At 50.7% G+C, this 135,733-nt stretch overlaps 12 protein-coding genes across 14 annotated transcripts; 4 read left to right on the top strand and 8 right to left on the bottom strand.

Moving 5' to 3' along the window:
* Positions 1-3,869: 3,869 nt before the first annotated feature.
* FRS3 (fibroblast growth factor receptor substrate 3) lies at positions 3,870-12,979 on the bottom strand. The gene is made up of 7 exons (XM_088534523.1): positions 12,935-12,979; positions 9,648-9,776; positions 9,165-9,253; positions 8,482-8,668; positions 6,235-6,396; positions 5,595-5,752; positions 3,870-4,804 (listed from the first exon to the last, which is right to left on the bottom strand). Exons 3-7 carry the CDS (start codon positions 9,228-9,230, stop codon positions 3,971-3,973), a joined length of 1,407 nt encoding a protein of 468 aa, XP_088390649.1. The 5' UTR covers positions 9,231-9,253; positions 9,648-9,776; positions 12,935-12,979; the 3' UTR covers positions 3,870-3,970.
* Positions 12,980-17,726: 4,747 nt separating this feature from the next.
* Positions 17,727-21,226, top strand: PRICKLE4 (prickle planar cell polarity protein 4). The gene is made up of 7 exons (XM_088534438.1): positions 17,727-17,883; positions 17,989-18,075; positions 18,162-18,299; positions 18,388-18,588; positions 18,705-18,891; positions 18,967-19,227; positions 20,796-21,226. The coding sequence occupies exons 1-7, from the start codon at positions 17,749-17,751 to the stop codon at positions 21,224-21,226; spliced, it is 1,440 nt and encodes a 479-aa protein (XP_088390564.1). The 5' UTR covers positions 17,727-17,748.
* Positions 21,227-26,632: 5,406 nt separating this feature from the next.
* On the top strand, positions 26,633-26,983 carry TOMM6 (translocase of outer mitochondrial membrane 6). The gene is made up of 2 exons (XM_088534490.1): positions 26,633-26,757; positions 26,871-26,983. The coding sequence occupies exons 1-2, from the start codon at positions 26,633-26,635 to the stop codon at positions 26,965-26,967; spliced, it is 222 nt and encodes a 73-aa protein (XP_088390616.1). The 3' UTR covers positions 26,968-26,983.
* A 7,932-nt stretch (positions 26,984-34,915) lies between these two features.
* On the bottom strand, positions 34,916-41,292 carry USP49 (ubiquitin specific peptidase 49). 2 transcript variants are annotated; one of them, XM_088534434.1, is made up of 6 exons: positions 41,029-41,292; positions 38,705-40,115; positions 37,148-37,352; positions 36,413-36,521; positions 35,939-36,144; positions 34,916-35,175 (listed from the first exon to the last, which is right to left on the bottom strand). In XM_088534434.1, exons 2-6 carry the CDS (start codon positions 40,085-40,087, stop codon positions 34,985-34,987), a joined length of 2,094 nt encoding a protein of 697 aa, XP_088390560.1. In that variant the 5' UTR covers positions 40,088-40,115; positions 41,029-41,292; the 3' UTR covers positions 34,916-34,984. The 2 variants fall into 2 exon arrangements, with proteins under 2 accessions (XP_088390560.1, XP_088390561.1); XM_088534435.1 differs by lacking the exon at positions 41,029-41,292 and having other exon boundaries at positions 35,127-35,175; positions 36,090-36,144; positions 38,705-40,235.
* An 18,844-nt stretch (positions 41,293-60,136) lies between these two features.
* On the bottom strand, positions 60,137-63,022 carry MED20 (mediator complex subunit 20). The gene is made up of 4 exons (XM_088534451.1): positions 63,005-63,022; positions 62,475-62,629; positions 61,607-61,860; positions 60,137-60,782 (listed from the first exon to the last, which is right to left on the bottom strand). The coding sequence occupies exons 1-4, from the start codon at positions 63,016-63,018 to the stop codon at positions 60,567-60,569; spliced, it is 639 nt and encodes a 212-aa protein (XP_088390577.1). The 5' UTR covers positions 63,019-63,022; the 3' UTR covers positions 60,137-60,566.
* Positions 63,023-63,101: 79 nt separating this feature from the next.
* BYSL (bystin like) lies at positions 63,102-65,667 on the top strand. Its single transcript, XM_088534452.1, has 7 exons — positions 63,102-63,372; positions 63,450-63,615; positions 63,826-63,964; positions 64,166-64,299; positions 64,540-64,700; positions 64,903-65,005; positions 65,183-65,667. Exons 1-7 carry the CDS (start codon positions 63,102-63,104, stop codon positions 65,529-65,531), a joined length of 1,323 nt encoding a protein of 440 aa, XP_088390578.1. The 3' UTR covers positions 65,532-65,667.
* Positions 65,668-68,451: 2,784 nt separating this feature from the next.
* Positions 68,452-104,463, bottom strand: CCND3 (cyclin D3). 2 transcript variants are annotated; one of them, XM_088534443.1, is made up of 5 exons: positions 104,198-104,463; positions 78,022-78,237; positions 71,742-71,901; positions 71,298-71,440; positions 68,452-69,132 (listed from the first exon to the last, which is right to left on the bottom strand). In XM_088534443.1, the coding sequence occupies exons 2-5, from the start codon at positions 78,190-78,192 to the stop codon at positions 68,971-68,973; spliced, it is 636 nt and encodes a 211-aa protein (XP_088390569.1). In that variant the 5' UTR covers positions 78,193-78,237; positions 104,198-104,463; the 3' UTR covers positions 68,452-68,970. The 2 variants fall into 2 exon arrangements, with proteins under 2 accessions (XP_088390569.1, XP_088390568.1); XM_088534442.1 differs by lacking the exon at positions 104,198-104,463 and adding an exon at positions 80,192-80,389.
* An 843-nt stretch (positions 104,464-105,306) lies between these two features.
* Positions 105,307-109,246, top strand: TAF8 (TATA-box binding protein associated factor 8). The gene is made up of 8 exons (XM_088534447.1): positions 105,307-105,350; positions 105,739-105,895; positions 106,321-106,419; positions 106,686-106,748; positions 107,213-107,337; positions 107,631-107,778; positions 108,095-108,237; positions 108,718-109,246. The coding sequence occupies exons 1-8, from the start codon at positions 105,318-105,320 to the stop codon at positions 108,859-108,861; spliced, it is 912 nt and encodes a 303-aa protein (XP_088390573.1). The 5' UTR covers positions 105,307-105,317; the 3' UTR covers positions 108,862-109,246.
* Positions 109,247-110,618: 1,372 nt separating this feature from the next.
* CIMAP3 (ciliary microtubule associated protein 3) lies at positions 110,619-113,359 on the bottom strand. The gene is made up of 6 exons (XM_088534489.1): positions 113,338-113,359; positions 112,867-113,033; positions 112,460-112,558; positions 111,501-111,634; positions 111,097-111,224; positions 110,619-110,689 (listed from the first exon to the last, which is right to left on the bottom strand). Exons 1-6 carry the CDS (start codon positions 113,357-113,359, stop codon positions 110,619-110,621), a joined length of 621 nt encoding a protein of 206 aa, XP_088390615.1.
* A 724-nt stretch (positions 113,360-114,083) lies between these two features.
* LOC104576051 (chitinase acidic) lies at positions 114,084-118,217 on the bottom strand. The gene is made up of 11 exons (XM_088534429.1): positions 118,132-118,217; positions 117,448-117,477; positions 116,866-117,067; positions 116,548-116,604; positions 116,264-116,429; positions 116,021-116,145; positions 115,417-115,540; positions 115,112-115,297; positions 114,839-114,958; positions 114,598-114,739; positions 114,084-114,343 (listed from the first exon to the last, which is right to left on the bottom strand). The coding sequence occupies exons 1-11, from the start codon at positions 118,214-118,216 to the stop codon at positions 114,084-114,086; spliced, it is 1,497 nt and encodes a 498-aa protein (XP_088390555.1). The 5' UTR covers position 118,217.
* Positions 118,218-121,288: 3,071 nt separating this feature from the next.
* Positions 121,289-124,668, bottom strand: LOC148592544 (acidic mammalian chitinase-like). The gene is made up of 10 exons (XM_088534487.1): positions 124,583-124,668; positions 123,899-123,928; positions 123,317-123,518; positions 122,999-123,055; positions 122,715-122,880; positions 122,472-122,596; positions 122,083-122,206; positions 121,810-121,995; positions 121,538-121,657; positions 121,289-121,438 (listed from the first exon to the last, which is right to left on the bottom strand). The coding sequence occupies exons 1-10, from the start codon at positions 124,665-124,667 to the stop codon at positions 121,289-121,291; spliced, it is 1,245 nt and encodes a 414-aa protein (XP_088390613.1). The 5' UTR covers position 124,668.
* A 2,885-nt stretch (positions 124,669-127,553) lies between these two features.
* Positions 127,554-131,052, bottom strand: LOC104580954 (acidic mammalian chitinase-like). The gene is made up of 11 exons (XM_088534486.1): positions 131,028-131,052; positions 130,350-130,379; positions 129,768-129,969; positions 129,450-129,506; positions 129,166-129,331; positions 128,923-129,047; positions 128,534-128,657; positions 128,261-128,446; positions 127,989-128,108; positions 127,748-127,889; positions 127,554-127,598 (listed from the first exon to the last, which is right to left on the bottom strand). Exons 1-11 carry the CDS (start codon positions 131,050-131,052, stop codon positions 127,585-127,587), a joined length of 1,191 nt encoding a protein of 396 aa, XP_088390612.1. The 3' UTR covers positions 127,554-127,584.
* Between the last annotated feature and the right edge of the window lie 4,681 nt (positions 131,053-135,733).

Here is a 135,733-nt window from a genome sequence, read left to right as displayed (position 1 = left end):
GTTACAGCGCAGCCTGGAACCAAGGAGTACGAGAAGGGCTATGGGATCCCAGCCAGCTCCTTGCAGCTTCCAATTTTGGATAAAAACTAAAACGCATTTTGAATTGTGACAATTTTCGTAACATACAGAAAATACACTGTCAGCAGATGATCATCATATTCCGTTTATTCTGTATACATTCATAGTGCACGTTTATGTAAGACATGAGCACTCCCGGGTAACATAGCTCTGCTACTGCTCTTTGCCTGTAAGGTTACACCCGGATGAAATATAAAGAGGGACTGAATGCGGATCCATAGAAACAACCCAAAGAAGCATTTACACAGCAAGATCAACCTCTACGGCCAGAGCCACCCTGTGTCCCTGGTGCCAGAGCCCTGAGGCACCCTTGTTCTTCTGCCACATCGGAAATGCTCAGGACCAAAGACACCAGGACAAGTTATAAGGAGAATCACACGGGAGGAGAGCTTGAGGTTACACAGATGCGTCTGGGCCTTCCAACCTTAAATCGCCTTCACTTATGAAGGAAAAGCAAATCAGATCCTTTCTGCAGCAGTAGCCTTTTCTACCCCGTGGCCTGTACGCGCCAACCTCAAAGCTTCCAGGGTTTCTCCCAACGTAGTTATTGCTGCTCCAGGAAAGGGCAGTCTAAACTTGCTCTGCTTTCTGCACACAGCATTTCAGGCCAAGCCTGGCTCGGCCACAGAACAAGCCCCTACAGAGCCCAGCTGCACGGCCCCGCAGGAGCTCTTAATTACCAACGCAGTCATTAACAACCCCTCGTTAACGCAGGGAAGACGGAGGGATGCGGCTTGCGGAGCCCGGACACCCCTCGGTCACGAAACCTCCAGCAAGGCCAGCACCGTCCTCCTCATTTTGCCGTGGGGAATTGGGATGGAGCCGGAGCAGGACAAGGGAACACAGGGCAGCTCCCAGCACACAGCGCGGGCGCGCTCAGGACGCCGGTCGGGGCCGTAGAGGTATTTAATTAATCATTTCTCACTGGAAATAGAGAGAGCAATGGCTGGCGCCAGGTTTGTTCTTCCTCCCAGTGAGCAGCATGGCTTATCAGGAAAATAACACTGAGCGCTCCCAGGAATGAGACAGTTTGAATCGAAATGCTTCTCAAGCTGCCACTGATTCCTTCTCACCGCGACCATTTCAGGTCTGGCCACCAGAGGAAGCTGTGGGACCGCAGAGCCCACCCTGGGCTTCCTATCCGGAGAAATCCCGGAACATTCCTGTTCCTGGCACCCCAGCGAATCCCGGACATTCCTGTTCCTGGCACCCCAGCGACTGCAGCCTCGGAGCGCAACCACAGCCCCCGGGAAACGGAGCATTAACTGGTCACTTCATGGGGATCTGGTTCTTCTCAAGTTATCCACAAAAACGGGAAAGGTGGAAAACCGCTGGCATGCGAACACGCTGTCCCCGAAAAGCCATAAGTGAGAAGTGGTTCCCTGCACGAGCTCTCCCATTAATTGGTTTACCATTAATCAAAGCAAACCCGATGCAAAGGGGCAGTTTACATGGACCCGCTCCACGTAAACACGAAGCACTTGATCCTTTTCCTCATTTTTTGGGGAGGAGGGAATTCGTATTTTGCATTTCAGCTCAGGCAGTGACATGGGAAAGGCAGAACATCAGGAGGCTCCCAGAGCACTGGCCCTTGCTGTCATGGCAGGGTCCCAGAGGGTGACACTTAAAGCTTGTAAACTCTTTATTTAACAGCTTCCTTAGAGATAAATACTTCTTTTATTCCCCTCAAATACTTAATTTCTTCTCTTACTTCCCTAAATGAAACCTAGATTTAAGGGGCATTTTTTCCTTTAAATAAAGTTATTTGGCATAAATATAAAAATATATTACTCAGCTTTCCTATCAGTTATAAGACACATAATGGCTAGGGTAGAGAAAAGAACAAAGACAAGCACAGGGCAAACACAAGGAAACGAAAAATCACCAAATTTTAGCACACAAAGGTGCACCTTGGTTTACACTGCATGAACAGCAAGCCAAGAAATGTGTGCTCTGCAGACTCAGGCATGGCATTAGTTACATGTTTTATACTTTTTGAAACTGTACAACACATGTCCTCGCTCCCAGAAAGGTCACATTCCGATATGACACTATAGCACTTAAAATCTGGAAATCAAGGATCTGGACCTCAGAATCAGGTTACAAGGGGAGGATCAGGTACTCTTCCATCCCCAGTGATCCCTGACTCTGTGATCTGTAAAACATTAGGGACAAAGTGGACATGGCAAAGCCTTTGTGCCAGGAGTGGGATGGCTCAGAGCACAGGATCTCTCGGCTCGTATTCCAGGCGGGAAGGTGAAGAGTATGGGCAGCAAAAAGGGGGGACTACAAACCCAGAGCACTTCTAAAAACATCTAATAATGGCAAAGTGTAATCCTGGCAATGGAACATCCTGCAAAGGGAGAGAAGCAGAGACCCTACACAGCAACTCACACGTAGGCCCGACAGCTCAGCTTGTACTCAGCCCTCGTGCAAGGCAGAAACCCACATCAAAGGCCACAGATTCATCCCAGAGCCAATTTAGCCCCTTCCAAGGCTGCAGTTGTAGGAAACGAACTGTGCATTCAGCCAAAACATCCATTTTGTGTGCATTCAGCCAGGCAACAACTTTGATATGGCTCCAAGCTTGGCTGCTTGGCAGCTCCGCTCACGCTTGCACGTCTCTCCGTGTCATTTCCCACCCACCTCGGACAGGGAGCCCCAGGTCACAAATTTGGGATTTGCAGCTGCTCTTTTCCCCCTTTGCAGGACGGCAAAGCCATGGACGCTGTTCCAAAGATCTGCTCCCCAACCAAGGCCGGGAGCCGCTGAGACGACATCTTTCATATTGGCACCAGTTTTTGTAATTATCAACGCGATACAAAAGAGCATTAAATAAATAAATAAATAAAGAGTAAACAAATAAATAAAACAACAAATCAACAACACTTCTGAACAGGCACCAAAAAGAATCTTTGAAAACCAAAACAGGTAACATGGGACTGAAGCTTTCTAAACCAAGCCTCAAATGTCTCAGATATCTGCAGCCTTCCCATCCTCTTTTTAAGCAAGGTGCCCTCAGGAAAGCAGGTTTACGTGATCACAGTGTCTGGGCCCATGTCTCTGTCCTCTCTTAATTTCTGGAGATGCTGAATTCCATCAAATCTGAGAAAAAGGACAGAAGAATCAAAGACTTATATGGGCTTCAGGAAAATGGGCAACAGCAATTTGAGAGGGAGAAAGACTGCACTAGCAGCTCCCATGTCATCAGGGACCAGAGAAACCACAAGAAAAAATAAAAAAACAGACTTTGGAATGACTGCACTGCAGAAACTCTTCCCCTGGAGCTCACCAGGAGTCACAAGGCATGAAATCAGCAAGGAACTGGCTCGATTTGCAGCCAGGCTCCTAAAGCGACCTGCTTTAGGGACACTGTTCTGTCGTGACATTGCCCTGCCCGGGCAGCCAGGCTGTTGGCACCGCTCAAGCTGCCAGGAAGGCAGGAGGGTCATGGAATCACAGAATCATAGAATGCTTAGGGTTGGAAGGGACCTCTAGAGATCATCTAGTCCAACCCCCCTGCACACACAGGGTCACCTAAAGCACGTGGCACAGGCACGTGGGTCAACTCCATCCAAGGCTGTATCCAACCTGTGCCAGCCCTACTGCGAGCACCTTCTGACCCTTCCTCCAGAAGGAAAAATCAACCCTCAAACAGCGTCTTCAAAAACATTCCCGCAAGGCTTTAGAAACAAAGCTACCCGGGAAGAGCGGAGAGGGGAAGACCTGCAAACAGATCAGCCTTCACGTGAGCTACAGGAGCCATCCCATGACGCCAGGTAACGGGGTAAACGGGAAAGCAGAAGGCAATGGCAAATGAAAGTCACGCTGGGCAACACAGTGACGGGCAGACACCGAAGCCACAACACGGTGCTCGCACTCGGCGTTCCCCTTACAGAGGCAGGTCAGTGCTGTTATGTCGAGTTTTCCTCGAAGTCCCATCGTCTCTCGGCAGGGCCCTTTGCAAACTGGACATGGCTGCTGTCTTTTTGAGGTCAATGACCGCATAGGAGTCCGTCCGGTGGGCGGCGGGAGGCGGGAGGCCGGGCCCCGGCGGCTGCTGCCGCCCCGCGTGCGGCTCGGCCTCCAGCTCCACCTGGATGTAGTTGAGCTGCCGCGGCTGCTCCGGGCAGGCCCGGGGGAGCTCGAGGGCGCCGGGCGGGCCGGGGCGCCGCGGCCTGGCCATGAGGGCGGCGGCGCCGCGGCGCGGGCCGCCATGTCGTGTGGCGGTGCTGCCGCCCGCGTCCTCGGCGCCGCGGCGCGCCGGGCGGCTCTCCCACAGCGGCGGCAGCGCCGGCACGTTCTCGTAGTGCAGCAGGGCCGCCCGGCGCTGGGGGCAGCCGGCCGCCGCCGCCGGCTCCTCGCGCGGGAGGTCGGAGCGGCCGCCCGAGGGCAACCAGCCGTTGACGTTCTCGTAGACGCAGCGGGGCGAGGGACACTCGTCCTCCCACTCGTCGTTGTTGTTGTCGGGGGTACAGAAGTGTGTCCTGCACTCCCGCGGGTGCTGGCAGGTGCTGTCTCGCTTCACCACGTGCCTGTAGGCGGACGCGGGGCCTAACACAAACTTAACCTCCCCCGGCTGCAGAAAGACCTGGGGATTGCGGTCTTCCAGGGAGCAGCTGTGGTTCCTATGGGGGAAAGGAGGGTGGACTTCAGGCAAGGAGTGCATACAGTGCCGGCCCCGCAGCTCCTGCTCACCACTGGTTGTGTTCACATAGGTGTGGGACTGCAAGGAGAGAAGCAGAGGGACAGTGACAGGAGAAGAGCCGGGAGCGCAGCAAGTGTCAGCAACTGATCAAACAACAGGGAAGGGACCCAGTTGGGTGCTTGATGGAGGAGGAAGGGAACAAAACACTTGAGAACTTGAGAAGATTTGGGGAAGGGGAAAGTGGCTGGTGGGTTTATGGATTGAAGGAGGGACAAAAGAGAGTCCAACTGCAGAAATTCACATCATCTGTTTTGTGCTAGATACACAGATATGGGACAGAACAAAAAGCAAAGCCACTCGCAAAATATTTTACGAAAGAGTTTTAGTAAAACACTGCAGCTATTGCTGAATTCACACGTATCTAGGTTTTCCTGACAACATCTGGGACAGTAGGATTACGTATGGAAAATCTTAAAATTCTTAAACCAAGAAAATAGATCTGAACATCAAAAATAAAATGCAGAGTCAACTTGGGCATTATTCTGCATATCAATTTAAAAGTTGTAGCAAGTCATACACAGGGCAACATGACTTGGACCTATATAGAAAATTAAGTGCTGCTGTTAAGCAATTGCCAAGGCAATACCAGTAGACTAAGGAAGCCAAGTCAGTCTATCTCAGTAGAGCATTTGTTCCAGTGAAGCATGAGAGAGCAGAAGCCTCTGAGACCAAAATGAAGCAAAAGAAACAACAGATGATGAGGTACAAGGATCCTCGAGCTTTGTTGGAGTAAGAGAAGCCTAGAATTGCACAGCATTGCTTGTTGCTCATTGCTTGCAATAACAGAATTCAGGAGATCCAGGTTTACCTGCTCATCAGGTCCAATGAGGGCATGGGTAGAGTCTTCACCAACAGAAGAATGTCTCAGGCTGCTCACGGAGGGGGGACGAGCTGTGGAGTAAGATAGGGTTTCTCCAGGGAAGCTGTGAAATCCATTGGGAAGCCCTGGGACAGTGTACCCTAAACCTGGGAGAGAAGTGAGGGAGATTAGAGCATTGATCTGAAACAAAACACAGAGCTGGCTGCATTTTCACAATGAGCTAGTCTATTAAATGCACCCTGGAAGGTGGAATCACCTGGGCTGAAGAGGACTTCTACCATGAGGTTCACAGCATACATACAAGGGCTGGACTCCCTTGTTTGATTTTTAGTCTCTCCTAATGAAGGCAGAAATTGAGTAAACCTGAATTCTTCCAGATGCGTTTTCCTTTCCTTTTAGGGCTTTTTTTTTTTCTTTGCCATTTCCTTGGATATCAAGTACAACACTGGGGCCTTAAAATAAACACGCTGCATGGGACAGGCACGGATGCAAAGAGACAGGTCAGCAGCAAGCCAGGACTCAGGAGAACACCCATAGACTGGAAAGTGCAGCTTTCCCACAAGCAGCTATGGACCATGCTCACATCTCTGCATTCCCCTCTCCTTCCCAGATCCCACAGAAGTCTTACTGTTGGATGCCTGGGGAGTCCGAGACAGCTCCCGCTCTGTGGGATGACTGTTCCTGGTGATGACAACAGGTTCTTCCACTACATTGATACTATTACATTGCATCAGGTCCTGGAGCAAATTAAAGATCTCCTCTGCTCTGGAACACTTAAACGCAAAAATTCCTGCACAGTAATGAAGAGGAGGGTCAGAAGAGCAAAAAAGCAAACCTACTTTAACAAGAATATAATTCTGGGCTATAAATAAACAAGCAGGATTGATATTAACATGTCTAACACAATCAACCCCTGCAACTCACAGTTGGCAAGAGAACAGCTAGCAACTCAGTGGATTAATGAAAGATCAGGCATTTCTGTAAGTCATGAAAACGTTTATTCTTTCATTGGGTGGGATAAAAATTTGCTCGGAGGATGTAAATCCTCGTGCTTTAAATCATAAACTGAACAGATATATGAGTAGGAAAAGAGCCTCCCTTTGGTTATGCAGTGACTTGGTAGAAAGTGTCTTCTTTAATCTTTCTTATGGAGATCGACCCTACAAGAGCAGAAGTGCGAAAGGAATAAGCTAACCAGTCTTGTTCCACCTCAAACCTTCTATTTAACTCACTTAGCACCCAGTCCAGTTCCCAGTGACCAACGGGAGCTGAATGGGGCCTTGTGGAGGGATGAGAGCACCACATTTCAAAACAAAATGGATCAGATTTAAGAGTTGCTAGCCAGGCTTGCAGCCCAAAGCAGAGCTGGGGCGTGCAGGGCTGGCCAGTCTCAGGCTGGCACACACACAGCGCACAGGAGCCGTAGCAACAGGCAGAGCATGGCAACAACAGCTCCTACCCCAAGACAAGGGTTTAAAACACTCTGCCCAAAATATAGCTCTGTCTGCCTTATTTAAGACGGGGAGCTGCAGGAAGACAGAATTCTCCAAACAAAATTAACTGAGCAGAAAAGAATTCCTACACCGAAAGGAGGAAACTGATCAGGAATACAGCAGTATCCAACAGATTTTTGTCTGCATTAAGACTGATGAGTTAATATGTGTCTGCTAAAATATTTTCTAATATTTGAAGAGCAAACAGCTCTGCTTTGGCATCGCTATCTGTATCTAAACAAAAGCAACAATAAAAAAGGCAGAATTCTAATTACTAACCTGCAAAGGCAAACCAGACAACCAAAGATAAGCAATTCCCATTGCTGGCAACTGGTAAGCACACAATTCCAGGAGAGGAAAACCCTACTCACATAAATATTAAAAAGGAGCATACGGCATTACAGATTTGCACGGCACTTCACACAGACACTGAACACTCATGTGCTGCCCTGGATGAGGAGGAGTTTACAAACACATTAACAGAATGAAGAACCACAAACTTCCCCCCCACTGGTCCCACATGCCATGTTTTTCTTTTTTCTTTTTTTTCAAGCAAAGGAGACAAGACTGGTAAAGGAACTAACAGGCACCATAGTAAAACTGGAGTCTATTCCCAGCTCTGCTGATGACTTGGCATGTACTCCTGAGTGAGTCACTTCTCTATTCACAGCATCCCTATGCCTAAGATCTGTAAAACATAAAACTCCTTTGCCCTCCATGTTACAAATTGCTGCCAAACAGTAAATACAAAGCATTAAGTAAAACCAATACTAACTAAGGCAGAGATACAGTGAGAAATACTGCTACTGCTGTGTATGTGAAAGCTCAGAAATTAGCAAATCCTAAGAGTGATCATCTAGAAAAGATGCAGATCCTGCCCTTCTGCTTTCTCCCTAGAGATGAAAGATGCTTAATAAAGCTTTAGTCTTGCAAAAGGCACTTTGCAGTTCCTAGGAGAACATCTCTGGCAAAGAGACATCTCTTCCATCACAGATGAACATGGTTAGCTCCAAAGCACAGAGCTGACAGTGAATTAACATCCCATCCAACACTAAATGTGTCCCATCCAGGTAAAACTTTAGCTCATGCCTGTTGTACCAGTTACCTTATGAGAGCTGATACTCTAGAGAAAGGAGACCACTAGACTTAGGCCTAGATCCTGAGCCTCAATATTGCTAGCTTTGGTATTTTAATTGTATTAACACTGTATAGTATTAACCTTATGCATATGCAGATTCCAGTGTTCTGGGGAAAGACAGGCTGCAAGTGAACGTGTTGATTTGTTAGATGCAGGGATCTGGGAAGACATAGGTGCCAACTCACTCAAGCTTCCTGGGAGCAGAAGCTTCCAAGCTCCTTCCTCCAGGAAACACAACACTCACCCTGCCCTGTCTGGCAGCGACGTCCACTCTCAAAGGAGAAGAGGTTGGAATCGTAGCCGTAGCGGCGCAGGCAGAGGTAGGGCCACCTGACAGCATCCCGCTTGTGCGTGTGCAAGGTGAGCTCCGTCTGCGTCAGCTCCATGATCCCAGATCCCAGCTCGTTACCTTCATCGTCCACGTTCGTCACCTGAAGAGACGACAGCGCTCACATCAGGAAAACCCATGCCTTTGTATTCCCAAAAGTGCTGCAGGTTTATGCCCACCCATGGAGATCCTGTAATTCCCACAGACTTCCCCTTCATTCACTAAGATGCATTTTTCCCATCGAGGGCATGAATTCATTGCTGGCAGGAGGCGCCGAGGCGGCAGCCTTGGAGACTGTGTGCTTGGCAGTTCAGCTGATGGCTCTCAACACAGACACTGGAAGACAGCCCTGAGCAATAGGAGATTTCTCTCCAGTTCTCTGTTTCCTTGCTGAGGAACAATCTGAGTGTAGAAGCAATATCTGAGACCTGTTTTTCAAGCAAAGTTTCTTAATTAAAAAAAAAAAAAAAGTAAATCTCATCATGTGAAAGAGCAGAGGTTTTCTCTGCATTCCTGCCTGGCACCCAACCCAGCCTGGACTTTCCTCACAGCTGCTGCTGTTACAGATTCCCCTCTGAGAATTAAAGTCTGACACGTACCTTAAATTTGGTGGGATGGTTGTCTGGGATGCTGTCCCTGCACAGACAACTGCAGCAGCTCCCCATGACGTCGGCGTAAGAGGTAATCCCTGGTAGTGGACACAAAAAAGAGGACAATCATAATTCCAAACTATCTCCTCCATCCCCTCAGAACATAGGGCATTTACACCCTGTATCCCCCTTAATCACCCTGCACACAGCCTAGTGTGTTTGAACCTCAAATTTTCTTTGCTTTGAAAACTCTTCAGTGTGTTACTCAACTAACAGACATCATATAGTATTAAATAAATAATATGAGTAAGAATAACAGCGCTCAAGTGCTATTTTATTCACTCGCTCATTACTTTGCAATACAGTCTAAAATTCTCCATTTCACCCCCTACAAGAGGGCCATACCAGTGAACAGGGATAGCACAAACCTACCCAGAGCCCTCCTTGGGGATTGAATACAGCCTCTAACTCTTAATCTCACTTAGTTCTTACCATTAGGCAACTGTTTGTTCTTTTTGGAGGAGTGGGAGGAAATCCCGCCACTGTCTATATCCCTGGGGAATTCATGGTAACCAGCACTTCAGTCACCTAGAGCACAAGGGCAACTGTCCCATCTTCTACCTGACAAGGAGAATACAATTAAACAGATAACAGAAAAAAAGACAGAGAATAATAATAGGAATTTGGGGCGGGCTGGCACTGAATTTTCCTCAAGTAACACACAGCAGGAAAGCGCACACTTTTTAAAAATTAGCTACCTGTGTTTAAATGAATATAGAAAATTGCTCTGCTGGGATTGCTCCTAAAATGCACAACATCTGACACAGACACCCTGCACGCACACCTGCACTGCTCAAAGTTACCCTTCATTTTCTAGCAAATTGGCATCAAGGGCTCAGCACAGACACTCACAGGGCTTGAAACCATTTGCATCCCAATGGGCAAATTCTAGAGTATGCTCGGAAATATAACTTCTGAAAAACATGCAATCTACAGCTAAACAAAGGAAAAAACGTGAAAAGAAGAGGCATTTTACTTCTTAAAGCACCCTTCTCAACAGGATTGCAAAGTTATCAGAGCTACTGTAATACAAACAAAATACTGAATGCAGATGGCTGTAAGGATGTGAGGAATCACACACATCTGCTGCTTTGGAATGTGAAGAAATCCTCATTAAAGGGAAGGTCCTTAGGGGTCAGAGAGCAAGCGGCCTTAAAAGCAAACGAACACAACAGCTGTTGTGCATTCAGCTATGAAAAGGAACAAGGGCCAGAAACCAAAAAGATGCAAAACCAAAAAGATGCAGCCAGCTCATCTTTTAGAGAGCGCAATCTTTTTAGTGTGTGGAAGTTACAAATACCAGCAGAAAGAAAACCTGGTATCTTTGATGCACTCTTAAACTTTGCAATTCAAAGGGGCTGGGATGAGTGGCAGATAATACAATGGGCAATTTGGCAGGAATAACTAATGATCTCCCCCTGCAAGGCACAAGACAACACAGCCACACGGATCCGGCATCGCAACGGCGAGCGGAACGAGGAGGCTTTGGGAATCCTCGCGCTCCGGCACGCCGCGGGCTGCCTCACCGCACACGGAGCAGGGAATCAGGGAATCAAATGACCTCCCACGGCAACTTCCAAGCGCTGCCTTAGTGCCGACCCTGGAGAATTCCCAACCTCGCCGTAACGCTGCAAAACGCCCCCAAACCTGCAGGTCTGAGGACACTGTCCCAGGCCAGATGCCATGTGCTAGCTGCAGTAAAGTCACACACTCCCTGCTCAACAGGGCATCCTCTCCAAGTTTTCCTATTTGTTTTTCCAGACTCAACAGGGATTTACACACAGCTGACTTCACAGGCTTTGATCAATAATTTAGCAACAGATTCCTCTCTGCTTCATCTAATCCTGTCACCAGGGGCCTTGTTCTCCACAGTTTCTGCCCTCCCCTTCCCACCTTATCAACTCCCTTGGTTAAAAAATACTCTGCACAAAACACGTTACCTTTCCCCCTCTCACTTCATTACTCTGGCGCTTCCTTCGCCGCTCAGCCCTGTGAAGGGTTTAGAAAGAAGCGCCGCAGACTGCCCGGAGTTGTTATTTTGGTCAGAAGTGCACAAATGAAGCCAAAAAGAAAGGATGCTGGGATCCCCGAGGATGCAGGGATCCCCAAGGATGTTGGGATCCCCAAGGACGCTGGGATCCCCGAGGATGTTGGGATCCCCAAGGATGCAGGGATCCCCAAGGACGCTGGGATCCCCGAGGATGTTGGGATCCCCGAGGATGTTGGGATCCCCGAAGATGCAGGGATCCCCGAAGATGCAGGGATCCCCGAGGATGTTGGGATCCCCGAGGACGCTGGGATCCCCAAGGATGCTGGGATCCCCACGGAGCCCCTCGGCACTTCCAGCTGCTCCCCGCTCCTCAATCCCCTTTCCCGGAGCCCTGCCGTGCGCAGGAGCGTCGCGGGGCTCCCCGTGCCGACACCGGCGCTCGCAGCTTCCGAACGTTCCCGTTGGACCAGCCACAGCAGCGGCTCCAGGGGCTGCTCCGGACGCGAGGACGCGTGCCCAAAACCAGCAGCCCCGGCCCCCAAGCTGCCGCGGGCCCAACCTGAACCCTCCTGACGTCCTCGTGCCGCTCCGGAGCGGAGCTCCCTTCTCCCTTCATGGCCAGGACACTTGCTCTCCTTGCAGGAGACCCTGCCGTGCCCCGTGCTCGGGTATCCTGGAACCTAATGATGTAGTCTCCTTGCAGGAGACCCTGCCGTGCCTCTGTGCTCGGGTATCCTGGAACCTAATGATGTAGTCTCCTTGCAGGAGACCCTGCCGTGCCCCTGTGCTCGGGTATCCTGGAACCTAATGATGTAGTCTCCTTGCAGGAGACCCTGCCGTGCCTCTGTGCTCGGGTATCCTGGAACCTAATGATGTAGTCTCCTTGCAGGAGACCCTGCCGTGCTCCTATGCTCGGGTATCCTGGAACCTAATGATGTAGTCTCCTTGCAGGAGACCCTGCCGTGCCCCTATGCTCGGGTATCCTGGAACCTAATGATGTAGTCTCCTTGCAGGAGACCCTGCCATGCCCCTGTGCTCAGGTATCCTGGAACCTAATGATGTAGTCTCCTTGCAGGAGACCCTGCCGTGCTCCTATGCTCGGGTATCCTGGAACCTAATGATGCAGAAAAGCAATGCAAAACACTCCGGGGTCAAAACCACACTGGCAACGTCACATGGAGACACTGGGCCTGCAACCACATCCAGGTCCCCACGAGCGCCCTATGATGCCCAGTGTCACCAGCCCTGCTGCCCCCTCAGTGGCCACCGAGGCGGGGGGAGGAAGGAGGGGGCTGCCCCACAGCAGGGGGGCACCTCTGGGTGCCGTAAAGCAGGAGGGGGAGCAAGCGACAGGCCCCACGGACAGGCAGGGCCAGGGGGGCAGCAGGACAGGGACAGGGGCTGGGGGGAGATGAGGGGCACGGAGCCGTGGGGACAGGGATACCAGGGAGCCATGAGGGAACGGGGGAAGGAACAGGGGCAAATACGGGACTGCAGGGGGGTGACTGGGGGCATGAGGGGGGCGGGAGGTGCTATGGGGCAGGGGGGCTACAGGACAGGGGGTGGCAATGGGGTTGGGGGCTGTGGGGAAGGGGGGCAATAGGGCAGGGGTGCCGGGGCGGAGGGGCTGTGGGGTGGGGGCTGGGGAACTATGGCGTAGCGGGCGGCTATGGGGCAGGGTGCCCGGCGAGGACGTGGCCGGGCCGGGTTCCGAGGCCAGGGTCGGTACCTGAGGCGCTGCCCGGCTCCGCCGTCCGGGAAGCGAGGCCCGGGCCCGGCTCGCTGCGCCGGCCCCCGCCGCCGGCCCCGGCCCGGCCCGGCCCGGCCCGCCGGGACCGGGACCGGGACCGGAACCGGGTGCGGGTCCGTCCCCGCCACCGCCGCGTCCCCCCGGCCCGGGCCGCGGCCCGCCGGGAGCAGCGAGTCCGGCGGCCGCCGCCTAGAGCGTCTCCGCCTCGGAGGACCCGGCGCGGCCGCGGGGGGGCGCGCGAGGCCTGCGGCGCCGCGGAGCCGGGGGCGGGGCCAGGGCGGGCGGGGGCGGGGCTTGGGCGGGCGGGGGCGGGGCCAGTGGAGGTGTGGGAGGGTCAGGAGGGGTTGGGGGCATCAGTGGGTCAGGAGGGGGTGCGGGGGGTGCGTGTCCATGGGGCAGGAGGAGGTGCTGGGGGTGGCTCCATGGGGCAGGAGGAGGTGCGGGGGGTGGGTGTCCATGGGGCAGGAGGAGATGCTGGGGGTGGCTCCATGGGGCAGGAGGAGGTGCGGGGGGTGGGTGTCGGTGGGGCAGGAGGAGATGCTGGGGGTGGGTGTCCATGGGACAGGAGGAGGTGCTGGAGGTGGCTCCATGGGGCAGGAGGAGATGCTGGGGGTGGGTGTCCATGGGGCAGGAGGAGGTGCTGGGGGTGGGTGTCCATGGGGCAGGAGGAGGTGCTGGAGGTGGCTCCATGGGGCAGGAGGAGATGCTGGAGGTGGCTCCATGGGGCAGGAGGAGGTGCTGGGAGGTCTCCGTGGGGCAAGACGGGGCGCTCAGGGTGTCCATGGGGCAGGAGGGAGTGCTGGGAGGATCACTGGGGCAGGAGGAGATGCTGGGGGTGGGTGTCCATGGGGCAAGAGGGGGCACTGAGGGTGTCCATGGGGCAGGAGGGAGTGCTGGGAGGATCACTGGGGCCGGAGGGGGCGCTGGGGGTGACTAATGGGTCAGGAGAGTTGCTGTGGTGTCGGAGGGGACATGGGACAGCAGGGGGTGCAGGAGGGGACAGGGGGCAGGAGAGGACGTGGGACAAGAGGTGCAGAAGCCGGAGGAGGCTGCAGGAACGGGCCCAGCCCCCAGCGCCGTTCGGTGGGAAACAGCAGGAAAAACCTGCCCTTTCGGTAGAGCCAGATCCAGCAGGCACCTGCGGCTGCTGCTCACGGGCTGGGGACTCGTGGTGGCACCGGGATGAGAGGGTCACCACGGTGCAGAGGGACAAAGTCTGACGCTATGAAAGAGCCACCAAGGCCAGTGCAGTTGGGACCGGGTGGGAAGTCCCCTCTGGGGGGCAGCCCCCTTCTCCTTTCTCCTTCCCATCTGGTTTTGTGGATAGGGGAAGATGCAAAGTGTCAAAGAGCAGTCACAATAACCCACGCACAGATTCCAGACTCTACAGCCTTTCCCAGCGGGATTAACATGGGAGCCAGGCCGTATCCTTCAACAGTGAGTGCCCGGGACTGGCATTCCCAGCTGGAACATCCCGCGGCACAGGGAAGTGCGGTTGGAACACCCTGCCCTGAAAGGCAGTTTTGGAAAATCTGATCAGTTCTGCTTTTCCCCCGGCTGGAGCCGCTCTGGGTGGTTTTTGGGATACATGCTGGGAGTTGGGAAAAGTAGGACACCGTGGCTTGCCGCGGGCCAAGTCCTCTCAACTGGGGCGTAATGACACTTCCCCCTCTTTCATGAGGCTCCAGCACTTTCTGATCTCGGGAAGGAAAATAAATCACGGCGCGGCATAAAAGTCATCAAAACGGGGTGAGCCGCGCCGCGGGAAGGGCGCGGACACCCGGAAAATGAGAGGAAAAAACGATGTCACGGAGAGCTCCGTCCCCTGCAGGGTTAACGTCCCCCCCCGCGTCCCCTCCCCGCCCGCTGCCGCTCCTGCCATTGGCTGTCTCGGAGGGTTTAGGCTAAAAAGCCTGTAATTAGGGACACCGGCTGACACAGATCCAGTTTCCTGGGCAGGCAGATTTAAAAAAAAAAAAAAAGGAAAAAAAAAAAAAAAAAAAAGTTTCCCGAGCTGCGCTCGCATGTTTTCCTTTCGCTTTGTAAACGTCCCCCCCGCTCCGCCTCCGCTGCGGAGCCGCCGCTAGGGCGAGCTGGGCCGGGCCGGGCCGGGCGGGCGGAACCGCGGCCGGGAGCGGAGCGGAGCGGAGCGGATCGGGCGGCCGCGGCGGCGCAGGTAGGTGAGCTGGGCTGGAGCCGGAGCGGGAAAGGCGGGGAAGGAGCCGGGAGATCCCATCCTGGGGGGACTGCTGCGAACGAGAAGAGGAAGAGTTGGATTTCGGGAGGGATTTGAAGCAGGTAGCGCCAAAATGAACCCGTGCCAAGTAGCATCGCTGCCGCCGCGGGGTTCGGGGCGGGCGAGCTCTGCGGGGAGCGCAGAGCCAGGGCACGGGCTGGCGCCTCGCGGCCCTGCACGTGCAGGTGGCTGCGGCTCGCTCGGGCGCGCGGGAGCGAAACCCGGCACCTTGGGGGCCTGGTAGGTCCCGCATCCCGGCGCGGAGATACGAGCGAGTGAGCTGCAGCAGGTTAATGGGGGAACGCGCTGGTCAGGAAGGGGAAAAAAGCATCTGGAAAAGCCCCATGCGGTTCCAGTGCATCCCTGCTGCATCGCCCAAGGTCCCGGAGCGCCGAGCAGCCGCTCCAGCTCACGGGAGGGATGAGCCGCTCCGGCTCGGCTCCTCTTACCCCCAGGGAGAGATGCGCCTGGACCGGCTGCATCCTTCTCCCCGAGCCCCTTTGGTGCAGCTGTGTTGACAAGACCTGCAGCGAGAGCGGGTTGCTGTGTGGGTGAGGTGTTGCCTACACAGCTCCGCACCCAAAAGCTGCCAGCGCTTTTGGGGGCTTCCAATGGGATTTGGCCTTGCCGGTGAGCAATTGCATTTCCCTGGCGGCTGCAGAGCTGCGGAGGGTTTGGTGCTGCTGCTGCCAAACATGCCAAAAACTGGGTTTCGTTCAATGGAGGAGCGACTCTGGCAAAGCAGAGGCTGTGGCAGGGACACGGATCAGCTCCAATGCATGTGGGGAGCCAGGCTGGACCTGACTGGGACTGGGAATTGTGGCTGCAGGACAAGGGAATAGTGTGACTGTGCAGGGGAGGAATGGGAGCCGCAGAATGGGAGCCACCGTGACCCACATCCCGGTGAGCTCAGCCTCTCTGACCCTGGCAACCTTTGCAAAGGGCCATAACCACCACGGGAAATGTGCTCCAAGCGGGAAAACAAATCCCCGGGAAGCAAGGCAGCACCAGGAGCAGCCCGTGGGCACCCGCTCGCCCTTCACAGATGCCGCAAGGGTCCGAGCAGGATGGAGGGCGGGAGAGCGCAGCGGGGACGGGGACGGGGAGCGGAGGCGCCCGACCTGTCGGAGCTGCCTGGCTCCTTAGCATGGGAGGCGCTTCCCGCTGTCACCGTCTGCTGCTAATTACAGGGAGCCGCCGCAGCCCAGACGGCTGCTGGCCACCGTAATCGCATCACGCCGAGCCGGGCTGGGCTCTCCCGCGCGACCCTGGCCCGGGCTGCTCTGCTCCCCTCCAAATTGCCCCAGTGGCTCCTCCTGACACCCCCCGGCACCACCGGAGCCCCGCTGGAATCAGGGATGCCCTCTTCTCCAAGCAGGATCCCACTGGGAACCCCCCGGTGCTGAGGGATAAGCCGGCCACGAGTGGCACCATGCAGCATCCCAGGGAGCTAATTAAGAGGGAGCTAGATTAGCCCTGTGTGGCTTAGAGGCTTCACAAACCAAGCCAGGCAGCACCTTCCATCCTAGGGAAGGGCGAAGCTCCGGAGAGGGGCTCGGAAGCGCCGCTTCAACATCCCCAGGGATGTGGCTCCCGCCTGCAGCCTCCAGGTCTTTCACCACATGAGCGAGGTCAGGACCCAATTCGGGCTGTAGATTTTCCACCCATCGAGAAGCAAAACGCGACCGGCCTTGCAGCCGGCAAACACCGGCTCTGCCGTCTGCTCGCAGGACCCCGAACGTGGGGCACGAAGCCCTTTTTGTTTGATCCTGCTGAGTCGCCAATTTGCAGAGTTAATCATTGACGCAGGTGCAGGGGGGAAACCTGAGCTGTCGCTGTTGCCGATCCGGCTGAAAAGGGCCCCAAACGGAGCGTGGGGACACAAGGTCGGGGGACGCGGGGTGGGAAGGGGCAACGGGCTGGAGCAGCGGGATTCCAGGATACCCCACGGGGCCAAGGGCAGCTGGCGCTAGGCTGGCGTCTAGGGCACCCCAGGAGCCGCCGGATCCCATCCCGCCTTTGTTTTGGAAAGCCACGGGAGGAAGGAAGCGAGCGGTGCGAGGGGCGGAGGGAAGGGGACGGTTTGCAGGCAAGGTGGTGGCGCTGGGCAAGCCGGCTGCTGGGCAGGAACAGCCGCTCTGGGCTGAACAATAGCAGCCCTGGGGGAATCCATTATTTTCCACTGGATTGGGCTAGACCTCGATCTCCTCCCACTGCACCGCTTGGAGACAGGCCGCTAAATTAGGGATTAACCGGGACAGGAAAAGGCTGGAGGAAGCCAGGGAAAATCTCCCAGTGTAGCAGAGCAATGGCTAGCAATGCTTCCAAACCGGACCTGCTCCAGCCGGGCATGGGAACGGGGGTTCCCCTTGCCCAGCTTCCCCTGCACTTAGCGAAGGGTTTCAAGGACGGTCCTGGCTGCGCTGATCCCGGGAGCCCCTCCGGGGTGAGGGACGGATGCTGTGGACGGAGCGGGATCTGTGCTGGGATGCCGCATATCCTGGGAACAGATCCCATTCCGGGACGCTCCAAGCCCTGTCACCTCTCTTGGCAGCTCATGTCCCCGCCGAGCCCCGCATGGCCCCAGCGCGACGAGGCGCCCGCGTGCGGCACCGCCACCGGCCTCCCGCCGGCCTCGTCCGACAGCGACTCCGGCTGCGCCCTGGAGGAGTATCCGGAGCCGCCCGCCGAGGTGGGTAGCGCCCCGGCGCTCCGCATCCCGCTGGAGCATCCCGGGATGCAGCTCCCGGCGCCCTGGTGCCCGCAGTTCCATGTCCCGTGTTGCGCTTCTGCCCAGGTGCCCGCGCGCTCGCCGGAGCTCCCCGACTGGAGCCGGCTCCGTGCCAAGGCGCTGCTGCAGCAGCTGCCCCCGCAGGACTGCGATGTAAGAGGCGCCGTTTCGGGCAGCGCGGCCCCTTCCAGGGGCGTTCGGTGGCCTCGTGTCCCCTCACGCTGTCCCCGTCCCCGCAGGAGCGGTACTGCCCCGGCTTGGCGGAGGAGGAGAGGAAGCAGCTCCAGGCGTTCAGCGCGCGGCGGCGGCACGAGGCGCTGGGGCAGGGGCTGGCGTGCCCGGTGCCGGGTCCTTGTCACGGGTGTCCCTGCAGGAAGGTGAGACTCTCCCCATTGCAAACGCTGGCCAGGGGCACGATCCCTCCGTGCAGCCCCATAGCCTCGTCCGTGTCCTTCGGCTTCGCAGTGCGGCCGGCGGCTGAACCAAGGGGACCCGGGCGTTTCAGCGTCCCGCCTGGGCGGCCACCTCTGGCACCCGTCCTGCTTCTGCTGCCACTTCTGCCACCAGCCCCTCGTGGATCTCATCTACTTCCAGCAGGACGGCAGGATCTACTGCGGGCGACACCACGCCGAGCTTTTCCGGCCGCGCTGCGCCTCCTGCGACCAGGTGGGTACCGGAATGTGGTGACAGGAGGCGCAACGTGACACGTGGCGGTGACGGGCACAGCGGGAAGGATGCTCCGTGGCCGCTTGCTTCCCCCGTCCCGGTCCTCCCTGCTGCAGCTCATCTTCCTGGAGGAGTGCATCGAGGCGGAGGGCCGCCGCTGGCACCCCGAGCACTTCTGCTGCCTGGAGTGCGAGGCGCCGCTGCGCGGGCAGCGCTACGTGCTGGCGAGCGGCCGGCCCCACTGCAGCCGCTGCTACGAGAGCCTCTACGCCGAGCCGTGCCAGGCGTGCGGGGAGCCCATCGGTACGTGCCCACGGGGGATAAAATCCGCGGGGACGGGGATGCAGGACGGAGCCCTCACGGGTGCCGGCCCCGCAGGCGCCGACAGCGAGGAAGCCACGCACCAGGGGCTGCGCTGGCACGCGCGGGCCGCCTGCTTCTGCTGCAGCCGCTGCCGCGCGCCGCTGCGCGGGCGCCCGCTCACCGCCCGCCGCGGCCGCATCTTCTGCTCCGACGCCTGCAGCCGCCCGCGCGCGGCCCACGACGCCGTCAACGCCGCCTCCGACTCCTCCGACTCGGCCTTGGCGCCGTCTCCCGACGCGGCGCCCACGGGGTGCAGGCAGCGGAGGCCGGGGGCTGGTATGGATGGAGGGAAGGGTGGAATGAGAGAGGGATGGATGGAGGGGAAGAAGGATGGAGGGCTGGAGAGAGAGATGGAAGGGAGAATGGAGGGAGGAAGGGATGGAGGGGAGGAAGGATGGAGGGCTGGAGAGAGAGAGATGGAAGGGAGAATGGAGGGAGGAAGGGATGGAGGGGAGGAAGGATGGAGGGCTGGAGAGAGAGAGATGGAAGGGAGAATGGAGGGAGGAAGGGATGGAGGGGAGGAAGGATGGAGGGATGGAGAGAGAGACATGGAAGGGAGAATGGAGGGAGGAAGGGATGGAGGGGAGGAAGGATGGAGGGATGGAGAGAGAGATGGAAGGGAGAATGGAGGGAGGAAGGGATGGAGGGGAGGAAGGATGGAGGGATGGAGAGAGATGGAAGGGAGAATGGAGGGAGGAAGGGATGGAGGGGAGGAAGGATGGAGGGATGGAGAGAGAGAGATGGAAGGGAGAATGGAGGGAGGAAGGGATGGAGGGGAGGAAGGATGGAGGGATGGAGAGAGATGGAAGGGAGAATGGAGGGAGGAAGGGATGGAGGGGAGGAAGGATGGAGAGATGGAGAGAGAGAGATGGAAGGGAGAACGGAGGGAGGAAGGGATGGAGGGGAGGAAGGATGGAGGGATGGAGAGAGAGATGGAAGGGAGAATGGAGGGAGGAAGGGATGGAGGGGAGGAAGGATGGAGGGATGGAGAGAGAGAGATGGAAGGGAGAATGGAGGGAGGAAGGGATGGAGGGGAGGAAGGATGGAGGGATGGAGAGAGAGAGAGATGGAAGAGAGAATGGAGGGAGGAAGGGATGGAGGGGAGGAAGGGATGGAGGGGAGGAAGGATGGAGGGATGGAGAGAGAGATGGAAGGGAGAACGGAGGGAGGAAGGGATGGAGGGGAGGAAGGATGGAGGGATGGAGAGAGAGAGAGATGGAAGGGAGAATGGAGGGAGGAAGGGATGGAGGGGAGGAAGGATGGAGGGATGGAGAGAGAGAGAGATGGAAGGGAGAATGGAGGGAGGAAGGGATGGAGGGGAGGAAGGGATGGAGGGGAGGAAGGATGGAGGGATGGAGAGAGAGATGGAAGGGAGAACGGAGGGAGGAAGGGATGGAGGGGAGGAAGGATGGAGGGATGGAGAGAGAGATGGAAGGGAGAATGGAGGGAGGAAGGGATGGAGGGGAGGAAGGATGGAGGGATAGAGAGAGAGATGGAAGGGAGAATGGAGGGAGGAAGGGATGGAGGGGAGGAAGGATGGAGGGCTGCAGAGAGAGATGGAAGGGAGAATGGAGGGAGGGAGGGATGGAGGGGAGGAAGGATGGAGGGCTGCAGAGAGAGAGATGGAAGGGAGAATGGAGGGAGGGAGGGATGGAGGGGAGGAAGGATGGAGGGATGGAGAGAGAGATGGAAGGGAGAACGGAGGGAGGAAGGGATGGAGGGGAGGAAGGATGGAGGGATGGAGAGAGAGAGATGGAAGCAAGAACGGAGGGAGGGAGGGATGAAGGGTGTGGCATGGCCGGGACATCCAGCCCTCCCTAATCCCTTCACTCTCCTTCCTGCAGAGCCAGAGCCGCTGCCGGAGCTGGCCCCGGTGCATCCCGCCTTCCGGGGCACGGACAGCTGGGAGCGGAGCAGGGGTGCCCCGCGCTCCGACCACCCCTTGGCCCCGCAGCCCGGCACGGAGGGGCACCCGGATGCAGGGAGCACCGGCCCGAGGACACCACACGGTGACGGGAACGCGGGGGTCCCATCCCCGTCCCGCTGCAGCCTGAGGCCGGAGGACGCCGAGCTGCGGGACGGCACGGAAGAGGAAGACTCCTGGTGCCCAACCTGCTCTTCCTCCTCAGACTCGGACTCGGAAGAGGAGGGTTTCTTCTTCGGGAAGCCCATCCCCAAGCCTGGCATGAGCTCGCCGGGCACGGAGCGCCTGGAGCGGGCCGGGGGCCGCACGGCGAAGCTGCGGGGCAGCAGCCGGCACTGCAGCGTGTCCTAGCGCGGGGACACCCGGCACCACCGGCCCGGCCCGGCCCGCTCCGGCATCCCGCCCCGGGGTGCCTTGGAATTGGCCCGACGGCAGGAGGGAGAAGCCACCAGGATGCGTTAACCGGCAGCGCGCAGCCGGCAATTCCTGCCGGCCTCTCCTGCAATTAGGAACAGGTAAAGCCAGCTTGGGAGACGGCAGCCGACGGCTGCTCCAGGGCCGGATCCGTCCACCCGCTCCCACCAGCGGGAATCGCTGCTGGAAGAATGCAGCTCCGTGCTGGGTGCCTGGTCCATGGGCACAGGACGGCTCCAAAATAAAGCTCGGCCACCATCCGGCGGCAGGAGGCGAACACCTCCAGCCTGGGGCTGCAGGCAGGGAATCGCTGTGGGATGGGATGGGAGCACCAGCGGAGCAGGGACCATGATGGGGCTGCCCAGGTCACCCCGGGTTTATTTTTATTAAAGACTATCTAATCCCAAATGGAGGTTTGGATGCTCCATCCACGGGAGGACAGGGCAGGTGACGGCTCCGCGTGGCCACTCTCCATCCCATCCCTGCGCTGCCGGATAGCCAGAGGGCTCATTCCGGTGCCTTCGGCCTCGTCCCGCTGCGAACCCCTCCTCACGTGGCGGCGTCGTCGGCGTCGTAGCTCTCGATGAAGCTCTCGAGCTGCCGCAGGTGGTGGCCGCGCGCCTGGCGCAGGGCGGCCCGCAGCGCCAGCGCCAGCGCCGCCTCCATGGAGGGCTGGTGCCGCAGCAGCACCGCGGCCACCACGGCGAAGGCCAGGCTGGAGCGCTGGTAGGACTGCGGGGCGGCAGCGCCCGCTCGCGTTTCCACCCCCGCATCCGCCTCCACGCGGGACCCCCGGCCCCGGGGGCCGCCGGGACTCACCAGCTCCAGCTGCTCCTTCCTGGCCAGCACGGCGGCCGAGCGGCGGGTCTGCCCGGGAAGCACCTGCGGGATGGGGAAGGGCGGGATGCTCGGAAGCGGGGCCACAGGATCGGCCCCCTGCGCCCCGAGCTGAATCCATCCCCCCGACATCATCCCGAGCCCCCGGAAGCTGCTCTCCCCATGAGGGGCTCGTTAAGCCTCGTGCCGCTCGTTAGAGCTGCCGTCCTGGGGGCTTTCACGCTCCAGCACGTCCCCGATCCTTGGCCTTTCTCCAAGGCGCCTCCAAGTTGTTGGCATCTTCCCAAGCAGCCGGTGCCACGGCAGCCATTGGCTCCACATCCAGGCCAATTCCAGACGTGTAATTCCATGAGAGGAAAGGCAGGAAAGAAAAGATGTTCCCGGGCCAGCTGGGATCATGTTTTGCTGGGCCGGGACCTGCGGTGTCTCCTGGGGACACCAGAGCACGTCCAGCAGCAGCAGAGCCCCAGACACAGCCCAGGGCAGCAAAGACATCGGTGGGAAGGATCCTAGTCCCTACCGGCTCCGGCTCCCCGGTGCTCACGGGATGAAGCTGCCTGGTGCCAGGCGAGGATGCTGGCGCAGGACGGACATCAGAGCCACCCTGGCTGGGCACGTCCTGCAGCTCTGCAGCGTCTTCCTGTGGGACCTGCAGGGGTTTGGGCGAGCGGAGGGACCGTGGGCACCAGAGCAGAGCTCTCCTCGCCCGGAGGAGCGTCGGCTCCGACCTGCTCCGGATCCTCCCTGCTGCAAACGCTCTGCGTTGGGGCCGCCTCCATTTCCAAAGCCACGGGGCCCCGGTCACCTGTGGCTCCCGGACACTGTGGGAGGACAGACGGGCTGCTGAAATCCCCGGGAAACCGGGAGCAGCTGGGGAGCGCGAGAGGCAAAACATCCCGGCGGCAGCGGCGTCCTCGTACCGGCTCCGCGCGCTCCTGCTCCGCCGTCTCCGGCACGGCGCGGGCAGCATCACCCGGGCTGCCCTCCCGCACCTCGGGATCCTCCCCACGCGGTGGGTCCTGCGGGAACGGCGCCGTGAGGGGCCCGGCAGCCCCGTGCGCGCGGCCGGGACCCCGAGCTCACCGGCTGCTCCGCTCCCGCGCGCGGGGAGCCCGGCCAGGCCTCGTCTCTGCCCCACGGCACGTGCGGCCCGGAGCCGGGAGCCCAGGCCTTAGACGGCGGCATCTCTGCGGAGCCAGGAGTAGAACGGGAGCGTTAAGGCCGAGCCCGGCGGTGCCGAGCTGCAATGCGCGGGGATCCCGCACCGAAACAGAGCGTCCGGCCTGTGCCAGGGCCTCCCGGAGCCACACGGGGATGGAGGAAGGTACAAAGGGACGAAACTGCTGCCTCAAGGGCTGAGTCCTTCTCCCTCCCCAAAATCCCTCCCAGGGGCCGCTCCTGGGCGCAAGCACCAACCTCTGGGGACGCAGGGACGCGGGGGACGGCAGCAAGGAACAAATTTCTCCTGGGAGCAGCAGCGTGGGAGGCGGTGGCGTGCCCAGCCGGGGCCCTGGTTGTAGCCCCAGCACCAGGGACCAGCCCCGCAGCCTCCCTGATCCCTGTGGGATGGACAGGCAGCCCCGGAGGGAAAGGGAGGCTGGAGGGGGGTCCCTCCGGGAGCAGGAAATGGGGCGGGATTGGCATCCCCACCGCCGCATCCCGCGGCGCTCCGGAGCCGCGAGTGGGATCTGCCCAAGCCGGGGTCTGCGTGTTCCTACCCTGGGGCGGGCAGCCAGGCAGGAGGTGGCTCCTCCATGGGGAAATCGGGCCAGGAGGAGCTGGGACAGCCCATCAGCAGTGGCGGGGCCTGCTGGGAGGCAGCGTGTGAGCGGCGTGGACAGGGAATCGCTCCGGCACATTCCCTCCGCTCCCCCACCCCAGGCTCCGTCCATCCGTGCAGGTGTCCTGCTCCACCACCCCGCTCCTCGCCGCAGAGCCCGGGAGCCACCGGCAGCACCCACCTCCCACCCGGGCCGGGAAAACACTCCGGATCCCACAGAGGGGGCTGCAAGGAAAAGCCATCACCAGGGAGGACAGCGGGGCCCCCGGATGCTGCTCCCATCCCTGCTCCCAGCAAAGCCCCCGGCTCATCCCAACTTACCGGCTGCCAGCCTCTTCCAGCGCTCCGGTGTTCCCAACCCCAGGATGGGGGGCCCTGCATGCGCCAGGGGCCGCGGGGCCGTGGGGGGGACGCCCAGGGCGGCTGGGGCTGCAGAGAGGGGACCAGTGTGGGGTGAACGTGGCCGCAAGGGGCGAACGCGGCCATGGAGGGGCCGGACTCGCAGATACCACCCACCTCTCTGCAGAACGGAGGGGAGCATCTCCAGCTGGCATTCCCAGGAAACATCTCGCTGTCGGGATGCCCCCAGCCAGGAGAAGCCCCTGCGTGCCCTGGGAAGGGAGGACGCACGAGCGAGCTGGCAGCGTGTGGGTGACAGCCGGGGTATCGCCGCCCGCACGGGGACCCACAGTGCTCAGGGCTGCTCCATACGCTGCCTCTCTCCTCTGCGCCCGGCTCGCACATGGACGTCACCCTGTCCCGCTGCGGCCGCTTGTCCTTGTGCACGAGCGAGCACCGCGATAACCAGTCGGCCTCCAAGCGCGCACTTGAGGACCGTGCGGCGACCTTGGAGGGCAGCGCGAGATAAAGAGGCTGCAGCAGCACACGGGAGATACGGGAGGAGCGCGGGGGCTGCAGCAGGGCAGCTGGCACAGGACCCGCTCCAAGCAGACACAACCCGCCACCCCTGTCTGCTCCCTGACCCTGGCACAGCCCTTCCCACTTCCCCATTTGAGCCGCTTTGGCACATGCAATTTCCATCCCCGGCTGCTGTTTTGGGTGCTCAGGATGTTAACTCCTTCCTGGTCCCATGCGCTGCTTGGGGCCGAGCTCGCCGGAGCAGGAGGAGAGCAGAGGGAAGTTCTTAGCGAGGGGGTATCTCATCACAAACGGCACGTGTTGCACAAAAGAACATTTCTTTTGGAACATAGTGACCACGTCCTCACTTGACTAGGGTATAAAACCAACCTGGAGCTTTCCAAGCTGGAGCACAGTTCTCTTGGGAAGCAGTGAAGCCTCCCCTCAAGTTGGGACGGCGCCTGCGGAGACTCCTTGAGGTTGAGGGTCCTCTCATCTTCTCGGGTGGTTACTGTGTATTTGTGCACTAGAGCTGTGTCCTTATCCGCTGTCAGGGGAGGTTTTGATACGATCCCAAGATTAAGACACAAATGGGATCAAAAGCCACACAACCTTGTAAGCTCCATTCTCATAACGAGCAGTAATCACAGAGCCAGAGAGAGGAAGAAGGGAAAAAAAAGCTATGCAAGCAAGCAGGAGAGATGCAACAAGGTTAGTGACCACCACCACCAGTCCAGCTACGATTCCTTGGCTCCCCCTCGGTGCAGGGGATGGGCTCCTGAAGAAGAGTTCAGAAAAAAAAATAAGAAAAAAAAACCTCAAGGGAGGAACAGTCATTTTATTGTCCCCGTTCTCCAAGAGTCCACCTGCTTCCTCGACGTTCTTGGTGTGTTGGTCGTTCCCTGCGCTCTGGTGCTCATGGCAGTTTCCTCTTCACCCGACTCGCGCGGCGTGGTGGGCACTGGTGCTCTTCTCGGGGCAGGATGCTGAGGTCAGGAAGCTGTAACGGTGCGGCAACAACGTCGAGATAAACACAAGCCAAAACCATCTCTTACAGGCTGGCAAAGTATCCCACGGTGGAGGAGAGCAGCTCCTGAGCTGACGCCTGCTCAGCAAACGTTGCATTGGAATAAGTCCCTAGACACAACCTCGACTGACTGTTTCACATGTGGTTGGACCTGTAGCTGACAGACTGTTCTTGAGTCTGATACAGCCAGAGCCTGTAGCCACCACTGTATTTGTATGGTTGTTAAGAGGTGAGTCCAACCGCCCCAGCCCCTCTCACTTCTGGCTGTTGCTGGAGCACAAGGAGATTCATCTCTTACCAAATTTGCCCTCCTCGAAGCACAACATGCACCAGGGTGTTGCATGAGAGCCTTGAACCAGGGTACTGAACCAGGGTGTTGCACGAGGGCCCTGCATGAGGAAGTTACACGAGGGTCTTGCACCAGGGTGCTCTACCAGGGCCCTGCACGAGGGTCTCACCCCAGAGTGTCGCCCCGGGCGTTGCATGAGGGCGTTGCACGAGGGTCTCGCACCAGGACGTTGCACCAGGACCCTGCATAAGGAAGTTACACGAGGGTCTCGCACCAGGGGCTGCACGAGGGTGTCCCCCGGGCTGTCGCCCCGGGGTGTCGCCCGGGGCCGCCCCCGCTCACGCTCCGCCCGCGGCCGGGACACGGGGACGCCGCGCGCAGCCCTGACACGAGGGCCCTGCGCATGCGCCGCGCTGAACGAGGCGACGCGGGGCGAGCGCGCATGTGCGCGGGGAGGGCGCCGGGGCGCGGGAGGGCGCGGGATACCCTTTGCGCACGCGCGCTTCTCCCCCCCCCTCCGCGCGCCGGAAGTGACGTCGCGGAGGAAGGCGCATGGCGGCCGCGGCGGCAACGGCGGCGGCGGCTGCGGGCGGGACGGCGGCGCCGCCGCCGCAGGGGCCACGCGGGTGGCTGCGGAGCGCCCTGCGCTTCGCCACCGACCGCAGCGACTTCCGCAGGTGGGCGGGAGCCGCAGCGGCCCCGGGGCGCGATGGGTGACGGCGCCGGGCGGGACGGGTGACGGTACCGGGGCGCGGTGGGTAACGGCGCCGGGGCGCCGCGTCTCCCGCAGGAACCTGCTCGTCAACCTGGGGCTCTTTGCCGCCGGTGTGTGGGTGGCCCGGAACCTCACGGACATCGACCTGATGGCGCCGCAGCCCAGCACTTAGCGCCCTGGTGAGTCCGGCAGCCGCCACCACTAAAGAGCAAAAGGGCAAAGGGGTAAAACGCTAAATACAGCAGTGCCTGTTTCATTGCAGAGCTCGGAGAGGGTCGCAGCTCGAGGCAGGAGCTGGCACCCTGTCAGCAAGGGCCACGAGCGATGCCCTCGTGGGACAGGGCCTGCTCCCGCTGGCCGTGGAGCAGCTCTTCTCCCTCCAGAGCCCTGATTCCGCAGGGCAGAAAAGCTCTGGAGCACAGCGGGGAGAATCCACGTCCTGTTCATCCCACGAGGTGCCCCGGGAAGAGTTTTCTGACTGTGAGGTCCTCGCGTGCGCGGGATTTGCTGCTGTACTGCCACCTCCCTGTTTAATTAAAGTGTGGGGAATAATGACGTAACTCGGTGGAATGTTGTTTTCGTTTTTTAATAAGAAACTTTAGCTTACAAAAACAAAGTGTAAAAAGAGCAAAGATTTACAAAAAAAATCATAAAAACATGATTTATATTTCACACCTGAAAGAGAAAGGAACAAGTCCAGTCCTGGCGTGTAAGCAGGACACATTGGCTATTTAGTCAAAGGGAAAACAAAACTGCAGAAAGCCCTAGGTAAAACTCTAACCACCAGAAAGGTACACAAATAACGTTTGGACAAGATAAAGCTGGTAACGCTTCCTGTAAAGGAATTACAGCTGGAAGTAGGAAGAAGCCAGTTGGTGTTGCATAGCATTTTAGTGCCTTGGACTGAAATTGCAGTGTGCCAGGATCAATTTATGGTCCAGCTGTTGGTGATGAAGCTGTTCGAGGACCATGAGAGCACCAGGTGAGGCTGACGTGTGATCTGCGGCATGTTCTGCTGTGGCTTTCAGAAAATGCTGTTTCTAGCACAGAATACTTGTAGCACAGACCAACTCCCAGCCCCGAGCGTTTGGGCAGGACTGCAGCATGGCTTCACATTCTTTGGACAGTTATGCACAGCTTTTTAGGATTAAGACATTCTGAAGGAGCACTGCCTCCACTGACCTCAAACTGCCCCCTTGCCTGAGCGAAGGGCGACCTTGCTTCGTTACCACATAGGAAACCCATTTAAAGAATGCCCTTTTCCAAACGGATGCCGTAACAGCCTGTAAAGGAATTAAGTTCTGAAGTATGAACTGTTCAAGTCACGCAGAGACGCTTTCTGCAGGAAGAGGGGATTACATGGAACATTAAGACATTATTATAGTTAATCTTGGTTTTGATTTAGAACACACTAATCTCTCGAGGCCTGGGTTCAGGCAGGGGGCAGTTCATGCAGTTAAGTACATAAGGCTGCCATAGGTGACTTACTGGATGTTGTCTTAACAAACCTTGACTAAATTAAAAGCTGCTGAACCTGCGATTAGGAGCAGCGCTTCAAGTGCGTTTGCGCTGAGCTACGAGACAGCTGGACACATTGCCAGAAACATTCAGTTAATTAATTGGATTCTCTCTCATCACTTGCTGCTGCCTAGGAGTGTCCTTGAGGCAGTCTCGTTTCTGCACACAGCATGGATACATCAGCTTAAGTTGTTAGTGATGCAAGCAGCAGAAACTTGAGACAGAAACTAGAGGCTGTTCAGACTTAAAGCCCCCACAGAAGTCGCTTGAAAAAAAAAGAAAATCAGGAAACCCGGCCTGGCTCCAGCTGGGATGCTTATCCAAAAAGCAGAGCTGTTGCTTTCACAAGGGCTGCAGGGGGTTCCATGCTGCAGGAAAACTGCTTGCGTGCTGCCCAGCTTCTGCTCCCGGCAGCCTTCCAACAGCCTCAACTTAGAGCAGGATTAACTTTTTAAAGTGCTGAAGATTAGCTTTAATTCTGCTCTAACTCGAGTCAACAGGGAAGCTTCCAAGGCATTTACAGGAGCAGCGTTTTCCTCAACAGCAATCGCAGGTCTGTCACATTGCAGGGAAGCTTGTCGAGGCAACACTCCCCTCAGAGAAGCTATTTTAACAATCCTGAGTATTTAAAGTAAGTTTGTTTTATGGAAACAGGAAAGGCAGGCTTTAAAAAAAAAATCCACTTGTTCCTTTCCTATAAACTACTCACTTAGGTAAACACAGAGCAGGCTGTGGCTTAAGGAGTTTGTGACTACTTAGCCAAAGCTCAAGTGGGAGAAAAATGTGTTCTGTTTTCAAAGGGCTCTGCATTGCCAGGGGCAAGCTGCTGTAGTCAGCACATCTGACAATCTGCTGAAAACCTTGTTTCCACGTGGAAACCTGTGCTTCACCTTGCAGCACTAAGCATGGGTGCCTGGAAGGTCAGGCCAAGTAACTTTGCCTAGGAGGGCAAAGACGATGCCTGTTACGAAGTGTGACTCCTGTATCGGAGGCATTGAGTTCTGCAGGGCAAACACTGCAGCAATTGGAGCTGCACGGGTGTTTATCCTAACTTGGTGCACTCTGGAGTGGAATTTGAGGCATTACTCACCTGCATACCTCAAGCTTCCCATACTGTAATACATTCCTAAGCCTTGTCTATCCACAAGTGCTGCATGGGTTTAATTTTACTAACGCAGCTGCAGCTACAAATTATCCCCAAAGTACGGATATGGTTATGTAAAGATATAAGGCCAAGCGGGCACTTAGCTCTGCCCATGCTGAAGGAATGTGCGTGTTCCTCTTGAGCAGGAGCAACATTCAGAAGCTGCACAGTCCCATAAAGAGCAGCTCTTACAGAAAGGGGCTGTAAAGCAGGAACAGAACGAGATAATGTAGTTAACAAATGGAAGCTTTTTCTACCCCAATTTCCACAAAGTTCTAGTTTGACAAGTTCAGGACCCAGCACCCGCTGTTAGTATGGAAAGATCCAATTCCTTCCTGCCACTTCTACTGGAAGTATGTTGTCAAGACTAAATAATACAGATCAAATCTTTGTAAAGTAAACTGTATCTTTCTTACTCCTGTTGTACAAATTATTTACAATGACGTGGTGGGTTTTAAGTAGGTAGCTCCTTTTAAAAACACTTGAGATTTTTGTACACTGTTCCTTAGGAACTGTAATATTTAATGGAAGAGCACCATTCGTTTTGCCAGTATGAAATTACTGATCAGAGAAGTTTTTGCCCCAAACCCCTAGGAACTTGCTGCTAATGAGACTGCATTTGGGTTCTGTGGTGTGTGTCTGCCTGAAAAATACACAATCCATGGAAAACACAAGGTCCCCTCATCAGATGCTTCCTGTGTCCTAAATGCAGGATCCTAATCTTAGATCACAGCTTCTTGCTGTGGTTGCTCGGCTTTGTTTCCTGGGTGTTCCGTCCTTCCCAACCCGTTCCCTATCCCCAGCCTGTACAAAATCAGTAGTATGGTTCAAGAGGAACCCTAAAGGCACAGCAGCCTGTTGGATCTGCAGTGCATTCTGTATCATGCAGAAGCTTCAAAACAATAAATAGTTAACAGTGGTTAAAGTCAGTCTTGGGCCCACTGGGCTTTTTTTTTTCTCCTTATGGAAATGTACATTGCAAGCAACGCATTTTTCAGACTACTTGTTTAGGAACTCTTTTCAAAGTATTCTGACCCACCATATAAATTTATCCTCAAAACAAGCAGAACCCTTACACACACATGTACAAAATAAAATAAGCACAACAGATGGAGTGGCCTAAAGGCTTACCCCTAAAATCAACTAAGACAAATAATCACAAGTTGGTACAGGTAACTAAATATGTCGCTTTTGATCATTTGAACTGTGCTGTCGTTTTACAAATTTCAGAGCTTGCTGGAATGCTTCACATTCCCATTTGCAATAAACAGGTATCAATATTAATGTAATAGACACCAAAAAAACCCCACTTGACTGAGGTTTTATATCCCCACAGGCAATACATTCCCTACCTAGGTCCTTCCTATCCGATCCCAAACCAGTTGGAGGGCTTGGATTGTACACCTCACTCTTGCTTAAGGAGGCCGTCTCTGCTTCAGCTGTACCCGTTTCGTATTAAACGTATCAGGGCATGTTCCTGCTTACACACATGGAAGTATTTACCACACTGCTAGGTGGAAATCTGTGCAAACACTACCATGGTAAAGGGAAGCATGATTTTTACTTCATAAATGAGCAACTATCGTTAGATTTACAGCAGAAGGGCCTTTCCAAAGCTACAGCTACTCTAACAAGCAGCCTGCTGGAGTCTCTCTTGCTTGCTCTGTGCAGGCTCTTCTACACGAGGTACCTGCTTTGACAGATGGCATTTTACTGACCTGACTGGAAGGGGCCTGAGTGGCCTAAGAACACCTAAGAAGCCAAATCCAATCCGCCTTTGAACAAATTGTTAACTGGATTATTAAAAATACAGAGATTTCACACACGTAACACTAAAAAAGTAGTTTCTGAGCTTGCTGGTAAACTTTTCAGTTCACATATAAGTATGAAATGTAAAAACGTCAATGATACTGAGAGCACCTATGAAAACACATAGATCTTTCTGCAGCTTCAGTCACAATGGGAACTAAAAACTTTTTTTCCCTAGACATTTCTGTCCCTTGCAAAGTGTAACTGCATACAAGGCACCAAATACAGGGGACTGTAAAAAATTAGTTTACAAAGCTGTACCAGCAAGGATGCTACAAGAATGGCAACCTCCCCCTCTTCTTCCTTATGTAGTTTTCATTCTGCAAAGCACAGAGTCAACTTCTGCAGCTTATCCCGGGGTAATCTGGTAACCACGACAAGTTTCACTGATCTCTGTCACTGGGATATAATTAAACGTATTCAGGCCTGAGGACTTTACAATCCATAAGAAGGTATCTAAATTACCGCCAAGACAATATTTATGCTAGAAACTTTGCCTTCTAAAAGTAGAAATAACCTCAGACAGCAAGTCCATAGGACACACACAATGCTTTTACTGTTTCCAACTTTGTTATGCACTCAAAAAACGCCTGCAAGTCCTGAAGTCAGAGTGGTTCTGCCACCTGGAAAAGCTGGATGGTTTGGAGTGCTCCATTTACTGACTCACACTGACATCTCCAAGGTTGGAGAACTGCTTTGGTCAGAGCTAGGGACACCACACAGTACCAAAAATCATTTTTTTCCAGTGTTCTACAGACTGTTTTTGCAGTATGCATAGTTTAACTTGGGAATGGAGGCAGCAAAAGGGTGACACAAAGGCAAATCCATGCAACTAACTTGCTAGTGGAGTAAAGTTGGCTACAATATTTACCAGCTACTACAGCAGATGATCATACTGGCCATGAATGTATTCATTAAGATTCTCATCTTAATGAGAGAACCTCATGCTTGCTCTAAGCACTTCCCAAAACAAGTGACTCCTTATTAAAAGAACCCGACTCCCAGCACTGGAGAGAATTAGCAAAGGTGACAATTTGGTGCACTGTTCCCTGGCACTGGATGAGCAGTAGAAGCAGCTCCAGAACCATGCAAGTTTGGTTATGCATGGACATGGCAACATGGACCTTTTGCAAATAGTTTAGTCAAGTCTTGGTACAGAGTAAACTTGTGCAAGTTTGTCTTCTTTTTTTTTTTTTAATGCGCATTTAAGCTGTTTTAATAGTACTTAACTGAGAAATTGCAGCTATACACACAGAAACAAGTTCTGCTCTCAGTTGAGGCAAAATAAGGTTCTCATCATGCAGATACTTTGCTTGCAACTCAAATCCACGCTTACATCTAAATTACACCATGTGCTTATGTGTTTGCAGAAACAGCACCTAAATCTGCAATGATTCTAAAAAATGCATCAGTGTATTAGCAGGATTCGAAGCCATTCTATTAAAGGAGGGACAAAGTTTGCCTTATAGGCTGCCCTTTGTCAGGCGTTCACTTAGGGGGGCTTCATTGTATTTGCAAGTAGTATATTCATCTTATTGACTTGAGGTAAACTTCCAATCAGAATTTCTGGCAAACAGAACACTATAAAACAGTGTCCAGCATGGAGAGAGCATTGGGCTATGCTTATATAAAGAAGCCTGCAGTAGACAAATATAAATCAAACAGCATAAAAAATGCTATACGCTATCGCTTCCAAATAAAAGCTAAATATTACAGAAATCTCACAGTGTTGGAAAAAGCAAGTTTACTTTGAAGTATAATTAATTCCTTCCCTATCAGGGCAATCATTTTTCTGACTGCAGTATCTCCACACCTCAGCACAACTAGGCTAATGGAGAGGCCACTAATGTCAAAAGATGTCACCAGCAAATGCTACAAAATCCGCGTGGAAAATCCGACGCGCCGATGGCTAACGGCGCATTCCCAGCTCTCCGGTCCCCTCCGCAACCTACTCAGTTCAAAGTGACAACTGTATTTCTACCTGAATTCAAATGTTAATGCCAAACACTCAGTCAGAAGATGAGCATTCGTAGCGAGGAGGCTTGGCTCACTGCGGTACCAACTGCTGCTCCTTACGGTTTGCCACAATAAACCACGACCATCATTTAGAAAAACACAATCCTCTTAAAGGTTGGGCAGGCCTGGAAGGACAGATGCATGGGCAAAACACCCATTTTCCCTTCCACCTCGGAGTTAACTAAAAAGGCATAGTTAAACACTGTTTTTCTTTCAAATTTCCTTTTGAGACATGCAAGCTGAACCCCAATCAGCTTCCCCTGCACACCATGGAGTCCTAGTTACTTCTACTGGATTTTCATTGGACCTGTTGCGTTATTAGTTTTATTTTCTGGTTGCACAAAAAATAAAACCACCTAGTAAATACAGAGATATTCTTATGAAATCCTTTCAAACCCTGCTACATGTCAAAAAATAAAACCAAAATTTTCCACCAGTTCCCAAATTCCCAAAGGACCGTTTCGAATGGTCTCTTCTCCAAAAGCAAAGAGTATATGATTTCAAAATTATATTTAATTGCCAAAAAGATTGCCAAAGTTTGTGTAGGCTCAAAGAGAGCGCATTGCTCAAACACACAGGAAATAAGAACCTCTTTTCCCCTGCACAGGGGACACCTGTGTGACACTGTTGGTCACTGGACTCGCTCTGCACGGCTTTTGCGGTGATTAACAGCAGCCAGAGAAGAAAGCCTGATTTGCCCATATGGCAAGAAATTAGAAATTACAGTAGTGGCAGTGGAAAGAGAGGAACTTGGGTAACTTACCTCTTTACCTCTCCACCAATAATACAGGGTTGTCAGTTTATGTCAGAAGGGTAAATGCTGACAAGAATAAAAGGAGAAGAGGGAGAGAAACAATTTCAGAACTTCTCCACCTGAAAAGTGAATCAATTTTTTTTTTTTTTTTTTTTTTTTTTTTTTAAGAACCTCACGCTTTTGGAGGGCTTCACCTTCAACAACTTAAAGAAATCCCATCAGGGTTGGAAGAGGTCATATTTCTTTGCAGACATGTATCTAGTTTTGATTAAAATATGAAATGTGATCAACCAAACTTCAAACTGCAGGCTGAGTGACTATATATGGTCAGCTTAGGACCTATATTTCTCATATGATTCTAAAAATCAAGCTTATTACAAATACAGATTTTTTTGTAGCCTTCCAAATGCAACATGCAACCTACAAATTAGTTGCTTTGTTCCCTCATTAGAAATGAAGACCTCAAAGACCAAAGTCTACTCAGCACATCTGTAAAACATCAAATAAAGACATGGGGAGTGAAAGAGCGAGTCAGGCCCTGGCAATCTGAGCGACAAACAGAATGACAATTAAGGGGAGGATACTGTACCTGTTCCCTCTGCAGGTCTATCAGCATTACTAGGGACTGAGGGCTTTGGAAAGCTAGTTGAATGCTTCTGTTTCCTGGTTGCACTCACTGTTACATGCCTTCATCAATTCCTTTTTGATAAGAGATTAGTAACACTAAGTATCAAACTTTCTCTTTTTGTTTTGTGGGAACATTTTAACACTTTTAAAAACAAAATTCTGATTACAATCTTATGCAACAGAACTGCACGGCCTGATAGACTTTTTCCAGATCCTGGATGGCAAACATCATGATGTGACACGTTCCTGCAGCGAGCCTTCTTTGTGAACACCCATGGTTTTAGAAAACTGGGACTGCTGATTGAGTGATGGCGCTTCCCATCACGGGAAGGTCAGTCTTCTGTCCTTATCGCTGTTCTTGGACGGCACCTGAGCTTGGAGTTGTTTTTCTGAGATTTCTGCTTTGCCCTGCACTGTTCTTTGAGTGTAAAAAAGAATGTAGGCCTGCGTTTTGCAAACTTCCTCCACACTACATACATTCAGTTTGGAGTCATTGCAGTGGACCCAAAAACCTAGGAATCAAAGTGAGAAAGACGACATCAGTAAGGGAGACATCATTCCTTCTGACTGTATTTTGGAATTGTTCATACAAGTTATCCACTAAGAAACAGAATTATACAGGAGAAAAGGCATGTTTACCTTTTCCATATAGATACTTCGGAAAGGGGTTTCTAATAAGGGAAATATTTATAGCATTTCTGTGCTGTTAACACAGTTTAGAAATATAAAATCATAGTTCAATCAATTGGATATTTTGGCATAAGAATTTCACTAAGAAAATAAAATTTCCCTGGAGATAGCCAATTTGTACCTCTTTCTCTGCAAGTCAGAGAGCAGAACTGACACTAATTCAGCTGCAGAGGCTGCTGAAAAGTCATAAAAACCCCGCGGGATGTTATTCATGAATAGCCCCTGTCCAGTTTCAAAACATTTTCTGTTTATCTCATCATCCCATAGATATCGAGAAAAGACACGCAGCTGGAGCAGCTCCACCGAGTTATATAGCATAAGAAAATGAAGCATTCATGCTGCTAACGGCGAGCAATAAAAGGCATCCCAAAGGGTTACAAAGAAAACAGCAGCAAGCTGTGGTCTTTGTACAAAGGAAAAAAAAATAAAGCATGCTGCAAGCAATATATTCTGGGAAACCAACTCCTGAATATCCAGGAAACTTGATTCCAACCAACGGTGATCGTAAAGCTTTGCGACATACTACGTCTACGGAACAAAGTATGAGCTGCTTGAATTTGTTTCCCCGTAATAAGGCACACGCACCTCCCTCCGTGTTGTAGCAATATGCTGTGTAGTGTCCTGAGCCAAACCCTTTCCCGTGATGCATCACCACGGCGGAGAGGTCATAGACAAAGGTCTCTTTGTCAAGAGAGGAGAGAGAGTCCCCGCAGCAGTAAGGTTCCATGTTTAATACCTGGTCAAAGAGGACATGGACCCCGATCTTCTCACGGTGATTGCGTTCAGACCACCTGCAAACACAAGTGCATCTATCACACACACAGGATCCCTCCTCTTGAATGCGCTGCACAAGGGTGGGGATGGAAGAGGCACCGAGGACCAGTTGCTGCTAAGTGACTATTAATAGCTGATTTTAATTCAGCATATTTGGTTTGGGTGAAATGTTTACACAAGTGCATCTCACAGAGAGGGAAAGAAATTACTGGCCCTCACTAATCAATTCTTTCCCCACAAACATCAGCATTGCAACCACAAGGCCCTGCAAGGCATCTTACTCACCTGAATCGTTTAAGGTGCAGTCGGAGGACCTGAGGTAGTCTGTAGATCATTAACTGCTTTTTAGCTTCACTCAGAATAAGAGGTTTAGGAGAAGACTTTCGCCGTTTGCCTACCCAAAGAAAAAAAATCAAGGCAGAGAATGTTAGTTTGTAGACAATTTGCAGAAGAAGAAGAAAAAAAAAGGCATATTATGAACTTTCTTTTCTTCCAGTAGCAATAGTCCAGCTTACTCTAAGATGCACTCGTAGACAGAAGTAAATATTACTTATGCATTCCTTCATGAAGGAGGAATTTCTTAGATTAAGAACAACTTTATTTTAAGTTTTTCGTTTTTGTGATCTTATGAACACACAATCAGCTACCAGCTTCAGGCTGTTCCTGCTGACATTCCTTTATGCTTGGCTCATCTCTATATCCAGTGCTCCTCACCCAAACTCTTATTGAAGTTGCCTCTCACCCCAAAAGCAGAGAGAGCAGCTCTAAACAGGCTCCCAGAGGCAAGTCATGCTGCTGAATGGCAGAAATGATAAAAGAGTGACATAGTTCCAAACTTGGGCCCAAAGGAGCAGAAGCTATTCATAGGAAGAAACAAAACAAACAGTGAAGAATACAATTTTCATAGAAATATAGGTTACAATACTCATTTTCACACACAAAAAATGGCACATTGGAAACCTCTTCTTCAGAAAAACCTGTGCTTCTAACCTGCAAAGACAGCAGCAGCATCTGACTTACTGTTGCATTGGTCGCATGCATATATCCTCCCTTCCAGAGCTTCAGTTTCCGTAAACTTGGCCAACATTTCTGTCAGCATGCACTCTGTCTGGTTAACGGGGACAATCCCTTTCTCAACAGAGTGATAGCGCTCGGGAAATTCCAGGGAAAGATCCCAAAAGGGCTCAACGGTGTTGGATTTGTAGTTGCATGTTATACAGGTGACCTGGGAATGAAATGTTTATATACAAATGAAGTTACGTGCATGTATACCTCCACACATTTACATTCACTTCCAAATAGCAATTTCATGCCCAAAGGGCAGCACAGTTTTATAGCCATAAAAATGATCTGGCAGTCAAGAGAGATACAACTTATTTCCTGTCTGAAAGCTAAGTCTGTCTTGAGCAAATAATTTAAGCTTCCTTCTTAGTTCTTCCCCAAATGGACACAATATTCATCTTTGCATGATTCACTTCCTCAGATAAAGAACATTACAGGTATAACACTACTTGAGTTGGCCAAAAAACACTTTGGAACAGTTTAACAAAGAACATACACGAGCATTTATCATGCCATCTTCCTGCCTTAGTTCCTTTACTTCGCTTGCATATGGCAAAGTGTTGGCTATAGGCTCTTAACTGTTTCACCTGCACTATGAGGGAATGGAGCACGAAAGGAAAAATTTGAAATGCACTTGTTTTGTCATGTCATCCCAAAATGCTAGCAAGTAACACAATAAAAGAGTTTTTAATTAAAACTCAGAGGCAGCAGGTGAAAGCATTAAGTAACATAAAACAGAAAGCAATTTATACCATATCACACAGTGGTTAAAATACATTCTGGATAAAAAACATTTCTGAGCTGTTAACAGAGATCTAATACTGAATCTAAAACACTGACCTTAGCCACAGCAAACCACCTTCCAGAGTCAAGAGATACAACCCAACATTATTTAAGAAGTGAAGGAGACGTTAATACAATGTAGAAATGATTCAAGAGAACCAGAACTTTAGCCATTTCTTCCTTGAAAACCCAAAAGCTTTAACTTGAAAAATACACTTTAAAATGCACATTAGCTCTTACAAATGTTAAGTTTGGTAAGACGAGCACTGAGAAAGATTTTTTAAATGGTAAGGAGAACATACACATTATATCCTCGTGGTTTGATCCTGCAAACCCTCAAGTGTCTCTAATTACATGCACATTCTTTTCTTCTGGAAAGCAAGAGTCGTTGAGGGCTTTCAGAAACACACTGCATTCTCAGGATCAGACTTTGGGGGGAAAAATGTTTCAGACAGGAACAGCACAACGCTAAGAAACCTGGCAGTGCAACAAGGCCAACACTTTCAGCCCCCAAAGAAACATATGTTAAACATGCTCAGTGTCTGAAGAGGGTTTTCAAATGCCTGGGAAAAAAAAAGAAAAAAAGCCACAAAGCTTGTGCACAAGCTCTAACCAATTCACAGGAGGCAATCCTACAAAATTCCTTTCACGTATCTGGAGGTTCCTCAAGCAACTGCCTTTGCTTCTTGCCAAGAGCGCCAACTGATTTCTGTGCAAAAACCATGTTCATACCTGACTGAGCAGCTGCCCATGAAAAATGGTGTTCACCACCTTCAGCACCTGCTTGGTGAGCTTCCTTTGCGAGAAAGGGATGAGGATCCTGCGTTTCGTTCCTTCCGACTCCAGCTCCTGCTGCACTTTGTCCAACAACTCGCATAGGAATTCCTGAGCGTCCTGCTGATCGTAGCCTCGAAACGCTGGGATCACACTCCACACAGAGTGCAGCATGGCAAACGGGGACACGAGCGCCCACTTGCCAGACCACATCACTCTGAAGAGGGTGTGCAATTCATGGCAGAGGGAGATGTGCTTTGAACTTGGTTCCTTGGGTTGTATCAGTTCTAAACTCCTGCTTATTGAGGAGCCACCATTTAAGCCAGCTGGCAAGCTCTGCGTGCCGTATGATCCTACTTTGTCAGTCTTCCCTGACTCATTAGCAGCAGATCCATTTGCCAATTTGCCAGGCATCCTAGACTTCCCATTCACAGTTTTGGCTAAGAGTTCTTCTGTTTCACAGAGCTCAAGTGTCAGAAAACATTCTCTAAATTTCTGGAGGTGACTTAGCACTTGCAGAATGGAATTCATGTAACATGTGTTCCCCAGGTTCCTTAGACCCGTCACCCCGGGAGTCATCAGAGGCTTACGCCGGATGGAATAAAATTGCTTGAATTTGCTGCTCTGCATCCGCCTTGAGGTAGGGGAAGTGGTTGCCACCTCTCTGAATTTCCTTGGAATCAAGTTCTCTCTGTGCACGTGGGACAGCAACCTTGCGCTCTTCCTTGGCGGGGTGTTTGCTAGCTCCTCCAGAAGTTGTCTCTTCATCTCCTGCCGCCGCTGCCTTGCCGCCTCCTTTTTCTTCTCCAACTCTTCCATTTGCTTCTTTTGCTCCAGTTTTAGCTGGCCTCTGGAGCTCTTATCAAACCAGGTCCGCAGTGCTTTCGTGAGCAAAGATTGGCGCCTGTGCCAGAGAGCCGTGAGCATCTGAGGTTGTCCCTGAGGGGTCCTTTGATGGCTGCACACGTCCTCTCCAAAAGCCATTGAGCGCAATGTCCTACCACTCCTTGCTGACGGATCACATTTTTGACTCCTGATTGCCGACAGAGAGCTTCTCAGCAACTTGAGATCGCCTTCTGGGTTATCATTCAAGACATAATCTTCACAAAGGTAACAAAAGACATAAAGATCATTAATTTCCATCGCCAGCGGATGTCTGGTTTCTTCAAAGTGTTTAAGTGCATGTTCCTCAATGTACCTCCCACAGGCTACGTGGGAGCATTTCAGACAAGCCCAGATGGACTCCGTTGTCTGGCAGTCCACGCAGCGCCACTTCTGGGGGTTCAGGATAGAATGGTCCTGGGCGAGTCGTAGTCGCCCAACATGTTTGCATCTATCCATGTCTTACAGAAGTCTTCGCTGCTTTGACCTTGCAAGAGAAAAGAGGAGAAATAAAAAAAAGAGCCATTAAACATATTTAAAATGATCTCTATTTATAGAGATGTCACATCTTGCCAGTTCCAACGGCGGCACTTCTTCCACTGACTGTATCATTGTATCATTTGCATGCACAGTTTTTAGTTCCAATGAAAGCTATTAGACTGACAAGCTCTGCAGACTAGAACTGTCTATCTGCCTCCCAAGGACAGCCCAGGCAGCTGCCAGGGAGCCTTACCCAACCTGCAGGACCTGCTTACCAGAGAAAAGATTAATTCAGTCCACACACCCATTTGATCTTTAGCTGCTCTCCTGAAGTTGTTAGATACAAAATGAATTTGGGATTGGAATGCATGCGACCAGGAACTGGAGTGAGGTCACCAACGTTTCACAGAAGCCACAGATATACCAGATAATTGTCATGATCAGAACTAGATTACAAGCTATCTGCAAGTCCAAAGGCTCTACATCCCACTCAGGAATTCCCCCTGCTTCCCACATCCTCCTGAACATTTTAATGTTTTAAAAAAAAAAACAGCAGAAAAAAAAAGATTAAATGCATAATGCCAAGTTATTGTAATGAAATGCCCATATTCTCACAAAATGCATGCATGTTTGCATGAACACATACGTAAACACAGAACATAATTGATTTGCTGAATTTTTATATTGTGACTGAAAGGAAGGGACAGTGGAATTCTAAAGAGCAAAAAGCTTTCACTTTGTATGCAACGTCCGTGTTTTATAAATGATATTCAGTTGTGCAAAGAGCACAATTAAAACAACATTCCTCACGCCAGCAAGGCAATTTCTTTTGTAGAGTCCCTCCAATTTCCTGGTACGATGGGACAAGACCAGGGCACAGAAATAGCACCCGGATCCATTCGCTCTCACGCGCTACTCACTGAGTCGTGCTTAAACATTCCTTCCTTCGCGACGCAACGTCCAGGGCCTGGAACACCCTCATTTCAGCCCAAGGAGCCTTGGCAGTTCTTCGGGAATTTAATTACTTCTTAAGTCTTCGTTGTAAGGCAGCACAGCTTCAAAGCCCTAGAGAGAGAATATTCTTGTGATGCACATAAACAAACTAAGAAACCAAGCATGGTTGCTTTTGAACACAATTAATCCCTGCAACATAAGAGCTACTGCAGCAAACACATTTATTACAAAGAACACAACTAGCAGAAACCAAAACACGACTGCACAAAAGAACCCCAATACTTGGATGTAAAGAAGTATCGAATAGCAGAGGCACTCCAGGATTTCATTTTTCTGCTTTCCTTCTCTGATAATCTATAGATCTGCTGATCACATGTAGCCTCTTCATCTAAGTCTTTTGTAGCGGATGATCCACCATATGGCAGAGGAAAATATCCGAGTAAAAGCGTGCACCTCCTCTGATCACTTCAAATTTGGCTGCTTTGATAATTTGGTTAGAAATGGGGGAGGAGATGGAAGAAAAAAATCTGTCCTTAATTAAAGTTCATTTCTAGTTGATTTTTCAAACAATAAAAAAAGCAAAGTACTAAATAGTTGTCAAGTGTGAACTGCAACAAGGCAAGAACTACAGAGGAAAAAGAGAGAAAAGCCTACATTTTGCCAATAGCAGAAAAAAAAGTAAAAACATATCTGTTGTAATAAACCACAGAAAGAGTAAATTAACTTGTTTGTGCATCTATGACCATGTTACTTCAATATAATACAAAGTAGTGACAGGAGGGACAGCAGTAATAAGGACAAATGGTTACAAATGTCACAGAATTGGCATATAGAACACTTTATGAGGGACAGAGTTTAGCGTAACTAAGGAAATAAGATGCTTTCTCAAAGCTTTAAGATAAGCATTGGACGGTTGGCTGTGAACAGTATGCTGAAAACATATCTGACCAAGGCATTTAACACATTTTAGCTGTCCTAGAATTATGCAAATTTACTTCAATTACTTCTTCCCCCAGTGACAGTGCTGCTAAAGATGGAACCTGTTAAACAAAAATCAAACCCTTTCTGTTCTTTAGCTCTCCTCTCTTATAGACTGAAGCATAAGTGGCCTCTTCAGCATTCACTGCAATATCGTCAATCCACATCTAAATAATTATTTCTGTTGTTCATTTGAAACAGCTCTAAAATTTGCTGCACCTCACATTCAGACTCCATTCATTCATTCACAAATCCCAGAACCTGGAGAGCCACTTTGAGAAATGCCCAGATAAACAAAGGACTGATTGGGTCGCCTCCTTCCAAGAGGGAAACATTCCTCCCTACCTTGCTCCCACTTTCCTCTTTGACCTTTTTCTCTTTTTCTGCACAAATCTTGATGCAAAATTGTGCAATAATCCTGTCTAGTCTTGGTGAGACCAAGTGGCACAGATTCCAGCTTGAAAGAGTACAGACACTATGGTAACATTGACAGCCTTCATTTACATAAAAGAATACTAATTATGTTGTATCATCAACATCTGTGATTCTGCTCACTGCCATATGCGACAGTGTTGGGAACTTAACCCTTAAGTCTCACCAGTGTAGCCAAGATTGGTGCCACATTCAAAAAAAAAAAAAAAAAAAAAGGCCATATAAATACCATTTTCTGGAGTCTGGTTAAACAGCTGCCAAGTGCAGTCACTCACCAGCTCTGGAAGGTCTCAGTTTTTGAAAAAAGCATTGAATTTATCACCTTTTTCCAAGGGGAAAAATAAATGCTGATATGCTGCTAGTTTGAGGCTGGGTAACAGACTACAAGGAAATCAATCACACACAAGCTAAACACGATTCTTTAATGCACTGTAACAATGAAGTAGACTGTCTGTATATAAATTACAAGCTTTTTGCCAACTGCTTTTGCTTTTCCTGTGTGGGCCAGCAAGATTTCCTGTATTTAAAAAGAAGGGAAAATATTTTAGCAACTTTGGTCAGTTAACAAAGCAGCTTTGTTATACCTCAACCCAGTTATTCTCAGTACAAAAGCATCTTTGATTGTGCATTTAATATTCCCCACCTGTTTCTCTTTAGGTATCTGTGGATACTTGCCTTACAAATCTAAGCCCTGTGAACAAATATCAAATACATTAGGCTGCTCTGCAAGGTAGAAACAAGCAGTGTTTATTTAACCCAAACCACTTAAATCATTCATCTTCTCAACTTCCTCCTTCTGAAATTGTCCTCAAATAAGATCTCTTCTTTTTCATCAGTGTGGTTTTAATGTCAAAACTAAGAAGAAAGAGCAGCCTGCAGACACATGCAAGCCATTCAAGCATGTGCACTGCTCACTACTGCTTTCTGTGGGATAATTTTCCATGTATCTACCTAGGGTTTCAGCCACGCACCTCTTCTGAGAGCCTCTTCTTCACATTAAAGAGGCATGTTACTTACTCCCTGATTCTTGACTCTTTCCATGAAAATTAAAATTAGCACTCCAGCATTGTGCAGCACGTGGACTAGAGGCAGCTGGGGCGTCTGCAGGTTCAGCTCTGCCTTCACACGCCAACAGACTATTAAATAAGTCAGTGAGAGACACACGCACGCGATCAGACAACAAAATTTGTTCCTCTGTTTTACGTAGGTAAACAAATATTTGGCCATGTCCTGCTAGAAAGAATAAAACACTAACGAGGGAAATTAAAAAGCTATGAGTAAAGGAATACACACACATGAGTCAGAAACTGTAAAGAGTTGCACAAGGAAGATCCTTGCAGAGATTACAGAGCCGGAGCTATTTAGGATATTGCAACAATGGCACACAAATTTGTGCTGTTGATATGACACAGTTTAAGCTGAGGCAAATGCAACAAGAGTGTAATAGTGGAGCATTAACACCTCACATTTTAAGGTCCTAGAAACAATAAAAAACTCTTTTCTTTGCAATTATAATATACTATGCAATTCAGTTGGGTTTATTTCTTAGGCTCACTTCTTTTTCTATTTAGATAGATCTCATTTTAACAGAGAGTGCGTTTTCCTACCTGTTTGGAACTCTTTTCCAGATAAGGGGTAGAGGGAAGGAAACGAGAAGAAAAGGAATAACTTAATTGCTTGCATGGAGGAGAAATACCAGAATTTGAGTCACTCTCCAATTTAACAGCGGATGTGTTAAAGCAGAGATAAAATGATAGGAAATAAAGTGAAAATAATAAACGCTCCCTTAGCCAATGCTTCATGGACTACCAATACTGTTTTATAAGTAATTTGAAAGATTCCTACCTTGCAAATCATTAAGTATTTATACACACATGAATCAAATCCTAGTTTCCTTAACTGCATGACTCAGTCCTGAAAATACTTGTGGAACAATTCTATAACAACTCCAGTAACCAAACGGCAAAAGGTTTCGTGCTTAACCCTAAAAGAGTTTTAAAATAAAGCACATGATTATATTCTGATCCTTTCTACAACTGCTACACGTTTGGAAACTGTTTAAAGACATCTATACAGAACTGTTGACATTAGAAAAAGAAAGTAGCTAAATAAGCATGCATGATATAAAAATAAAAGTTTAGGGGTCAGAAAAAGGTACCAGATTTTTAGCCTTTGAAACTAGATTTATCTTTCCTTTGTGCAAGGGTTGGTTCCAAGACAAATAAGGGTCTGGGATATTGACACAAAAGCTGTTAGCTGCAACGTGGAAATCATCTTTAATGACAGGTAGGAACCTCCGACTGAATGAACCTTTCATTTCTTTCTCTCCCTCCTGAGTGTGGCAGAAGTTTCACTTGCCCATTGGGAACTGGCATCACATTAAATACAACACTTACATTTGCCTTTTTTTTTTTTCTTTCTTGCAGTGCTTGGCAAACTACTTTAAATATACTAGCCAAAACTACTATTTTGCAGATATAACCCGTATCGTCACCTAAAAACTGCTGACAAACTCTAAGAAGTTTAGAGAACGTACCCAATTCTTTATTAGAATAAATTTATCACTGTACGAAATGAGAGACTTCACAACGTCCATGGCCTCAAATGGCAGTAATTTGTATTTACAGGCCAATAAATAGCTTCCAACATGCAGGTGTCTCTACATCCCTGAAGAAGCTTCTGCTAAACTAGAGACTCAACTTAGTAACCACCAGGAACTTATCTCACACTTCATGGTTTGAAAGTAATTTTAAAAAGGCAAACAGAAGTGCATTTCGTCAGTTCACAAGCCCTTTTAACAGAGGTATGCTTAAAAGCAAGCCAATTTATCCTGGTATTCAGATTTGGGTTTCTAAACAAGTTTGAAAGTATTTTAAATTAAAGTATTTTAAAGAGGAATTATGAAGACTCTCACTGAGCCAAACATTTCTTGTTGAAATTCAGGAGATGAATAAAAACAAGCAACTAAAACCTCAGTTAATGCCCCAAGCTGCCTGTATTTTCAGCGGTAAGAACACATTTTCAACACAGTTTTACTGTGTTTACAGTTTTAAATATAACTTTTCAGTGTGCAATAAACCAACACTTTTTATTCTTTAGGGTCACAAAACCAAAAGATAAATGTCCTGCAGTTCCCTGAAAGTGTGGGAACTGACTATATAATGGTCCTGGATGTTAAAAAGTATTATTAAAATACTATATACTTCTTCGTTCATAGTCTTCTGGAAGTTAATGATTCTTCATTTATTTCAACATATAAAATCTCCCCTCTCTTCATAGGCTTCTGAGGCTATATTTTTGATTTGGCTTTTTGAAATGTTAATAAGCATGGAAAAATGGATATTATATAAAAGAGGTATTCATTTTACATTAAAACACATCACACTATTTCCTCTAGTCCTGGTGAAAGAGATAAAAAAGAAAGGTAAAGAGTCAGTGTAGTAATGCCACTGGTACTTACACGTGTATAAGGCTGAAACAATTATAGCAAATATCTACAATGTGAATTAACAGAATCAAACATGAAAAAATGTTTTACCTTAGAGCAGTCTCAAGGTAAATGTTAACTGCCCAATAAAAAAAAAATAGTAATTTCACTTTATGAGTCAAGCAACCAGTTTTATAGAATCCATGAATTCACAATGAATTCTATTTCCATAACTGTGACAACATCAGAGAGTGTTATGCCATAGCATTTTAAAATTTTGCACGTTTGCTCCCTGAACATCACTCCAGGAGAAAAAAAAAAAAAAAAAAGGCACTGCCAGAGCTTTAAGGGATTTAAAATTACTGGCACTGACTCCAAGTCAAGAGAACTATGTAAGTTTTCACTGTATGGAAAACTAGATGACAGCTTTTACTTCCCCACCATTCCCAAACTTCCAGGATTCATACTGAAAATTCAGTGTTTTGCTTCCTTTCACACTTACCACTGCCCAGTTTGACAAGTATTCCAGTTTAGTGAGGCTGCTCCAATGGACAGAGGACGTGCTCACGGATCCACGGCTCCGGACCTGCGCACAAGTGAACAAGGCAGCTTAAGAATAATTAACAAGGTACAAGCAAAACAAAACAAGCCAAGTTGTATTTCAACGTGGCCTAGTGAAGAAGGAATAAAGGGGAAAGAGACATTCTTTCATGTCCCCACTTTCCCTGGGGTATTAACATTTTTTAAATTATGAACTATAATGATCCACCCAAACAGCTATGTGGATTTTTTTTGGAACACAGAAAGCATTTTTTTTGACCATGATCTTCAAACATCATTTTTCAAATTCAGTGTATATAATGTTTATGACCATCTGTCATGTAAAGAATATATTCAAAGTAGAAATTAACAGTAATAGTTCAGATATATATTTATTAAAAACAGTTCAAAACTCCATACTCAACCTTTTATAAGAAAAAAATCTAAATAATTTCCATTCTTCATGATGTCAGCAAAATTAAATATCACTTCCTTCTACTAGCAACGATCTTAAAGTTGGAAACAGCTACATTTTGACAGGTATTGGGAAAATATCTTGCTCCAACCCCTGAACATTTACAAAAAACGATACTTATTAGTGTAATAGTAAAATATATATACTGTTAGCAAGAAAAGGCCCTAACACAAACCCCTTTATTTCCTAGGTATGAGATGAAGTTTTACAGCTACAGCACATCAGAGGATTTCCTTGGTATTGCTCACACGCACAAGACTGAGGGCTGCAGCAGAGATCAATTTAACAGTCCTGGTATTCACAAGCAGCCTCACAGTCTCATCGAGAATCTCTTTGTGATAGACACAAAGACGGATTATACCAAAGAATGAATACTTGGTAAGTTATGGGTAGTTCTCTGCTGTTCTTCCTCCTCCATTTTAATTCATATTCGTCGTGGCAAAATCTTAGGCAGACTATTAACTAATCTAAAACAATATCACAGCTGATACAACATATAAAGCCATCAGTCAAACGAACATGTCAGTGCCATCTACTCAAGCAATAAAGAACAAGACAATCCCAGCAGGCTGTGCCTTATTATCTTCACTGCCATAATGAATAGGCAAATAGTATTAAATATAAGTACAGAATTCCACAGTCACATAGTCGTATTTTACTCTAAGCATAAAAGGTTTCTTCTGTATGTTTGAGATGCAGACCTTAAAACAAGACAAAAAAAGAGGATTTCAAAACATCGCTCCATCTTTTTCTTTTCCTTCGCTTGCCAATCAACTAAAAGACTGCTAGTCTTTTAAAATCCTAAGCTAGTGAAACGGAACAGCAGCTAGAATTTTTTTTGTATGGATTTTAAAGAAATGCTATTCACTTACAAATGAAGTAAATCACAGAGCCCAATTTATCTGAGAGCAAAAAGGAGTTCAGGGTTTTTATTTGTCCAACAAATGAAAACAAGATGACGACGTTCAGCAGTCAACACATCTTGTTTGTAGGGTATATGTAGGCACGTCCACATCCCAGCACAGGAGGCTGCTGCCAAAGAAGCCCACGATCTGACCTGGCCTTCGCTTCCACTGCTGGGTCTGACCTGTGCGTCTTCCTTATCAACAAAAAAAATAGATAAAGAGGTTTACATGTCCCCTTGCTCTGTTCCTGTTCTGTGCAGAGGAAAAATAAATCTATACAGCTAACACTCCTCCTCCTAGAAGGGCAAAATGATATCGAGAGAGGTATTAACTCAGCTAAATAGCGCGTTTCCAATCTCAGCTTTCCGTATGTCCAGCCTGCCCGCTCACACACACAAGTTTGGAGCCTCTATCTGTCAGGATATCCAAAACAATTTCACTTGTTCACCAGCATTTTATTTTTCCTTCCTGATGGAATTGCTCCTCATTTGCATTATGAATCCCATTCTGGCCGAGAACCTTCTGTATAAATTACAGGCAATATCTGCCATTGCACTCACCACAACGTGTCAATGTATCAGAACGAGGTAGGAAACAAGGAAACTGATTTCAAAATATTAGACTGTTAATCTTCTTTAAGAATTTAAGATCAACAGAGGTCCAACTCTATAGCATCTGTTATTTTAATAAATTATCCTACTAAGAGGTTAGAGTTCATCACATCAATTTGTCTCAAGATGAGATGTCATAAAGGGCAAGAAGAGGCAGAAAGAGGAAGAGGGGAATCTGCTCTTGATGACACAACCCTGTGTCTCGAAAAGCTGTGCCTAAGCCCATCTAACTTTATAATAAATGACAAAACATCTTTCTTCTTTATTGACTCACCCATTTCTACTGTATTCAAAACCACAGGTCATTTTATAGCCACAAGGCTACAAAATCAGCCTTGGAAGTTCTCAAAAAGAACACAGCAAAATCCAAAATAATTTTTTTCCGGTCTACCTTTAAAAATCTGTATCTATTTTTACTCTCTGCCATGAATATTACATTTTCTCAATATAAAGTAATGACTGTGAGAAAGATCTTCCTCGCTCACATTCAGGTGTATTAACTATTCTTAGTTAAATAGATTTGCCTCTAGTCTTAGATAGATTAACTCGTGACTGGTAGGATTATAGACTTACCTCTGGAACTAAATCACATTTGAATCCAAGTTATAACTCTCAGTTCTTTAAAGCTTAGCTGAATAGCTTTTGGTATTTCCTTTGTATCTTTGAAAGAATGATTAAGCATCATGAAATCCATCTATGGGCTCTTCCTAAAGACTCCAGTGAATAAAGAGCTGATTTCATTTTTATTTATTGCTTTTTTTTTTTCTTTTTAAAGACCAGACAGAAAATTTACTTTTTCTCAAAACAATAAATAGTATTTAATTCTAGAATATTTGTCCTTGAAATTATTTTTTTTGTTAATGTGGCTTTTAATCACATTGAAAAGAAAACTTTCCCGTTCTCCTCGGAGAGGAAAAGCGATCCCGATCAACCTGCTCCTTGCTGCTCAGCGTGGTGCTTTTGTTCCCTTTACATCTCTCTAGCTGCAAAAGACACGACAATTCTATAGGGACTGAAAGTGAAGCACTTGCATACAGCAACAAGCTAATGACTCTCCTCTACTGAAGACACCAAATATACATTTAAGCACTGCTTATTTTTACATGAAATATAAAATATTTCATATAATGCCATATAAAATTTTAGTGCCATCAGCAAGTCATTTTTTTTCTTTAGAGATCACTGCACATGCCAACAAAATAATGCAGCAGAGACTATTAAGCAGCTATCTAAACAGGATCATTATTTCAGTTTCCTCCTCCACCAGCATTCCCTGCAGTGACTTTAGCAAGGAAAGCGACATTCCATATACGAGGGAAACCTGTGCCCACGCTACAAGGAGGACTTAAACCCATTTTGACCTGTTTTGAGGTCCTGTCCATGATCAAATCTTAAAGCACGACATATTTCTGCCTTCTTCAGGTTGTTACTCTCCTCTAATCATTTTGCCAGGCCTTCTCCTGTAAAACTCTTATTCTCTGCTATGGCGATATGGGATAGGGGCCTAGAAATTTTGGAAAGCTGGACCCGAAGCAGCTACTTGAAGTGCTTGACTACTTCCTTCAGCAAACATCAAACATTTTCTAAACTTTGTGATTTGTCAAAAACTCGTTCAAGACAGCTTTGGCATTAAGGCTTCAGTTTGTCTATGCACATCAGCTCTCAGACCTTCTCCTCCACGCATGAAACCCACCAACTACTGGAAAATCTCAGTGATGATAAAAGCAAACCCATTAGATGACTGAATCATGTATTTGCCTGAATTGTACATAGAAAATCTGCATATGTGTGTGTGTGTGTGTGTGTGTGTGTGTGTGTGTGTGTGTGTGTGTGTGTTGGGGGAAGGCTTTCATGCCAAACTGTATTTGCTAAAGTGTAGTGTAAGAGAAAAAAAAATTAGATAATGCTCAAGCTATAAGTCAACCACAAATCTATACCATTTTCTTAATACATACAGAATTATTATTCAACTGGAACACTTTTAACATGCAATAGAATGTGAAATTCTAAACTACCTAAAACTAGTGAGTAAAGTTAGCCTCAGAACTAGATGAGAAAACAACCCAGTGGCATCGCATCCAAAGAATTAAAGAATTTAATATACAATACAGTTTTGCTATTTGAATAAAAGGAAAGCACATTTGTCCTGAACTTTTTGGAATGGAAACAGGGTTAGAGCTATTGATCCCCTCCAGAAGCCTGGGGAACAAAGCGGTAGCAGGACAGAAACACAAGCCAGCATTGACTGCCCTTCTTAAGACACTCTTTTAGTATTTCTAACTAAAAGCTACTTGTCACTTCATCTGGATCTCCACCTATACAGGCTGCAAAGATCCTTGTTCCATACCATTTTTATTTAAAGCGCAAAACCTTGAATTGTCTTCAGAGGCTTTTCAGTGCATGTGTGAGAGAGAGAACGTAATTATAGGACAGTATTTCTTAATCAAATCTAAGCCGCCCACTGAAAGTGAATGGGAAAATATGGTTGCAAGGCAATGCTTCTCAATCAAATGGACGGATTTGCCTTTCACAGTGAATAAGGGAATGTGGCTGTGGTCACCATTTCTTAATCAGCTCAGCTGATGTCCTATAGAAGGTCTCAATGGAAGAACACAGCTGTGGCCCATAACTCTTGACTTGATCTTCCATGGTTTGCCTGAAAAGACTGAAAAGAACATAAATGCACTAAAGCTTTTCTTCACTAAATTGGTTCTTTCAAAACCGTTGCTGGGTTCACCCAGAGGAAAAAAAAAACTTTTTCAGCACACTTGGTTAGAGCTCGAGGATAAAAGTTTTCATTATATGTATTAGAGACTGAGGTTTACTATAATACACCAAACTATTATTATTTTCACTTAAAAGACAGAGATGAAATTTATCAATTCCAATTTTCTATAGATTCCTACTTCTATAGAAAGTGAATGTGTTTTTTCATCAGTTAAAGCACCTTTTCCCATTTCAGTTAGGAAAGTTACAAAGCATCTGAAAAGCATGTTCATTTTCAGATTTTTTTTTAAACACAAGATTCATGTCAAATGCACTCTAACTCTGAGCTATCAGATCCACAGATTTCAATTTTCTCTCTTGTTTAAAATACAGTTGAATTACACAGCCAAGGTAGTGAGGTGAGAGAGAGAACATGTGTGTGTTGTATAAAGAAAATATACTGAAAAGAAGTTTTAAAAAATTTATACATTTTTCTTCCACTTCTTCACTGAAGTTCTTAAAAGGTCAGACTTTTCTGTGAATTGCAGCATTAATTACTTAATTCAGGAAACTCAGCTAGTTTTCCTTACAAGGTGTGTCCTGGGCAAATTTGCCATTTTCCCAGTTTTCATACTGATCTTTGACTGCAGTGGATAGGAGGTGTCATGGTTAATTTATGCTCATTACCACCCGGTGAGCAAAAGCTGATTAACACCACTTAGCACAAAGCAGCCATGTTTATTTTGGTGCTACTCATTCTACGTGGAGTAAAGATATTAAATCACTTGGTAACACTCCAGCAAAAAGTACATTTTCCTTCAAAAACTACAGAAGGCAAAATGGAACACATTTTAATTTGCATTTTGCTCTATACTGTGTGATAGGAAATAGTGCAAATACACAAATAACTACACACTGAGCATTTAAAGCTTGTTCCACCGGGACACTGGCAAACGTAAAAATTTTCAAATCTGTTTTTACCTACTTTCCCTTTACTCCCACTTGATTTATTTTTGTTTCAGTAACTCCTCATAGCATTAGCACACACAGAGACATGAACAAGCAACCAAGGCATTCTGATCTATAATCTGAATTTTAAAAATGTATTAGTTTCCGTTAAGGAATTTGTTCAAGTTGCTTAGCACTGCTCATGTGCTCCAGTGCAATAATTTGTTAGGGTTTTCATACTAATGAGGCAAGTCTTCCATTCACTAGGGAAGGAGAAGGGGGCCTTTTTTTTCTATACAACATACCCGCATCAACTCAAGAGTCTGTTCATTGTGGTTAAGTGTTTAGGAAAGGTGAAGTGTTGATACACAGGGCCATGAACAAAAGGCTGCTGAGCATGGCCAAAGGTTTAATTCCCCAAAGGGGGAAGAAAAAAAAAATCCCTGATGAAATATTCAGGAGAAAATCACAGAGGTTGTTAAACAAAGTGAGAAACTTCCAGCGTCTCTCAGCCACCAGAGAGAATCCTCGTAAAGAATTTATGCTCAGTATTGAAGTATCAGGTACTCTATTTTTCATGGTGCATAAGACAACAGTGCTGAAAATAAGCTGTTGCTCAGGAGCTGGTTTATCCTCCTCTCTCATTTGATCTTAATTACTGTACAGGCAAAGGCTTAGTGTATTTTTGTTCATTTCTAAAGAACAATTTTAAAACAAAAACCTTAAGTTCTGGGTTGACTCATCGCTTAGGTCGGCTTCAGAAACCTTTTTACACTTCCTCATATCAAAAAATACATGCAAAGGGATTCATGCATCTCTTACGGGGGAAAAGTTGAATTTAGTATGTCCATGCTAACTGCCTAACTCTATCCACTAACATCTTCTAATGCCCAAGAAAACAACTAAATTCCCTGCCCAAGAAAAGTCTTAAGAAGTTTCAAGCAGAAATAGTTATTAAGCAAAACAAAACAGCCCAATAAAAATAGGTTCTTAAAAGATCCACTTGGGCATTTAAACCACCTTTGCCGTTAGTGTGTTTCTTGCAGCTCATTCTTATATGCTCAAAGGATATTTATTAAGAAACCATTAACAAGTAAGTGTGCTTTAGCCCTGAAGGAAACAAGCTGCAACACCTGATGAGGGCAGAGATGAAGTCCAACACATAAACAGCAAATGAGGGATAATCATTAGTGGGAAGGAATCCACCACAGCAAGAAACTGAATTCAAGACCTTCACATCCAGCAGCAGAAAGGCTATTTACTGAACTGAGTGGGAATCTTCTGTTTTGTCAGCAGTATTCCTACGATTAGCAATATAACATATTAAAGATACACGCACTGCACAGGTTGTTCCTTGGAGTTCACCAATCCAAGTACTAAGCAGACCGAGTGTTGCTTCATTTTTCAAGCCGCAGCGCGTGACGCTTATTCACGATTTGTCCATCCTTACAGGCCTCCAATGCGTCTCGTCAGCCACAATATTTTGTACCACATGCAATCTCAATCCCCACAGTAACTGCAGCGACGGATTCATTAGTAACAATTCATCTTCACGCATAAAACAGCTAAGTAAATCTGAAATGCTCAGTTACTAGCTTTAATTCTTTAAATCATGCTTTTTTTTTTGTCCTGTATGAATAAATTCTTTAAAACAAACAGAACTTGCACAAGACCAAGAAATACTCCAGACCTGAAATGCTGCCAATTTCAAAACGTCCTTCCCATTGGAAGTCAACTAGTATTAACCCTAAGAGCGATTAGGGTAAAAATAAACAAGTGTTTACAGCTTGCAGCATTGTGTTTGAACTCATGCCTAGCTCAGACATTAAATACTGCTCACGGTTGGCATGTAATTGTCACATACTCGCACCTACACTATTTTCAAAGCAATTAAAAACACCACGAGCTTTTGTTGCCCTTTGTTTTTAAAACGCCCCAGCACATTTGACAATTTTAAACAGCAGCATCCCCCAAATTTAGCAAGTCAGCTCACACACACCCCAGGGATCCTGCAAGGGGCACCACGCTGCATTTCCCACTGGCCACACGTTGCATTCCAACTGCTGCTATTGGATTTACGTTCATTTATGCCCAGGCTGAGTTTAATCCATACCGTCCACACAAATGGAATATTTTTACAGTCATGATTGCATCCGCTCACCGATTTATCTGCTCTCCTCCTCTCCGCTCTCAATCCTCACTGCTTTTTTTTTGATGATTCTCCCTCTCCCCGTTCTCACATCTCATTTGCGCTTTCTTTTCTGGAGATCTGATCTCTTATCCACCACCAGCCCTCATTCCTCCTCCCTCCCCAAAGCCTTGGGGTTTTTTTGCTCCAGTCTCAGCCCCACGACACCTTTTAATCTGCACTCCCAATTTTTTGCCTTGTTCACGTGAGAGCGACTGATGCTGCTTTAAGAGAAGCTCCCACCAAAGTCGATTAGAGTTTGTCCCAGTGAAGGGCTAAGCAGCAAATAGATCTTTCACTGCAAGCCTCTTCTTTCAAGCAGAACTACATAAAAGCACCAAATTTTGCAAAACTGCACTCAAGACAACTTGGTGGCTTCAACAGCTTGCAGAATATTTCCCTGATTAAAACTACAAGTAAAAAAGAAACAAAGACTTGATGCACCTACACATTTCAAAATAACTGGGCACTTTCACTGTATCTGCCAATGTTCTTACGCTAAATATATTTGTGGATTAAGAGCTACTTAGATGTGCAGATCATACTTGTTTTTGCTTTCCCTATTTCATGTAACGCTCTTAGCAAATACGTTTCTTAAGATTGGCAGCTTTTCTAGGATTTACTCACGTTTCCATGGGTTCACACACGTGAGCAGTTACTGAGGGAGAAACAGGGAAGAGCATTTGCAGGAGATTCAAATTGCTGTCACTGCCTGCTTCGAGCTATGTTCAAAAAGCAGTTTAAAAGTTTACTTCACTCCTTGAGGCCGATCCTATCAACCCAAACACAAACTGCCCTTAGTCTCTGCCAACCCCCACAAATTTCTGTCCTGGGGAGGACACAGGCAGTATGGGAGAAGACAAGGGAAAAGATAAAGCTTCAAGAAAAAGAACAAATCGGTCCACACTTGTGCTTCCAAACTCCTTTTTTCTTTCTTCTGCTGTTCCTCCTCTCCACCCCTCTCTGCCCTTTCCACAACGCGCTCCCGCTTTCAAGCAATACATCTGTTTTTTAAGAAGATTGCAGAAAATGCCTCTGCCCCATCCCGACCCCGTGCACCCCCCGGCTTCAGCCAAGCGCCGATCCCGCTCGTTACCTGCCCAAAACGACACCGGAGGGTCCCGGGGCCCCCCTCCGGGAGCCTCCCCGCTCCCCCCCGCCGCCCGCACAAAGCGGAGCCGGCGGGAGCGCCGAGGGCAGCGCGGGGCTCCCGCCCGCAGACAAAAGGCGGCCGCAGCCCCCGGGCCGGCCCGCGGGGAAGCGGCTGGGGGGGGACGTCAACCGCCACCCCCCCGGGGGCCGCACGGAGGGGTAACGGGAGGAGGGAAGGGGCCCGGCTAGACCCGCCCCGCCGGGGTGGTCCCGCGGGGGGGAGGCTGTGAGCGCGCTCGGCGCCCCCCGCGGGGCGGCCGCTCCTCGCACGTCCCCAGGGGAGACCCTAAGGGTGGGGGGCCGCCCCCGAGCCCCCTCTCAGGGGGTTCCCGCCGGGAAAGGGGGAGGAACGAGGACCCTTCTCGGTACCCCCCCCCCGTAGCTCCCCACGGACCCCCCTCCCCACAGAGCTACCGGGTGTGTGTGTGGGGGGGGGGGGGACGTCCCCTCTCACCTCCTCAGTGTCCCACACGCGGGGGGGGAGGCGGGACACGGACCCCCTCCCCGTACCCCTCTCACGGTCCCGCTCCCCCCCCACCTCATCCGCCTCTGGCAGGCGGCGGACGCCGCCCCCCGTCCCCGTCCCCGTCCCCTTTATTTACCGCCATCATCAGCACGCGCGAGCTGTCACCGAGCGCGGGGCTCCCCGAAGGCGGCCGCCACGCCCTCTGCCCGCCCATTGGCCGCCCGCCGCTCCCGCCCCGCGCCGCTATTGGCTGCCGAGCACGCCACACAACGTCCGTTCCTCCCCCCGTTCTCCCTTTCCTTTTACACCCTATTCACGGACGCCGCTTAAGCGAATTCCGTAAGTCCCGTCTGGGACGCTAGCGGCGCAGCCTCGCACGCCGTTTGCGTGGCCTACGCCGAGGAAGGAGACGGCGGAGGATGCTCCCCTGGAGCTTACGACCTTTGCGTAGCCGCTAGGGAGAGCTCTTCAATGGCTTACGGCTGTGCAGAGGGAGGGCAGCGTAGAGGGGCGGGCACTGGCCGGGCCCGGCCCCGGGCACTGACGTAGCGGGGCTTTGTGAATTCCAACCTGAAGTTTGGTTGAGGCTTAGGAGGGTAAATAAGGATGTGTCGGAGACAAAGAGCCTCTTAAAGGGGCAGCGCGGGAGGTGGCGTGTCCCCGCAGTGAGGGGACACGGAAGGTGACAGGGCCCCTGACGTGACTGGGGGCGTGTGACACCCCACAGGGCCAGGCAGTGACAGGGCCCTGAGGTGGCTATGGAAGGGGTACCCACCACAGGCCCTGAGGTGACTTTGGGAAGGGAGAAATGGGACCTGGGACATCACAAGGGTGGGGGGTGACAGAGACCCTGAGGTGACTTTGGGGAGGGGGACATGCCGCAGGGCCAGGAGGTGACTATGGTGGCCTGAGGTGATCATGAGGTGGCACCTCAAGACCCAGACGGGCCAGCAGCGCCACAGAAGGGCGCAGCTGCACACCCACTGCTGCCACCACAGGCCGCGCAGGGGTGGCCATTGCTCAAGGGCCTCCGGGTGAAACCCGGCTCCCCACAGTGCAGGAGCCACCACGAGGGAATGGCAACGCGTCGCATCAGGGACATCGGCACCCGAGCTGGGAGATGAAGCCCGTCCCCATGGGGGACAGTCCCACTGAGCGCTGGGACGACTCACCTCTCTGCAGGTAAGCGTGAGGAGCTGCTGGGGAACAGGGGGTCCTGCTCTTGGAGCGGGTGAGGAGTCGCGGACTGCGCGGAACCCTGACACCAACCACAGGTCAGTGGTGTCACAGTGGCCACCATTCTGCTGGGACACACCTCAGGGCGCAGAAAATCCGCACAGCAGCTGATACCTGGCCTTGTGGCTCAACAGCCCCTGCCAAAGTGTGGCACCAGGAGGACACCACTTCTGATGTGCTGGGGCCAGGATGACGGTCCAGAACAAATGAGACGCGATTCCTTTGCACAGGGATAAAAGAGCACACACACCCCCTGCACAGTGCCCTCCCAGACCCACTCAGTTTTGAGGCAGAGCACTACAATCAGCTGCAGCAGCTACTTTCTTCCGCAGAGGCACAATGACACCTCACGGTTGTGGCCTCCTCACGAGCTCCTTTGAGGCAGCACGGTCACCCTCGTGCTACGGAGGAGCTAGAATGCAGCCTTCTCGCAAATCCCACTTCCTACTAACTTTGTTATCCTCTGCCTATGCCTCCCTTTGCTGGCCAATGCCTGGTCTCTTCTGAATCCCTACCTGCACAAAAATCCATACTGTCATGCACTCCTGAATTCTTCAACAGCTCCCCACTGGATTGAGCCCTGAGTCTGCAATGGCTGCTAGGAGTTAAAACAAGGCCTTTATGTCCTTACTCCCTTTGTAAAGCTTAGCGGGGTGCAGCTGCTTGGCTAGTGCTTCCTCATAAAAATGCCACAGCACGAAACAAAGCAGAACCCCACAGGATCCCCAGTGTGGTTTGGGGATTAGGAGTTTCTCTCTGCCACTGAAATGGCGTGTGACCCTGGAAGCATTACTTAACCTCTACTTAGCTGGGCTGGGAGGGGAGTTACAATACTGCAAGGGTATCCCCAAGGCCCCTAATTCCCTCTAGGTCAGGCTTCAATTCTCTGAAAGCAACAACACTGCCAGTGATTTTGAGAAGTGCAGAAGCATGGGTGAAAAATCCACACAGAGGAATATACCTCGGCAACCTTTCCCTTTGGATTTTATATTCACAGGAGAAACACTGGGAAGCAGCAAGAGAACAACCTTCCAGACCATGCCTTGACAGGCAAAATTAGGATGGTTTTCAATTACACGGGCTCAATCCATTATGGTAACACGATTAAAAGCCCCTGAAGACTTGTTAAGATGCAGACTAGCATGTTTGCACCCACATTAACCTGCCACATTGATGCTGGGGGGGCAGAAAGGAGGAGAAGACTGAAAAACAGGCATTTTGTCCATCAAGGAAGTAAAAAGCCCCAGAGTAAAGCCCCTTGTGTGGGGCACGTGTTGCCCTATTTACAGAATGCTGTTACATCAACACACATTTTTGCCAAGGCACAAGGCTAAACGCTCTCCGTCCTCACACGCGTGGAAACTCACTGACGTCAATGGCTGCGGTGGTGTAATTGAAGGCAGAATGTAGCTCAAGGGATCCTGTTTCATTACTCTAAGAACAGTACAATGTATTAATAAGAGAACAGAGGTGCCCAGAGTTCCCAGGACATATTTTGTAATTTTAAGACACGTGACTGTAGTTTTGACATCTCTGGTTACAGAACGTATCTTTGGGGAATTAATAAAGCGTTAGCCACATTTACCATGACCAATCTGGTCATTAAAAGCAATATTTTTTAACCTTAAGATAGAAAAAGGGAAACAGGACAGAAATAACTATCTCTACAAAGATTAAATTTTGTTTTTATAAGTTTTCCCAGGCACATTTAACCATGTGCGTGGATATCAGGTCAGATTCTCCAAGCAGCAGTGAAACAGTCTCATTGAAGTCAGTGTGCAAGTTATGAACTTGAGCTAAGAGATGCAAAATCCCAGTATGCTGGAATTTCCAATACACTTACTGTGCATTATGCCATTTATTATGGTTCATCAGCCAGGTCTTTCTGGACTGGTGCTGGTTAAATTTATTAAATGCCCAACTAAAAGCTCTAGGCACTCTAGCAGTTAATTAGGTTTACAGATATAAAAGACAATCACAAAGAAAACATATCTAAACTAGTTCTTTTCCAGTTAGCAAATCAAGGTAACATAACAGCTTATTTTCCCCCTTATTATTTTAAACTTATTATTTTAAATAGGGAAATTTATTTAGGTGAACGTTTCTGTTTTGCTTGCTCTTCAGATTCTTTAAGACTTGTATAGGTAAGCAACCAACAATATTTTTTGACAGGAAGATACACACTGCTTCTGCACCAGGTACCCACTGTCCTCCTTGCAAGTCTCCCTTCCTAGAAGTGTCTTTATACCTTCTCCACATCCTCTCTTTTTGTCCAAGACATAGGTTCTGGACTTGGAACCCTGAAAAGGCCCTTTGCATTTCCTGGGATGGCTCTGCCAGGGAACTTCAGCACAAAGGTTAGTGGCAGAATGAGTAAAAAAAGGAAAGAAAGAAAACATTACAACTACAACCCAAGCAGATACTGAATGGGTAATACCAAGGGGACAGATGCCTCAAAAGGGATCTAATTTCCCTGGTTTTTGTGCTGTAAAAATAAATCACCACTGCGAAATATTCAAGTGATATCACATAGTAAAGCCTTAATAATAAATCTTCAGGTCTTACTCCTCGAATATTTCGTTACTCGGTATATCTGCTGAAGTCACCAGGATTTCTTAGGTGAGAAATGATGTATCAGAATGGGACATTTATTAGATACCTTTCAAACAGCAAGATAAAGTGGCTGGTATTCAGTTTCAGTGCATGAGAGGGTTCCTGCCAGACATTTATCACTAGGCTTCACTGGAGTCATATGAGAGGTAGAACATTTTAATACTCCCATCAGATGCAAAAGATTAAGGCAAGCTAAGAACATACCCATAATATGAATGCAAGAATTCCTGTAGATTTTTCCACAGGGAAATTAGTTTGCTTCAGGGTTATAAAGCTCTTGAACCAAATCAAAGATAAAACTCTGATAAGCAATTGTTTCCACACATTAGAAAATCTTAAAAGCAAAACACCACAAACAGCACCACACTTGATGCGCACAAAGACTCCATCTCCTCTCAAAAATACAGCTTTTATTTTGGTGAAAAATAACAAGATGCTTTCACACGGACATCTAAAAATCTCCCTCAGTAGCTGTTTACAGTCAAGGAAACTCTACCCTTGCATGTATTTGGCTGGAATTTCTCCCATTTCCTCCTTATGCAAGGCAAATGATAATTCCCTGCGTGAAGCACTGCACTTAGAATCATCTCAGCCACGTGCCAATCACAGACACTCCCAGAAAAAGACGACAACAAGAAATATTCGTAGCATTCCAGACCTTTGCTTTAAAACAGGGGAAAGATTAGAAACAAATGAAAAACAAACCTCGAAATCCAACCAAATGAAACCTTGGGCTGGCTCCAGTGCTGCTTCTGGGAGAGGTGCCTGATCCATAGAATCCAGGGAAGAGGATGCAGTTGTTTTAAACACGGCTTCAGGCAGTGCTTTCATCTGATTCCTGCCACGGGCACCTGCTGCTGCTTGCGGATCTTATTGAACAGCTCCATGTACTGGACCATGGTGTCTGCTGGGCTGTAGATGCTGTCGTGCTTGGTGCCAAACACCGACGGGATGCCGGGAGTGTGGCTCCCCATGAAGCTCTGCATGAATTCCATGAGCAGGTTCCAGCAGTCGTTGGCTATCACGCAGGGGCAGTACTCGACCTGGCAACAGAAACCAGCACGCTGAAGCTCGCAGCGATACACGGCCAACAATCCCACGGGCAACAACGTGACTTCCCTTTGCTTTGCTAGAAATACACGTTTAGCCAAAGGTTTCACACTGAGAGACCAACTTTTCAGTGCTTTGGTTACAAATTGATATATATTAGTTCTCATGAAAAGAGATGAGAGTATGTATCATAAAACAGAAGGAAGGGCAAACATAAATGAACAAGATGGGCTGCGAACAAACCAGCAATCCCTATAAGTTCATGCCCATGTTAAATGTCCAGGAGAGGAGGTCTCAGGACTTTAGTGCACACAGAACCAGGGCAGGAGGACTCTGCTCTCCCCTGGGCTGCCCAAGGGGCTGGGCTGTCTGCTCAGCATAGGAAAAGGAAGCAAATCCCAAATCAGCATTAAATCATCAGCTAAGGAGGGTGTTTTGTCCCCTTTGGTATGTGTAATCACCCAAAGCTGCTAGTGTTGTATGTCAGGACTTTAAGTGTCTTTTTAGTTTGATGGCATCCCTTTGAGGTTTGGTTTGCTGGCACTTCAATGAGAGGCTTTTCCACAGCTGCAGCTGACCCCCAAAGTAGGCGTCTGAATTAAACCCTGCCATGGAAAAGGGATAAATTTCACATCTACATGGATACACCTGATACAAACTGCCAGAAACTAGTATACAAATTCCCATTTGATGCTGACCATTAGACCAGGCAGTCAATACAGAGAAGGAAAAGGGGCTCCAGATTTGTAGTCTGGCTCCTAGCACGGGATTTCTCTATCAGCACTTGTATTTTGTGTCCTTTAAAGGCAATCCTTACCTCCACAGCTATCCCCCGGGCGCTGGGCCCCATTGTAACCGTGCCCACCTTCACCAAGAAGTCACAGTACTGGTAGCGGGTACCCCGGCTCTCTATCTTGTTGGCCTTGGCGTTTTGGAAGAAGCCTTTGAGCTTCACCATGAGGACATCGAAGTTGGCATCGGCTATGAGGCACGGGCCGTTTTCAAAGAGCGCGAAGCAGCTGAGGGGATACTCGGAGTTGTGCATCACGTACATCAGCTTGCCTGTCTGCCCTGAAGGAAAGAGAAATCTCACGCAGCCGCTCCGAGCCCTTCCACAGATGCAGCAAAAACCTCCTCTGCAGCTTCAAGCCTGCAGGTCTGTCAGGAAAACCCAGGAACGGAGCAGGCAGAGCAGTCGCCACTGCGCATGGGCTCTGTGCTGGCCTCTGCAGCCACACAAACACGCAGGGACGTTCACACCGGCTCTTCAACGCTCACGCTGGCTCTTCAACGCTATTAAAAGCCACACGCTGGGAAGGGAGGAGACTAATTCACGTCTTTGAGCTCTCCCGTTGGGCCCTGCGATGCCCAGCGGGAATGCCACACGAGCGGGCCATCCACGGACACCCCACGCAGCTGCCGAAGGGATCAGCAGCGTGAAGCGTTTGAGCAGGGGAAGAGCTTTTACCAGCAGCAGGTTGAGCACCCGTCGCCTGCAACAGCTCGAGGTGACAAACAAGGTGGGGGCACCTTGCGAGAAACGCCTCAACTCCATGGAAGAGTCGGGATCCCAAATGCTCCACAGGGCACCTCCGTGTCACTACCACCACTTTGGTGCGGAGCAGGGGACGAAGGCCGAGCCCCGGGCCAGCCCCGGCCACCGTCCCCGTGCCGTGGGGTCTCACCTTGGGCGCCCATGGTGGCGGCAGCCGTGTGGTAGGTCTCGCAGTCCACGCAGAAGGCGCCCTGCTTGTCGGCGCCCAGCAGCTCCAGCTTGCGCGTGAGCAGCTCCACCGTCTGCTGCACGCTCTTGCCCTCGGCCACCGGCACCTGCGCCACGCTGCGGGGACGGGGGGACACGGCGGGGTCACCGTGGGGGTGACAGCACCGCAGACGGCGCCGAGACCTGCTGTGTCCCCACCCGGGACAGCACCCGCAGTCACCCCCACCATCGTCGCAATGGTGCCCATGGGGGGACCCTCTGCAATGGCAGGACCTCAATGTGCCCCCCCGGGGACAGCACCCACGCGCGGCAGCGGACCCTCCCTCACGGAGAACACACACGGGGGGGGGGACACCCCAGTGCTGCCCCCGTGACAGTGCCCACGGGGACACCCCCCAAGGGGGACCCCTAGGAGGACACGCACTGTTACCCCCCACGGGTGACCCCCCCCCCGAGGTCCCCACGAGAGACACACGCGCGGGCCCCCCTTACCACGTGACCCCCATGGCGCGCGCGCGACGGAAGCGGCGCCCGAGCGCGAGGCGGCGCCGCGCGGCCGCCCCAGCCGCCCCTTCCGGCCGTGCCCGCCATGCCGAAGGCGCGAGGCGGCCCCGCCGCCGCCCGGGCCCGCGCCCGGGCCTCGCCGCAGCCCGAGGCGCTGCCGCTGGCCGAGCAGATCCTGCGGGCGGAGGCGCCGCGGCGCCCGGCGCGGCTCAAGCGGCGCCACGCGGAGCTGGAGGACGGCGGCGATGGCGGCTACGTGGACGCGCGGCTGTCGCGCCGCATCCTGGAGCAGGCGCGGCGGCAGCAGCACGAGCTGGAGGCCGAGCACGGGCCCGGCGCGCCCGCCGCGCCGCTCGGTGAGGCCCGCGGGAGCCCGGAGGGGGGGACGGCGGGGCCGCCGAGGCGGGCGCTGAGCAGGGCCCGTGTTCCGCAGGCCCCGCGGCGCCCGGCCTCGGCAGCGAGGAGGAGGAGGAGGAGGAGGATGGGGACGAAGAGTGGCCCTCGCTGGAGCAGGCGCGGAACTGGAGCCACGAGGTGCCCGTGGACCCCGAGGACGAGAAGGCCATCGAGATGTTCATGAGCAAGAACCCGCCGCTGAGGTGGGACAGGGCCCAGTGTCCCCCCCGTCCCGGAATCCCGGGCACCCACCAGGATCCTGTACCCTCCCCCCAGGATCCTGCATCCCGCCTCAGGCTTCCACATCCCCCCCTCAGGATCCTGCATTTCCCCCCGGGCTCCCAGGCCCTGCCAGGATCCTGTATCCAGATCCTGCCCCCCCCGACTCCTTCATGTTCTTCCCCCCCTCGCAGACGCACCCTGGCCGACATCATCATGGAGAAGATCACGGAGAAGCAGACGGAGGTGGAGTCGGCGCTCTCGGAAGCTGCAGGCTGCCCCCTGCCCCAGCTCGACCCTCGCGTCCTGGAGGTCTATCGGGGTGTGCGGGAGGTAAGGACAGGAAGGGCACAGGGAAGTGCAGCCACCCCAGGCACTTTCCAGCCTGGAGCGTCACTCGCTGCTGTCCCCAGAGGGCTTTTGCATGAGTGAAGCTTGAGGCTTCAACAAATCCTCACAGATCCCAGCGCTCCTTCTGTCACTTATGCTCCGTCACAGCCCTGCTCGCATCCATCTCTTTCTTCTTTTTTAAAGGTTCTGTCCAAATATAGGAGTGGCAAACTCCCCAAGGCCTTTAAAATCATTCCTGCCTTATCCAACTGGGAGCAGATTCTCTATATCACAGAGCCAGAGACATGGACAGCAGCTGCCATGTATCAAGCAACAAGGTAGGACTGGGTGTGGGAGTTGTGGACTGCAGTTTTTTTTAATTTGCTTTTTCTTCTTGCAAGTTGATAACAGATAAAAATGTTAATAAAACACTAACCTGCATCCTGCCCAGGTGGAGGGAGTGCTGGCAGATCCCCGAGCTCAGGTGTTTTAAGGGAACTACCTGCACTTACATGTTCCCAGGACCTTGCTCATGCACTGCATAGATCACACCTTGCTCCATGCTTTGCTTTTTCCAGGATATTTTCGTCCAACCTGAAAGAAAGGATGGCCCAGAGGTTCTACAACCTGGTGCTGCTGCCTCGGGTGAGGGATGACATTGCTGAGTACAAGCGCCTCAACTTCCACCTCTACATGGCTCTGAAGAAGGCCTTGTTCAAGCCAGGAGCCTGGTTCAAAGGTAGCATCTTCCCTGGGTCGTGCATGTCTCAAACACAGCGCTAAACACGCGACAAAGAGGGTGGAAGGAGATGCTAGGACTCCCGTGGCATAAACTGATGGAGGAACTGCCAATATCCTGGGAACAGATGTGTCCTGGGACAGAAAGCAGCTCTGCCTGCTGTGCTTAAGGCCTGCAGTGCCTAACGCGTCCTCCCCTGCAGGGATCCTCATCCCCCTGTGCGAGTCGGGCACGTGCACCCTGCGCGAGGCCATCATCATCGGCAGCATCCTCACCAAGTGCTCCATCCCCGTCCTGCACTCCAGGTAAGGCAGGGGGTGCCTCCCAAAGGATCCGTCCCTGGGCCTCGTGGAGGTTTGGGAGGAGGTTTCCCTGGCTCTCTGCCCGGGAGCCAGGCAGGAGCTGACGTGGGAGAAGGGAGCCCCCGTGCAGCCGTGTCGTGGGGGCCGCGGGGCTGAGGCGCCGCCGTGCCCGTCCCGCAGCGCTGCCATGCTCAAGATCGCCGAGATGCAGTACAGCGGCGCCAACAGCATCTTCCTGCGCCTGCTCATCGACAAGAAGTACGCGCTGCCCTTCCGCGTGGTGGACGCGCTCGTCTTCCACTTCCTGGCCTTCCGCGCGGACCAGCGCGTCCTGCCCGTCCTGTGGCACCAGAGCTTCCTGGCCTTCACCCAGCGCTACAAGGAGGACCTGTCCTCGGAGCAGAAGGAGGCCTTGCTGGAGCTGCTCAAGGTCCACAGCCACCCACAGATCTCCCTGGAGATCCGGAGGGAGCTGATGAACTCCAAGACGCGGGACGTGGAGGGGCAGCAGCTGGTGGCTATGGAGTGAGGGGGAGGAAGGGGAAAGCTGCAGCCCCGACCTGCTCCAGGGACTTGTCAACGGGCCAGGGATGGTGGTTGGTGCAGCTGGGAGCTCCACGGGTGAGCAGAGCCTGTGGGAGCTGCATGGAGTTTCATCATGGACATTCTGTAGCTCCAAACTGGGCTCTGGGAGCATCCAGTGACGCAAACTGCCTTCCTTACATTGCTCTCACAGGACAGAGTGGTCCCTTGTGGCCACCAGAACAGGAGCATTTGGCCTCTTCCCATTTTGGAGAATAAAACCTGATCTCTGTCCACCAGTCCCGGGCGGTTCAGCCCCCCAGTCTGGCCTCCGTCAGCTGTGCCCACAGCGTGGCACTGCCTGGTGCCATCTGCTCCTGGCGCTGTCCCCAGCGGGTGGCAGAGCAAAGCCACGAGCTGGAGGCTCCCTGCGGATCCGCCAGAGTCACAGAAGGTTCCAGGTTGGCAGGGACCTCTAGAGACCATCTAGTCCAACCCCCCTGCTCCAGCAGGAACACCCAGAGCGCGTGGCCCAGGGGGACACCCAGGCAGGTTTTGAAGATCTTCAAAGCAGGAGACTCCACAACCTCTCTGGGCAGCCTGTTCCAGTGCTCTGTCACCCCCACAGTACAGAAGTTCTTCCTCATATGGAACTTCTGTTTTCATTTATACCCATTACACCTTGTCCCGTCAGTGGCCGCCACCAAGAAGAGCAGGTGCCGTTTGGCAGAAAGGGCAGCGAGGTCCGAGCAGGTTCCCCAGGGTGCGAGGGCTGAAAAGGCTCCTGCAGGTGCTGGAAGGTTTCCCAAGGGAGACTTCCCTGCTCCCCGGGCCTTTCCTGCCACTTCCTTCCCCCAAAACCCCCTCTGCCCCAGGGAGGGGGTGTTTTGTTTAAGCCCTGGCCTGGGCTCTGCCCTGGGCTTTGCTCCTCAGCAAGGTTTACAAAGACCCCGGCTCAGGGCTGTCCCACACGCCTGTCCCCTCCCCTGGAGACCCCGGTGGGGCTTTTCCTGCTCTCGCTGCCTTTCCTTGCACTTCCCTGGGGAACTGCCGAGGGCGCAGGCGCCGCTGCAGCAGTCTGAGGTTCTGCAAGACCCAGGCCTTGCAAACGGCAGCGTCCTGCAGGCTGGGCCCAGGTCCATCCCGCCTGGACCCCGCAGGGCCTCGCTCGGGATGGCATCTTCTCCATGCTCTCCCGAGGGAGCAGCAGCTGCACGAAACCAGGCAGCACACGGAGCCCAGGGGCTGCTCGCACCCCACAGCGCCTTGTGCTTTTCCCCATCTTTCTGATTTGATCTCCTTTAAGGAAGCCAGATCCTGGCGGGAGATTCCCCAGGCTCGCGTGCTGCCCGCGCTCCCCCGGTGCAGGTTGTGCTGCGGCGAGGGAGGCTCCAAAGGCTGCAGCTCCCTGCTGGGACCTGCCTGCAGGAAGGTGCTCAGCACCACGGTCCCGTTTGGGCCTTCTTCACCCTCCCTTCCCTTGAGGAAGCTCGAGCAGCACCTACCTCGAGCAGCGGCCGGGACGGGCGCTCTCCGGGGCGCCCGTGGGGCTGGTGACATCGTCCTGGCCCCACAGCCCCGGGTCCCCTCTCACCGCTGCCTTTCCTGCCGCTCCGGCGCGTGGGAGGCCCGTGGAGCCCACGGGAGCAGGGGGGTCCTCGCTGCCCCCAGCCCTCCGCAGAGCAACTTCCAAAGGGAAACACCTGGATGCATTAACATTTCCTTAAAATACTTTATTGCAACATCATATGGCCCTCTGATTCTCCCAGCAGTGGGACTCTTGCATGCGAACACCAAACCAGTTTACTCTTAAATTAAAAACTCATTTATATATATAATTTCTTTCCTTTTGCACAGACAGGCTCTGTACTCCCCCCTACCCTCCCTGCTAGCAGGAGCCAGCGGCAGACGGCGCTTTTTGACAAACGTTAGTGGAAGAGCAGCAGCCCCGGCCTCCTCCACCAGCTTAAGACTTTTGTTTCCAGTGGCATCCGAAAGGAGGGTTTCCATATCCTCCATATCCCCCGCAGGAAGGGGACAGCCACGGATCCACATGCCAGAGGTCACCAAGCAGCCACCCGCTGCCTCCCATCCCTGCAGAGTCTCCCCAGCTTCTCTTTGTTAACACAATACTACAATTTAATGGTCCTCTCTTAGAAAAGCAGCATTATTATTATTTTTTTTTTTTAAAAAACACTTTTATAAAAACTAACAGGATCAACGACAACACAACAAAAACGCAATCACTTTTCCAACTGAAGTGTGCAGCGGATTCCCCACCCTACAAGGATACAACGCAAACCCTGACGGAGATGCAAACCAGCCCCTTCCACAACGTGAGTCGAGATTCCTGCTCGGGAGGAGCGAAGGCGCATTTCAGACAATAGCAGCACAAAGGTATTTGTTAAAATCAAGTCTGATGGCTCACCTATCTAAAAACATAACAAACAACCAGCTTCCGAGAGTCCCCATCGCTCAGGGAATGGAGGGGACAAAAAGGCACTTTTGGAAGGGGAGGAAGCCGGCCCCATGGCAAGGAAACTCAAGTCTCCCTCCCTCCCCATTTCCCAGCAGTTAATAATAAATTAAGCAGCCTCAGTGGGGCAGCGAAAGCCAAGGCAGTTGCAGTGGTTGCGCTCCGGAGCCGCTGTCCCCGCTGTCCCCGCTGTCCCCAGACCTCGCCGAGAGGCCGGAGCGTCTCCTCTCCCGCTGTCCGCGCAGCTGGGGGCACTTCCCCAAAGCAAGCCAGCAACCCACGAATCCCAAATCTAATGGCAACAAGAAACAAGGCACACGCTCCTCCTCCCAGCAGAAGCAGACGCGTCGTTCGCTCCCCCCGGGGCCCCAACTACCTGGTTCTACACGATGAGGACCAAGGGATCCCCGAGGGCTCGGACTCCTGTTTTGCCCTCATGAGCCACGCGGTCCTGCAGCACGAGGTGGGGGGTTATGGGCGTTTTGGTTGTGTAAGCCAAGGAAGAGGCTCCCTATACATTTTTGATGGCCCGCGCAGGGCTGGAAGTGGTAACAGTACCGAGGAGGCAGCGAACAGCGGCCGCCCGGGCTGAGAGGAACGCGAACTGAGAAACTTTTTACAACTTCGTTTTGGATTCTGCACCCCCTCCCCAGCTACTCCTGAGTCCCACCTCCATGAAATGGTCACCTCAGCCCTGCCACCTGCAGAAGCCATTGAGCCTCCTGCACCCACCTTGATGGCTCATCCCGAGGGTCCCCAAAACACTTTCCTGCTGCCCCTCTCCAGCACTAGGAGCAGAGATGGACAAGCACGGAGCCCTCTCTGTGCGTTTAGCAAGACGACCAAATCCTCAGCAGGCTCCAGATGGACAGAGTTAATGGACGGGTAGGTGAAAGCCAAAGACCTTTGGGTGTCCAGGGCAAGGTCCTGTTCTCATGGGGCTGGGCGGCTCTCGGGAAGGGGAGCCCGGTCACAGGTTGATGTCCGTGACGTCTGTCGGCGTTCCGGTGGGCTGGCTGGCAGGGTAAGCAGCAGTCTTGGTGGCTCTGTATTCCTGTTGGCTTTGGGACACCTGCTTCAGGCTCTCGGCCAAGGCGGCCTCGATCTGCTCCTGACAGGCCTTCAGGCAGTCCTATGGGAGAGGAGACATGTCAGGAGGCCTCAGTTCCTCAGGGCTGAGAGCACCTGGCCAGCAGCTCCCAACGGCTGCTGGACTTGGTCTGTGACCCTGCAGCATCTCAGCACCCAGAGGACAAAAAAAGCTTCATCAGGGTGGAAACATCTCCACCCTGTTGTGCTTTATTCCCTTTCCAAAGGGCTCTGCTCTGGCTCTTTTCTTTCCATGAGAGCCCAGCAGAGCTCCCAGCATCCAAATATTCGCTGGGAGGCAACACATGATTTCGGCATCGCGGCTGTTGGCGACACTGGAAGGAGTGAGCAGGGCCAGCGACCGCCCTGCTGCTCCCGGACCCGCTCCCGGAGCTGCTCCCGCACGTGTGCGCACGGGGACGGGGCCACGGAACGGGACCCGGGCGTCCGGCCACCGCAGGCTGCAGTGCAGGGTCTCACCGGAGCCTCCCTGGGGCTGAGGGGACACACGAGCCCCACGGGCAGCAGGACGCAGAGGAGCCCCGTGAGCCCGTTGCTTGTAGTAAAGCCAAGGCCTATTCTCAGAATGAAGGCAGGCCCCTTCCTTCCCCCCGGGCTATGACCAGACGAGGAAACTCCTGCAGGTGACACAGAGCCGGGACGCACCGAGGGCCTCGGCACAGCCGCAGCAGGGACCCGCCTGGGGAAAGGTGGCACTTGGCTCCGCGGGACGGCCACCGCGCGCGGGACGCTGTCACACACCGAAATCTCTTACCAGGAATCCACCACTGGTTCTTAGAAACTGTCAGAGGATGTGGCGAGCAAAAATAGCAACGCCCACCTCCCCTTCCCGGGGCTGTTTCCAGTAAGCGGAGCCTCTCGCCCTTCCACCGCAGGCGGCTCGCGCGCAACGGCCACAACGGGGGCGGCGGGGATGGCGCGAGCCCGGGGAACCGGGGGTCCCTGCCTCGAGTTCGGCACTGTCTAACGGGGGCCGTTCCCGTGGTCTCTGCACCGACCCCAAGGGGAGCCGAGGGGGGCACGGGTGGAAAAGCTGCGGTCAGGCTCTGCGTGGGCAGCTGCATCGGGGCACGAGGGCTGCTGTGCCCAGAGCAGGGGGTCCAGGGTCCTGCAGGGCGGCTGCTCCTCACAGAGCTGTCGGGAATCCAGCGGGATTCCCAGCAAGGGCGCAGCACCAACCTCCGGCACATCCAGCAGGGAAGCAGCCCCGGCCTGGGGGCGCTTCGGCATTCCCATCTGGAGGAAGGGGGTCCCTCCCTGCTGAACCAAAGGGGAAACCGAGTCCCATCGCGGGCAGGGAAGGGCCCAGAAGCAGCAGGGCGAGAGGAAGAGGAGGGCGGGAGGAAGGGAACCTTCCTGAGCTCCCTTCCCTGCTTCCCACCTGTCCCTCCGCCGGCTCCGACCCGCTCTGCTCCCAGGGCAGGTTGCAGCCCCTGCCCCACTCGCCGCAGCAGCTTGAGAGCAGCTGGCTGCGCCGATTCCCTCCTTAAAAAAGGCCCAAACAACAAATAAATAAACCAGCCCGTGCTAAGGGAACAGGCGGCCCCACTCCGCTCGCCCAGACAGTGCCAGCCCAGGCCCCCCCGCCGCAGCACAGGAGCCTCCTCCAATTCCCAGCGCTGCTGTCGGGGGACTGTAACCGACCCCGCGCACGGCTGCTCCACCAGTGCGCGGGGAGAAGAAAAGAGCGGATTTTCGGGCCAGAAAAGGCCTCGGCAGGAGAAAGGCCCCCGATTTCTTCACTGCAGCAACCTGGAGACTGGGGCTCTGATTGTGGCCCCCTTTCCTAGCGGGAGGGCAGAGGAGGGACAGGTAGATCCCTGCGGCCACCCCACATCCCCAGCCAAGCGCTCGGGTGCGGGTAACCGGACACCGGCCGGGATGAGCAGATGCTGAGCCCGGCTTCCCATCCCACCGCGTCCACCCGATCCCGCCGACACCTGTCTGCTCGGGCAACAGCCGCTTCCCTTTGTGCTTTTCAAAGGCAGCTGAACAGCCAGAGCAGAGCCCAGCAAGGGGCCTGGGCAAGGTTTTCACCCCAGGACCCATTGCTGCGTTTGGAGACGCTCCCCGATCCCTGGGCGCTGCTCAAACCCGGCTCAGCACCGCTGCGAACAACGTGTCCCCCCAGAACAACACGGGGCAGAGGGAGGACAGGCTGCTCTGCGGCGCCCTGGGGACACTCACCACCTCGGTGCCCGTGATGCTGGCCAGCAGCTCCGTGATGGCCTCCCCGCTGAAATCGTTCAGGGAAACCGTGAGGCCGTGCATCGCGGCTCCAATGCTGCCTGTTGCAATCATGGACGGCGGGTACATAGCAAAAGTGTAATCTGGAATTGGGACACAAGAGGCAAAAATCAGCCGTTAGCAAGGACGCGTGCGCACCATGACAACCCAGGACTGGAAAAGTAGTGAGGGCTGGACCGAGCGGGCAGAAATGGAGTGAAGCAACAGGAAAGACAGGCTGCAGATCAGAGCTGTGGGCTCCCCTAAACTACTTGTCTCAGCAGAAGAAGCCCCAAAGATACTGCTGCTCTAGTGACTTAGAGAGAGGCTGATAAGGGCACAGATTCAACCTGTCCTTGCCTTCCCCACGCGCCGTGGCAGGACGGCCCCAGCAGAGTCACCCACCTGTGGCACACAAGGCAATGAAGGTCTGTGCATGTTTCTTCACCAGCTCCATCTTGTCCTTTGGCAGTGGGAGGTGGTGGAGGATGTGAGCCAGGAAGTCGTTCGCTATCACGGACACGAGGTCCCACTTCAGTTTCTCCAGGACCAGCATCTCCCAGTCCTGCACGGTCAGAGAGACACAACATGTTACTCAGCTGGCCCAGGCCCACCAGAAACCCACACCAGATCCAAGGGCAGATAAGCACGGAGCTTATCCGGGCCGGTCAAACAGTGCAATCCATGAGACAGGCCAGAAGAGGGAACGTCCCTGCTCTGTGATCATGGCACAAATCCAAGCTTGAGCTGTTGCGAAGCTGGGAGTAAAGATCACAAGAGGAAGTGATAAATCTGGTTTCTCCTTTCCGAGGTGCAGTGGGATCAGCCTTCAAGGCTCCTCTGCTTTGCAAGGCTACTGAGCAGCCCACGTAGGGAGAAAAACCAGTCCAAGCAGCAGCGGGGAGGCTGCTCCCGTCCTCCTCCATGCCCAAAGGAGTAGGTGGCTGCAGCAGGTCCCCTCTGCAGGAGAGGAACCAGGAGAAGGTGGAAACGGGAGCGTCCGGGGCTGCCTCCGAGCAGCTCCTGTTTGTCACTGGCAGCGACATCCGGGATTCCCAGCGAGCCTGGGGACACGACTGGGTGCCGAGCAGGGAGGCCGCAAGCCCGACAGCCGGCAGACACCAGGCACAGAGCACCCTCCTGCTCCGGGCTGGCAGATGGGCAGAGCACGTCCCGCTCATCACACCTCTCCGCTGCCAAGAGAGCTCAGAGCCGCGTGCAGCTTCTCAAAGGCCCCTCCGCATCCACCTCTCCCAGCCACCCACATGGCTCCGCGCTCCTCCCAGGACACGTGCCAGGTGGCTGCAGATGTCCCTGTCCCACATCGAGCTATTTTGCCTAAAAACAGGTATTTCTGTAGTGTCTTCCCTTGGCTGGTGCCCATGCAAGCTGGGGAACAGATGGCAGGAAGAGCCTGCTGATTTCAGATGGGGCCAGGGCTGCTCCTCTCATCTGCTCAGGCTCTTGGAACACCAGGATTTGGTCCCAAATCCAGCACGTGAACCAAGGCCCAGCACAGCCGAGGGCCGGCATTCGGCAGAGCCACCTGAACGCCCAGGAAGCCCTGGCAGTTTGCACAGGCCTGCAGCAAAACACTCCTTGGAAAAGCAGAAGGAAGGAGCAGCCCCGTGATCCCACTGTAGGATTTGACCTCCTCAATGCGTGGACACGACTACGTCACTGATGGAGCAGGCTCAGGAGAACGGCACATTCCCAGGAGCGTTGCTCTCCCCATCCAAGGGGAATGCCATCGGCAGCGCACACGGAGCGTTCGAGCCTCCCTGTTGGCCCCGGGTCCCAAGATGTGCTCAGGGTCTCCAGCTCCTGCACCCGGGCCCACAGCCCGTGGCTTCTCTCCAGCCTCATTTCCTGGAGAAGCAGCAAATCGGGTCTTGGTACCTAGGTGCAGCTGGGACACTGCAGGACACCCCCACGTGCCACCTGCTCTGGGGTGACACATCCCTGTGTCACTCTGCAGTGCCACGTGGCAGGGCTGAGCATCCCCCAGCTACGGCCTGGGGAAGATGAAGCCACACTGGGATTTTTGACCATGTCCTAAGCCTAGCCCTACCCTGCAGGATATCTCCCTTTTGTCCAGCAGCCTAAAATTACAAGGTCAATTCTGCCCACGAGGTGCTCAGGGAGTACAAGAGACAAATTTGAAGAAGTGAGATTGATTTTTCATAAGGGCAGGTCTCCATTTTTGCGCTCTCTTTTTTTAACCCCCCTCTTTCCCCTTACACAACAAAACCAGCTCCGAGTTGCTCAAATGAACAGCGTTGCTCAACCTGTTCCAACCCCCCTACCAGGCCCAATGCACTCTTTGCCGCTCCACAGCCTGTACTTTTTGAACCAGCAAGTGGTGTTTTGCTGGAACGTAGTTGCTAGTCTCCCACATGGATGGCCAGCCTGCTTTCTCTCCCGCTAGTCCTTCTATATCTTTAAGCCAAATTATCTTAAGGGTAAAAAGCAGAAAGAAACCTAGCAATAAACTGTAGATCCTCAAGATCACGGCATGGGTTGTTTGGGGTGTGTGATACAACAGGGCGATCGAAATAGAGAAGAGGAGGAGATGAGCATGGATAAAAGCAGGAAAATTCCAGCGTTGGCCATTGCTTAAACTGAAGTAGCTGCAAGGTGACACAAGGAAAGACCCAAGGGAGGGGGAGACTCTGTCCCTACCTGTCACTAAGCTGAAACACACCAAAAGGATCCTGCAGCCTCGACAGGAGAGGTGATGCCCATGCTGGATCCTGCGGCAGAGCCAGCCCCATCAGGACCTGTGTCACTGGATGGGGACCCAGCTTCTTTAGCTACCCCGGCACTGATCCACCTGGGACAGGGACACGGCTCTTGGGACAACACGGAGGTTCATCATGTTCTTGAAAACCCTCCCTGTAACAGGCCTGATTCCGAGACCCGGCCAGCACCGGTGGTGCCTGCGGAAGGCGGCAGGAGCTGAGGAACATCAGCAGCTCCCAGGGCTTTACCCAGGGAGGACCCTCCTGCCGAGCAGCCCTGTTCCTCGCCCGGCTCCTGCTCAGCCCCAGGACTTGGTGCTCTCAGAGTCTCTGAGCCACTTTATCTGTGGAAGAAGCAGAACAAAAGGCTGCAAGAGACGAGCGGGTTTGCGACAGCAGCGCCGCTCTGCAGCAAACATCCTTTTCCTGGCATTTTGTTTTGCACCTAATTGAATCAGTTACTGCCTGGCTAATGAAGGAGAGGAAAAAAGTAGAAATTGCTCCTTTGTTTCTTGAGCCCGTGGATCCCACCCTCCTGCTGGAAGGCTGCAGAGTGTCCCACAGGAATCCTGCCCGCTCCAAGGACTGTAGGATCCCCAGGCCAGGGTACCGAGCAGTAGAAACTTCTCTAGCTGAGTTTCCTCACTGTGGGCTTGTCCCCTTGCCCAGCTGCATGCCACGCAACTTAAAAATAATAAGAAAAAGCATCAAGGCAGTGATCACCATTCCCTATTACCTCTCCTCTCTTAGTGTGATCTTAGAGCACAGTCCTCTTGCCATGGAACAGCCTCCTGCCCTGGCTGGGGTCCCCGCTCATTCTCAGCCCGCTCACACGCGGAGCCGGTTGGACTCCGTGAACAGAGACCCAGCCCGGGATGTGACGGACACGGCGGCTTTCCGAGGTTCCCATTGCTCCATTCATGGGGCTCTACAAGGAGCCCGCACGGACGCGCGCGGGGAGGCTGCACAGGAGCCCAGCTCCCTCCCTGCAGCAGCCCTGGCGCCGCCGGGGAAAGGAAGTGGCGCTCGATTCTGTCACCCAAGTTGATAAGGTGCCATTTTACATTATCGCAGCCTCGACGAGACGGTAGCGGAGCAGGAACGAGCTGCACCCGTCGAGCTCGTGAGCTGACTCAGAAGGAGGGTGGAAAGAGCTGCCGACGGCCACCCAACCCACCCAGCATCCGAGACACAGCTACAGAAATGAGCAGCCGTGAAAGCCCTTCTGCAGAGGAGAAACCTGGGGTAAACGGTTGTTTCCATTCCCCAAGCAGACCTCAAGATGAATGTCGAACAAAGATGTCAACTTCAAAAGTGGCAATGGTCATAACCATCCTGCCTAGGCAACAAGCAGAAACCCAAATCCGCGCAGTGCACTTACTGGGAAGTCAATGCTCTATCCCAAGTAAACATCCCTGCTCAACAACTACCCCTTCTCATAGTCCCAAGGCGATGGATTAGGAACAAACCAGGTAGTTGCTAACAAGCCAAAGATGAAGGAGACCTACAGCAACTGCTCTCCTCAAGCCTCAAGCAGCTAAACACCCTCTTGCACAGGCCAGAAAAGCCTCTATGAAAAAGGAAAGGTAGGTTAGATAACTCCCTTGACGGAAATCCAACTTCCTCCAATGGACAAGTCCATTGTTGCATCATTTCCTTCTCCCCAGAATAACTCCATCAAGATTTTGTTTAACGCACCCTTTCCAGGCTGCTGCCAAGCATCCCTTAAGAGAAGGATGCTCAAAAAGTGAGCCAGCTTCCTCCAAAAGGCCTCAAAGGACAAGCTGGGAGCTGAAATAGCACCGAGCCAGGAGAGGACGCCAGGATGTACCATTGTCCAAACCTTAATGAAGAAGCTCCCTTTCCCTCCCCACCCTCTTCCATTGCAAGGTTGTGAAAGAAGAGAAGCAATATTACCACGATTAGCACAGAGGAGGAAAACAGCAGCTCATCCTGGTTTTGTAATCAAGATATTAACTCTTGGTGGGTCCCCAAGTGAAGACAAACCTTTCAAGTATCTTCAGATGTTACCTCCGCTTTCTCTTTAGATCAGACAGCAAAGGGCCAGCAAGGTGGGACGTGCTAAACAAGCCCTACGTGGGCTGGGAAACGCCACCTCCAGGTCACAACCTACAGAGCACATTTACTGGAACGGCCCTCCTTGGGCTCCTCTACTCCATGTCTCATGTAAGGGCTGCACCTGGTCCATCTTCTCCCCCATCATTTGGCTAGCACAAGTGACCAGACTCCACAGCTTCAAGCTAACAGGACGCTGACTGCTCGTGACCATTGCTTTGGGAAGGAAAATGATCTTATCTGCCTGAAAAGCCATCTTTGGCTACCCCAAGAATGGCTTTTGGCCCCAAAATGAAGTCATTCTTGTTCACTCCAGCTGCATCACCCCGAAGCATCATGAGGAGGGATGCGTGCTAATGCTTCAGCTTTACATTGCACTAAGTATCCCAAGAGCCTCCCAAGAGAGGGGAAAAAGAAATAAAAGAGAACTCCAGGTACAAGCCCTTCTCCACACACACACACTCCCCAAGACAACCCAACAAATAAATCATAATGAAGTACAATTAAGCCAATCGAGGAGCTATGGAAAAGGCATACAATGTGCCCACTCCTTGCAGCCAAAGGCCCAGCCTGCAGAACCATCAGAACCTGTGATGTTGTCCACTAATTTGTGCCCAGAAAAGCAAGTGACTGCAGGATCCCCACAGCAGGATCCCATTCTAAGTCTGGATCTGAGAGGGAAACAGAGGATTGAAACACAGGAGCAAGAGCATGCTACTGCGGCCCATTTTTCAGGGTAATAAACCATCTACATTTTTCATGATTGCTACTTAGTCAACAGGCACATACGAATAACTACAGGGAAAGCAGTAGGGAGGTGAGGGGATTTTCCCCAGTCTCTGTTGGCACTTGGAAATATTCGTGCTAGAGTTCCCCGGTGATCAGAACTGCTTTCTGATTCGCACTTGAAAGTTTTGTGGGTTCATTCCCCACCCTGGGGATGAATCACACTCAGATCTTCTCACTCACTCCCAGTTTAGGGGAGAAAAAAAAAAAAAAAAAAAAAAAAAGCATTTGTATTTAATGGGGTGATGATTAACCCCGAGAAATTCTAATACACAAACCGTCTCCAGGGATGTTAGTTACTTGAAGTGAGGTGACTGTTTCCTCCCAAGGGCTCTGATCTAACAGCTTGGAAAGCCCCCAGGAACGGGTTTCTCCAATTTCCTCCCCCATTGGCAAAGCTGGACGCAGAGGTTTGGATCTTTTCTGCACTGTGAATAGCTTTTATAGAACAGCAGAAAAATCCTTTGCCTTTCAGAGCCCAGAGAGCTGCCACTGCAGTGCCCTATTAGGCGAGCGGCCCTGGTTTAACTCAAAGCCTTGTAGCGGGACCTGGGCAGCAGCAATTCCAGCTATTTCCAGTCTGTTTCACAGACCTCATCACTTCGGCAGCTCTGCCAGCCTTGACAGCACAACCCGGCAAGCTGAATTTTGGGTCACAAAAGCTCCCACCCATTTTTTCCCCGGTTACTCTCTGCTTAACGCTTCGTATTCCTGGTGATGCGGAAAGGCGACTCCGGCATTGCGGCTGGACACGGATCCAGGACAAGGCAGGGGCCTTTGTTCCCTGGAGCCGCCACTCGAGCTGGGAGCGAGCCCAGAGCCCGGCGAGTGGTGCCCAAGGCCCAGGGAGCTCCCTGGATAATTCGGAGGTGCCGCTTCCCAGCGCAGGCAGCCAGGGCCTGCGTGGGATGAAGGCGGCTCCAGCAACAAGCAGCGACATCCACCGGGGCAAGGGAGAAGGCTGGATGGGGAACACGGAGGAAGGCGCTTGGAGGAGCAGGAGAGGGAGCAGGGGACACGTGGGAACGTCGCCACGGAGCAGCACGTGGGAGGTGGGAGCTGGGGAGGGGGCAGAGGGTTACCAGGAGCTGCTGCGGCGTGATGGAATTGTCCGTGTAAATGCAGAGCTTCTCCACCGTGAGGGGCATCGTCTCGCGCAGCTTGGAGGCCAGCAGCATGCACACCGCTCCCAGGAGCTGCAAGTGGCTTTTCCGCACCGACACCGAAGACAGGTAGCGGTCCACGTAATTCATGGCCAAGGGGAAGACCTCTTCTTCACACTTCTGCTCCTCGCACACCTGACAAAACGCAGGGACAGAAAAGGAAGTTACAGTCGCCACCGGGCTCCCCGGATCCTGCCTCTGCTGCAGCTTCAAAGCGTCTGGTTGCGATGGTGTTTCATACTTATCTGAACGGCTTTGATATCACCTCCTCGCTAAGAAGTTGACTGCAGGTGTAAGTCTGTGGCTCAAATGGAATTACACTGGCAGAAAATTTGACTAGTCTTAAGACTTCATTTTCCTACAGAAAGCAACCTAACTGCTATGTAGTTAGAAAGAGCACACACACAAGACCAAAATTACTTTTACCTGGCCCTGTTGGGGATCTCTACAGCCAGCAAAGCTCATGGTTTTGTTCTTTGTGGGTCCTCGGGACCTCCGCAGGAGTTACCATTTCCAGCACATCTCTAGCTGGAGACACAGAAACTGCAGGAGCCACCGTCACTTCTGACGACTCCACCTTCAGCAGCCCAGAGACACAAGGAGGATCAATGGCCGAGCCCAGAAGCTTCCTCCTCCTCCTCCTCTTTCTCAGCCCTGCTGGTACCACAGCCATAAACAGACCCCAGGAGTTCTCAGTTTCAGTCTTCTCCTCTAATCTCACAGCCACCACCAAAGCCCTGGTCATATTTACTTCCTTCTTTCGTGCAACCATAGAAATACTGGGGTTTCTCCTCATACAGCAGCAACCACCATCGCTGCTGCCTCTGCCTTGCACAGACACTAACACAGAGACAGATCCCAAGAAGAGAACAAGCTCCCCAGCACAAGGCTGACTCGTTTTGTGCATTTTTCCTTTCTTCTTCCACAGTTTTTACAGAAAAAAAAAAGACAAGTCAGTTCTAGGTGCAAGTTCTGCAAGTTCAAAGTGAATTTAACCCCATTTGTACAGGTCAAGCAGATGTCCCTGTGGTTGTAACTAAATGCTACAAGTCTCTAGTCTTGCTTAGCGACCAATGATGAAAAGTGTTTAGTACCATCTACTTTCCAATTGCCTTCAGAGCTCCGCGGGAGCAGGCTCCAAAGCAGCACGAAGATAACTAACCTCCTTGAAAAGGGAATTGCAGAGAGAGACCAATGATAATAGGGAAAACCTTCTAAAAACAGCAAGTTATTCTGTTTTTTCTTTTCCTAAAGCAGGCAGCTCCCCGCAGCAGCGCCCAGGGCACCGAGCAGGAGCCAGGTTCCACCCGAGCATCGTTTGTCCCCTGCAGAATCTGTCATTTCTTTTTCTATTGAGGCCGCTCACTCGGGTCACTTCAGAAAGAGGCCCATGAGATTTCCCTCGCTGAACTGTTTCCCACAGAGCGCCGCATTCATTTTTAACTTCGGGAAGTAAACGCTAGTCATATAATTTCCCCCATTTAACCACGCGCTTTCAGCTCCATTCAGAAAATAAATCCTGCGGCCTCACGGGCACACGGCAGAGCACTTTGGAGCAGTTTTGGGGAGCAGGACGGGCATGCAAGGAGGGTGACAGACAGATGATGCGGCAGCACCTTCCTGGGGAAGGGGGCACAAGCTGCTGGGTTCGAGGGGGGCTGCGGCACAAGTGACGGGGGGAAAATCTCATCCTGCAGCGTGGCCGGTGCTGCCATGGGCAGGACCCCAGCGCGGGCGGCCTCTGCGCAGCCACCTCCAGAGCCCTCCTCGTGCAGTGTCCCCTTGTCCCCCACCATTGCAGCCCCCCCTTGCACCACAGGGCTCCAGCACGCGCATTCCAGGGGCTTCGGGCTCTGCCGCTGCAGCGCTGGGATGTCCCCTGCGGAAGGTGACCGCGCTGGAAGCAGTGAACGTGGCGGGGGGGGCACGCCGCTTCCCTCCCGTTCCTCCGGTGCCGGAGCAGCCCGGCTCCCGCCTGCAGCGGGGACGGAGGGACATGAAGTGAGGCCGGCGGGGAGCTGCACTCTGGGGCTGGCCCAGCAGCAGAGGGGACCCGGCTGGGGGTGGCGGCGACACGGGGGCCCCCTACCTCCAGCATCCAAAACGCCAGCATCCTCCGCATGTAGGGCTTGATCTCCTTCTGCACGCACTGCAGGTAGGAAGCGCGGGGGCTGTAGCGCTCCTCCTGGCTCAGCAGGTTCTGCAGCACCCGCCGGTCCCCCAGCAGCTGCGGGTCGCGCCCGGCCCGGGGCACGCGGGGGACCCCTTCCACACAGAGCAGCTCCATGTGCCCGGTGAGCGCGGGGCCGCGGCGGCGGAGCGGGGCGGGCGGCGCGGGGAGGCGGCGGGCGGCGCTCCCAGCCCCGCCGGCTCCGCGCGCGCGCTGCGGGGCGCCGGGAAGTGGCCGCAGTGCCGCGCCGCGCGCCCGCGGCCGCCGCGTCCCCGGGGGGCGGAGCGCGCGCCGCGCGCCCGCCAATCCGCGCGCCGCCCCGCCGCGCCCTGGCCAATGGCCGCGCTCGCAGCGCGCTCCCGGGGGCGGGGCCCGCGCCGCCGCGCCGGCGCGCCGGCAGCACGTGGGGAGGCGGCGGGGGCGCTGCCATGTTGGAGGAGGAACCGGCCCGGGCCCGCGGGGCCCCTCGGGCACCGCGACCCCCGCGTGCCCAGGGCACGGCCAGGCCGCAAGGGACAGGCCTGCACCGGCAGGGACGTTTCCAGCTCCATCTACCTCTTCTTCCAGCTTCAGCAGCTTATTTTATTCTATTTTATTTTATTCTATTTTATTTTATTCTATTTTATTTTATTCTATTTTATTTTATTCTATTTTATTTTATTCTATTTTACTCTTATTCTATTTTACTCTTATTCTATTTTATTCTATTTTATTTTATTCTATTTTATTTTATTCTATTTTACTCTTATTCTATTGTACTCTTATTCTATTTTATTCTATTTTACTCTTATTCTATTTTACTCTATTTTATTCTATTTATTCTATTTTACTCTGTTTTATTCTATTTATTTTATTCTGTTTTACTCTATTTTTTTATTATTTTTATTCTATTTATGCTATTCTACTTGTTAATGCCCAGACTCCTCCAAGGCTAGGAGCACAATCAGCTGCCTGCATGCCCCGAGCAGGTCCCTCCTGCTGAGCCCGCTTCCTGCCCCATGCCACTCCTGGGCAGCTCCGTGCAGATAGCGACCTCTGTGTCCGTGCAGATAAGGGGTTTTGAGGCATTGCCGCCTTTTTTTTCCCCCTTTCTTTTCATTTTTTTTTTCCCAAATAACTAGCAGTATTTCAGAAATAGTCACTTTTGCAAATTGCATACTGTGCAGCTCTTCAGTGCTGCTCTTCCAATTTCAGCTACTCTTCCTCTTTGAATATGATAGAGGATACATCTTAATGCCCAGCTTCCAGTTTCCAGACATTCCTAGTGCATGTGTCATTTTGACACACTTGGTACTTTTTGATATTTTCAGTCACCTAAAAACACAGTCTTTTAATCAGGAACCAACATACGTGGTTAATATTCAAACATAAAAAAACAAGACTGAAGTCTTTGTTCTCTGTGTTCAGGTGTCGTTTTTTTTTTAATGGAAAAAATATCAGGTTTAGAAGTTCAAAATCCTGCTCATGACAGTGGACGCAAACGTCACGTATATACAATACAGTATATATGTATATACAATAAAATGGCTTTCATGTTCTGCAGGGTATATAGCTCGTTGCCCATTAGATCTGCTTCCTTCTCCAGCTGTTTCCTGAATCATCTGGAATATTGTCTGGGTGGACACGTTCTAGCTGCGTCTTCCTAATGATGTTATCGTCATTGATTGTTCTTTTAGGTGTCATGGGATCCCCAAAGCCATTTCCCAAGTTTCTTTCCCCTCCTGAACAAATCTTCTAATTGTGGTGGGGAGAAATGACTGAGGAATCTGTGAGAGATTTCTGCGGATCGAGCGGCTGGTTTTAATCCGGGCTGACCTCCCCTTCCTCACTCTCCCAGGCTTTCCATGGGAGCAGCATCCCCCCCTTTCTAGAGGACAGCAAAGGGCATCATGTCCCACATTTTTTGCCAAAATAGCAGCTATTTTCTTTCCTCAGGCAAAGGGAAACCACCACTGGGTTCTTGATCCCCTCTGGTTTCTGGTCTGTGTCTTTTGAAATTGAAAATTTCAGGGCCTGTTCCAGACCTTTTGGTCTTCCTGCCGCTTCCCAGCGCGGTGGCTCGGAGGCGGCTGCAGCCGGACTCGGTGGCAGCCGTAGGACCCGGAGCAGCAAAAATGAAGCCTGTTGCATAAGATGTTCCTTCCAGATGATGACTTGGCAGAACTGCTGCTCCTGCACAAGCCACATTATCAGGCTAGAAAGGCAAATTACAGAGTACAGGCATCCTGAAAAGCCTATTGTGGGGGTGTGCGGATGGAAAAGAGAAAATTCCAGGAAAACCAAATTTTGGTTACTGTTGTTCATAGATAGTCAACTTCCTGGCTTTGGCAGTAGACAGCACAGCAATATTAAAAAAAGGAAATTCCTTCAGAGTAAAAATAAATAAATAAAAAACCTGATGGTTTCTAGGCTTCCAGGATCTCAGACCAGCAATGTTATTCTTTGCTGAATCATAAAAGTGTCTCATTTTTCTGGTATGATGATGATGAATTAAAAAGAGTCACCAGCAGCTGGAGCTTTTAAAGGAGCAACGTAGATGCTGGATTCTCAGCTGATGGTCAGCTGGGCTTAGGAATCACAGTTAAAGCCATTGATCAGGCTGGTTATTCAACACCTTCTGCCAGCTCTTCTCTGGAGCAGAGGTTTCAGCTGCCAATGTCACTTTGCATCCGCACCGGGCCTGGTCCTCAAGGATGTCAAAGGATCAGTAGCTTTTCTATACTGCTTTCTTTGTATTTTATATCTGTGTTTCATCCTATTTTGATCTACCATGAGCTGAGCCATCTTCTTTCTTGGTCATACTGCAACCACAGCATCATCAATGACATCAAAATAAAACTGCTCGAGATACACGAAGGACCCGAAAATGAAATCCAGTGAGCAAGTAACTATATAATTTGGTCTAGGAAATCCCCAAAGCAAAATGAAAAGCAGGTACCATTTTGTGCATGTCAGAGAATGTGATGTTTTGCCCTTGCTGTTTTAGAGTTTCAAAGCACTTCATAAATGCTCAATCTGTTCTATTTCGCATCCAGTTTCCTCCAAGTAGAGGGATGCAGCAGGAAAGAACAGGGGGTCTGGCCCACATGGGCCAGCAAATTGTGCTTGGGTGCTGTCCAGAAGTCCTCGTCCTGCTGGAAGGAGGTAGCTCAGCTCAGGATCCGTCATAGGGAATTAAGGCGCCTTCCCAGACTCCGTCCGTCATTCCCTGAGAGTCAAGGATGTCCTGAGCTTAAACACAACTGTCTCCCCACGTAGCTGCCTCCCTCTCTTATATCTCATTCATTCTTTACTTTGAAAAATGCTTCTGTTTGGTTGAAGGCATCGTAGGATTTGACTCGGGATACATTTTCTGATAGTTTTCCTATTACTGGCAACCCCTGTACTCCTTTCCCTCAGACTGGGGCAGACTTTTGACTACAGCTGAGGAGCTCAGAGCGATACCCCCTGAGCACTGAATCTCGGCTGTATCCAGTTAACTTGCAGGAAGGAACAAAAAAGGGATTGGCAAAAGGTGTGAGCGGAGGCGAGCGACATTTACACATCAGGACTTGGCAAGTAATTCGCCATGTCTTGGAAAAATCATTTAGAAGAAAATGTCCAAAAGTGGCTATGGCTTTGGAGGATCTTCATTTCTAAGCACCTGAGCCCAATTTGACTGCAGGGGAGCCTGGCCCTTTTGTGTCGGCTAATAATTTGGCCAACAGATTTAAATGTAGTTTCAGCTGACTTTGTGTAAAAAGCACAAGAACAGTTTTGTCTTTCTCTGCCATTTTAGCAGCTGTTTTTCTACCTCAGTTCCCTTTTCCTAATGAAATCTAAAATTAGGTCACATTTTCATTGACTCAAACTTGTACCATACTCAGCCATCCCCAGGTGAATGTTCAGTTTTGTTCCCAAATCAGGTATTTGAGAAACCAGCCAATTCAGCTGGTAAAGAAAGAAAGATTGTAGAGAAAAATGCAAAGCTGAAACCAATAAATTTCAAAAAGCAAACTGTGCTTGGAAAGCCCCTGGTAGAGATATATTTAGTTCATTTTAGGGGATTATCTGTGGTTGCCAATTTATGCAAATTGTTAAAAAAACTGCACTGAAATTTTACATATAAAATACTTCTTTTTTACAACACCCTTCCCTTGTCCATCCTTCCTGCCCTCTCCCGCCTTGCCCAGAACTGATCTCGTTGCTCACATCTTGTGCACCCTGTTCTGTAGATTAGTTGCGTGTTTGGGTTTTTCTAAGAATTTGGGGTTGCATGATATTTTTCATTTGATGTGGCAACCACAGCGCCTGGTACCTGTTTTCCAATGCAAACTGGCAGCTATAGCCAGCTCAAAGCTTCTCAGCAGTGTGGGCAAAGAGGGGATTTGCCACGGCCGTAGCTCAGAGATGGAGCTGGAAAATTGCTGGTTATATGGGTGGAAAGTGCAAGGCTGGGAGTCTACAAGTGCTGCTGCGTCTGCTCTTCCCTTCACAGGGGAAAACTGGGGTCTGAATTTTATCTGATAGATTCCTCAGTGGTTCTGGTAGTTATATATTACCTATGTAGGATTCTGCATTCGTATCATCAGTAATTACTGACATTAACAACATACTAATGAGATATACTCTGTAAAAAGCATGCATACGGCTGGCAAGCAGCATCCCCATTGCAAGTGGCAGAGCTTTGGAGGGCTGTTTCCAGCAGTACCTTTCTTGTTATTACCATTTCTTCCAGCTTCTGGAAGTGGAATTACCATTTCTTCCAGTTTCTGCTCTGCATTTGATCTGAACCTTACAGCTTAGGAGTTCCTGCTCCTGCCTGTGCACCCTTCCCTCTCATGGCATCACAGCAAGAAGCTATTTATCCCGTCCGAAACCATCATAAGCCGAAACTGTAGTGGTTTCCCTCCCCTCAGCCCCAGTTAGCAGCTTGCACTCGTGCCCAGCAGGCATGAGGCGGAATTACTGTCCTCACTTGAGCATAAGAGCTGGGTAAGAGAAATCCAGAGCTGCTACAACACGACCCCAACGCGGGACTCCGAGCAGGACAGTGTCTGCAGCAATTAAAACATGAGCTTCCTTCCCGCTGTGAACTGACAAACAGGTTCCTGCAATCAGGCATGGCTGCTTCTGACTTTATTTTTGTAACTCTACAGCTTTTTTTTTTTTAAGGTCAGCTGGCAGACCATGTCCCCAGAACAAGTGCTAATGTCTGGATCCTTCCAGGGGTGGAAGACCTGAGAGCAGGTTAAGTGGCTGTGGACACAAGGATTAATGTGCAGTGTCTGGTCTGCGCTACAGAATTCATCGCTGCTGCCAGGATTTTGAGAGTGCCTCGGTGTGAGCAGCTGGAGGAGGCACTAAGGGAGAAGCCCGTCTTCCCAGCGCGGCCAGACACCGAGCAGTGATAATGCACGACTGCAAAACAGCCCCAGCACCGGAGCCGCTGATTATCGGCACAGCCCGGGCCGTGCCGGGCCTGCTAGGAACTGGCATTACATGAAAATGTCTCTTCCTTCTAATATATTTGAGCCAAAGCCCCTCGTGATCAGCAGAAAGATGCTGGCCCAGCAGCTTGAGAAGAGGCTGGGGATGCTGAAGCTGGTGATGCTGCTTTGGACATGCACAGCGCTACGTACAGCCAGATAAATGGCTGTTCCGGGACACTGCAGGGGTTATCTAGCAGTGCCGGAGGATGTGATCTCTCTGGAAAGGAATGGTCTCTTCCATGTGCAAACCTAGGATGGACTCCCAGGAACATGTGCCATAGAGGAGCACAGGAGGGACTGGGGACGCGGAAGCGCAGGTCGCCACAGCCCGGTGGCTGCGCTGGCTCTGCTGCCTGCTGCCCTGGAATGCCCCTACCTTTGTTCTGCAACGTGGATTTTCAACGGAGATCTCTGGAGTCTTGGTGTTAACTCTGTCTTTCAGACTGGGTCCTCAGTTAGAGCCAACCTGAGCTTGTTAATGCGAGCCAGGAGAGAAGAAAAGGAGTGATACTGCCGTATTACCCAATGATGCAGCCAAGGAGCTCGCACTTCCCAGGCTGAGCTCCGCGTGGCCCACACAGTACAGAGTGATTCGTTTCTCCTCCCACCGGAGCTCCAAGGACTTCTTGCGTTCACAAGAGGCAAATGTCAGATTGGCAAGAAACGGTGGCTTCACAGCCCAGGCAGAATAGCAGCTGGAATGTGTGCTCAGAGAGGCCGAGAGAGCCCGAAGAGGGAGCAGGAGAGGAAAGCCCGAGAGGAAAGAAAAATCAAAGCTAGATCAAGGGCTGCCTTCTCAGGGGCGCTCAGCAGACAGCAGATCCCCTTGGTCTCAAGACATGGTGGAAGAAGCAGGGTCTGGATTATTTTCAGCAATAATGGAGTTTTAGAAACCAGCTTCCTCCCTTTCTGTGTCCAAGATGAAGATTGCCCAGAAGATGATTCTCTTTCATTTAGAAGTATTATCAGGTGGTCATCAACCTAATGCCCAGTCCTGGTTTTCTGACCAGAGTGTCGCTGGGACATGAGAGAGGACGAAACATGACCCTCCTTCAGCGTCTGCTTGGGAAAGACGTTTCCTCCACGTTGGTCGAGCGCAGCGAGTCGCCAGGCCACAGGCAGAGCCACCAGAGTCGCCTCCAGCCGAGGCTCCGCCGTGGAATCTGTTGGCTCTGCAAGGGGGTATCAGTGCCTCCTGTGCCGTTTTGGACGATGCTGAGGGGCATCGGTGCCTCCCGTGCCGTTTTGGACGATGCTGGGGGGCATCAGTGCCTCCTGTGCCGTTTTGGACGAGCCTCTCTGCTGCGGTCACGCTCCAGGGCTGGGGAGCTGAGTGTGCCCTGAGCTCTTGGGTGCCCGGTTCGAGACGCAGCTGCGGGGTCGCTCGGGGGAATCAGTCATAGAATCATAGAATCATAGAATGGTTAAGGTTGGAAGGGACCTCTCAAGGTCATCTAGTCCAACCCCCTGCACACGCAGGGTCACCTAGAGCACGTGGCACAGGACTGCGTCCAAGCAGGTTTGAAGATCTCCAGAGAAGGAGACTCCACAACCTCTCTGGGCAGCCTGTTCCAGGGCTCTGGCACCCTCACTGGGAAGAAATTTTTCCTTAAGTTCCTGTGGAACTTTTGGTGTTTCAGTTTGTGGCCATTTCCTCTAGTTCTGTCAGTGGCCACCACTGAAAAGAGGCCGCCCCATCCTCCTCACTGCCTCCCTTGAGGTACCTCTAGACACTGCTCAGGTCCCCTCTCAGCCTTCTCTTCTCCAGCTGAACAGGCCCAGCTCCCTCAGCCTCTCCTCACAGGGCAGATGTTCCAGGCCCCTGATCATCCTTGTAGCCCTGCGCTGGACTCTCTCCAGCAGCTCCACATCCCTCTTGTACTGTGGAGCCCAGAACTGGACACAATACTCCAGATGTGGCCTCACCAGGGCTGAGTAGAGGGAAAGTCAGTCCCGTCTCGCACACGCAGGTTAGCAGGGAGGGACGAGGCCACGTTCTGCTGCGTAAAGCACAACCAAACATGAGGGCTCCATTTTGGAACAAAAACTGTGACCGGCTCCGTGGCAGCAGGAGCAGATTCTAACCCCTCTTTGCTGGCAACTGGAGTGAAAGGAATAAGATCCGAGTCTTCTCAGCAAACTGCTGGATCTGGGAGCGTTTGAAAGGTTTCCTAGAGACAACAGGGCAGCGCATGGAAATGTTTTCCACTTGCCACAGCACTCCTAGCTCGTCCCTCTCAGCACCAACCTAAGCGTGACCTTTGGGATTAGAAGCTAGCAACCAGCCCTGGCTCCTGCCACTTCCTTCTGCGCCCGCGATGCCAACTGCTTGTGATTCCTAGGGAAGATTACAAGCCAAAAAAAGAAAAAAAAAAAAGGCTTGGATAGTCTTTGGATATCGAGACTATCTCATATTATAAAAAGTCTGAAAGGAGATGTTAAACCAGCAAGAGTTCTTGTGGGAGGTAAATTATCCCTCGTCTACTTACTGCCTTCCTCTGAGTCAGCTCATCGTGGCTTCTCTGGGAGACAAGATGCTGTTAAAGGAGCCTTATGTCTGAACAGCAATTTTCTAATTATCTGTTATATTTTAAACTATCTTAGCATGTCTCCCAAAGAGAGAATGAGGTGCCTTATCCCTCTTCCCCAGCCCATACAGCTTACAATAAAAATGTATAATAGAAGTTCATAAAGGAAAGAAGAGGTTTGTATTGCAAAGAGCCAAGAATTTTGCATCAAAGGTGCCAGGATTCTTTTCTTAGCTTTTTGCTGCCTTGCTCAGTCGCTCAGGCAGACCACTTAGCCACTACGTGCCTCAGTTTCCCCCAGGCAAATGAGATAAGGGTGAAAATGCAGCAGAGGGAGGTATATAAATCTAGGCTGAATTCAGTGGAACTGTTGCCAGATATTCCAAAGTACACATGTACAAGTGGAGCTCAGGTAAATGCGTTTATTCCACACTTACCTGGCAGTGAGCCTGCTCTATTCATATCTAGGTGTTCATTCATTAATGCTGTTCATGCATTAATGGCGTTAAAGACCTTCAAGATGCTCAAAAAATCCCAGATGAAAGATGCTGCAAGATTATCTTTGCAAAACAACTCTATTTAGGCAAAGGATCTGATTCTCCCTGAAAATCACATCCTGTAATGGAACAACTTGGATCAGACCTTTGAAAAGGGACCTAGTAATTAACTTGGTGTAAATTAATCAGCTTCATTCAGGATTTAGAGACTTTAATTGCCGAGCACTCGCTTTTGTAGTGACAACTCCCAGCAAGCCCTTTGAAGCGTCTGCCTCCTTGCAGAGGGGCGAGCTCCAGGGTTTGGGAGTCAAGGCTGTTATTTGCCTTAGAGTGGGCATAAAAGCACCCTGAGATCTGAGCCCTGTGGGCCCAGCACCCTATATGCACCCCAAGAGGGACCAAAGAGGTGCCAGTGTCATTAGGTAAAGCAGACAAAGGAGATGATGAGGAACTGACTGCGGAGGCAGAGCGAGCAGGAAGGACTTAGGATCTGGTTTCCTGGGTGAAACCCTCTCAGTCCAAACAAAAGGGACAGTCCCACTTCCCAGGGCAGTTCCTGTCTCTTCCTGGCCTTTGTGCTGGCTGCCTCTTTGGGGAAGCTGAACTTCAGCTATAGACTCAGCAGATGTTCATGCTGCAACCAGGGAGCGCGCAGGAGCATGTGGAACCAGGGGGGCTGCTCCCCTTGCTCTATGTTACCAGCTTTACTCCTTTCACCATGCAAAGGATACTGCTATGGAACTACCATTTAAGTATCGCAATATTTAAATTAGTATTGTGGAAAATAAACCAAGTTATTAGAGCATCTTGTGTGGGTACAACAAACTCCCAGGGCTTGGGGAGGATTTACCTTGGCGAAGCCTGGGTTGGACCTGCATCTCCTGAACCCCAGCACAGTGCAGCGGTTTCCAGCTCAAGCAGCCATGCAGGGAGCAAACAGATACACTGAAAAAGTGATACCAGTAATAAAGAAAATGCTCATTACCACGTGAGGGGCAGGAAGCGAGACTACTGCAATTAATTAAAGAAGGAAATCAGAGCTGGTCACTAGCGCCAAACAGAGAAGAGAGAGAAAAAAATAAGCTAGGGAATAAAAACACTGATATTCTCAAGGCCGCACAACGATATTATCGCAGGTTACAGCCCGGCTGACCTCACATTACCAGGGGACACAGCTACTGAAAGTGCAACTGCTTGAGGGCAGGGTGGAGCTGCAAACATCTGTACGGGCTCCCCCGCCTGCTGCAGCCACAGCTGGAAACGGCCTGAGAGCAAGAAAAACCTCAGCCAAACAAGAAACTTTGGAGGATGTTTTTCTCCAAAGAGCTGGGGAAGTGCTTTATTTTCTACCTGAAAATAAATATAATGTGTTTTATATTCTCTGCGGTTGCTCTGTCTCCTTGTTCATCTCAGGGTCACACTGTCCTGCCCGTGTGCTGTGCTCTGTGGTGCAGAGAGGCAGGATTTGGCTGCGAGCGGGAGAAAGAGGAATTTTTACCAAGGCTACTGGACATAAACACATCCTGCGGTCCTCGCTGTCTGTCTAGCCCTGTCTATGCAGCTTAGATTTACCACAGCGGGTCTCCCTACGCCGTGGCATGGATTGGAGCTGGGCAGGAAACATTTTTCCCAGCCCACAAAAATGTTCCTGTTGTGCATCAGGATGAACTCCAGCCCTTCCCGCTTCCAGCCTTGCTCCCTGAAGACACGTGCCGCATGCAAACACGCCAGGCACGTCTGTCATCCTCGCCCGCTGGGACCTCAGTCTTCCAGCCAAGCTCAAGGCCGTTTTCCTCCTGGGAAATCTTTCCCTTAGGAAATTTCAGCCAGCTCCAACAGGGGTCCAGGGAGCAGGAAGGGGGAGAAGGAGAGGAAAGAGGGCTGCCATTTCACTTTAGCATTGCAGACAGCACCTTTAGGCCTCAGTGCCTAATCGTGCATCGCAGCCCCTGCGTTATCTGAGGCCTGGGGGCCACCCTGTGACATGTGTCCCTGCCAGGAAGGTCAGCGATAAGCGAAAGGTCCCTTTGTGCTCCTGTCCCCCTGCCTCTCTGGCTTTCTTAGAACCACGCTGCCTTTGAAAGGAGAGAGAAAACAAACAGCTGCACGTGGACGGTGCCTGATAGCGCCTCGACGAGCTGCTGGCACTGCCTTTGAATGCCCAGGAGAGCAGGGGGTGCCCTGAGGTATCGGCAGGCCTGTGTGCTGCCCGCGGGGAAGAGAGAGGCTGAGCGGGGCTGAGAGCTGGCCGTGCTGTCGAGGGTCGTGGGCGACCAAAGCTCAAGCCGAAGAGCCCGTGGCGGCGCGAGAGAATCCTCGAAGAAGAGTTGGTTGCATTAGCGTGGCAGCGAGCTGCAGCATTCACCGTGCAGGAGCAGCGGGAGAGGATGAGATCCCTGCGGGCGCACGGGATTAGGAAGCAGGGTGAGCTGCACGTTGAACTGCAAATGGAACAAATGTGGGTGTCCCTGCCAAGCCCTCGCCTCTCGCAGAGGGTGCAGGAGAGGAGTGAGTCACCGAGAGAAGAGCTGGGTGAAGTTGTTCATCACTCCTGGACGGAGCACACGTACCTTGTGTAGGACGGACGTCCTGCATGGCCCCTGACAAACTGTTTCCAGTGCCTTAGTTTCCCCTTCCATAGCAGCTTGAGTTTGATGAGAGGAGAAATTAATAAACTCATTTTTCCTAATTGGTGCATTTTTTAATGTTCTGTTGTATACATATATATATATATATATATATATTTAAATTCTTGATTAGGCATATAAACACCAGCTGCCCAAGGCTATAGTGCAGAAAGTCAAAGGCTTTCGTATGTCATTGATTTATGAGGCCTCCATTCACTTCGGTCTGCCGCCCCCTCTAGTTCCCATGGGAAAAGTTGCTCCTCACTTCCTATCCAAAATCTCTTGTATGGAATGGCTGGGAGCGCTTAGACAACCACCACTTTCTCCCCTTGCGACAGTGTTCTCAGCAGGCAAAGTGAGCAGGACGTGCTTCTTCCCTGTTCTGCTGTGCTGACTTTGTTGAGGAACTGGAGACGCTGCCAGGTTCATAGGAAATGCAAACACTCGCGTTTTGCTTATTAGGGTGGTGGGCAAGTTAACAAGGCTGGTTATCCAAACCCATGCCGGACGCGGAGGAGGAAATCAGTGTATGCAAATGGTAATGGAAAACATCCTACCTGCACAGAGCACCCCTGCCACAACCTACAGAGACCCCCTCTGCTCCCAGGAGAAAGACTGGTCCCAAAGCCAAAGGCTGGGATAGGACCCAAGCGAGCTGGGTTCAAGCCCAAAGGCTCGTGTAAATCAGTGAGTCTGTCTGCCTCAATCCTCTCACTTTAAAAGGACACAATGCCCAAGATATTTATCTTTCTTGTTCTGATTATCCCCTCTTCTTTAGACCATCGGTTCCTAGGCCTGCTGCTGATGGGGAGCGCTCTGCAGAGATGCAGGGTCTCCCCTCCACGTCATGGGAAGGTGCTAACGGTGCTTCGTTCCCCGGTAAATCCGTCCTATCCAACTATCTGTACAGCCCTCTGGAGAACGGAGCTGGCCGTGGCCTGTGCTGCAATCCACGGCCTCATCCCAGGGCAGCCTCCTTCTCCTACGGCAGCGCTCTCCTCCTCCACGTTACCATGCAGGGCTGCCAAGTATCTGCAGGAGCCGTTTCAGGACCGAGGTTACAGTATGTGAAAGAGGGAAGACACATTCATCAAGATGCCAGCTCTTACTGTAAACACGTCAAACTGGAGACGCGAGAAGCACTGACTGGACGTCCTCAAACCTCCTTGGGTCATCCCGCTGCGACACGACTCATGTGACAGCACAGTTACTCAGTTCAGTGTACCAGTTTGATGGCCATGGAAGCTGCACATCTTTTCATTTTCAGACATACACAGTCTGATATTAGCTCTGATCCTAATGAACCCTCCAAGCTAGGGGCTGCGTGTTTGTATTTCTCTGAATCCAATAGGACTCTGCTTCTACGTGGGGCTCCAGATTTGCTGCAAGGCAAAGACCTGACTCATCTTTCGGGACTGTAAAATTGCACACCCGAGCACACAAAGTCAGAGTATGACCAGTGGCAGCAGGGCTCAGTGCTGCCGGTCCTGCATGCCAGCTGGACGCAAAGGGCTCAGACACCAGGCTAACGTTTGCCACCAGCTATGCCCTTGAGACCCCCTTGATGTCAATGGGCTCCCATGTGCATCGCGAAGCCCATTGAGCCCCACAGCATGCAAACTTATTTTTACCACCATTTAGCTGACACATATGTTAAAAGAACGTGCAAGTGCTGGTTTACTTCCTGCAGGGTATAAGTTAAGAAGGAGAAAATAGATGCTCAGCAACGATCTCTGCTCACCTGCAGAGATTGATGGTTGGATGCACAGCTGACAACTGCAGCGGTGCCCTGAAGACAGGGCCATTTCCACTCCCCAACTCCTGTCCCTTCTTGCACCTGCAGAGCTGGCTCAGGAAGCCCTTGCAGGCCCAACAAGGTGCAAAAGGGAGATGAGTCTGGCTGCACAGGGGGATGCTCTGAGCTAGACCCGCAAACCACTGCTTTGGAAGTGCTAAGCAGCCAGCATTTTGAAAGCAAAGATTGTGCTGGTCGTCCTTAGCCACCAGAGAGGCTTGCTGCATTTCGACCCAATTCAGGCGCGTCCTGTTTTTAACCCTTTTCTGAGAGCTGACAGAATTTCAAAGAGTTTTAACAGCAGCGGCAGAGCTGAAAAACAAACACAACCGAGGCAGTAAACAAATGTGGCACCAGGTCGTTGCAGAGCCACAGCAGCATGAACGTTATACAAAGCATCTCAATATTTATTCCCCTGTGTGCACTGTCCCTGCCACATAAACATGTAAGGTTTTCCCAGTCCTCCTGGCACTGGCATTACCCATCCCAGTCTCTGTTAAGGGTTTTTACACAGTGGCAGCACCTGGATTCCAGGCAGGATGGAGGCTCCCTCTGCTCACCTCGGTGCTCATGTCATGGTGTGCCCAGTTTGGGGTGTCACAAACAATATTAGGATTCTGCAGCATCCTCCCTGCATTGATCAATGCACATGACACTGAGCAAGTGACCTAGAGACTGGTCCCCTCTCGGACTGGGACTACAGAGAGGGCCTGAGCAGCCAGCGCTGGCTCTTCAGCAGGACAGGAAAACACAGAGGTAGTTTCTGGGCAAAGACCAGAAGCCTCATTCCCCCGCAGAAGAATTTGGGGAAATCTCTGCAAAATCTCTGAGACTTTCTGGGGGTATTTCCAGTGGCAAGGCTGGCCTGGGCTTTGATTGTTAATTAAATTAAATACCTCAGACAGGAAAAAAAAAAGGCAGATCTGCATTTATTTATTTTCTGGATCAGGCTAGAAATCTAAACAGGGCTGGTTAGAGAGGTGCTTTCCATAATCCCAGTGTCCATCTGTGCTCTCCCGTGCACAGTTTCTCTATCGAGCATGGAAACCTGAGCTGTCCTGAGGAGAGCAAGTGCCAGAGAACACGTGTTTGGGGCTGGTTTCAAACGAGAAGCCCTAGCCCAGCAAAGCTCTCCGTTCTTGCCATAAAGATGTGGACAGTGTTGGGCTACTAGCTGCAAAAAAGCCCTTTTGCGCTCAATCCTGCAGTTTGGCTGTTGGCAAACCCCAAAAGTTAGCATGGAAGGACACAGATCCCATCATTTGGGCTTATCCTCCTTTCAGACAGGGATTGTAAATAGCTCCTTTGCTGCTACATCCTCCCCTCTCCTGTTTGCCCCAGCTCCAGGGGCTGCTGTGCTGGTGCAGAGGCTTCTGCAGCTTCAACCCGGCTCAGAGCAATGCCGTAACGCCAGCGCTCCCGCAGCAGCCTTCCTGCAGCAGCGCTGACTTCTGCTCTCAAATAGGAAGTTGATAAAAAACTCACTTGGTTGCAGAAAGAAAAAAAAAATCAGATTTCAAAATGTTTCTCAAAAGGGCTCCAAAGCCCAGCAGCCCTCCTGGCATTAACCCTTTGCCAGACGCAGGCCTCCTCCCCGCTGCACCTGGGGCTGACACCAGATACCCTCTTCGCGCTTTGCTCAAGCCTTTCAGGGCTTTTTTTCTCTCCAAGCTGTTGCTTGCGTTCTCTTGAAATGTTGTTTTTATCTCAGGACCTATCACATGTCAAATCTGCTTTCATCGATAACCAGGTTGGGGGGTGGAGGGAGGAAAGGGGGGGTTAGGAAAAACTGCTGTCTCAGTTAACGCGCATACGCACTGCAAAAAGTCAGCAAAGAAGGGGGAAAAAAAGAACCAGGGCTAGGCTGGATAGCAAAATCCATCAATCCCTCAGCAAAGTGCTCAGCTCCTGGCCGGAGGATCCAGCTCCTTGGGATTTACAGGGGCTTTCTCACCTCCAGCTTCCTGCTCCAAACCCCTGATTTTGAGAGAGGCATCAGGGCAGTTTCACCTCTTTTGGGTCTTGCACATTTTACGCCTGGCTGCAACATTCCTACCTGCCCTCGTAAGTGAGGATCGCTTCTGAAGCTGGGAGGAGAGGCAGAATTCAGCGGGGGATTCCAGGGATCCATCCTGAAGACACCCTGAACCCCCAGGACATCTCAGCATGAGCTCTCTGATACTGTACTGTGACACTTGGCACTTCCTGCGAGGATCAAAACTGCAGTGGCTCTTTGTAGACCATTGCTTTGGTGGCTCCACTTTGGAGGCCACGATTTTAGTGTCCTTCTTGCTAGATATGAAAAACGGCATTTAGAGACAGCAGTTTTCAGCTTTTTTGTCCTTTTATATTCCTGCCTTGGTGCAGAAAGATGGTGCTCGCCTTGACACTGGGGGCAGAGCCAAGAGGCCTAACCGCAGCAGCCCAACATGCACGAGCTGCTCCTGCCCCTCTGCTGTGTCCCTGCTTGCGATGCAAGGGACAAAAAACCTTTGCAAAAGGTCCCAACCATCTGACTTGCCACCCTGGCAGGATCTGGGCAACTCGCTTCCCCACGTGCCCTTGCTACCCACTGTGGATTTCCTGGCCCTCCTGCACGCGCGGCCTGACCCAGAACGGGGCTCGCTGTCTCGAGTGAGCAGGTGCTCCGTGTTTCTCATCCCCTTCCCCTCTTTTCTTTGTGTGTCCTATATTGGTCTGTGATTAAATCAAACTTGTTTAACCGCCACAGCCAGATGTAGGGACCCCATTCATTTGTTACGGAAAGAGAGGTAAGAAGAGGAAGAAAAAAAAAAAGAAAAAAAAAGAAGAAAAGAAAAATTGCCTGCAGTGACGGTTTTCTGCACGTGACGTGTGACCTGCAGCCCTTTGTGTACCCTGGAACCACAGGATCTTCGCTTGGGCCGTGAGAACTTGACGCATCAGACCCTGAGAGACCCCGTCTTAAATATTCACCCCCCCAAAGATCTTGCAGCCCCCAAGGCTGAGGAAACAGATGCTCCACTAGACATCACGTACCCTCCCATGCAACCCTCCCGCTGCACCCGGTAGAGATCTCAGTCCTCCCTGGACAAGGAGATTTTTCCAGCACCGACCCAGCCTCTCATAATTCCATCAATAATATTCCTTGCTGCTCCCGGCCTCAGTGAGTCCCTTCCCTCTATCCCACCACACCAGATTTTTTCACGGTCACCAAAAACTTGTCCCAGCTCTGCCTCTACAACAGACTGCCTTGTCCCAGCCCAAGTGGCACCTCTCCACCACATGAGCCTGTCACCCTGGGCTCCAGTGACCATCGTCTCCATCGTGATTCACTACAGGTCCTACTGCCACCGGCCCTGGGACGATCGATTCTGGCTGTGACACCAACATCCCTCAGGCCTCAGGGAGCTTCTTCCGTGCAGATCCAAGGAGTGGAGCTCTGGAATTTCCCAGCACCCTGTCATTAACTGAAACCTTCAAGGTGGCCGAGTCCGAGTGCGCAGGGAGCTGCGTGGGAAGGGGTCAGTGCGCAGAGCCAATATATCTACCAGGGCAAGTTAAAGGACAGAAATTCAGAGCTAGAGAGGAAGAGACGGAGACACGAGGGAGGAAGGGAGGGCGCAGGAAGGAAGGGAGATGATATCCGTGCCCGGGGCAGGGGGTGAGCACACACAACCAGCAGGGAAGGCTATCGTTGCCTCCCAGCTGGTGCACAGCCCCAGACACAGGCTGTGGGTCGCAGCCTGCTGGAAACAGGGCTGTTGTCTACACGAGGCTTTATCAGTTGCTGTTCCTTCTTTCTCTCCGTCTTGCTCCAGCCTCTTGGTTTCCAAAAAGGGCGGGAGATGTCACAGAATCACCAGCACATCCTGAACAGCTGCTGCCACCCTCTATCTCTGCCCCACTCCTGTGTCTCACTGCAGCTCTGAGCCCCTCCAGACAAACGGCTCCACGTGGAGCAGCATCAAACCCTGGGCTTGGGAGACTGCACATTTCTGGGGGAATTCAGCCTAGGATTCCTTTTAGGTCTGACTTATCCAAGACTTCTGTACACTGACACGCTTCGGATCCCGCAGAAAGGACGATGCCAGGAAAACAGAAGTAGGTTTATTGCATGGCATGACCTGGAACCTCTTTTTTTCCTCTCAAAGAGGCAAGAGGAGGTGGGAGAGAGCAAAGAGGGTTCTCAAAGCCCAAGGCTTTTGATGGAGCAGCCAGTGTGCAGATGGCCTGACCCCATCTTTTGGCTGGGTAATGAGATTCTTCCATCACCACAGAAGGCAAGAGGGATAAAGACACACGGACTTGCCAGAGGCTGGATGGGTCTCTCCCAAAAGCTGTTTTCACTGATCGGTCTTAAGCTATTTCCCCACCACCACCATTTCAGAGATGGGGAAAGACAGAAACAGAGAGGGAAGTGCCTTGCTGATACAAAAGCAAGCAGCAGAGCCACCTAAGCCCAGGGTTTTAGTCATTGCACCCAGCAAGCAGCACACAAATTGCTCAGCAACAGTTTTGCACCAGGGCTGACTCGAAACACGCTGAACTTCACCCAGCTGCTGTGGGAAGCACTGCCAAAAGCTGAGAAAGCCTCTCGAACTAAGCTGGGACAGGTCCAGCAAGTTGCATCCGTGCCTCAACATGGTCTCAGGCATATGGGCTGCTCAGAATCCATTCAAACAATTTCCCTATAACTTGGGAAACACAAAGAGCTCCTTAAGTGACCCCAAGTCCAGCTGGGAGGTGCAGCTTTGCACAACCTCAGCTCCAGGACTTTATCAGAGGAATTTTCCAAACTTTTATGTTGTTCGTACTGTGAAGCGGAGCCAGTTCAGCCCACTCACAGCACGGCCCAGGAATGACACAGGCTGCCCTTGGATGCTCCCTGCCCTGCTCAAGCAGGGCCGTTCCCCTCCTCTCCACACGGGCTGTGGATACTCCACCTCCCCACCTGGATTCCCGGGCCTGCGCATGGAGGAACAGGATTCCTCCCCCCACCCCCGCCCTGAAAGGCAACACCCACTGTGTGGTTTCCTGAAATGACAGATATTTGTCACAGACAGCAGTAAGAAACCCCAAATGTGGTAAGCGGCCTCTTCTGAGTGAGCTGCCGGCGCTCTGAGGTAACGCTGTCGCCCAGCGGGGCTAGCAACAACGTCTCACTCTTTGCAAAATATCAAAGGCACGAGCGACGCGGCTCGGAGCGGAGATGGGTTTCCTCTGGCAAGCTGTTAGCCACACAGAGGGGTGCAAAAGGCAGGCAGGAGACACTGGCCTGGCCTCGCTTCAGTGCTGGCCCCGGGTTATCAGCGAGATGGCACGCACTGTGCTTTGGGCCTTCTCCCAAAGCCTGGGGGTCCCGTCCGCCGCAGGAAACACTTGGGAATCGGCCAGACATTGAGGTGGGGAATAGGCTCAAGCCTCAAGAGATGCCAAGTGTGGATGCAGGGGTGAAATACTGGGATAACTGTTGCAATTAGGCATTGCACTTGCCACATCCTGGGCAGAGATGAGCAAGGACAAAAAGCAGATTCAGAATTTCACCAGTGTTAGTCAGACCTGTGGCTCTCATTATGTGGCTTCAGTCTCTATTATGGGCCACAAAAACTCACAAACTTGGGGCAGGCTTGATGGTCTCCAGCTCAGGTCTACCTCATCTCTTCCTCATGGGGAGGATGGATACAGAGCTGCAGGAACAACAGAGATGGACCTTTTGTCTGCAAAACCCTTCTGTAACTTAGTAGAGGAGAACTTGATGGCTGCACTTGAACAACCAGTCCCTGAGAGAAGAGGGCAACGTGTTGGAGTTTTCCAAACTCGCTTGTCTCCAGCTAATCCTGCTCCTAATGTTTGGTCCGGGAGATGATAACAGCACAGACCTTTGAGCTCGGTTTCCTCCTTCGGTCTCTAGCAGCCAGGGAGGAAAGTGAAGGTTGTGTTAGCGGGGACAGGACAGGGTGGGGTTGGACTGTGCCCTAGAAGGGGATGTGGACTTGCACCTTAGAGGGCCTGTCAGGACTGTGATCAAGAAACATCTTGCAGGAAGACAAGGGTAGACAAACTCCTTGAACGTGGATAAGAGAGAAGAGGGAAGAAAAATAAATAATTTTGTGAAGCAGAGACAGGAATGACTTGTTGTTTAATAATTAGTAATAATGACTTAGAGACATACACTAACAGGCTCATACTTCAACAGACAGAACTACAGACAAGCTCTGTCAGGGCAGGGACTAAGAACTCAGATTCACGCGCTCCCTGTCCCAGGCAGCTGGGGACACTGTCCTCAGAACAGGGAGAGGGGACGGAATGGCAGCGTGCAGGCAGGACTGGACAGGGTGGGAGGTTGGACATCCCCAGCGCAGGAGGAGAGACGAGGAGCTGGGTTTTGGTCTGTAAGACCTGGACTGCATCCTCCAAACCTGGCACTGCTGCTCTGCCTGCTCCCTCAAACCCAAACACTTGCTGTTCTCCAGAAGGTAAACCTTGTATCTAACCGACGGAGTAAAAACTACACAGCCCAGCCCCTCCTAACATTTCTAAGAGGCCTTTAGAGAAAGGAAGGGAAAAGAATGGGAAGAGCCACCAAGTCACCAACAAGGCAGGCCAGAGATGTGCAATAGTCCTCAGCGCTGGCCGGTCTGTGGGCTTCATGCCTGCTGGCTTAGCCATGGCACTGACTCAAACACAGCTATTGCACTGGGAAGGAACCATTTTACATGAGCTCAGTAATGTTGAAATAGAGAGCGCAGCAAGCATTTCCCCAGGGTCACTTTCTCCAGTAAAGATGACCTCCGTCATTCCAGTTTGGCCAAATGCAGCTCCTGGAATGTCCCTGGTGTTGCAGGCTCATATTTAGGGGGTGCAATTTGCAGACAAGTGACCCTGGCCACATCATATCCGTGATCTGGGCAGTAAGAGTAGAGGAAATGTCTGTGTCTAGCTCAGGAACCTGGAGCTGAACTGCAGCACTATCTTTTAAGAAGACATGATTCGGAGTCCAGACATGTTGGAGGGTTTGCCGCACCCTTGAGAGGCCTAATTAAATTCCCTTGTGAAGAAGTACATCCCATTTCCTGTTTTAACTGTGCGGACCTGCAGTTCCAGCACCTGGATCTTGTTATACCTCTGTCTGCTAGATCAAAGAGCCCTCTGCTATCAGACACCTTCTCCCCTTTTAGTGATTCATAGATCCAACTAAGAGGCTTCAAGCTTCGCTCTGAGAAACTCTCTGGAACGCCTAACTCGTGCGTTTTGAGATATATTTTGCATTCTGCAAACTTCTTGGCACCTCTCTGCACATTTTATATCTCCTTCTTGAAATGTGGACATCAGACGTCCAGCTGAGGAGCCCCAGGGCTACCCAGAGAGCTCACTCCTTGCTACCAGCCAGGGCAGGGAGTCCATATGGCCAAGGCACCAACATCAAATCAGCAAAACTGGCGAGAAACCCACGTGGGTATCACCTCAAGAGGCTCCAGTTCTACAACCAGCAGTACCACCACTGCTATGTTGGACAGGATTATAATATTGTAACAAACATAAATAGCACCTGTCAAAATAATAAATAATAAGCAATAGCAGCAAAGTGGTGGTAAGATCTCTGTATTTGGCTCTTGTCTCTTCAAGGCATGAGGCAATTTCATCAGGAAAAAACATGTTCTTAGATGTGCAGCTTATTCCCTTCCTTCTCAGTAGCGGTTTCCTCTGAACATCAAGTGTTCCCCACTGTCAGAAACGGCACAACAGAAGAAGCTCAGCCCTGTGTGGCCAGGGAATTTGAAGCTCTTCAGCAATAAATGGCTGCAGAACAATTTTGGATGGGATCCTGACAGCTAACGGGTGGAAAGGTCTGCAAGTGAATTCACTGCTGGTCCATTCTCGTGTCTGAAATAAGGTGCCTGGAAATAAGGGCACGCTGGTCACAAGCTGCCCTCTGGTGGCAATGGCACCAGGGTGGCTTTGGGCACACTAGGAGGCAGTGGCAGCCAGGGCAGGCACCTCAGAGCAGCTCCAGAACACCAGCCAAGGGGAGGATGTTGGGCGCTCTCCGGGCTGCAGGAACATCCACCTCCAGCACTTGCTCCGGGCCGGTCTCCAAGGCACACATTCACTCTCTGGCAAGCCAGAGACGCTGCAAAGTTTAAGGGACATTGGATCACTTAGCCTGATTTCCCATCTAACATGTGCTGCAACATTTCACCCCTACGTTGAGCTCGGTGATTTCCATCTGACTAACCATCTCTCTCAAAGCACCATTTGAAAACACCAAGGTCATAGAGCCAGTCTTCTGCTGTCTCTTCTGTATCAGCATCTGAGCACCTCCCAGGCTTAAAATGCCAAAGCCCTGGGCTTCCCATAGCCAAAGAGTCCAGAGCCATCAGTTCCTGCCATTCCTTTCAAAGAAGAATTTTATTAAGCTTCATTGCTTTCCCTTTGGGATTGCAAATATCTGAATAACTGTTCATGTGTGTCACCATGAGATTAACATGTTCCTGTCCAGGGCCACAACTGTTCGGCATGAGAAGACCTGGGAACCCCAACTCCTAACTCTTCTTCAAAAGAAACTGCGTATGATTCAGCCAGACAACGTACAAGCACATGAACCTTTTTTCCTTTGTCAATTTGACACCCATCTGAAAATAGTTTATTTTTTGTTGCTAACATGGGAAACAAGAGAAAATGTTCCGGTCCTTGGGAAAACCCAGCGTCCCAGGAAGGTGCACAGGCTATTGCCATCCTGCATTTTTGACTTCTGCGCTGAGGTTACCCATTTCACAGTGCTCCAGAGGAAACTGGCACATTAAGTGGGCAGATTCCTGCAGTGGATGTGTCATCTCCAATGCCACATGGTCTCAGCAATACCGGTGTCTGCCTTCACCTAGGGTGGCAGAAAGGGCTCCAGGGTTCCTCTTATTTCCAGTTTCTGTCCCTTTTAAATTGGATCCCTGGCCATATCTTTTAAATAGCCCTGAACTACTCCCAGTTTTAGCTAGTCCCCTCCAGCCTCAGCTGGCTGCTCTCCTCTACTGGCTGTTACCCCTTATCTGGGGACATGCAAGAATGCCCCAAATCATCGAGTCATTGGATTTTTTTGGAAGATTTTTCCTCCTACCCCATGGGAGGGCAGCTTATGCCATGGAAGGGCATAAGGAACAATTACAAACTCCTACTGCAAGAGGGGAGGTTGCACCGCTAATCCTAAGGCTGTCTGCAAATATTTACTCCACTGGATTCCTGCTGGATGCTCCTGGTGGAGCTGGGAGACTTCACAGCTACAACACGCAGGAGGGGGACAGCTTTGCAGGGTGCTTTGCCATCAAGAACAACATCTTATCTCTGATGGAGCTTCCCACAACAGCTCCACAAGCATTTCAGAAGGAGCACCAGTCCTTCCAGCTGGGAAACGAGACGCAGGAGCTGCTCACTGGCTGGCAAAGCCAGGATTCGGGCCAGGGTAGCACACACTGCAGCACTCGGCCTGCCCCGCCATCCCTCACTGCAGGGTTCTCCCCTCACTCAACCAAAGACCCCAGCAGGCCAAAGAGCTAGAGACAACAGCGACAATTTTGTCTTCTGAATGCATCTATAAAGTGACTTGGAAAGAGGGAAATGAAGACAGTTCCCAGGAGACTAAGGAAAGCGGCCAGCACAAGGCTGCACAGTATTCTGTTATTTACACAACAGCTCCCCGGAGTGAGTAACTCGGGTAGTGCAGGAAGTGTCAGCTACACCCTCCAATTCAGAGGGCATCCACAGGGCAGGACAGGCCAAAAAGCTCAGCTGGAGCAGAAAACACACACTCGTGCTGGAAACAGGGCTGCAGGAGCACAGAAAAGCGTGCCCAGGCTGCTCAGGAAGAGCACATGCCCTCCATCTTCATGCATGGAGACAAGTCCTGCACCAAGAAGAGCTCAAGATCCCCCAGGCAGAGACAGTCTCCTGGTTAGGGCAGGTCTCTGGCCCCAGGGGCAGGAGAAAGGGCTCTAGTTTCAGTCCTTCAGGATCGTTTGTTTCACACAAAGCAGTTATTGGTTAAATGCATAAGAACTCCTGACGGCAGGATTATTTCTTTCTGGAAAAATGCTGCAAATAACAGGTTGAAAGACAACCTTAGAGTATTGGAATTGAGAACAAGAAAGGGCCAAGTCCTTACGCAATGAAATAGTCAGGATTCAGAGAACAGTTATAATACTGTGCACTGATATCACACTCCTCACAAAAATCTAAGAGAAGCTACTGAGCTCCTACCTGCCTGAGATCCATCTGCCTGACATATTTTGGAGTCTATTCACTCTCTACTAAGGATTTCTTTTTCTTTTTTCTCTCTTTTTTTTTTAGGATATCATGAAGAAAACAATGCCACCTCACTAGTATTCTGATGCGCACAATAATTCATCAGCAAGAACACCCATCCACACTCACTTCCCCATAGTTGTTCCTTGGATTTGCTACAAGAGCGAGTGCACATGGACTGAATTAACTTGACAGCGTTTGAGGCGAGGAGACAGAGGGGAGCAGCACTCTGCATGGTACCACCCACGGTACCCACCTGGCTGAAATTCCACCTTTCTTCCTAGGGATGCTGTCAGCCCAGCTTGAGCCCATTTTTTCCCTACATGCAGCAATACTGCACTGGAGTTTTTAGTCCAGACTTGCCAAATTTTACTCATCTTTCCATCCAAACCATTTGGGTCAGGCAAAATTTAACTAGCAGGGTTTAAGCTACCAACATTAGGCACTCACAGCTCTCCTCTTTCAGCTTCATCTGCCCTGACAGCTCGTTCCCCAGGGTCCAGACCCCCAGAAGCCCTTCAGCTGGAAGCGCTTTGCGGGATTCAGACACCCTGGGAATTCACATGCACAGTGCCAACCCCTTCGCACACAACCATCTCAAGGTGCTTTCAGGATCTTCGGTGCAGTTACACGCTCCCAGCCTGACAGCTTTACTCATCCCCGAGCCCTCACGGCACACAATCACACTCTTTCTGGCAGGTTTTCAGGCTACGCAATCGCGCTGCCTCCTACCTTTGATGATCAAGACATTCGCTTCTGCGGACATGTTTGCTTTGAACAATCCATCCTCCTTCTTCCGCCGCCTCCCTGCTTTCCCTGTGTGCTGCTAACTTCGCTGCTCTTGCAGATGAGGAGCCGGTGATGTGTGGAAGTTGCATCACCACCCAAATTAAATGAGATCAGGACCTTTAATTTCCAGCGTGGCAGCTGTTGTTTACATCGATTTTCCTCCTCTCTCAGTTGCACTTATTGGTCCTCATGATGTGTTCTCTCCCACACACGTACTTCAACAGGAAGCAAGGGGTGGGAGTTGTACGGGGGGGTTTCCTGTTCTGTTGTTTCAGAAACACTTAACCAACACCAAAGCTTTGATCAAGAGATGTGAGCGCTCGCATGGGTACACTGAAGCTCGCCTGAAAGCACACGCTGCTTACGACAGGAAAGCCTGAAGCGTTCCCACAGTTACCGGGTTCTCGGTGCATTGTTGGTATCTTCCATCCTTTTTTGGAGGAAATAATTTTGAATGGAAACACAGACTAATGGAGAACGAGTGTAGAGCGGAGGACAGGCCTTGCTTTCCTCACTTTCACAGATGCTTTGGCGGCAATGGCAGCGCATCCCCAGGGCGCCCAGACCGCAAGCGGGAAACCGCAGGCGCGGAGGCAGCATGGGAGACGCGCCGGGGACACGGTGTTCTGGTGAACTTTAGACCTCATGTCACCATCTCTGGCTGGGACACGGATGGCACCGCATGCCCGAGGGCCAGAAGGGCCTCACAGTTGGCCGGTGGCTCCTGCTCACAGGGACAGGGAGCACCGGGACACATCAGGTCCGGGCGGGCCGGGAACCACGGGCTGCGCGGGGCCTCCCGGAGACCTCGTGGTCCCGGGGGAACCCACGGCCCACGCACCCCCCCCGCGCATGCGCACTGAGCGCTCCCCGCCCCCAGCGCCCTCCCTCCCGCCACTACAAACCCCACAATGCATTGCGCGCACCATCTGCGCATGCGCACTGCGCGCTCCCCGCCCCCAGCACCCTTCCTCCCGCCACTACAAACCCCACAATGCATTGCGCGCACCTCCCCTCCCTTTTCTCCCCGCCGCGCCTGCGCACAGCCTCACATGGCTCCAAGATGGCCGACACAGCGTCCGGCAGCTCCGGCACGGTAACGGCGTCTCCTTTCCGGCGCGCGGGGCCCGCGAGGGAGGACGCGGCCGTGGGGCCCGCGCAGGAGCTCATTCCTACCGGCCGCCGCGCCAGGGCGGCCGCGGCCCCTCCGTAGCGCTTGGAGGCGCGGGGGGGCTGAGGAGAGGGAGGCGGTGATTGGCTGGAGCGCTGGCGGTGGGCGGAACGTAGCGGCGGCGTCCCATTGGCTGGAGGAGCCCCGGGGGGGAGGAGGTGGGGGGAATTACCGGCGTTTTTAAAGGGCCACGTCCTGGTTATGACCGCCGTGCCGTGCCGTGCCGTGCCGTGCCGTGCCGTGCCGTGCCGTGCCGTGCCGTGCCGTGCCGTGCCGTGCCGTGCCGTGCCGGCCCTGATCCGCCTCTCCATAGAGGTCCAGCAGCAAGCAGCCCACTACGCCAGCGGATAACTACTACCTGGCGCGGCGGCGGACGCTGCAGGTGGTGGTGAGCTCCCTGCTCACCGAGGCCGGCTTCGAGAGCGCTGAGAAGGCAGCCGTGGAGACGCTCACCGAGATGCTGCAGAGCTGTGAGTGCGCCCGGGGTTGCCGCCCTTCATGCCGGCAACACTGCGAATGTGCCCGTTGTGAATGTGCCCATTGGAACACGGCTCTGAGGGTGACAGAGCACTGGAACAGGCTGCCCAGAGAGGTTGTGGAGTCTCCTTCTCTGGAGATCTTCAAACCCGCTTGGACACAGCCCTGTGCCACGTGCTCTGGGTGACCCTGCCTGTGCAGGGGGTTGGACTGGATGACCTCAAGAGGTCCCTTCCAACCTTGAGCATTCTATGATTCTATGAAGGGTTTGATAGAGTCGTTATGGGTGGAAAAGACCTTCAAGATTGATGGATTAGCTAAAAATGCCCTCAAAATTGGGTGTCCCAAGCCACGATTGGGCTGGACTAACTCTGTGGTCACTGCCTGGAAAAAACACATGTTGCTGTTTCTTTGCCAGATATTTCTGAAATCGGAAGGAGCGCCAAGTCCTATTGCGAGCACACGGCCAGGACGCAGCCAACGCTCTCCGATATCGTCGTTACACTCGTTGAAATGGGTGAGCACCCACCAGTTTGAGTAATTCTGGTCGCTTGTGATGACCAGGGTTTGTGTGTGCCTCCCTGTTGGGAAAGGGCCCTGTAGAGTATTTCTGTTGTGGATGCAATGCAAATATAACAGAGTGCATCATTTTTGTTGTATGTACAGCAGAGCCCTTAGCAAAAATTTGCCTGACTTCTCTCTGAGTAGAATGAGGCCTCCGGTAACAGATTCTTTTGGCAGAACAAACTCCTGATGTAATTTCTGTTTCCTTCTCTGTTTCAGGATTCAACGTAGAAACACTTCCTGCGTATGCCAAGCGCTCCCAGAGGATGGTCATCACTGCCCGTATGTGGAAAATCCCTTCTCTTTGTACATAGGAAATTGCGGGGGGGGAAAAAAAGACCTTTCCACCTGACATCCAGAGCGCTGCTGCTCTTTTCATGGATGACATAGTCTAGTGTTTCTGGATGTACAGCTCATGTTAAAAAAAATTCTGTAATGACTATGTAATTGCTTGTGGAAGGAACACCCTCCAACAAATCAGTATCGTTTGCCTTTGCTTCAGCATCCTTGTTGCACACAAGACTCTGAAGATGGTTTTCTTTTTTTGTGTGCAGAAGAGAGGACTTGAATAACTCTTGTTCCCTGTTCCAAACAAAACCTACAATTACTTATTTTGAAAAATGCTCTCTTCCTCTTACAGGACCTAGAATCTTGAGTCACAGCTCAATGTAGGCTAACACTTCTTTATGCCTAATGCTTGGCAGAGTAATGCTGATCTCTGTGTGTGGGTGTTTTTTGAACTGTAGCTCCTGTGACAAACCAGCCAGTGACTCCCAAAGCCCTGACAGCTGGACAGAACAAGCCACATCCATCCCACATCCCTGGCCACTTCCCTGAGTTTCCAGATCCTCACACCTACATCAAGACACCAGTGAGTGAGAGAGACTTTTGTGTCATTTGGAGTTTGTCTGGAGTCAATAACATCATTAGTTGGTGTATAAGTATTTTTACTATGGCACTGGCACTTTTTATCCAAGACATCAGGTTGCCTGACTTCATTTGCTCTTGCTGTAGATTTTAGGCTGGCTAACATGTAGGTGTCTGAAAGGCTTGTGCATATTGAAAGTCTGGGTTTGTAGTATCTAAATTTTAGTGATCTTTTGAACTGCAGTAGGTTGCACTGCATCGACTAACAGAACTTTTTTTCCCTTCCTTGCTCCACAGACCTATCGGGAGCCAGTTTCTGATTATCAGGTGCTACGGGAAAAAGCAGCATCTCAAAGACGCGATGTGGAAAGAGCTCTCACGCGCTTCATGGCAAAGACAGGAGAGACACAGAGTCTCTTCAAAGATGATGTTAGCACATTCCCATGTGAGTTACCTAGGACTTAAATGATAGTTATTTCACTGAGTATACCTTTATAGTTCATGTTAGTGCAGGAGGTGAGCACTGAAGGATCATGTTGCGTTTGCCCTGGCAAGGAAAGGAAGGAAATGAGAAATTTTATATTATGAGCAGGGGTAAAGAAGACTGAATTCAGGATCAAACCTAGTTTTGCCAGATTGCAAACTGCCACCCTGATCAAAGGCCTCTTCTGTCTCCTGATGCTGGAAAAGGCCATCAAAGTGTGTCTGAATTGGGGAGGTTTCCCCCAACTTGCTGATTCTGTCCTTTTCTCCAACCCTAGTGATTGCTGCCAGGCCTTTCACTGTACCCTACCTGACCGCTCTTCTTCCCTCTGAGCTGGAAATGCAGCAAATGGAAGAAACGGATTCATCTGAGCAAGACGACCAGACAGACACAGAGAACCTCCCACTGCACATTAGCACGGTATGCACAGCTTCAGAGATTGGGGTCCCTTGGGCCTCATTTTCTTATACATGTGAAACCTGATTCTGCTTTGTCTGTCTTCCTTGCAGCTGGGCAGAGTGGGTGGTAAATGGCAAAGTGGTTGCATTTTACAGCACCTCCCCAGGTGTAGATGTCTAATGCTGTCATGGTTCCCTAACTTTCTGCAGGGTGCACTGTATAATGACATTATTGGATGCTGGCTCATGAGCTTTCAGGGCAATCTTCATCTCAGCGTTAGAGGAGAGAAGACTTCCATGACATCTTGTACACTTCCCAAAGAGGATCTGCTTGTGTTAGAAATCAGAAATCCACACTTTTAATGCAGCTCCTTGTCTGCTGCAGTTTATTATCTTGGTTGCTTTTTAAATCTGTTTTGCCTGTAGGGTCAGTGGTGTTTGAACAATTTCTAGTCTAACTTTGTTTATTTTATTTTTTATTTTTTTTAAATTAATGTGACAGGATGATTCGGGACCTGAAAAAGAAAATGCTTCAGTGCTACAGCAGAACACCTCCCTATCAGGCAGCCGGAATGGGGAGGAGAACGTGATTGACAATCCTTACCTCCGGCCAGTGAAAAAGCCTAAGATCCGCAGAAAGAAGTGAAGTGCAGCCAGCTGACTGCTCAGAGGAACACGAGCCCAGTTTTCTGGCAGTCCTGGGGGTCACCTCTGCTGCTGTACGTGAGAGGCATGGCACAAGACAAGAGGGACAAGCAGGCTGGTAGAGTGGCAGAAGCAGAAATATGGTCTCTCCTGCACTGTCCTCCTCTCTTGTAGTGCTCCCTATTCCCCTCCACTCCTGCTGACATAGAATTGTGAAAAGTCAATTGCCTTAAAGGCATTTGAGGCCACCTGGTTACAGATAGGAACAGTCTTGGTTACTTTGGTTCCTTATTTCTGTGTCTAAGGAGAAGGGGCACACAGGTCTCTGCTGCTTAGAGCTTCCCAGCAGACACTACAGAATACAAGGACATAATTTGTGGCTGTCTCACAGGTTAGAAGAGAAACTTCTGCAATTGACTCAGCCTGGCCTTAGAATCCGAGGAGTGTGTGTAACAGACAGAAAAAGCCCAGAGAGATTTTCCGGTTTTAAACTATCTTTGTATTGTTGGCAGGTAAAAGCAAATAGACTCTTCTTTTATAAACTGAACGTGTTTGATATGTTAGTAGGAGAGCAGCATGTAAATACAGAAAAAAAGATAAAATTTTATGATCCTTTTACTGACTACAGCTGCACTTCTAACTTAAAAGTGCTAAGTGTAGTGTTTACACTGCCCTGCTTTGAGGTTGTTTTCCAGCAGAATGAATGGTAGGATGCAACAGCTGCTTCAGGACATTTTTCAGTTCCATTGTTAGTTCCAACACAGCACAAATCCTTTGAGACTTCAAGCCTTCAGGAGCTCTTTGAAAGAAGCTGTGCTGAAAGTCTTGGAATATGGAATAAAGCGGTATCAGTTGCAGTCCACAGGGTCATCCTATTATTCACTTTTTTTTTTTTTTTTGGTCATTTCTCAGTTAAGAGCTTTTATCCACAGAGTTCTCCCCCCCACCCACCACCTTCTTGCAAGCAGAATCCTTCTTTTCAGCGGTGAAAATGAATGATAATGGGAGTTTTGTGATCATTAGCTAGTTTGGGAGGCCTTTTCTTTAATCTTCGGACCGCCTTTACTCGGGCAAAATATGGGTTGAATTCCTTAGACAGAAGGCCACTCTTTGGTCCAGATCTGCATGTACCATTGGCCATTCCTGCTGGTGCCTTGGTTGTACAGAATAACAAATGTACAGAGATACATTGTGTATGTATGTATATATAAAAATTTATATCTATTTTTCTTTATTCAGATTATGCATTTTTCATGATTGCAAAAATCCCTCGCTGGGTAGGGGAAAGAATGTAGGGTGAAAATAGTGAGTTTTATTTCATAATAAAAGAAGTTTTATGTCCTACAAGCAGAATTGATTGAGTCCTTGGCATCTGGAAAGGTGGGGAAAGCATGTGGAAGGTGCGTGGGTTGATTTTTTTGGGGGGGAAAAAGCTGCCTGTGGTGGCCCACAGTGGTGGGGAGAACGGGCGCCATTTTGTGGATGGTAGCACCCTGAGGCGCCTCCATAGCGACATGGGGAAAATGGCTGCCACAGAGAAGGGCGCAGCAGGGAGGACGAAGTACGCAGTGAGGCCAGATACCCAGTGCTTTTCCCTTCCTAGCCATTTTTATTTTATAAATAGATGACATGATACCTGGCAAGCACAGACAGAAGTGGCAAAAACTTCCTTTTGAAGCGGTTTTATTTTGGGAGGCAGAGTTAGAGCATTTATCTGCCTGGAAGAGAGGCCTGAGGCGGCTGTTGGAGCACGGAGGTTCAGCCATAGTACAGACTCAGGTAGGCCACGCGGTTGCGATGTTTCTTGAACTCCTTGTCTGTTATCAGCTAGAATAAAATGAATACTGTTAGATTTTTCCTCAATGCATCGCTGCCGGGAAATGGCTTTCCCACCCTCAACCACTGTGTTCTGTTGGGAATATTACACTCCCAGGAGAGCTGCACAGGGAAGTCTGCATGCACGTATTCTAACTTTTTTGGCTAAAATCTTACTTCCAGAGCAGACTTCTTAACAGAAGCCTTTTTGAATTATTGCAGCTATTTCCCCCAAATTTGGTTTCAGCAAAGGGGGATATCTGATAGGCAGTTGCCTTGTAGCTGTGTCCCAGGCTCGTGCAGCCACATATCCAGAAGGATAGTGAGGAAAAGCTGACAAAATGCTTTTAAATAATCCACTGCTTTCCTTTGCCAGAAGTATCCCACGAGGAGTCCCATCCCCTTATCCCTGCCCATGTATTAGGTACCTCTGTTTTCAGCGTCTTCTTCACCGGCATTGGCAATAAAGACCAGTCTGGTGACCCAAACTTCATCGGCCAGGTGATTTTTTTGTGCAGCAATAACTTGTCTGCTTCGTAAGTTCCAGGTCTAAAAAAATACATAAGCACCATATCACAACGCTGGAACGGGAGTATGATGCTTGTGATGCTAATGTACTGGTCCTACCTTAATCCTTGGGAGAAATGCATGGTGTGGTCTTCTAGGCATCATGCTAGGTGAAAGACTAAACCACGTACTTGCAGGGGAGCTTTTCAAACATAATAAAAGTATCTGGGAACGTAGTTGCCCATCTCCCACTTGTGTATTTGTCTGTGTTAGTGCTCTTGCTAGCTACTAAAGCTGTAAGAGTACGAGTTATGTTACCCAGGGAAGAATTCTCTTTCCAGAGGCTTATCTGGAAATCGTGGTGTTTTAATGGAAAATGGAGCATAGGCGGGCGGACATTTTCTCTCTTTCTTCCACCATGACTGGTACGCTCCTGGGCCAGGAGTCACAGCCTGTAAGAGAGAAAAATTCAATACAGAAGATTTTATGTTTTACAAAACATTTCTAAGTGGTCAACAGCCCCCTGGGATACTATAGACTGCTGTTCAGTGAATACCCTGGATGCTCTGCTAGTGTAAAAACAGCACAACAAGGCACGTACACATTCACTGCTGCTTCCTCAATGTTTCCTCTGACATCTCTCTCGCTATACTGCTATTTTACAGAAGTTAGGCCAGAAGAAATATTGTGTTGGTCAGGCAGCAGCTGTGCTCTGCCTCCGATTTCCCTCAATATGTTCGTGTGTGTGTGTGTTTGGGACGTAAAGGAACATGTATATGCCTCTGTATTTGTTGCCAGAGTTCATACAAGCAGTCAACACACTCTAGGCTCAGCACAGGAACTTAGCTGCCCTTAGGTTATGTGTAGGGAAAGCTATGGTTACTACACATTAAGTCTATGTTTGACTATCTACTAAGGCCGCAGATATGGAAAAAGAGGAATGGTTTTCCAGTTCTTTCTCGTTCTACATCTGAGTCTGTTTCTGAAGAAAAGCCTCACAACAAATAAAAAAAATTATTCTCACGAAAGTGAGAATAAAGAGTGGGAGTAGCTGGTGTCTGCAGGGGATGAAAAGTTCTTGAGGGACTTTTCTGGGTCCCTCAGGGCTGCTCTATTATTTCGGTTCTCTTTCTCAGGTGGAACTGAAGCAAAGCGTGGATCTCGAGTGCTGTGCACGAGTAACTTCCACCCCCAGCAAATGCAACCAAAACTGGTGGGAAGAGACTGCAAATTCCTGTAAGTTGTGGCTGTGCTGCTTTGAAGAGTGCTGCTCTTACCTGTGCCTCTGGCATGAAACGTTGGGCTGTTCTAGCTCCTATCACGTAGCCTTTCTTGCTTTGTGGCTTGTGAGCCAAGGAGTATACCAGGCTGCTTTTCTGCAATTCACAAGCAGAAACATCTTACTGACATTCTGAAGACACCATTTGCAGCAAAATAGGCAATTCCCTCTAATTTCTCTACTTCTCTAGAGTGCTAGGGCACTTTGGAGCTTTGAAGGCCAGTACATCTAGCTGTAAATTCCAGGTTGAGAGTGTCCTTTCCTAGGTATCTGCATAGCCCTTCTATAAAGGCTTTGCAGAAAAGGTGTTGGGATGCCATGTCTGGCTGATGATGGTCTTATTGCTCCTATAGGTTAGTCTGCTGTAAAGGAAAAGCTCCGAACATGAAAATCCAAAAAACTCACCTTGTGGTTCTGATAAGAGCCTGGCCCGAGCCGAGGGTCTCCCCTCATAGGTGTCAGCTGGATCCCCAGTCTGTCTGGTGCATGGTGGAAAGGGAACAATTTCCGCTCTTGACACGACCCAAAGGCGATCCGCTTCTGGATACCTGTGAAGCCAGGAGAGGGAGATGCCACCAGTGTGGTTCACCCCTGGGGGGACAACAACTTGCTGCTTCTCTTCATTTCCAAGTATGCTCTGCTTCCTGAGCACCCCCTTCCTCCCAGCTGGCAATTTCCCGGGCCTATGGATGTTTGGGAGGGCTCTGCCCATGGGATTGCACTTCACAGCCAGCTCAAAGGCTTCTTTGTCACCAGACGGAGCAAAGAGGTGCCCTGCAGACTGGCAGGGGGCAGAGCTGGTGACTCCAGGGCGCTGTGTGAGAGGGAAAGCCCCTCTGCCCATGGCACGTGTGCCCGTGTGCCTTGCACGCTCACCGCTCAGCTCCAGCTCGTCCATCGTCCCGCTGGTGGGCACGCACAGCGTGCTGGTGTCACCACGTGTGTACTCCAGTTGCTATAGACACGGCGGGGCGGGTTCAGTGCTCAAGGGAATGCTGGTAACTGCAGCTCTGGAGAAGAGGGCTGATAAAAAGCCTTGTGGATTCGTGGTTCCCAGGGGGACCGTCCTGCCAAGGGCACAGAGGGCTGAGCTGTCTTATATGGAGCCCTTGGAAAGAGTCAGGATGAGGAGGGACAACATGGTATTCAGTGTGCATGTGTTTGAAACAGCATTTCCTCCAGTCAGGAAATTTATCCACTTGTGCATCCTCCTGCGCCCAGGAGCTGCCGTGTGCATGGGGGTCAGCTGTGGGAGGCAGAGGTCTCTGGAGAGCTGCTTCTTGGCTGTGCTGCCAGGACCCTTGTCTATGTGCTCTCTCTTGGCACAGCCTGATATTTCCCATCTCCTCCATCCCCTCTCCTCCCTCTGCCTGGCTGGCCTGCTGGAACAGCAAGAACCCTCTGGAACAGACAACAGTGTGGGACTTTGGAAGTCCAGCTTGTGAATTCCTGCTGTTCCCTGAGCAGGAGTGTAAGTGTCAAGAGGGAACCAGGGAGCATCAGAATATTAAGAGCAAGATGAGTCCAAGCAGAGAGGATTGTTGCTATTGCAGAACTCTTTATTTCAGCATTCTTATTCCTTGGAATTGGGCTAGAAAGGACAGTTTGTTGTTCTAGAGTCTTCACGACCAGTTGCAGCAGGAGCAGCTGGTGTCAAAGACAAGGCCGGTCTGGCAGCTCTGCAGGTAGGTTTCGCCATCGTTGCAGTTGTAGAAGCTGCTCTTGCTGGTTGGATCTGCATAGATGCCGTTGGCCTTGCCAGCGCAGAAGCCACTTCCAGTGGAGCCACTGGTGTTGCTTCCTGAGCTCCCACTTCCGCTCCCACTGTCAGAGCTAGGAGCCTCAGTTACTGGAGAATTAGAGTCAGCAGAAGACACACAGCCTGAAATAAGAACGGAGAAGACACTGTTTGTATCTGACGGTGTCTCAGCACTCCCTCCCTCCATAGTTCCATTTGTGGTGGGGTCAGCAGATCAGCTACTAGACTTTATTTCCCAAAGTCTTTAGTTATGGCTTCCACAGAGGGTCATTATCCTCCAAGGCCCTACAGGTAAAAGTTCATGGCTGCCTGGAACCAGGCATGAGCACTGAGCCAGGCTGTCACCTCCAGGAGCCCATGCTGCTCATGTTACTCACTGCTGCTTTTGAGACCAAGAGCATTCTTCAGAGTGGTGATCAGGGGGTATTTGCCCTCCTTGCAGAAAGAGCCTGTGAAGTCATCCATAGGAAGGGACCACACCATAGCACCTCCATAGTTGTTCTTCTTCAGCCAGTCAGCCTGTTCAGGACCAGAGGAGAAGCCCCGTTCAGTGCCAAGAGCTGCTGCAGCAGAAGTCCTCCCACAGCATTAGGAGGACATCTCCATTTCCCACTCTACCTTGATGTTGAAGCTCCTGATGTTGTCGTAGCCAACCCACGTGCTGTCCTTGTAGGCATAGGGCACGTCCTGGGGGGTGTCCCAGGCCTGGGTGGCTCCAGAATCCAGGAATGTGCAGATCTAGGGAGAAGGATAGGGAGGAGTGTTTTGAAGTGTCTAACAAAAAAAAGGGCATTTAGAATATTCTATGGATCCCATGTTAGGAATTCTCTGCTGAGTAATTCAATGACCTTTTCTGTTTGTGGCTTCCTAGATGTAAAAGAACACGCTCACCTCGTAGTAAGCCAAGGTCCCAGCCTCTTTTGTGTAAGATCCAGCTGGCCCAGCTCCTGATGTTGGTGCCCCAACAGCAGTGTCAGAGGTGCTTTGGAGCTTGAAACTGTGTCCGTAGGTTGGGAATCCAACAAGGAGCTTTTCAGCTGGGGCACCGTTGCTCTTCCAATAGTTCATAGCATAATCCTGTTACAAAACATAATAGCTCAACTGCTACAGGATTTATGAGGAGGAAGACCAGTTCCTGAACTCTTACTATTGGTTTCATCACAGACCTGTGGCACGGGATCACAACGTATACTTACAACATTGAAGTAGATGTTGCTGCCAGTGTCAGCTGGCCCTTTGTACAGGGGACTGTTCTCTCCAGTGTATCCTTCCCATGAACCATGGAAGTCGTAAGTCATCACATGGAAGTAGTCCAGGTACCTGTGGAGAACATTGCAGGCATCTGTGTCTTGGCCTGTTGATTCCCCCAGGACAGCTTGTAACTTTAGTGCTGGCTGTTTGTCCTGTGGTGTCCTTGGCCGTACACCCATGTCCTTCAGGGACTCTTTTGTCGAGCATTGCAGGTGCTAGAGCTGTTTTTTTTCTGTGCTAGGCAGGTAGGGAGAGGACAGTGAAGGGTGGGAAATGTACTGGTGTTCTGGGAACTGAGAGATGCTCTCCCAGAGGCCAAGGAGGCTTGATGGAGACCTCATAACCCCTCCCAAGGTGACCCCTTCCCCACCAAAAAAAAAAAAAAGAAAAAAAAGGGGAAAAAAGGATGTTCTAGTATTTCTCTTGTCTTATCCAAAGAACTGTCAAGATTCTCAAAAATGGGGCACTTAATAGCACATTTTTTCCCTTTATTGTGCAAAGAAGTCCCATCTAAGTCACTGTTTTGGTATCTGAGAGTTTGCTACTCACTTTCCAAGCTCAGCAATCTCGTAGCCAGACTGAATGTTGGAAAGTCCAGCGGCAACAGCAGCAGTGATGAGGAGCCTGGCCTTGTTGACCTCTTTAGCTTCCTGCTCAAAGGCTTCCAGCAATTCCTAAGAGATGCCAAGAAAGAGGCCTCAACATGGACCCTCTGTGGTGGTTGTTGCCAGGACCTGGGGATCTGTTCTTGCAGACCAAGAGCTTGATGAGAAATCTTCTTTTTCAGCCTACCTTAACGAGAACAGTGAAGAGAGCCTTGTCCTCTGGCAGGCTGCCCCTGGACCCTGGGTATTCCCAGTCAATGTCAAGCCCATCAAAGTCATAATGGCGCAAGAATTTGATGACAGATTTGATGAAGGTCTGGCGGTTCTCAGAAGTGGACACCATTGTTGAGAACCTAGGGGAGCAGAGAAGAGCAGAGGACAGAACTGGTTGGTCAACTAGATCATCTCTAGAGGTCCCTTCCACCCTCAACCGTACCGTGATTCTGTGATTCTGAGACGGTTTGAACTTACTTGGCTGTTCCAAAATTCCATCCTCCAATAGCCAGGAGAGTCTTGAGATTTTCATTCCTGCAAAGTGGGGGACAGCAACATGTCAACACAACACGTAAAGGCTTGGGGTTACCAGTGCAAAATGCAGTGAGCTGGGGCAGGGCAGACCGAAGCAGAGGCACCATCCTTAGTGGATGGACGCTTGCAGCCTGGCCTGCCCTCAGCATCACGATCTGCCTCTTTCCCTTGGCATTGCTGGCCCAGGGGACTGCACCAGCAGCGTGCAGAGAAAGGGAAGGAAAGGGAGGACAAGGAGTCCCGTTTGCTCTCGATACCTACTGGTTCTTCAGGCCGTTGAAAGATTTGTAAAGGGTCACGTCGTTCCATTCAATGGTGGCGATCTCGTTGTTGTCCATCCCGGCAAAGGCGTAGATGAGGTGGTCGCAGAGGCAGGGATCAATGTTGTCGGGCATGAAGCGTCCCAGGCCAGGCCTGTACTGGGCCCAGTTGGTGAAGTAACATGACAGCACATAGGCCGAGCCTGCGGAGAAGTGGAGGGGGTGACGGGGACCTGGGCCGAGCTCAGGAGAAACTCATTCCTCAGGGCACGTTATTGTAAGAAGACTGATAAGAAATGATTGGGCAATGCTTCCTTGCAGGGAAGGGGTTTAGAGACAGCGACGTAGGGCTGGCCATTCCATTATGAACTGAGTCTTTGAGGATAAAAATGGGTTTATCTCCTTCCTACTTTACTTCAGAGGCAGTCCAGGAACAAGCTGTCCTCTTGAACTTGGGTGTTAGGGTATTTCTGGCTTTTGGTATGCTTTATACTGGGGAGTATTTCTCCGTGCTGCCACATAAGGTAAGAACGAAGCAAAATGAATAGCCAGGGGAATTAATTTTGGGGGAGGAAGCACCTACCTATGTGGGCGTTGAGCAGGAGCACCAGACCTTTAAAGGAAAAACACGTGTGATTAGTCTGTGACCTGAGCAGTGCTGTAAGGGCAGATGTCACTGAAGCCCCCTGCTTCACACTGTGCTCTGCAGACGGTGAACGTGCTGCTGTGAGCAGAGCCCTCGTGGTCCTCCAGAGCAGGACCCATCTGACCCCAACCTATCCTGTATGTGAGGCTGCAATTCCTTGCGTGGGGAGTGGAGACACACAGAGCTCGTGCTCCAAAAGGGCTGCTCATTCTGCTGGATTCATTCTGAGAGGGCCGAGCGCTGGGGCATGTGGGGAGCCCTGAGCACGGCTCAGAGAACAGAAGCTCTCTGGTCCATCCTCAGCCTTCCCGGCAATAGCAGCATTCCCGTCCTTGGGACCATTTCTGCTTGCCAGAGTGCCATTTTCCTGGTCCCAACATCATGTTTCAATTGTAAACCACACTAAGTTAAAGATTTGTATATCTATAGACCAAACAACTCCCGAATCGCCTGGCCATGCAAGCGTGGTGAAAGGAAATGTTATAGCTTTTCGTTTTTAAAAAAACAGACAACACATTATTAATCCCAAAAGAAACCCTTGTGTAACAACCAAGAGAAAAACACAATATTTGCCAATTCTCATCCTAAAGGCAGAACATGAAGTTGTCAAGCAGGACTTACCAGTGAGCAAAACGAGCTTGGCCATCTCTGCCTGGGACTGATTTGCTGCAGCCTCTTCCCCAGTTTTATACTCCTCTTGTTTCATGCAAATCTTGTGTCAACAGGAATGTACAAACATTTTCGTATTTGGTAAAGATAAGTATGGAGTAATATGATACCAATACAATCATCCTTAACACTTGAGCTGGAGAAACAAGTATTATCAGGCTGCCCCTTCTAATGGTGCTGCTGATTAGAGGAAGAACGAGATTAGATGACTTTTCCTTTTAGGAATTTTGTTTATGACGATAGGTTTGTGTCAATACTGGCGATTGCCCAGTAATAGGTGGCTGAGTTGTTCAACCTTGTGTTGTCATTGTAACTGTCTCAGGGTGGTAGGCACTGCTGTACAGAAGGTGGTAGACAAGGGTTTTCTCAGCTTGGCTAGGGTACAGGAGGACTCAGTGGGGTTTAGGCTCTCCAAAATGTGCTTATCCGAGGTCCATGGCTATTGAGTGACACTTGAGGGAAGAGTTTGCTGGTGTTACATTGTGAAAAGTGAAGCAACATGAGCTTCTGCCAAACAGTTCTCCCCTTTGGAATTGGTCCTGTTTTCTGATTGTGCCACAAAGGCCCCTCAGGAGAAATTACGGAATTCCTTAAATTCTACATCAACCGTCAGTGGTGGTTCTTGGGATTTCCTTGGTGGCCCATCTTTGATCAACTTGAAAGATTGATTTTACTGGTTTCACAAGACTATGTTTTATGTCCGGGTGTATCTGAAAGGAGCATGACATTTTCAAAGGCAAAGGGGAGGGCTAGAAATGATGTTTTGGACACGGAATATATTTTTCTGCACCTTTGTTTATTCTCCAGTCCATGTGGAGACTTGAGTCTTTTCTTGTGTTCCATGAGGAGAGTTTCATTTTTTCCATCCCATACTAGTCCCTGCCAGGACTCATGCAAACAGCAAAGTCAGACGCAACTCATCTGTCCCTGTTCCTCTGCACTGAGACTGTTCTTAGGTTGTGTTAAGATGCTGTGAAGGTGAATTTCCAGGAGGTCACCTAGACTTGGTTGAATGGAAGTCTGGAAAAATCCCACAATGTTGCCCGTATCACATGCTGGCAGCAGACCCGCTGACCTGCAGATTAAAATGCTTTTGATTTATATTTCAGTTTTTGTGTATGCAGTGGATGAGATATGGCAGGTGATTAGCAAGACAGCCACCTTCAAAGAGTGTTTTTCCAGTGTTTTTATCCAGTGTGATAAGGTAACAAAGCATTCAAGAGGAGGCTAGACAGATTTTGGAAAATCCCACCCTCAGGGAATTTTGGGGCACCTGGACTCCTTTCTGCTGGGTCCTGGAAAGAGAGATGCACCTTTTCCTGTTCTTTCCAGCCGAGCAGTGTGCAGGTGATCCTTTCCTGCTGCTCAGGTCCAGGATCATTTCTTTGGCTTCTGTATCTTGTCAGAGCTGAGGTGGTTTGTCAGGATTGGGCCCGGGACTTGCACAGCCTCATGCCCATGTGCTGGGAGATTGTTTTTGGCAAATCCTTCATATATTGTTTTCCAGGAAGATGTTATTTGTCCTGGCCTTGCCAGCCTCACTGTGCATAAGTCGCTACTTTCAAGACATGGCTTTGTTCTGCCTGCTCCTGCTATGGAGATTAGCCAAGTGACTGTGGGAGCTGATACCAAGGAGGAATGCCAAGGTCAGTGAACATTTTGGGTGTGTTTTGGACATTGGCGTCTTTGCCTTTATCTGGACACAGAGGCCCAGGAACTGGTGTCATGGAACAGGGTGGCTGGAGCTGGTGGCCAGTGCGGGCCTTGGTGCTGATGCAAGTGTTGCAAGTGCCAGGTTTCATGGTAGCCATGCAGAGATAGTGATAGAGAGAAGGGCTGCGTATGTGAAAGATTTTCCTTTGGGTTTCATGGGACTCAAGCTGCTTATTGGCAATGCAACAGTGCTGCTGAGCTGGCATAACGGAATTTGGGAGTTATTCCTTGGGTGTGACAAGCTCTGTGTGTTTGCCAATAAACCTAGGGGAGAGCTACATGTCTGCTTTCAGCGTGTGATGGGATTTTCCTCGGGACAGGCAGTGCATTGCCACCAATATTACAGACGATCTGTTTTCCCCGGGAGAAGGCCAGATGTATTAGAAGAAGCAGAAATGGTCACTCCCACTAATTTCTCTCAACAGAGGCCTTAGAAGTGATGCTCTGTGGCGAGAGGAGGAAGAGGAGGAATGGTTTGTGATTCAGGCCAGAGGCTGGCACAAGGACGCATGGAGTGCTGGTTCCACTGCTCTTGAGCAGCAGAGCAGCTGGACCTTTGAGGATGGGCGTGTTTGGAAATAACTTGTGCAGGAGGGGAATGCTTGTTCCTCAGTCTATGTACAGATCCTGTGTGATGGCTCTGTGAGGAGTCAGTGCTTGGTGGTTCCACTGTGACCCTTCTCTGTGTGCTCTCTCTCTGCACAGCCTGATATTCCCCATCTCCTCCTTCCCCTCTCTTCCCTCTGCCTGGCTGGCCTGCTGTGACAGCAAAAAACAAAACAAAACAAACAAACAAAAAAACTGGAAAAAGCTAGTGTGGGACTTTGGAAGTCCAGCTTGTGGATTCCTGCCCTTCCCTGAAGCAGGAAGCATCAGAATATTAAGACTGAGATGAGCGCAAGCAGAGAGGATTGTTGCTGTTGGCGAACTCTTTAATTCATTATTATTATTCCTTTGAATTAGGTTAGAGGGGACTGTTGTTCTGGAATTGGTAAGTTCATGGCCAGTTGCAGCAGAAGCAGCTCTCATCAAAGGCAAGGCTGCCTTTGTAATTCTGCCAGTTGGTTTTGTAATTCAAAGAGTAGCAAACGGTGTTGCTGTTGGGAGAGTCTGCACGGAGCCAATTGGATTTCACAGCATGGGAGTTGTTATCAGCAGAGCGGCTGGGGTTGGTACCTGATCTCATGCTCCCACTTCCAAATCCAGTTGTAGGAGTTGTAGGGAATGAGTGACTGGACAGGTTAGCGCCTGCAGCCTGAAATGAAAAGAGGGAGAGTTTTAATTTGGGAAAGGGTTATATGTTTCTTATGGACTCTCGTGCCTCTCATGGCCCCATGGTGGGATCAATATCCCAGCTTTTCATTACAGACATTGGTGCTACCTCTAGCAGCACAAGTTACTCACTGCTGCTTTTGAGACCAAGAGCATTCTTCAGAGTGGTGATCAGAGGGTATTTGCCCTCCTTGCAGAAAGAGCCTGTGAAGTCATCCAGATCAAGGGTCCAAACCATAGCACCTCCATAGTTGTTCTTCTTCAGCCAGTCGGCCTGTTCAGGACCAGAGGAGAAGCCCCAGTCAGTGCCAAGAGCTGCTGCAGCAGAAGTCCTACCACAGCATTAGGAGGACATCTCCATTTCCCACTCTACCTTGATGTTGAAGCTCCTGATGTTGTCGTAGCCAACCCACGTGCTGTCCTTGTAGGCATAGGGCACGTCCTGGGGGGTGTCCCAGGCCTGGGTGGCTCCAGAATCCAGGAATGTGCAGATCTAGGGAGAAGGACAGGGAGGAGTGTTTTGAAGTGTCCAACAAAGAAAGGGCATTTAGAATATTCTATGGATCCCATGTTAGGAATTCTCTGCTGAGTAATTCAATGACCTTTTCTGTTTGTGACTTCTTAGATGTAAAAGAACACGCTCACCTCGTAGTAAGCCAAGGTCCCAGCCTCTCCTGTGTAAGATCCAGCTGGCCCAGGTCCTGATGTTGGTGCCCCAACAGCAGTGTCAGTGGTGCTTTGGAGCTTGAAACTGTGTCCGTAGGTTGGGAATCCAACAAGGAGCTTTTCAGCTGGGGCACCGTTGCTCTTCCAATAGTTCATAGCATAATCCTGTTACAAAACATAATAGCTCAACTCTGTTACATGATTGATGTGGAGATCTGACACCTGTGACACAGGATCCCAACAAATGCTTACAACACTGAGGTAACTGTTGCTGCCAGTATCATCTGGACCATCATATAGAGGGCTGTTTTCTCCAGTGCGTCCATCCCCAGAACTATGGAAGTCGTAAGTCATCACATGGAAGTAGTCCAGGTATCTGTGGAGAACATTGCAGTTGTCTGTGTCCTGCCGGTTGAGTCACCTAACCCAGCAGCTTACCAGCACCTAACTGATGTGACCAAGCTCCACATAAAAAAAAAAGGCAAAAAGCAAACAATATTCTCATCTGGTTCTTGCCTAAATCCAGAAGGATTCAAGAGTCCACCAGGAATGTGTCCACCCAATAATGGCACATTTTTTCCTTACTCTATGAAGGAACCCCCATAAGTCACTGTTTTGGTATCTGAGAGTTTGCTACTCACTTTCCAAGCTCAGCAATCTCGTAGCCAGACTGAATGTTGGAAAGTCCAGCGGCAACAGCAGCTGTGATGAGGAGCCTGGCCTTGTTGACCTCTTTAGCTTCCTGCTCAAAGGCTTCCAGCATTTCCTAAGAGATGCCAAGAAAGAGGCCTCAACATGGACCCTCTGTGGTGGTTGTTGCCAGGTCCTGGGGATCTTTTCTTGCGGACCAAGAGCTTGATGAGAAATCTTCTTTTTCAGCCTACCTTAACGAGAACAGTGAAGAGAGCCTTGTCCTCTGGCAGGCTGCCCCTGGACCCTGGGTATTCCCAGTCAATGTCAAGCCCATCAAAGTCATAATGGCGCAAGAATTTGATGACAGATTTGATGAAGGTCTGGCGGTTCTCAGGAGTGGAAACCATTGTTGAGAACCTAGGGGAGCAGAGAAGAGCAGAGGACAGAACTGGCTGGTCGACTAGATCATCTCTAGAGGTCCCTTCCACCCTCAACCGTACCGTGATTCTGTGGTTTTGAGATGGTTTGAACTTACTTGGCTGTTCCAAAATTCCATCCTCCAATAGCCAGGAGAGTCTTGAGATTTTCATTCCTGCAAAGTGGGGGACAGCAACATGTCAACACAACACGTAAAGGCTTGGGGTTACCAGTGCAAAACGCAGTGAGCTGGGGCAGGGCAGACCGAAGCAGAGGCACCATCCTTAGTGGATGGACGCTTGCAGCCTGGCCTGCCCTCAGCATCACGATCTGCCTCTTTCCCTTGGCATTGCTGGCCCAGGGGACTGCACCAGCAGCGTGCAGAGAAAGGGAAGGAAAGGGAGGACAAGGAGTCCCATTTGCTCTCGATACCTACTGGTTCTTCAAGCCGTTGAAAGATTTGTAAAGGGTCACGTCGTTCCATTCAATGGTGGCGATCTCGTTGTTGTCCATCCCAGCAAAGGCGTAGATGAGATGGTCGCAGAGGCAGGGATCAATGTTGTCGGGCATGAAGCGTCCCAGGCCAGGCCTGTACTGGGCCCAGTTGGTGAAGTAACATGACAGCACATAGGCCGAGCCTGCGGAGAAGTGGAGGGGGTGACGGGGACCTGGGCCGAGCTCAGGAGAAACTCATTCCTCAGGGCACGTTATTGTAAGAAGACTGATAAGAAATGATTGGGCAATGCTTCCTTGCAGGGAAGGGGTTTAGAGACAGCGACGTAGGGCTGGCCATTCCATTATGAACTGAGTCTTTGAGGATAAAAATGGGTTTATCTCCTTCCTACTTTACTTCAGAGGCAGTCCAGGAACAAGCTGTCCTCTTGAACTTGGGTGTTAGGGTATTTCTGGCTTTTGGTATGCTTTATACTGGGGAGTATTTCTCCGTGCTGCCACATAAGGTAAGAACGAAGCAAAATGAATAGCCAGGGGAATTAATTTTGGGGGAGGAAGCACCTACCTATGTGGGCGTTGAGCAGGAGCACCAGACCTTTAAAGGAAAAACACGTGTGATTAGTCTGTGACCTGAGCAGTGCTGTAAGGGCAGATGTCACTGAAGCCCCCTGCTTCACACTGTGCTCTGCAGACGGTGAACGTGCTGCTGTGAGCAGAGCCCTCGTGGTCCTCCAGAGCAGGACCCATCTGACCCCAACCTATCCTGTATGTGAGGCTGCAATTCCTTGCGTGGGGAGTGGAGACACACAGAGCTCGTGCTCCAAAAGGGCTGCTCATTCTGCTGGATTCATTCTGAGAGGGCCGAGCGCTGGGGCATGTGGGGAGCCCTGAGCACGGCTCAGAGAACAGAAGCTCTCTGGTCCATCCTCAGCCTTCCCGGCAATAGCAGCATTCCCGTCCTTGGGACCATTTCTGCTTGCCAGAGTGCCATTTTCCTGGTCCCAACATCATGTTTCAATTGTAAACCACACTAAGTTAAAGATTTGTATATCTATAGACCAAACAACTCCCGAATCGCCTGGCCATGCAAGCGTGGTGAAAGGAAATGTTATAGCTTTTCGTTTTTAAAAAAACAGACAACACATTATTAATCCCAAAAGAAACCCTTGTGTAACAACCAAGAGAAAAACACAATATTTGCCAATTCTCATCCTAAAGGCAGAACATGAAGTTGTCAAGCAGGACTTACCAGTGAGCAAAACGAGCTTGGCCATCTCTGCCTGGGACTGATTTGCTGCAGCCTCTTCCCCAGTTTTATACTCCTCTTGTTTCATGCAAATCTTGTGTCAACAGGAATGTACAAACATTTTCGTATTTGGTAAAGATAAGTATGGAGTAATATGATACCAATACAATCATCCTTAACACTTGAGCTGGAGAAACAAGTATTATCAGGCTGCCCCTTCTAATGGTGCTGCTGATTAGAGGAAGAACGAGATTAGATGACTTTTCCTTTTAGGAATTTTGTTTATGACGATAGGTTTGTGTCAATACTGGCGATTGCCCAGTAATAGGTGGCTGAGTTGTTCAACCTTGTGTTGTCATTGTAACTGTCTCAGGGTGGTAGGCACTGCTGTACAGAAGGTGGTAGACAAGGGTTTTCTCAGCTTGGCTAGGGTACAGGAGGACTCAGTGGGGTTTAGGCTCTCCAAAATGTGCTTATCCGAGGTCCATGGCTATTGAGTGACACTTGAGGGAAGAGTTTGCTGGTGTTACATTGTGAAAAGTGAAGCAACATGAGCTTCTGCCAAACAGTTCTCCCCTTTGGAATTGGTCCTGTTTTCTGATTGTGCCACAAAGGCCCCTCAGGAGAAATTACGGAATTCCTTAAATTCTACATCAACCGTCAGTGGTGGTTCTTGGGATTTCCTTGGTGGCCCATCTTTGATCAACTTGAAAGATTGATTTTACTGGTTTCACAAGACTATGTTTTATGTCCGGGTGTATCTGAAAGGAGCATGACATTTTCAAAGGCAAAGGGGAGGGCTAGAAATGATGTTTTGGACACGGAATATATTTTTCTGCACCTTTGTTTATTCTCCAGTCCATGTGGAGACTTGAGTCTTTTCTTGTGTTCCATGAGGAGAGTTTCATTTTTTCCATCCCATACTAGTCCCTGCCAGGACTCATGCAAACAGCAAAGTCAGACGCAACTCATCTGTCCCTGTTCCTCTGCACTGAGACTGTTCTTAGGTTGTGTTAAGATGCTGTGAAGGTGAATTTCCAGGAGGTCACCTAGACTTGGTTGAATGGAAGTCTGGAAAAATCCCACAATGTTGCCCGTATCACATGCTGGCAGCAGACCCGCTGACCTGCAGATTAAAATGCTTTTGATTTATATTTCAGTTTTTGTGTATGCAGTGGATGAGATATGGCAGGTGATTAGCAAGACAGCCACCTTCAAAGAGTGTTTTTCCAGTGTTTTTATCCAGTGTGATAAGGTAACAAAGCATTCAAGAGGAGGCTAGACAGATTTTGGAAAATCCCACCCTCAGGGAATTTTGGGGCACCTGGACTCCTTTCTGCTGGGTCCTGGAAAGAGAGATGCACCTTTTCCTGTTCTTTCCAGCCGAGCAGTGTGCAGGTGATCCTTTCCTGCTGCTCAGGTCCAGGATCATTTCTTTGGCTTCTGTATCTTGTCAGAGCTGAGGTGGTTTGTCAGGATTGGGCCCGGGACTTGCACAGCCTCATGCCCATGTGCTGGGAGATTGTTTTTGGCAAATCCTTCATATATTGTTTTCCAGGAAGATGTTATTTGTCCTGGCCTTGCCAGCCTCACTGTGCATAAGTCGCTACTTTCAAGACATGGCTTTGTTCTGCCTGCTCCTGCTATGGAGATTAGCCAAGTGACTGTGGGAGCTGATACCAAGGAGGAATGCCAAGGTCAGTGAACATTTTGGGTGTGTTTTGGACATTGGCGTCTTTGCCTTTATCTGGACACAGAGGCCCAGGAACTGGTGTCATGGAACAGGGTGGCTGGAGCTGGTGGCCAGTGCGGGCCTTGGTGCTGATGCAAGTGTTGCAAGTGCCAGGTTTCATGGTAGCCATGCAGAGATAGTGATAGAGAGAAGGGCTGCGTATGTGAAAGATTTTCCTTTGGGTTTCATGGGACTCAAGCTGCTTATTGGCAATGCAACAGTGCTGCTGAGCTGGCATAACGGAATTTGGGAGTTATTCCTTGGGTGTGACAAGCTCTGTGTGTTTGCCAATAAACCTAGGGGAGAGCTACATGTCTGCTTTCAGCGTGTGATGGGATTTTCCTCGGGACAGGCAGTGCATTGCCACCAATATTACAGACGATCTGTTTTCCCCGGGAGAAGGCCAGATGTATTAGAAGAAGCAGAAATGGTCACTCCCACTAATTTCTCTCAACAGAGGCCTTAGAAGTGATGCTCTGTGGCGAGAGGAGGAAGAGGAGGAATGGTTTGTGATTCAGGCCAGAGGCTGGCACAAGGACGCATGGAGTGCTGGTTCCACTGCTCTTGAGCAGCAGAGCAGCTGGACCTTTGAGGATGGGCGTGTTTGGAAATAACTTGTGCAGGAGGGGAATGCTTGTTCCTCAGTCTATGTACAGATCCTGTGTGATGGCTCTGTGAGGAGTCAGTGCTTGGTGGTTCCACTGTGACCCTTCTCTGTGTGCTCTCTCTCTGCACAGCCTGATATTCCCCATCTCCTCCTTCCCCTCTCTTCCCTCTGCCTGGCTGGCCTGCTGTGACAGCAAAAAACAAAACAAAACAAACAAACAAAAAAACTGGAAAAAGCTAGTGTGGGACTTTGGAAGTCCAGCTTGTGGATTCCTGCCCTTCCCTGAAGCAGGAAGCATCAGAATATTAAGACTGAGATGAGCGCAAGCAGAGAGGATTGTTGCTGTTGGCGAACTCTTTAATTCATTATTATTATTCCTTTGAATTAGGTTAGAGGGGACTGTTGTTCTGGAATTGGTAAGTTCATGGCCAGTTGCAGCAGAAGCAGCTCTCATCAAAGGCAAGGCTGCCTTTGTAATTCTGCCAGTTGGTTTTGTAATTCAAAGAGTAGCAAACGGTGTTGCTGTTGGGAGAGTCTGCACGGAGCCAATTGGATTTCACAGCATGGGAGTTGTTATCAGCAGAGCGGCTGGGGTTGGTACCTGATCTCATGCTCCCACTTCCAAATCCAGTTGTAGGAGTTGTAGGGAATGAGTGACTGGACAGGTTAGCGCCTGCAGCCTGAAATGAAAAGAGGGAGAGTTTTAATTTGGGAAAGGGTTATATGTTTCTTATGGACTCTCGTGCCTCTCATGGCCCCATGGTGGGATCAATATCCCAGCTTTTCATTACAGACATTGGTGCTACCTCTAGCAGCACAAGTTACTCACTGCTGCTTTTGAGACCAAGAGCATTCTTCAGAGTGGTGATCAGAGGGTATTTGCCCTCCTTGCAGAAAGAGCCTGTGAAGTCATCCAGATCAAGGGTCCAAACCATAGCACCTCCATAGTTGTTCTTCTTCAGCCAGTCGGCCTGTTCAGGACCAGAGGAGAAGCCCCAGTCAGTGCCAAGAGCTGCTGCAGCAGAAGTCCTACCACAGCATTAGGAGGACATCTCCATTTCCCACTCTACCTTGATGTTGAAGCTCCTGATGTTGTCGTAGCCAACCCACGTGCTGTCCTTGTAGGCATAGGGCACGTCCTGGGGGGTGTCCCAGGCCTGGGTGGCTCCAGAATCCAGGAATGTGCAGATCTAGGGAGAAGGACAGGGAGGAGTGTTTTGAAGTGTCCAACAAAGAAAGGGCATTTAGAATATTCTATGGATCCCATGTTAGGAATTCTCTGCTGAGTAATTCAATGACCTTTTCTGTTTGTGACTTCTTAGATGTAAAAGAACACGCTCACCTCGTAGTAAGCCAAGGTCCCAGCCTCTCCTGTGTAAGATCCAGCTGGCCCAGGTCCTGATGTTGGTGCCCCAACAGCAGTGTCAGTGGTGCTTTGGAGCTTGAAACTGTGTCCGTAGGTTGGGAATCCAACAAGGAGCTTTTCAGCTGGGGCACCGTTGCTCTTCCAATAGTTCATAGCATAATCCTGTTACAAAACATAATAGCTCAACTCTGTTACATGATTGATGTGGAGATCTGACACCTGTGACACAGGATCCCAACAAATGCTTACAACACTGAGGTAACTGTTGCTGCCAGTATCATCTGGACCATCATATAGAGGGCTGTTTTCTCCAGTGCGTCCATCCCCAGAACTATGGAAGTCGTAAGTCATCACATGGAAGTAGTCCAGGTATCTGTGGAGAACATTGCAGTTGTCTGTGTCCTGCCGGTTGAGTCACCTAACCCAGCAGCTTACCAGCACCTAACTGATGTGACCAAGCTCCACATAAAAAAAAAAGGCAAAAAGCAAACAATATTCTCATCTGGTTCTTGCCTAAATCCAGAAGGATTCAAGAGTCCACCAGGAATGTGTCCACCCAATAATGGCACATTTTTTCCTTACTCTATGAAGGAACCCCCATAAGTCACTGTTTTGGTATCTGAGAGTTTGCTACTCACTTTCCAAGCTCAGCAATCTCGTAGCCAGACTGAATGTTGGAAAGTCCAGCGGCAACAGCAGCTGTGATGAGGAGCCTGGCCTTGTTGACCTCTTTAGCTTCCTGCTCAAAGGCTTCCAGCATTTCCTAAGAGATGCCAAGAAAGAGGCCTCAACATGGACCCTCTGTGGTGGTTGTTGCCAGGTCCTGGGGATCTTTTCTTGCGGACCAAGAGCTTGATGAGAAATCTTCTTTTTCAGCCTACCTTAACGAGAACAGTGAAGAGAGCCTTGTCCTCTGGCAGGCTGCCCCTGGACCCTGGGTATTCCCAGTCAATGTCAAGCCCATCAAAGTCATAATGGCGCAAGAATTTGATGACAGATTTGATGAAGGTCTGGCGGTTCTCAGGAGTGGAAACCATTGTTGAGAACCTAGGGGAGCAGAGAAGAGCAGAGGACAGAACTGGCTGGTCGACTAGATCATCTCTAGAGGTCCCTTCCACCCTCAACCGTACCGTGATTCTGTGGTTTTGAGATGGTTTGAACTTACTTGGCTGTTCCAAAATTCCATCCTCCAATAGCCAGGAGAGTCTTGAGATTTTCATTCCTGCAAAGTGGGGGACAGGAACATGTCAACACAACACGTAAAGGCTTGGGGTTACCAGTGCAAAACGCAGTGAGCTGGGGCAGGGCAGACCGAAGCAGAGGCACCATCCTTAGTGGATGGACGCTTGCAGCCTGGCCTGCCCTCAGCATCACGATCTGCCTCTTTCCCTTGGCATTGCTGGCCCAGGGGACTGCACCAGCAGCGTGCAGAGAAAGGGAAGGAAAGGGAGGACAAGGAGTCCCATTTGCTCTCGATACCTACTGGTTCTTCAAGCCGTTGAAAGATTTGTAAAGGGTCACGTCGTTCCATTCAATGGTGGCGATCTCGTTGTTGTCCATCCCAGCAAAGGCGTAGATGAGATGGTCGCAGAGGCAGGGATCAATGTTGTCGGGCATGAAGCGTCCCAGGCCAGGCCTGTACTGGGCCCAGTTGGTGAAGTAACATGACAGCACATAGGCCGAGCCTGCGGAGAAGTGGAGGGGGTGACGGGGACCTGGGCCGAGCTCAGGAGAAACTCATTCCTCAGGGCACGTTATTGTAAGAAGACTGATAAGAAATGATTGGGCAATGCTTCCTTGCAGGGAAGGGGTTTAGAGACAGCGACGTAGGGCTGGCCATTCCATTATGAACTGAGTCTTTGAGGATAAAAATGGGTTTACTTCCTTCCTACTTTACTTCAGAGGCAGTCCAGGAACAAGCTGTGCTCTTGAACTTGGGTGTTAGGGTATTTCTGGCTTTTGGTATGCTTTATACTGGGGAGTATTTCTCCGTGCTGCCACATAAGGTAAGAACGAAGCAAAATGAATATCCAGGGGAATTAATTTTGGGGGAGGAAGCACCTACCTATGTGGGCGTTGAGCAGGAGCACCAGACCTTTAAAGGAAAAACACGTGTGATTAGTCTGTGACCTGAGCAGTGCTGTAAGGGCACATGTCACTGAAGCCCCCTGCCTCACACTGTGCTCTACAGACGGTGAACGTGCTGCTGTGAGCAGAGCCCTTGTGCTCCTCCAGAGCAGGACCCATCTGACCCCAACCTATCCTGTATGTGAGGCTGCAATTCCTTCCGTGGGGAGTGGAGACACACAGAGCTCGTGCTCCAAAAGGGCTGCTCATTCTGCTGGATTCATTCTGAGAGGGCCGAGCGCTGGGGCATGTGGGGAGCCCTGAGCACGGCTCAGAGAACAGAAGCTCTCTGGTCCATCCTCAGCCTTTCAGGCAATAGCAGCACTCCCGTCCTTGGGACCATTTCTGCTTGCCAGAGTGCCATTTTCCTGGTCCCAACATCATGTTTCAGTTGTAAACCACACTAAGTTAAAAATTTGTATATCTATAGACCAAACAACTCCCGAATCACCTGGCCATGCAAGCGTGGTGAAAGGAAATGTTATAGCGTTTCCTTGTTAAAAAAACAGACAGCACATTATTAATCCCAAAAGAAACCCTTGTGTAACAACCAAGATAAAGTATCTGCCAACTCTCATCCTAGAGGCAGAACATGAAGTTGTCAAGCAGGACTTACCAGTGAGCAAAACAAGCTTGGCCATCTCTGCCTGGGACTGATTTGCTGCAGCCTCTTCCCCAGTTTTATACTCCTCTTGTTTCATGCAAATCTTGTGTCAACAGGAATGTACAAACGTTTTGGTATTTGGTAAAGAAAAGTGTGGAGTAATATGATACCAATACAATGATCCTTAACACTTGAGCTGGAGAAACAAGTATTATCAGGCTGCCCCTTCTAATGGTGCTGCTGATTAGAGGAAGAACGAGATTCGATGACTTTTCCTTTTAGAAGTTTTATTTACAATTATAGGTTTTGTGTCAATACTGGCGATTGCCCAGTAATAGGTGGCTGAAGGGTTCAACCTTGCGTTGTCATTGTGACCCAAGCCTGGTACAGAAGGTGGTACACAAGGGTTTTCTCAGCTTGTCTAAGGCGCGAGAGGACTCAGTGGGGTTTAGGCTCTCTGAAGTGAACATTTCCATCGCCACGGCAGTCTGGCCCCCTCACTGCAGGCATAGCCTCTCTGCAGATCCATTTTCATGGTTTATGTTTTCCCAGAACCGTTTAGGCTTGGCATCCCCTGGTATAATGGAGGGATCTTCTTGCGGGACTGTTCTTCATCAGAGGCCATGCCTGACAAGGGGGACCCCAGCGGGAGAGCATCATTCAGGTTGCATTTTGTGCTGTTCTTATTTCCTCCTCCTTGCTGAGCTCTTTCCCAAACTCGGAGTTTTCTGTGTAGCTCCACATTCATCTCCTGTGTATGTCCTCTTTGCTGGGGGCAGTCAGTGCTCCTGACCTGTAAGTCTTTGGTTTAGAGGGTGCTGACAGAGGAAAAGGATTAGAAATATAGGGCTTTCGAGCCCCAGTCAGCTGTAGCTGTTGAAATCTTTCTATCCAAACTCTTCTTTTTTTTTTTTTTTCCATTGCATTAGTGCTCTGCTAGATTTGAGTCAGGCTGCGAACTCCATACGGGACTGGGCAGGTTCCCAGGTCCTCCATGCGCATGGGCCCAGCAGGGCCTCCTGGCCTCTGGGCAGCTCCAAGCTCCCCTGGGCCCCGTGCGGTCCCGTGGCACCTCTGTGTGCACAGCCTTGGTGCAGCCCCCCAGGGCCTTCTTTCTTTTTCTCGCCCACTAAACACTCTTTTTCTCTGCCTCTAACATTTCCCTTTCTGGCCCTAATAACTCTCCTTCTGTCCCACCTAGAATTCTCCTTCTTGTCCCCTAATAGTTCCCTTTTATTGCACCCTCAATACTTCTGTTCCTTGCCTGGCAATCATTCCTTGCTTCTCCCTCTAATGTCTCCTTTTGTCCAGGTGACAATTTTCTCTTTCCCGTTAATAATTCTCCTTCTCCACCAGTAATATTCCTTTTTCTCTTAATAATTCTCTTGCTCCCCCACTAATACTTCTCTATTTTCCCCCTGATAATTCTCTTTTACCCAGGAGAACTCTTTTAATGCCCAGTCCAGTGTTAGGGAGTATAAAAAAAACTTAAACAACTGACTTCTTGATGTTATAAATACGGAATATACGACATCTCACCAGTCACATCAAGGGTCTGTTTTATCACCCAGGTGTTTGTCTTTTCCATCCTCCTGCTTAGGGAAGGAAAAACGCTGGGTGTCCCCAGCTGTTTGTATTTATGGCTGTAGTTGTGAATCCCTCCCCTTGCTGGGGAGGGTGTTAGGGCAGTGGGGAGGGTTAGAGGAACATAAACCAGGTGCTGGGGAGCTTGTACCTTGTTAGCTGTGCTCATTTTCTACTTTTGTTTTGTTAATGAGTAGGGTCTTTTTTCCTGCTTTGATTTGGCAAGTGATGAAGGTAAATAGGGGTCAACGAAGGAAAATTGGAGGAGATGCAGACGCGTCTGAGAATGTCTCTTGCAGCTCTATGGTGATCTAGACCCCTGGAAAAGTTAAGTAGAGTGACAGAGGGCACCAGGGTGTCTTTTCTCTGTGATTTTGTGTTTACGTGGATCGTAGTGTGGCAGGTCCTTCTGTACGAGCGCTGTACGTGCAGCCTCTCAGAGCCTCCGTGCACACTGGGCTGGGGGGCCCTACGGGCTTTTGTGCAGCCTCCCGGGGCATCCATGAGTGCTGGGTCTGGGGAACCCTCTGAGCTTTCGTGCGGCCTCCAGGGCCCTCCACGCGCCCTGGGCCAGGGGGTCCATATGGGCTTTCGTGCGGCCTCCTGGGGCTTCCGTGTGCACACTTCTCCTGCTAATAATTCCCTACTTTTCACATTATAATTTTCTTCCTCTCTTGTTAAGAATTCTCTTACTCTCCCACTAATAATTTTCATCCTATATACCCTATGATTCTCTTCCTCTCTCGCTAATAATTTTCTTCCTATTCCACTTCTCCTGCTAATAATGTTCTTTCTTGCCTGCTAATAATTTTTATTCCCCCACAAATAACTCTTATTCCCCTGTCTAATAACAACATTTCTTGAGGCTTACTTACTCTTTAATCCCTCAGTCCATCTCTCTCACTTGCTATTAGTTCTCATTTTTCGTTCCCTAATTGTTCTCTTTCCCTCCTGCTACAAATTTGCTTCCATGCCCACATATAATTCTTTCTCTAAGATAATCATTCTGTTTTTCTTGACCACCGAAAACTTTTTTCCTTGCCCTCTAATATTTCCCTTTCTGTCCTCCTAATAATTCTCCTTCTCTCCTGCCTAGAATTTTCTTACACCCCCCAATCCTTTTTCTTACCTGCTAGTAATTCCTATTTCTCCATGCAATGTCTCTTTCTCTCCCACTAACAATTTTCTCTCCCCAATAATTATTCTTTCCATCGTTATTTCCCCCCACTAATACTTCCCTTTCTCCACCCATTAATACTTCTCTCTCTTCTCCCTTATTCCTAACTTTCTCTCTGCCCCCACTAATTCTCTTTCTTTACCTAATAAATCTCTTTCTTCTCCTGCATAACTCTTCCTCTCTCCAAATATTTTTTTCTTCTCCTAGTAGCTCTCTTTCCCCCCCAGATAGTTCCCCCTGAATTAGGTCAGTGAATATGCCCCTTCCTGCTCTAGTTTTAAGCTGTGTAAATGACTCCAAGTAATGTCATTTTTGGAGTTCCTGCAGTTGCCAATGGGGCCATATAATGGATGTGAGAGAAGCAGCCAAGAAATATCCGGCAGTTTAGATCTACTCTAGAATTGGGTCAACATTCGGCAAAAGAAAATTAAAGGCAACAAATGCAAAGTAATGTTCATCGCCACACGATCCTTGGAACCCCTGCTAAGCCTGATTTATATAAATGTCTTAGGGAAGCTGACTGTAAACTGGTTAAGTCTGCTGACAACACAAAACTGGAGAAGTGGACATGGAAGGCAAAGGGAAAAGCTAACAAATTCTACGAAGTCCTGAGCTTTGGTAGGTAGTTCAGACTAGATACAACAAAAACCTTAATGTTGACAAATGCAAAAGCAATACAATTTATTTGCACAATCTCAGGACAGAATGGGGATTGCATTGGACTTCTGTGAAGGAAGCTGAAATTGGATACAACAGGAAGGCAGAAGCCTTTTCTGGTGGAGGCCAGGTGGCAATGTAATACTCTGCAAAGTCTCAGCAAAAGGAAGACCTTGATAGAGGTGAATGCAGTGACCTTTGGATGAGCCAGGTGGAAAGAGTTACTCCTGGATCTTTAGTAAGAACTACAGTTGCAGACAAGGAAGTATGGGGACAATTTTGCAGAACTATCATGCACCTAATATTTTCCCCCTTAAGGTTCTAACACCATTCACTCCCACATACCCAACGGATCTCCCTGAAGGGAAAGGCAGACTTGAGATACCAAGCCTAAAATAATAAATAAAAGTAGAATGAATTTGTTAAAAACAACAACAACTATTTTTTTAAAACAAAACTTCCAGGATTGCTGTCCATCGCTATAAGAAGTAATAGCGGGCAACCCCTGGGGAGACAATTATTCAGTTCAGGCATTAAATCCAGACTGCACAGCACTTTGGCAAATATAAGGTGACAAGGTTTGACGAATATAAGGTGACAAATATGAGGTGAGAGAAGCAACTGACCCAGATACAACAAAGTGATACACATTGTAAGAGTGAAATGGGCAGCAGGAGGACCTATAGGACTGATGTTGGCTTTAAAAGAAGAGTAGATGGGGACAAGTTCAGAAAGAAACCAAAAAAGGATGGAATGAAAAAAAATACAACACAGATGACATCATAAGTGCTGCAGTCAAGGAAACAAAACCTTTTTTTTTTTTTTTTTTCTCCCCCCTTGGTGTGTCCAGGTGTCGGTCCCGCCGCGGTTGGGGGCCGCGCATGCGCGGAGCGCTCGCCGCTGCCCTCGCGTGTGGGAAAGTCGGTCCTGCAACCGTTAGGGGGCTCGCGCGTGGGCACAGGGCTGGGGAGCGCTCCCTGCTGCCGTCGCATGTCGGAAAATCGCTCCTGCAGCGGTAAAAGGGGCCTCGCAAATTTGCAGAGCGCTGAGGAGCGGCGCTGCTGCCGCTGCGTGTCGGAAAATCGGTCCTGCAACGGAGAGGGATGGACGCATGCTCGGGAGCGCTCGCTGCCATCGCGTGTCGGTAAATCGGTCCTGCAACGGAGAGGGGTTCGCGCATGCGCGGAGCGCTCCGGGGCGCTCGCCGCTGCCATCCCTTGCCGGTAAATCTGTCTTGCAACGTTTGGGAGTGCGCATGCGCGGAGCGCTCGGGAGTGCTCGCCGCTGCCATCCCGTGCCG

Source organism: Tinamus guttatus, unplaced genomic scaffold (genome assembly GCF_059628265.1).
Source record: "Tinamus guttatus ecotype Peru unplaced genomic scaffold, ASM5962826v1 Tinamus_guttatus_pri_ptg000563l, whole genome shotgun sequence".
In the NCBI taxonomy this organism is placed as follows: domain Eukaryota; kingdom Metazoa; phylum Chordata; class Aves; order Tinamiformes; family Tinamidae; genus Tinamus; species Tinamus guttatus.
This window is presented reverse-complemented; position numbering and strand designations above follow the sequence as displayed.

Bases quoted from the DNA above. Each gene is read 5' to 3' on its own strand.
- CCND3 (XM_088534442.1), bottom strand. From the start codon at position 80,389: ATGGAGCTGCTCTGTGTGGAAGGGGTCCCCCGCGTGCCCCGGGCCGGG. The intron at 71,902-78,021 runs GTAACCCTCTGC...CTGACCGTGCAG, and splicing joins TCACGCCGCAGCAGCTCCTG to GACTGGGAGATGCTGGTCCT. The intron at 71,441-71,741 runs GTGGGTGACTCT...TCCCAATTCCAG, and splicing joins CATTGCCTTGTGTGCCACAG to ATTACACTTTTGCTATGTAC.
- FRS3 (XM_088534523.1), bottom strand. From the start codon at position 9,230: ATGGGGAGCTGCTGCAGTTGTCTGTGCAGGGACAGCATCCCAGACAAC. The intron at 6,397-8,481 runs GTGAGTGTTGTG...ATTACTGTGCAG, and splicing joins TCGCTGCCAGACAGGGCAGG to GAATTTTTGCGTTTAAGTGT. The intron at 4,805-5,594 runs GTAAACCTGGAT...CTCTCCTTGCAG, and splicing joins TCATTGGACCTGATGAGCAG to TCCCACACCTATGTGAACAC.
- CIMAP3 (XM_088534489.1), bottom strand. From the start codon at position 113,359: ATGGACGAGCTGGAGCTGAGCG. The intron at 113,034-113,337 runs GTGAGCGTGCAA...CCACACTGGTGG, and splicing joins GGACGAGCTGGAGCTGAGCG to CATCTCCCTCTCCTGGCTTC. The intron at 110,690-111,096 runs ATACATGGGCAG...TCATTTTATTCT, and splicing joins GCTGAAAACAGAGGTACCTA to AGCTGATAACAGACAAGGAG.
- PRICKLE4 (XM_088534438.1), top strand. From the start codon at position 17,749: ATGTCCCCGCCGAGCCCCGCATGGCCCCAGCGCGACGAGGCGCCCGCG. The intron at 18,589-18,704 runs GTGGGTACCGGA...TCCCTGCTGCAG, and splicing joins GCTGCGCCTCCTGCGACCAG to CTCATCTTCCTGGAGGAGTG. The intron at 18,892-18,966 runs GTACGTGCCCAC...CCGGCCCCGCAG, and splicing joins GGCGTGCGGGGAGCCCATCG to GCGCCGACAGCGAGGAAGCC.
- MED20 (XM_088534451.1), bottom strand. The intron at 61,861-62,474 runs GTGAGACCCCAC...TCTTTCCTTCAG, and splicing joins CGCCACCATGGGCGCCCAAG to GGCAGACAGGCAAGCTGATG. The intron at 60,783-61,606 runs GTAAGGATTGCC...TTCTGTTGCCAG, and splicing joins CCCGGGGGATAGCTGTGGAG to GTCGAGTACTGCCCCTGCGT.
- LOC104580954 (XM_088534486.1), bottom strand. From the start codon at position 131,052: ATGGCCAAGCTTGTTTTGCTCACTG. The intron at 129,507-129,767 runs GTAGGTATCGAG...CCCACTTTGCAG, and splicing joins TTCAACGGCTTGAAGAACCA to GAATGAAAATCTCAAGACTC. The intron at 128,658-128,922 runs GTGAGTAGCAAA...TGTTCTCCACAG, and splicing joins GAGATTGCTGAGCTTGGAAA to ATACCTGGACTACTTCCATG.
- USP49 (XM_088534434.1), bottom strand. From the start codon at position 40,087: ATGGATAGATGCAAACATGTTGGGCGACTACGACTCGCCCAGGACCAT. The intron at 36,522-37,147 runs GTAAGTCAGATG...TTCTTTGGGTAG, and splicing joins TGCATGCGACCAATGCAACA to GCAAACGGCGAAAGTCTTCT. The intron at 36,145-36,412 runs GTGAGTAAGATG...TTGTGTTTGCAG, and splicing joins CTGCACCTTAAACGATTCAG to GTGGTCTGAACGCAATCACC.
- BYSL (XM_088534452.1), top strand. From the start codon at position 63,102: ATGCCGAAGGCGCGAGGCGGCCCCGCCGCCGCCCGGGCCCGCGCCCGG. The intron at 63,616-63,825 runs GTGGGACAGGGC...CCCCCCTCGCAG, and splicing joins AGCAAGAACCCGCCGCTGAG to ACGCACCCTGGCCGACATCA. The intron at 64,300-64,539 runs GTAGGACTGGGT...TGCTTTTTCCAG, and splicing joins GCCATGTATCAAGCAACAAG to GATATTTTCGTCCAACCTGA.
- LOC148592544 (XM_088534487.1), bottom strand. From the start codon at position 124,667: ATGAAACAAGAGGAGTATAAAACTGGGGAAGAGGCTGCAGCAAATCAG. The intron at 123,056-123,316 runs GTAGGTATCGAG...CCCACTTTGCAG, and splicing joins TTCAACGGCTTGAAGAACCA to GAATGAAAATCTCAAGACTC. The intron at 122,207-122,471 runs GTGAGTAGCAAA...TGTTCTCCACAG, and splicing joins GAGATTGCTGAGCTTGGAAA to ATACCTGGACTACTTCCATG.
- TAF8 (XM_088534447.1), top strand. From the start codon at position 105,318: ATGGCCGACACAGCGTCCGGCAGCTCCGGCACG. The intron at 105,896-106,320 runs GTGAGTGCGCCC...TTTCTTTGCCAG, and splicing joins CACCGAGATGCTGCAGAGCT to ATATTTCTGAAATCGGAAGG. The intron at 107,779-108,094 runs GTGAGTTACCTA...CTCCAACCCTAG, and splicing joins TGATGTTAGCACATTCCCAT to TGATTGCTGCCAGGCCTTTC.
- TOMM6 (XM_088534490.1), top strand. From the start codon at position 26,633: ATGGCGGCCGCGGCGGCAACGGCGGCGGCGGCTGCGGGCGGGACGGCG. The intron at 26,758-26,870 runs GTGGGCGGGAGC...CGTCTCCCGCAG, and splicing joins GACCGCAGCGACTTCCGCAG to GAACCTGCTCGTCAACCTGG.
- LOC104576051 (XM_088534429.1), bottom strand. From the start codon at position 118,216: ATGAAACAAGAGGAGTATAAAACTGGGGAAGAGGCTGCAGCAAATCAG. The intron at 116,430-116,547 runs GTAAGTTCAAAC...CTGCTCCCCTAG, and splicing joins TGGAATTTTGGAACAGCCAA to GTTCTCAACAATGGTGTCCA. The intron at 115,541-116,020 runs GTGAGTAGCAAA...TGTTCTCCACAG, and splicing joins GAGATTGCTGAGCTTGGAAA to GTACCTGGACTACTTCCATG.